The sequence below is a fragment of the Ornithorhynchus anatinus genome, chromosome 11, assembly GCF_004115215.2.
Source record: "Ornithorhynchus anatinus isolate Pmale09 chromosome 11, mOrnAna1.pri.v4, whole genome shotgun sequence".
Classification (NCBI taxonomy): Eukaryota; Metazoa; Chordata; class Mammalia; order Monotremata; family Ornithorhynchidae; genus Ornithorhynchus; species Ornithorhynchus anatinus.
The window spans coordinates 1,341,346-1,465,827 of NC_041738.1; the positions used below are offsets into that span (position 1 = coordinate 1,341,346).

The window sequence follows — 124,482 nt, forward strand, 5'->3', positions numbered from 1 at the left end:
ACAGTCCCTGTCCCACATAGGGCTCACAGTCCTAATCCCCATTTTACAGAAGAGGTAACCGAAGCCCAGAGAAGTGAAGTGGCTTGCCCAGGGTCGCACAGCAGTCAAGTGGCGGAGCCGGGAACAGAACCCAGGACCTTCCGACTCCCAGGCCCGTGTCCTATCCAGTAGAGGTTGAAAAAGAGGGAGGCGTCAAACACATTGCCAAAGTTGTGGGCTTCAGAGACAGAATGTGCTGATATTGTCAACGGTAACGGGAGAATTAGATGGAGGAGAGGATTTGGGAGAGAAGATGAGTTCAGTTTGGGGGGCGTTGAGCTTAAGGTGCCAGGGGGACATCCACGGAGCCGTGTCCCGGAGGCAGGAGGGGTCGTGAGATTGCCCAGAAAGAGCGAGGCCGGGGTTAGGGAGGTAGATTTGGGAGTCATCCACGAAGAAGGGGTAGTGGAAGTCAGGAGAGCAGACGAGCAGCCCAAAGGAGTGTGGGGAGACTGAGGAGAGAAGGGAAAGCCACAATGAGCCTGGAGGGGCACCCACAAGTAGGAGGTGGGAAGCAGAGGAAGAAAGGAAACGGAAGGATGGTGATGATAGTGGTGATGGTCTTCGTAAAGGGCTACCGACGCGTCAAGTCACAATACTGAGCAAATCGGGTTGGACACAGTCTCACGGTGGGTCACGCGGGGCTCACGGTCTCAATCCCCCTTTTACAGATGAGGTAACTGAGGTCCAGAGAAGTGAAGTGACTCGCCCAAGGTCACACAGCAGACGGGGCGGAGCTGGGATTAGAACCCGTGACCTTTGGACTCCCGGGCCCGTGCCTATCCACTACGCCCTGCTGCTTCTCTGCCAGAGAGGTGGAAGGGTCGGGGAAGATAGGATCAGCAAAACCAAGGATCGATAGCCTTTCGGGGACCAAGGGGTGGTCCACAGCCGAGAAGCGGAGGAGGATCAGGACAGATTAGAATCCGCTAGATTTGGTTACCAGGGGGTCTCTGGCGACCTTGGGGAGACCGATCTCAGTGGAGTGAAGGGAGAGGGCGTCAGGCTGCAGAGGATAGAGGAGGGAGCTGAGGGAGAGGAGGAGGCGGCAGGTGTAAACGATTGGTTCGAGAAGTTTGGACAGGAATGGGAGCAGGAAGGTGGGGGGAATAGCCGATGACTCGGTGAGGCCCAGGGCTTTTTTGTTCAGGGTTGACTGGGGCGTGTTCAAAGGCAGAGGGGACAGAGCCATCAGAAAGTGAGCGGGTCGGGTCGAACACTGTGGCTGGCAGAGAGGGAAGAAGAATGGACTCTCGAGAGTTTTTTTAAAGTGTGAAGGGATGAGGTCGGAGGTGCAGGTCAGGTGGGAGAGATTTCCAAAGCAGGTGGGAGATCTCCTTGAAAGACAACGGAGGACAAGAGACTGAATGTGGGGGTGGCAGGAGCGAGGGAGATGAGGGTCATTTGGGGAGCTCGTGCCTGGGTGGCTTCGTTTTTGTCAGCAGAGTAAGGACACTGGGGTGTGAGAGGGAAGGTGGAGGCGGTGGGGGTTTGAGGAGGGAGATGAAGGTCTGGAATAGCAGATGTGGGCAGTGGGCAAGGGAGTCAATCAGGGAGGAGAAGCAGCGTCGCTGAAAGGCGGGGTCGCCTGGTGGCTAGAGCACGGGCCTGGGAGTCAGAAGGACCCGGGTTCTAATCCTGGCTCCACCTCGTATGCGCCATGTGACCTTGGGCAAGTCACTTCACTTCTCTGGGCCTCAGTTCCCTCATCTGCAAAATGGTGGTTAAGAGCGTGAAGCCCCATGTGGGACAGGGACTGTGTCCAACCTGATTAACTTGCATCTACTCCAGGGCTTAGAACAGTGCTTGGTACATAGTAAGCACCTAACCGGTACCATAATTATTATTAGGAAGAGGGCAGCGTTATAGCCTGAGAGGACAAATTTGTTCCACCCCCAGCGTTCCGGGACACGAACAGGGGGCAGAAGAAGCCTACCATGGGGCCATACCGGTTTGCGAGTCGGCTGGCAGTGGGAGAGGGACGGAGGGATCCGGGGGGGAGGCAGGAGGGTTGGGGGGAAGCAGGGAATCGAGTTGTGGGGAGAAGGGAGGAGCTGAGGGTGGATATACACATCGAGATGGGTGAAGCTGGGCCGGAGAGTCCAACTGGGGGGGACAGTGGGCTGGGATGAGTGGAGAGAGGGGAGGTCTCCTTTGCGGAGACAGGAGAGGACAGTTTTGCAGAGTGAGGGCGGAGAGGTTGGAGAGGTTCGCGGTTGTACAGTGACTCGCGATGATGGACAGGTCCAGCGTGGGCCCAGGCCGGCAAGTTGGGTGAGGCGGGGCGGAGCAGGAGGTCGGCAGAGTTGAGGAGCGAGAGGAAAGGGGGTGGCCGGGAGGGCATCGGCAACGTCCACATGGCTGTTGAAATCCCCGAGTATCAGTGCGAGGGAGGAAAAGGAGAGAAGGTGGTGAGAAAGGCATCGGAGTCGCTCAGGAAATCGGAGGTGAGGACGGGGGCGGCGCGAGATAGAGCAACTAGTGATCGTGGCGAGCGGTAGAGGCCGATGACGTGGGATCCAAAGGAAGAGAAGAAGATGAGGGATGGCGCGAAAGCCAAAGCGAAGGAAACTCACCCGAAAGGTGCTAAGTCCCCTAATGCCCCTCAGAGAAGGTTCTAGTTCAGCGTGGGCCTCAGGAAGGGCCCTCCTGGCCGCCGTGGGATACTGGACCCTCCGCAACTGAAATCGACCTTCCCAAGCTCTTAGTATCGTGTACTCCATTTTTATTTTAATGTCTGTCTCCTCCCGTAGACTTTAAACCCACTGTCGACAGGGAACATGTCTACCAACACTTTTATTTTTTAATGATATTTGTTAAGCGCTTACTATGTGCCAGGCACTGTGCCAAGCACCGGGGTAGATATAAGCTAATCAGTTGGATAGAGTCCGTGTCCCTCGTGGGACTCACAGTCTTAATCCCCGTTTTACAGATGAGGTAGCTGAGGCACAGAGCAGTTAAGTGCCCAAGGTCACGCAGCAGATGTGTGGCAGAGCTGGGCCTATGACTCAGGACCTTCTGACTCCCAGGCCCACGCTCTAACCATTAGGCTGTGCTACTTTGCTTGTATTGTCCTCTCTCAAGCGCTTAGTGCCAGTGCTCTGCCCACAGTAAGCGCTCAATAATTGCCATCGATTGGCTCGATAGCAATCAATCAATCCATTTTATTCCTTGAGCACTCACGATGTGCAGAGCAGTGCACGAAGCATCTGGGAGAGTACAGTAACCTAAGTAGACACACGACAGCATCTCATGGAGGGCCTTCTGAGGGACGGCGCAGTCCTTTGGCTCCAAAGTCCAAAGATCTCACATTGCCCATCAGGAGTTTCCGTTTCAGGGTTTCAGACCCTCGGCTCTTCTCGGCTGGGGTTCGCATGAACGCGATGGAAGGGACAGTGTTGGGGATAAAGATTTAGGGTGAGACGGAGGCCGGTGGGGGCCAGTGACCTTTTCTCTCCCTTCTCAGCGCTTGGTCTGATGCCTTGTATGTCGGTGTTTGTGATCGATCAGGGTGCCCGTTTATGCTAGGGTAGGATCAGCGGTCACCGGATTTACTGAGCACCTACTGAACGCCTGAGATCATGTGAACGGAAATACCCGATGCCGTACTGGCCCCAAAGGCGTTTACCTTCTCCTCTGGGGAGAACAGAAAAATGCACAAGTAATGGAATCAGAATAAATAAAATCAACCGTTCGCTCGAGTATATAGTTAAAAGCACGCGCTGAGGATGAGCGTGAATAAAAGACCACCTTAATGCCAGAGGTAGCCTAGAGGTTGTGAAGAATTGGGGTTCTATGGGTTCCTGGCGGAGAGTGAGCTTTTTTTTTATTAAGCGCTTCCTGCGTGCCAAGCACTGCACGAAGGCAGTGCGCACAGTCCCTGTTCCACATAGGGCGCCCAATGTTAACCCCCATTCTACAGATGAGGTAACCGAGGCCCAGAGAAGTGACTTGCCCAAGCTCACACAGCAGACGTGGGGCAGAGCCAGCGATTAGAACCCAGGTCCCGGTTGTGGGCGGGGAACGCGTCTACCAACTCGGTGATATTGTACTCTCCCCGAGCGCTCAGTACAGCTTTCCGCACAGAGAAAGCACTCACTGATGAGTGTGTACCCTGGGGCAGAACCAAAAGCCTCTCTGAAGTCAGGGTGGATGGTCGGATGAGAGTCGGGCCTCTTCCATCTCTCTGCCCTAGATAGAAATGAGATCAGTTTGCCAGGCCTGGCCTTGGGGTTTTCCTACCAGGGTGGATCCCCCGATGGGTGCCGTGGGGCGGCTTCTGGGGACTCCCGGCGAGGGAGGGGGCAGAAGCAGTGTCGCACCAGCCTCCCTCCACCCCCCCCGCCCCCTCCGCCGGGCGGGGTTGGGAGTTGGTTCTGGAACCGGGTCGAGTTTAAAGTTGGGGTCAGGCGGGTTGGGAGCATTCGTTCCTCCTTCCAAGAGCCGTGACGGGTTGGGAGTACAGCTCCCGGGACCCTTGGCAGAAGTCTGCCTCGGGGCTTGGAATCACAACCGTTTCATCTTTGTCTCTGGGGAAGCCTTTTACCGGGGCCACTAAGGAGGGGCAGAGCCGGGCCGGTTGGAGTTCTCCCTCCCTCCCTCCCTCCCCCCCACCCTGTACTAGGCCTGTGGGGGGCTGGGGGAGGGAGCTGAGGGCGCAGGGAAGGGGCCCGAGGCAGAAAGCCAGGGCCGAAGTAGCAGAAACCACAGGCCGGGGGGGTTGTTTTAGGGTCCGCCGGCCTCCAGCTGGAATAAATGTCACGGTTCCGAGCAGCTCAGGAGCTCACCGGTTGGAGACCCGGCTGTGCCAGTCAAAGAGGAAGTTGGGTTGGGGCCCCTCGGGGTGTTGGCGGCGATGCCAGGCGGGATTCCTAGGTGGGCCCTCCCCGTTCCCCAAGGCCCGGTCCGGTTCTGGGGTGGCGGGGAGAGCAGCTTCCCAAAATTCAGGTCCACGACCATCACTGGGGTGGGGGGCGGCGGCGGCGGCGGCCTCCGTCAGCGTGACCTTGGGCCGGTGGGGCCCGGGCCGACCCCTGTCCACCGTCCCCTCTGTCCTCCTACGTCCTGGGACTCCAAGTGACCTTTGCCCCCCGCCCCCAGGGCTGCCCGGAGGCCGGCGGGGAGGCCGGGAGGGTCGGTCCCGAAGAGGAGGAGTTGGGCGCAAAGGCGAGGGGGCGGCGCCGGGCACCCCAATGTCCAGCAGGGGCCTGGGGGGAGGACGGGGAGGGGGACCTCCCCCCCATACACACACACACACACACACAGAGTCCCCGACTGGCGTGCGGAGCGGGCCCTCCCTCCGCCCCCGGGGTCGGGGGTCGGGGGTCGGGTCGGGGGGGGCTTCCCGGGCCCGGTTCGGAGATGGATTGGTCAGGCCTGCGGAGGCGGGGCCAGCCTCCCGGACCTCATGCATATGCATGAGGCGGCGGCGGCGGCGGCGGCGGTGGCGGCGGCTCCTCTATTGTGCAATCGGAGGCGGGCGGCGGCGGCCGGGAGGAGCGGCGGCCCGGGGCACCGGGGACAGCCGGGGGCAGCGGGGGAGAGGGGGCCGCGGCCGGCGGATGGAGCGGGGCGGCTGAGCCCCCGGCGGAGCGGGGCGGGGCGGAGCCGGGCGGAGCCGGGCGGAGTCGAGGAGAGCGGAGGAGGCCGGAGCGGAGCGGAGCGGAGAGGAGCGCGGCGGGGCGGCCATGGAGCCGGCGGGAGGCGGCGGCGGCGGCAGCGGCGGCGGGGGGCGAGCGAGGCCCTGAGCGGAGGCGGAGCGGGGCCCGGGCCAGGGCCCTCGCCCGTTTGGAGCGGCGCGGAGCGGCGTGGAGGTAAGCGGGGGGGCGGCGGGGCCCGGGCCCGGGAGGCCGCGAGGGCCCGGCCGGCCCGGGGGTCCCCCCGTGGAGGGGCGGCCAGGGGGACGGGCCCGGGGTCTCCATGGCGACGGGGCCGGCCCCGGGGGACCGGGCCCCGGGCAGGTGCGCGGCCCGGGCTCCTCGTCCCCTCCCCGGGGGCCCGGGGGCCGCCGGCGGAGCCTCGACCGTCCCCGGCCGGCGGTGACACCCCGCGGCCGCCCTCCGCTTCCCCCCGGCCCCGGCCCCCCTCTCCGTCCCCCCCGGGCGCGGGCGGGAGCCGCGGGGGCGGGGGCGGCCCCCGGGGGACACCCGGGACGCCCCTGCCGGCCCGGGGCTTTCCGTCGGCCCCCCCCGGCCCGGGGCCCGACCCCCTGCCCCCTGCCCCCCCCCACCCCCCGGGGCGGGGGAGGGAAACTGAGGCTCAGAGAGGGGCCAAGGTCACCCGGCGAGGGGCGGAGCTCGGGCGGCGGGGGGAGCGGAGGAGGAGGAGGAGGAGGAGGAATAACAATAATTAGGGTGAGGGCTCATCGTGGCTTGGATCTCTCGGCGGCGCGGCCTTTCCGCCGGGGACCTGCGACACCTCAGGCCTGCCCTTCTCTTCTCCCGACGCCTCCCCGTGGGGAGACCCACGGGGTCTGACCTTGGCAAACCGGTCTCCAGGCGGAGGCCCTGCCCCCGGACCCGGTTCTGGGCCAGGGCCCGGCTGGGCCAACCACCCGGCCCGGACGGGGACGGCCACGCCGTCCTTCCCCTCCTCCGCCCCCGCCGACCCCTCGGGCCCTCTCCTCCCTCCTGCTCCGGCCCCCCTGTGCCCCGTGCCCGGGGACTGCCACTTTCGCAGGCCTGGCTCCCTCCGGGTGGGACCTCTTCCAACCCTCCCTCCACTTGGTTCGGGGGGCTAGCTGCGGGGGGGGGAGCGGGGCCTCAGTGTCCTCATCTGTAAAATGGCAATTCAGTACCTCTTCTCCCTCCTTCCGAGATGGTGCACCCCACGTGGTGGGGGGAACTGCGTCCGACCCGATTAACTCGTATTCTTCCCAGTGCTCAGTACAGTGCTCGGTACGTTCGCTTAAGAAATACCGTGATTAGTGGGTTGGCAGCCGGTTTGGCATCCGGTCCGAGGAGATGTTTGTCTGGATCCGGGCTCGGCCCCGTCTAAGGTCAGAGGGGCTGGGCTGGTCCTCCCTCACGTGACCCTTCCCGGGGCCAGCCGAGACCGGCACGGAGCCCACCTCGGGAGCCGGCCCGGGAGTTGGCCCCGGAGGTGTCGAGGGGGTCCGGGCTCACCGAGATCTCGCTTCGAGCTTCTCCGTCCTGGGTTCGGTGGGGCCGAGCGGACCGGAGTTGCCGGTCACGACCCTGGGTTGGGCCCTGGACTGCCTTGGGCGTAGGCCCCGGCTGAGCGCCGGTATTGCAGTGAACAGGGACCTCGGGGCTTCGTACTGATACTGTGTGGGTCATAGATCCCCAGGCTAGGCACCGATCCGGTGCTGGGCCCTGGTCCTGTCCCAGGCATAGGCTCCGGGCTAGGTACTGGCACTGCCTCAAGCCTAGACCCTAGGCTGGGCACTGATTCTGCCTCAAGCATAGGCCCCAATACTGCCTCAGGCACAGGCCCTGGATGGGCACTGGTCCTGCCCCGGGCATAGGCCCTAGGCTGGGCACTGATACTGCCTCCAGTGTAAGCCCTGGTCTGGGCACTGCCCCTACCCTGGGCATAGGCCCTAGGCTGGGCACTGATACTGCCTCCACCATGAGCCCTGGTCTGGGCACTGGTCCTACCCTGGGCATGGGCCCTAGGCTGGGCACTGATACTGCCTCCAGCATAAGCCCTGGTCTGGGCACTGGTCCTACCCTAGCCTGGGCACTGATACTGCCTCAAGCATAAGCCCTGGACTGGGCACTGGTCCTACCCTGGGCCTAGGCCCTAAGCTGGGCACTGATACTGCCTCAAGCATAAGCCCTGAACTGGGCATTGGTCCTGCCCTGGGCATAGGCCCCAGGCTGGGCACTGATACTGCCTCAAGCATAAGCCCTGGGACTGGGTACTGGTCCTGCCCTGAGCATAGGTCCGAGCTGGTTACTGGTATCGCCTTAGGCGTAGGCCCCAGGCTGGACACTGGTACCACCCTGGGCATAGAACCCGGGCAGGGCACTGGTACTGTCCTAGCCATAGGTCCTGAGCTGAGCACTGGTATCACCTTGGGTTTAGACCCTGAGCAGGGCATTGATAACACTCTGGGCACAGACTCTTAGCAGGGCACTGGTACTGCCCCAGGCTGGATGCTGGTACCTCCCCAAGCAGTAGGCCCTGGGCTGGACACTGGTATCACCCTGGGCATAGACCCCAGCCCGGGCACTGGTCCAGCCTTGAGCTGGGTACTGGTCCTGCCCTAGGCAGGACACTGGTATCACCCTGGTCATAGATCCTGGCCTGTACACTGCTCCTGTCCTGGACAAAGGCCCCGGGCTGGGCGTCGGTATCGCCCCGGTCCGGACACTGGCCTTGGCTGAATGCTGGTATTGCCCTGGCCATAGACCCTGGGCTGCACACCGGTACCTCAGGCTAGGCGCTGGTATTGCTGCGGGCATAGGCGATAGCTGGGCACTCCAGCGCACCTCCACCACCAGTCAAGGCCGCAGTGGGTTTGAGGGGCCGGGCCTTCCCTGGCTGGTCGCTAGCGAGAAGGTAGGGAACAAGAGAGCCAGCAGCTGGAAAGGGGGGTGGGGAGAGAGAGGTGTGTGTGTGTTGGGGGGTGTTGGGGGCCGGCCAGGGGGCAAGGCAGCCAGGAGCGGTGGTTGCCGCTGGTTCCGAACATCCAAGGGAAAGGGACCCGGAGCCTGGGGCGGGAGCCGGGCCGAGGCCGGAGGGGGCAGGGGCCCGCCTGGTGCTGACCCTGCGGGCCCAAGTCTCTCCTGTCGAGGAAGGCCCGCCTCCGAGCCGCCCCCTCCCCGCCTTGGGCCCCCCGCGCCCCCGCAGGCCCGGGACTGTGAAAATCCACGCCCGGCCACCCATCGGAAACCACCTCGGCCCCTGCCCCGGCCCCGGAGCCCTTCACAGGGAAACGAAAGTGGCTGCGGCCTCCTCTCCAGGGGGGCAGGAATTCCCCGGCTCCCGCGGGCCCAGGTTGGGGGCCCGGCGGACCCCCGGGACCCCCCCCAGCCCCGGGACCCCCAGGGTGGGGCGCGCAACGGTTTCCTGAGTGCCCTGAGATCCCCAAACAGGAAGCCGGGGGCGGGAGGCCCAGCCCTCCGCCCCTCCGCCCTTCCACCCTCCGCGGGCCCCCGTGTCGCGGTAGAGCAGGGCGACCAGTCCGGGGTCACTGCGGGACGCCCGGTTCCTTCAGGAAGGCGCGGGTGGCGGCGGCCCAGGAGCCCCAGCGCCTGCGGGAGGAGTCATGTGATGGGCTCGGCCCCGAGACCCCCACCCCTCACAGACACACACACACACAGACACACACACACCTGCCCTCCCCCTCCCTTGTCATCGTTGTGGGGGGCGGGGCGGCCCAGGGGCCCCAGAGAAGGCGAAGGGGCGGAGGTCGTGTTTGTGCCCGGCTGTTCCTTTCTCTCCGGTGGCCGGGGGCCAGCGAGCCTCCGGATGACCGAGGGGGGCTTTCCGGGGTCCCCCGCGGGGGTGGAGAGAGAGCGGTAGGGAGGTGTGAGCCGGGGCCCAGCGGGGAGGCCCGTGTCCCCCAGACCCCGCTAGGGTCACCGCCGCGGCGGCCCGCGGTCCTGCTTCCGGGGACCCTCCCGGGGGGCGCACTGAGCTGCTGGGACACCTCCGGGGCCGGGGGGCCGGGGGGCCGGGGGCCGGGACGGCCTGCTGGCGGAGCGGGGCCCCGCTCGAAGGCCTGGGCCCCATTCGGCCTCCCGCGGCCCAGGCCCGCTTCCTGCCCACGGCTCCCCTCACCCGGGGCACCGGCTGGCCAGGGGCGGGGGGGCGGGGGGCCCGGGGGCCCGGGAGGCCCCGCTTGGCTCGGGAGGCCCCGCTTGGCCCCGCTCCCCCGGAGCTCCGGCCTCCCAGCCCCGGGCCAGGCCCAGCTCCGGCCCTCACCCGGCCCGGCCCGGTTCCTCCCTCCCCCCGCCGCCGCCGGCCGGTCCCGGCTCCTCCCCCGCATCCCTGCCGCCGGCGGGTTGGCGGGGGTCGGGCCGGGCGGGGACGGAGATTCCCCAAGACCTCGGTCCGGAGGGAGGGAGGGAAAGGGTGGGGGCTGCGGGGCGCCAGCTCCCTCTGGGCTTCGGGGAACGCCGCCCCCCCATCCCACCCCCCTTCCCCTCCCGCTCGGGCCTCGGCCGGGGGCCCCGAGGGGCTCCGAGGGCCGGAGCCGGGCAGCGCTCCGGGCCCCCGGTGACTGCCCGGCCCCTCGGGGGGCTCGAGGGAGACACCCCCCGACCCCCCTGATAGGCACCCTCTGACGCACACCCCCTGGTATCCCCCGAGGGTCAGGGAACCGGCTACCACCTCTGTTGTGCTCTCCCGTGCGGTTAGTACGGTTAGCACCATCGGCGCTCAGTAAATACCAGCGATTGATCGATGGGGATGGGGATATCCGTCCGTTCCTCTCTCTGCCCCCCCCACCCCCGATTCCTCCATCTGTTGGCCTGAGTGCTCTGTTCCTCCCCCCGCAACCACCCTGAAGCCAAAAGTAGACTCTGCTGCTGTAAAAGGATCCACCCTCACCCCACACCTGGCCACGAGCCCACCCTAGACCCAGCCCCGCCCCCCGGGTCAGAGGTCCTCCTCCCTGCATTCACCTGTCCCTGGCTCTGCCCCGCGCCCTCTTCCTTGACCCGGATTCAGGCTCCCCTCAGCCCCTCCTCCCTGGAAACCTCCCGGCCCCCCGATCACCCCAGCGCTGCCACCTCGGCCCTGCTCCAGACACAGAGCTGGCTCCTGGCCTCGCCCTCTCACCCGGCCAGCGCCCGTCCCGCTTCCTCTAGGCTGGGCCCAGTGGGGTCCCCACCCACCCCCACAGTAGCCCCTCTGGGTGGAGGGCACAGCCCTGCCCACCTTCTTCCCGTGCCCCTCCCTTCCTTCCTGCGGCCCGTGGGGGGGGGGGGGGCGGTGTCCCCCTCTCCCCCACCTCGCCACAGCTGCTGCCCCGAGACCCCGGCTGCGTCCCAAGCGCCACCTGCTCTCTGGAGGGACCCGGGGCCGGGGTCCTGGGGGCCACCGGGCCCCGTGGGCTTAGCGAATCTTCCCGGCTCCGTCTGCCCGGAACCCAGGTTTCCCAGACGGAGGAGGGGGAAGGCCGCCTGCCCTCCCGGCAGCTAGTTCCACCAGCGGGCGGGACGCGGGGGTGGGGGTGTGAGCCAGAGGGAGGGAGGGGGCCAGGCAAGCGCCCCGGGTCTCCCGGACGGCGGCGACCCCGGTCCGGGCCTCGGAGAAGGGACCTGGGGACCTTAGCCGGGTCACCCCCTTTCCGGCCAGCAACCGTTGGGAGGGTGGGAAGGGAGGGGAGTCACCGGCGCCCCTTCTCCCGGCGGGGTTCCGGCACTGACTGCGCTCTCTCCTTCCGTCCCACAGCTCGGAAGGGCGGGGCCCCCGACAGCGCCGTCGAGCCTCCCCCGGCCAAGCCCCAGACCCCGCGTCCCACACGCCGCTCCACGGCCAATGAACTCCATGAACCCCATCAAACCCGGCCTCCCCACCACGCCGCACGGGTGAGCACCCCGGCGCCAGCCGCGGTCTGCCCCGCCTCCGCCCCCTGCGCGTCCCCGCCGCCGGGAACCCCGAAGCCTGGGCTCCCCGCCCCCGCTCCCCCCCTCCGCCCCCGCCCCCCACCCCCGGCCCAGAGCTGGGCCTGGCCCTGCGGTCCTCACCAGCCTCTCTCCCCCGCAGTGATGGTTCATTTGCGTATGAGTCTGTTCCTTGGCAACAGAGCACCAATCAGCCGGCAGGATCCCTCTCCGTGGTAACCACCGTGTGGGGAGTTAGCAACACGTCCCAGAGTCAGGTACACGCTCCCGGCCCGGAGCCCCGGGGCTCGGCCCCATCCCGAGGAGAGCCCGAGGAGTCTGGGGATGCCGACGTGGGAGGAGAGGGGGTGGGGGGCCGCCTCGTCCCCCATCCCCCTCATCCCCGGGACATGGAGGAGGGCCCGCGGCGCCCCCGACTCTCTGCCCCCCGGGGTTCGTATCCACAGCCCCGACCTCGGTCCCGCACGCTCCCCTCGGCTTGTCCGGCCGGCTCCCCTCCCCGCTCCGGGGAGCCGTCCCGCCTGACGCCGGGCCGTCTTCTCCCTCCCTCCCTCCAGGCTCTGGGGAACCCCATGGGCCCTGGAGGGGACCCCTCTAGCAGCCCCACCGTGAACTCGCCCCAGTTCTTGGGCCAGCAGGCTTTCCCCGAGAGCGGGGCCGGAAAGAGCTACATGCAACAGGGGATGTATGGCCGGGGCGGCTACGCCGGGGGTCCCGGATTCACCGCCAGGTGAGCCCCTTCTCTGGGAGGGAGAAGCCCCGCTCCCCTCCGTCCATCGGCCGGGACGCCGCCCCCCGAGCCCCCGCGCCGGCTGTGGCCCTTGGGGGCGGGGGGGCGGGCGCGTGTCTTCCCCCACCCCGTCGGCGAGCCTGGGGCGGGATCCCCGGTGGAGTGGCGGGAGCCGGATCGGTCCCCGTTGTCGTCCCCCGCAGCTACACAGGCACCCCCAGTGGCCCCGGGGGCCTGGGTCTGCCCTCCCATGCCGCCCGGCCCCCTGCAGACTTCACCCAGGCGGCGGCTGCCGCCGCCGTGGCTGCCGCCGCCGCCACGGCCACGGCCACCGCCACCGCCACCGTGGCTGCGTTGCAGGAGAAGCAGAGCCAGGAGCTGAGCCAGTACGGAGCGGTAAGGCCCCCTGAGGCGGGACGACACCCCGAGAAGGGCGGGGGCGGGTCCGCAGGTCTCCCTGGTCCCATCCGGACCCTCGTTTCCCTCTCTCGGGGCCTACCGGGGGGGCAGCGTTGGGCAGAAGCGGCCCAAAGCGGGGAGGGGGCCGGCCCAGAGTAGGCCGTCCTCGTCGGGTGGTGAGTTCTGGGTCACCGGGGGAGAGTCGGGGACGGAGAGGGGAAAGTCAGGGGTGTTGGGTGGTCCGTCCTGGGTCACGAGGGGAGAATTGGGTTGTTGGATGGTCCGTGCCGGGTCACTGGGGAAGAGTCAGGGCTGGAGAGGGGAGAGGAAGGGGGGTTGGATGGCTCTCACTCTCTCTCTCGCTCTCTCTCTTTCACTCCCTGCCTCCTTCCCTTCTCTGATCCGCTCAGATGGGGGCCGGGCAACCCTTTAACAGCCAATTCCTTCAGCACGGCGGGCCCCGGGGCCCCAGCGTCCCAACTGGTATGGGAGGGGCCCTGGGGCCCGCCGGCATCTCCCCCATGACCATGACCGCATCCCGGGCACCGGGAATGACCGCCCTGTACGCCGGGCAGCGGCCACCCCCTCACGGCTATCCGGGACCCCCACAGACTCAGCAGATGCCCCGGCAAGGGGTCAAGAGGGCCTACTCCAATGAGGTGAGTCCTGGGGAGGGCGGAGGCCAGCTGGGCTGTGCTCTGGGCCACAGCTGGTGGGGCGGGCGGGTGCCGGCGTTGGGCCGAGCCAGCTCTCCCGCAGAGGGTGATGAGGCTCGGAGCTGGAGTTCCTGGTCCCTCTGGTCTGCGCTGATTAATTGATGGATTGATCCCGGCCCAGAGGAAATGGTCCTATCCCAGCACCCGTTCCAGCTGACGGGGCGCGTGCCTGGGCACACCCCACCCCCCCAGCAGGGCCCGACCTGGGCCCTGGATTCCCCTGCCCACCGTGAGCCCACAGCAAATGCTGTCTGACGGTGGCAGCGGCTCCCAGGCAGGGAGAGCCGCCGTGCCCCACGGCATCTTCTGACCTCCCACCCGCCTGCCTGTCTGCAGGGTTACTCAGCGCAGCAGTACATGCAGGGAAGCCAGTACGCCTCCAGCGCCGCCCAGTATGCCTCCAGCGCCGCCCAGTACGCCTCCAGCACCGCCCAGTCTTCGGCACCTTCCCCCTCGTACGCTGCCCACAGGATGCCCGTGCAGCAGGGCATGGGCCAGTACCTGTCCCCCCCCCGGCTCAGCCGGACCGTACTATAAGGTACTGGCTCCTCGCCGCGGATCTGGCATCGGGGTTGGGGGTGGGCGGAGGCCTGGACCCCAAATCCCCATCCCATTCCCCCGGGGCCGTCCTGGAGAAAAGGGTCTGGGGAGAGGGAAGATGGTGGGGTGCTCACCCACCTGCCAGGCCAGGGGACTCCCCCCAACCCCACCGCCGCAGAGTCCTGGGTGAAGTGTCAGGTTGTGGAAACGAGCTGCCTCTAGCCCGGTTGGGAGGGAGCGTCGGGGTGGGGGCGCCGGGGCCGGGCCAGGTGTCAGAGTCCCGGGTGGGCTGGCGGGCGAGTGGCTGAGCTCGTGCCCCGGCCGCTGACCCTCACTTCTCCCTGCAGCCCATGGACCAGTTCAACGGGCAAAACGCCAGCTTCAACGGCGGCAACTTCGGCAGCTACAGCCAGCCCAGCATCAATGGGGTAGAGCCGCGCGAGGGGGCGGGGGCGCCCTGGGTCTGTGCGGGGATTCTCCGTATGGGGCCGGCCCCAGGTCGTCCCTGACCGGTACATCCGCCTGCCTCCCTACCCTCAGCCCGCCCGCTCCCTGCCTGGCTACCCCAGCTCCCCGCTGCCCGGGAACCCCACGCCGCCCATGACGCCCGGCACCGGCATCCCCTACATGTCCCCGGGACAGGACGTCAAATCTCCCTTCCTGCCGGACATCAAGCCCGCCGCCAGCTCCCTCCACCCCTCACCCTCGGGTAAGCTGCTCCCCGGAAAGCGGGGGACCCGCCGGCCTCGGAGAAGAGGCCCCGAGCTGAGCCGGAGTGGGTCGGGGACAGGGTGCCGCCCCACCTTCGGTCCCCCCGGGGTGGGTAGTCAATCAGTCGGTGGTGTTTATTGAGCGCTTACTATGTGCAGAGCACTGTACTGAGCGGTTGGGAGAGTACAGGGCAACAAAATCAGCAGACGCCTTCCCTGCCCGCAGTGAATTTAAGAGTCTAGAAGGGGAGACAGAATAAGTCATTTATGATATTTAAAGGTGTGCACATGAGTACTGTGGGATTGAGGTTGGGGCAGATATCAGATGTCCGAAGGTCACAGACCCAAGTGCAGAGACAATGCAGAAGGGAGGGGGAGCCGGGGAAAAGAGGGCTTAATTGGGGAAGGCCTCTTGGGAGGAGACGTGACCTCAGTAATGATTTGAAGGTAGAGAGAGGGGTGTTCTGGCGTATATGGACGGGGAGAGAATTCCAGGCGGGGGGAGGACTTGGGGAAGGTGTCGGGGCACAGTGAGTAAGCTGGCACTAGAGGAGTGGAGTGTGCGGGCTGGGCTGTAGTAGATGAATGAGGTAGGATAGGATGGGGAGAGCTGATTAAGTGCTTTAAAACCAATGGTGAGGAGTTTCTGTTTGATGTGGATGGGCAGCCACCGGAGTCAGTCAGTCAGATTTACTGAGCGCTTACTGTATGCAGAGCAATGCGTAAACTCCTTGGGAGAGAACAATATTAAAGACACATTCCCTGCTCACAGTGAGGTTACAGTCTAGAGGGGATGAGAGATGTTCATGTAAATAAATAAATTCCAGTTATGTATCTAAGTACTGTGGGGCCGGGGGGTCTCGGTGGCGGATAAAGGGCCGGTGCAGAAGGGAGTGGGGAAACAGGGACTGATGTTTTTGTAGAGAAATGATTCAGGCAGCAGAGTGAAGTATGGACTGGAGTGGGGCGACACAGGAGGCAGGGAGATCAGAAAGGAGACTGATAGTAATCAGGGCAGAATAGGATAAGTGCTTCAGTTAACGTGGAAGCAGTTTGGATACAGAGGAAAGGGCAGATTTTAGTGACGTTGTGCAGGCCGAACCCACGGGATTTGGTGACAGATCGAATATGTGGGTGGAATAATAACAATGGTAATAATAACGGCATATGTTAAGCACTTACTATGGGCCAGGTACTGAGCGCTGGGGTGGATCCAAGCAAATCAGGTTGGACACAGTCCCTGTCCCCCCGTGGGGCTCACAGTCTCAATCCCCATTTTACAGATGAGGTAAACTGAGGCCCAGTGAAGTGACTTGCCCAAGGTCACCGGCAAAATGGTGTTGCCGAATTGTACTTCCCAAGCGCTTAGTACAGTGCTCCGCACACAGTAAGCGCTCAATAAACACGACTTAATGAATGAACGGTGGAGCCGGGATTAGACCCATGACCTTCTGACTCCCAAGCTAATGCACTATCAGGGCAGCAGTTCAAACAGGACTAGCCCTCAAGCGCTCAACCAATACTGCTCATAGATCGATGGCTCCGTCACCCCATCCCCCCGGGGAAAATAATCCCGCCCCCCGTCCCGACTTGCGGCTCGGGCCCGGAGGGCCGGACCACCAGACTCCCTGGGAAGCAGCTGCCTGGGACCTCCAACCCACTGCCCCACATATGAGAGAGATGAGAACAGCGCTCAGCACATAGTAAGCGCTTAACAAATGCCATTATTACTATTATTATGAGTTGAGGACAACGCCAAGGTTACGGGCTTGTGAGGTAGGGAGGAGAGTGGTTTTGTCTACAGTGATGCGAAAGACAGGAGGAGGACAGGGTTTGGGTGGGAAGATAAGGAGTTCTGTTTCAGACATGTTTAATTTGAGGTGTTGGCAGGACATCCGGGTAGATATGTTTTGAAGGCAGGAGGAAATGCAAGATCGCAGGGAAGGAGAGAGGTAGATTTGGGAATCATCTGCATAGAGATGTTAGTCGAAGCCATGGGAGCGAATGAGTTCTCCAAGGGAGTGGGTGTAGATGGAGAATAGAAGGGGACCTAGTACTGAGCCTTGAGGGACCCCCACCCCTGACTGTCAGATGGTGGGAGGCAGAGGAGGAGCGGTCTGAGAGATAGGAGGAGAACCAAGACATGACAGTGACAGCGAATCCAAGGTTGGGTAAAGCTTCAAGGAGAAGGGGATGGTCTCCAGTGTCTAAGGTGGCTGAAGGTGTAGGAGGATTGGGATAGAGTAGAGAGACCGTCAGATTTGGTGAGAAGAAGGTCGTCGGTTACCTTAGAGAGTGGCGTTTCTGTGGAGTGAAGGGGGCTGAAGCCAGATCAGAGGCTTCTAGGAGAGAATTGGAGAAGGAGGAGAGACGGGGTGTAAACAACTCTCTCAAGAAGTTTGGAGAGAAAATGGTAGGAGGGAGATGGGGCGATAACTGGAAGGAGCCGAGGGGGCAAGGGAGGGCGTTTTTAGGATAGGGGAGGCGTAAGCAGGTTTGAAAGCAGTGGGGAAGAAGCCGATGGAAAGTGAACAGTTGAAGATGGCAGTCAAGGACGGAACAAGGGAGGGCGGCATGTGTTTTTAAAAGGTATGACCGGAGGGGGTCAGAAGCATAGGTGGAGGGAATAGATTGAGAGAGGAGGCGAGAGATTTCTTCTTGAGATACCGCAGGGAACATAGGGAGAGTCCAAGAGGGGTGAGGAGAAGATGGGGATTGGAGAGGAGCAGGGGAGATTTTAGGGAGATCATGCCTGGTGGTTGCAATTTTGTTGATCAAGTATGTGGCCAGGTCATTAAGGAAAAGAGATGGTGCCAGCGTGGGGGGCAGGTGGTTTGAGGAGGGAGTTCAATGTCTGGAACAGCTGGCAGGGGCAGTGGGTATCGGAGTGAATTAGGCAGGAGAAGTATTGTCGTCGGGCTGTGCAGCGGGCCGAATTGAAGCAGATGAGAACGAATTTATGGTGGATAAGGTCAGAGAGATGTCTGGATTTCCTCCAACAGCGCTCCACAGCTCGGACGCGGGAGCGGAGGAAGCGGACTGTGGAGGTGATCCAGGGTCGCGGGTTAGTGGTACGAGACCGGTGGAGGGATAGGGGAGCGAGGGAATTCAGTCCGTCGGGAGGGAGGTGTGGAGAGTGTCGATTTGCACGGCAAGAGAAGGTAGTTTGGTTACGGAGACCAAACGGGGTAGGATGGCTGTCGAATATTGGAGGGGGTCAAAAGAACCGAGGTCTCCGGGGGGGGGGAAGAGAAGAGATTTGTCGGGGTGGGGGTGTGGGAAAGAGAGTAGGTGAGTAGGTTGTGATCTGAGAGAGGAATTTCAGAAGTGGTGAGATTAGAGATTTTACAGTGACTAGAGATTCTAAGATCGAGCGTGTGCCCAGCCACGTTGGTGAGTGTGTGAGGAGAGGTGGAGCAGGAGGTTCTCGGAGTAGATAACATGCGTTTCCCCCGTGGTGCCGGACGGGAGAGGCCGGGGAGCTGTCCTGCGGCCCCCCCGGGCGGCTCCCCGTGGGCCCTAGCCGGCTGCGCTTCCGGTCCCCGGGCGGCCGGCGCCCCGGGACGGAGCGTCGCCGTCAGCTGGTGTCCTCGCCCGCAGGGAACCCGTGCGATGAGCTGCGGTTGACCTTCCCGGTACGCGACGGGGTGGTCCTGGAGCCCTTCCGCTTGCAGCACAACCTGGCCGTCAGCAACCACGTCTTCCAGCTCCGAGACTCCGTCTACAAAACCCTGATGCTCAGGTGAGCCGCCCGTCCCGTGTCCCGTCCCCCGTCCCGTCCCGTCCCCCGCCCGCCGCCACCCTGACCTCAATGGGGGTGAGCCCCGCCCCCTGCCGGCCCTGGCGGGCAGCGGCTCTCTGAGCTCCCTCCCTCCCTCTCTCCTTCCCTCCCTCCCTCCGTCCCCTCCCCATCGCAGGCCCGACCTGGAGCTCCAGTTTAAGTGCTACCACCACGAGGATCGGCAGCTCAACACCAACTGGCCGGCCTCGGTGCAGGTGAGCGTGAACGCCACCCCCCTGACCATCGAGCGCGGCGACAACAAGACCTCCCACAAGCCCCTGTACCTGAAGCAGGTGTGCCAGCCGGGCAGAAACACCGTCCAGATCACCGTCACCGCCTGCTGCTGTGTGAGTGACCCCACGCCCACCTCCTCGGCTCGCTGGGAGTCGGAGGGGGCGAGGCTTCCCAGGGCCCCGCCCACCTAGGAGGGGGAGGGGACAGGGAGTAGTTATCGAGCAAGAACTTGGGGCTGGGAATCAGAGGTCCAGGGGTTCTTGCTCCAGCTCTGCCCCTGGCCCTCCCACGTGACCTCGGGCAAGGGGCCTCCCTGGGCCTCGGTCTCCTCTGTAAAATGAAGCGAAGACTCCTGCTCTCCCTTCGGGGGCCACTCCGAACGGTCTGATTATCCGGAATCCACCCCGACACCGAGCTCGTAGTACACCGTAGTCGACGGCAGCCGGGATCGATTCACTGGGGAAATAAAGGGGAAGCCCGAGACCCTTACCCTGCCTGCGCGCAGCTTCCCTGCGGTCGGGGAAGGTGGTCCCAGAAACATATGCGGACTGTGTTGGGGCTGCTTCAGCCTAAGTGCCCCTTGGAGGGTTGAAAGCTGACCGCCCCCCCCCCCCAACCCCACCCCTTCAGAGTGGCTCTAATGCCAGAGCTCCTCCGGCCCCCTCGGAGCATGCTCCCGCCCCCTTCCCCGCCCCCCCTTCCTGGGGACCTCCCAGAGCCTCGGTCCAGCTGGATCTCTAGGTTTGCCGCTCCTCCGTCGGCAGTGGCGGTCGGGAGAGAGGCAGGGAGCCTGGCTGAGTGGTCGGCCCAGGGAGGGAGCTCCCGGGGTACCGGCCGTCCCGAGGTCCAGAGGCATCCGTGCCAAGTAGCGCCAAGAGGGTTTCTATCTGAGGGGGCTGGTGGGGCCCCGACGCTTCCTCGCGTTTCTCCCAGGTGCGAGGAACCGGGTGGCTTGGGGAGGGGAGGGCCGGGGGCCGGTGACCCTCTGCTGTCCCCCGCCGGTGACCCTCCTCTATCCCCCGTGGTTGCAGTCCCACCTGTTCGTGCTGCAGCTGGTCCACCGGCCCTCCGTTCGCTCGGTGCTGCAGGGCCTCATCAAGAAGCGGCTCCTGCCCGCAGAACATTGCATCACCAAAAGTGAGTGGGTGTTCTCCCCACCCCGGCCTCTCCCCCCGGCCTCATCTCCCTTACTCCCACCCCGCCATCCTCACCACGCCCCGGTCCTGGCTCCCACTGCCCTCACCCCCTGGAGCCAGGAAGGCAGAGAGCCCCAAGCCATAGAGGCCCCTCTTCCCTCCGTCCGGAGGTGAAACAGGGCGGACCGACCCCAGAGCGTGCGGCCACTGAACAGTGGGCTCAGGACCTTCTGCTTCCGCCGCCTAACTCCTCGCCATCTGTGGTCCCTCGGGCCTCCACAGCCGCCGACGGTATGGTCGTGTCTCCCCCTCCGTCACCCCATTGCGGTCTTCCCCCTCTCGATCTCCAGTCAAACGAAACTTCAGCAGCGGCACCATCCCGGGGACCCCCGGGCCCAACGGGGAGGACGGCGTGGAGCAGACGGCCATCAAAGTGTCCTTGAAGTGTCCCATCACCTTCCGCAGGATCCAGCTCCCGGCCCGTGGCCACGACTGCCGCCACATACAGGTACCGCCGGAGCGGGAGCTGGAGCTGGGAGGCCCCCCGCTCCTCCCTTCCTCGAGGTCCTGTGGCAGCGGGGCTGCCGCAGGGATGCTGCCCTCCAGATCCTGGGGTCCTCTGCCTGCCCCCGGCCTGGATGGTGGGGAGGCCAGGGAAGGTGGGGGTGGAGAGGAGAGGGATTTTCCAGCCTCACCGCCTCCTTCCCCCCATCCGTCTGTCTCAGTGCTTCGACCTGGAGTCCTACTTGCAGCTCAACTGTGAGCGTGGAACGTGGAGATGTCCGGTCTGCAAGTGAGTCTGTGGCTGGCAGGCTCACCTCCCTCCTCTTTCCCCGCCACCTCGCCCGCCCGAGGCGATGGGATGCCGTGGGCCGGCCTCCCGCCCGGCCCCGGAACCGGGGGGCAGACTGGCCTCGGGGAGGGTGATGCGGGGTGGCGGGGCTGGGGCGGAGTAGCGGCCGGTATCCTGCCCTGACCCCCTTTCCTCGCCCCACAGTAAGACGGCGCTGCTGGAAGGCCTCGAGGTGGATCAGTACATGCTGGGGATCCTCATCTACATCCAAAAGTAATTCCTCCTGCTGGGCAGCAGCGGGTTCTGCCCACTAGAGAGCGGCCGGGGCGGGGGGCCGGGCCCGTCATCCTCTCGTCAGCCCGCCTGCCCGCCGCACCCTGGAGCCTGCCCCGGCCCTGCCCCGGCCCCGCCCCGGCCCCACCCCTGAACCGGCCCCCAGCGGGGGTGGGGGAGGGTATGGGGGACGAGCGAGTGACCGTGCGTGCTCCCTCCCCAGCTCGGACTACGAGGAGATCACCATCGACCCTACCTGCAGCTGGAAGCCGGTGCCCGTCAAACCCGACCTGCACATCAAGGAGGAGCCCGACGGGCCCGTCCTGAAGCGCTGCCGCACCGTCAGCCCCGCCCACATGGTCATCCCCAGCGTCATGGAGCTCATCGCCGCCCTGGGCCCCGGGCCCTCCCCCTTCCCCCCCCTGCAGCCCCCGCCCGGCCCCGCCCCTGCCGGGGACTACCCCAGTCAGGGTGAGTGCGTGGCCCCGGGGGGGGAAAGGGGGTGCTGGAGCTGGGTGGGAGCGGGCGGGAGGGACTCAGCCGGTCAGTCAATGAAGCAGTCAGTCACTGGCATCTATTGAGCGCTTACTGCCTGCCGAGCACTGTACTGAGCCGTGACAATAGAACTGGCAGGCATCATCCCTGCCTTTAAGGAGCTCACAGTCTACAGTCCCATCCCAGAAGGGGCATCGCCCACCCCTTCCCCATGGCCCCGAGAAAACGGGCGGGAGGCCATCCCCGGGCTGCCGCCCATGGTCTTTTCTGCCATTTTGCTCCGAGCAGGGGGCGGGACCCATCCAGGCTCCCCCGCCCCCGGCAACTGCCCGGCAGCAGCGCCAGAGTTTTCCCTCACAGAGTTACTCACTTCCCCCAGGTTCCAGCTTCCCCGGAAACTTCCCCGACTCCTTCCCCCCCACGACTCCCGGCACCCCCACCCTTCCAGACTTCGCCTCGGGACCGCCGCCCATCTCCTATCAGCCAGACATTCCCAGCAGCCTCCTGACTCCCGAGAAGGCTCCAGCCCCCTCCATCCCCGGACAGGTCCGTGAGCCGGGTCGCCCCCGCCCCCGGGAGGAGCGGCACGGGCCGCGTGAAGGAGTGTTGGTGATCAGTGGCCTTTATTAAGCCTTCGCTATGGGCCGAGCTCTGGCGGGGGAGGGGGACTCCAGTTCTAAATTGGGGTGATCGGCTGGGAGCGAGGCCGGGGCTTGCGTTCACTCTCCGGAGCGGGGCGAGGGAGGTCTGAGCGCTGCCCGGGGGAGGGGCAGGGGCGTTGACCGGCGATGGAGGGAAGGGGGAGGGGCGCCGGCCGTTCCTTCCGGACCCCCGCCGACGCCCACCTTTCCCGCCGTGTTGTCCTCCGGCAGATGGCTCCCCCCAGCCACCTGGACCCGACTCCCACCCCCGGGCCGCAGGGGCTGCACCACCCCAGCCTCGGAGCCCCCCCCCGGGCCCCAAGCACGGCATCGGAGCGTGGCCCCCCAGGCCCGGCAGCCGCTGGGCCAGGGAGGCGGCGCGGCGCCGACCGGCGAGCTGAGCTTCAACTCTGCGCCGGGCCTAGTGGGCCAGGCGGCGATGCCGGGAGCCGCAGAGGGGCCAGAGCCGGCGCTGGATGTGAGTGAGGCCGCCCCCTCCCCATCCCTCTCCATTCCCTTCTCCCCCGCCCCCGGGCCGGTCCCCCACACCCACCCAGTCGCCAGGCCCCGAACGAGGCAGAGGCGCGGGCCCCCTCCCCCAAGTCAGCCCCTTCCTTGGGCCCCTGGGCGCTGCCCCAACCTCCCCTCTGACCTCCCGGCCATTCGGAGCCTTCCCAGCCCGCCGCGGGGAACTTGAGGGCCAAAATCCATCCACGTGGCCTGCCAAAGCGGGCCTGGGTCGGAGAGGCGGCCGGGTCCTCCGGGAGTGGGAGAGCGGCGTTAGTGACCCCCGCCCTCTCCCCAACTGGCCCCGCCAGCTGGCCGGAGGCGGGACCTCGTAGCCAGGTGTCCCCCAGCTGGGCCTGAGCGCCGCGCTGCAGCTCCCGATCCCGCTCTGCTCACTCCCCATCTCAGCTCCTCCCGGAACTGACCAGCCCGGATGAGCTCCTGTCCTATCTGGGCCCGCCTGACCTCCCCAGCAACAGCAACGACGACCTGCTCTCCCTCTTTGAGAACAACTGACCTTCCGGCCCCACCCGTGCACGGGCCCCCGAAGGCCGCCTCCTCGGACTGCCATGCCCACCCCCGGCCTCCGCAGCCCTGGGCTCTGCCCGGCCCGTTCCCCCACCCTCTGCCGGATCTCGGGTTCTGCTGGATCGGGGCTCCTCTCTCTCCGCTGCGCGTGCCCTGCCCATCCCTCCCGACCCGACCGCCCCCCGGCCCTCGGCTCCTGTCCGCCCTCGGCGGCTCTGGACACTGTCGCTGCTGGGGCCGCCCTCTCAGCCGGCCCCCTCTGCTCCCCGCTGTCCTAGCCTGGGCCCGCCCGTCTCCGCGCGCCCCGCCGCCCCCGCCTCCGTGCTGTCTCCACAGCCTCTCCCCTGTCCCTGCCCCTTGGCCCACACCATGTTCACCGCTTTTGTTCCTCTGCTTGGGTCCAGCTGCTTGTCTCCTTGAGGGTGGAGGAAGGGGAGGGGGGGCCTGGCTCCCAGAGGGGCTCTACTCCCCCCTCCCACCAGCCCCCAGAGGACTCCCCTCTCCCCAGTTTGGGGAGGACGGTGGGGGGGGGGGGGAGAGGGGGTGCCCTGAGCTGCCCCGGGGCCAGCCCTTCTTCTCCCATGACCCGCCTTGCTCCTCATTCCCCGAGACCCGAGGGCGTCCCCTCAGGGCTTGGGCAGGGGAGGGGAAGGGGTTAACTATAAGCACAATGATGTACATAGTGTAGAAACACTAAAGGTGGGGAAAAAGGAAGAAAAAAGCTATCAAAAATAAAGACCCTCACCGGCCCTCCCTGCCCCTCCTTCCACAGGGTCACCTCTGCGAGACCGCCCATTCTGGGGAGGGCCGGGTTGGGGGTTGGGGGGGGTCACCCCATTTAGGCCTCTTGGAATTAAGCCTCTTTTTTTGCGGGAAACCTCTGCATTTTTCCATCCTCTCTGCACCCCTAACCCTAGGGTGAGTGGAGCCATATTTTCAAAGCCCCATGCTAGCCCCTTAGCCACACTCCCTCGGCGGGGGCAGGGAGGGAGGGGGGAGGGCAGAATCCACAGCCGGGGGGAGGGAGGGAAGAGCGAAGAAGGTGGGGGGGAGGGGGGGGTTCTGCGGTCGGTCCTTTCGGAAAACCCTTGCATCCCGTGGTGGTCGGCTGCGGGGGCAGAAGCCATGCACACCGCATCTGAGCAGGCCGGCCTGCCTGCCTACCGGCTTGCCTGCCTGCCTGCCGGGGGTCGGTCGTTTTGTGTATCCTGTTTCAGTATCTCTATTAAAGGTTTCCCTTTTGGTGGGCCTTGCTGACTCCCCTCCTTTGTTCTCTGTGGGGAGGGGGAGGAGGGGGCTGGGCCTCAGGCTTCCGGGGGTCCGGAGACACGACGGGGGCCGGGGCGGTGGCGGGGGGAGGCGCTCGGACACCCAGGCAGCCAGCCAGCCACGGGGGGCCCAGGCCCAGCCGGCCGGGAAGTCCGGTCCTGACCTCCGGGGGCCCGTGTCCGCTGCCGGGGCTGGCCCGCGTCTGGCGGTGTCGGCCGCAGCAGCACCCGCCTTGCACTCCCTGTTAGGGGGAAGGGAGCCACGCCCAGCACCCAGCTGTTCCTGCCCTGTGGAAAATTCCCTCTCCGCTGGAATTTTCCAAGCTTGGCTTCGGGCGAGGTCGACGGAGGGAAGCCCGCCGGGGGCCCGAGGAAACCCGGGGCCCCCCAGTGGGAGAGACGGGCCCCGGTGTGCCCCCAACGTCGGCCCCGGCCTGCCGGAGCCACGAGAACGGTCCGGGTGAGCTGCTGGGAAGGAGGGGAGGGAAAACCGGAAGTGTCCGCGGGAGATTTCGGTGGGGGGAAGCCGGTCGGGCCGGGCCCCCCACATCGTCCAGAGCCTAGTGTCCCACAGCCTCCGGGAACCTCCTGGGCTCCGCATCCCCTCCCTGCTCTTCACCAGACGCTCAGCGGTACCGTCAATCAATCACTCCTCTCATGCCTCAAGTGTCCCCGGCACCCATATTAACTTTGCGAAACAGCATGGCCCAGTGGAAAGCGGGTGGGTCTGGAGGCGGGAGACTTGGGCTCTAAATCCGGCTCTGCCATTTGCCGGCTCCGGGCAAGTCATTTAGCTTCTCTGCATTTCTATTTTCTCATCTTTAAAATGGAGATTCAATACCCGTTCTCCCTCTCTCCGACTGTGAGCTCCCTGAGGGACAGGGACTAGGTCCAATCTTACCTTTACCCACCCTAGCGGCTAGCACAGTGCTCGGCACAAAGTCCACGCTTAGCAAAAAAGCACAATTTTTAAATGAACTATATTTAGATCCCGGCAGGCTTGCAGTATTACAGTATGTTTTAAGCGCTGACTATATGACAAGCACTGTTCTCAGCACTGGGGTAGCTCCAAGTTAATCAGGTTGGACACAGTCCCTGTCCCACCTGGGGCTCAGTCCTAGTAGGAGGGAGAATGGGTATTGAATCCCCATTTTGTGCTGAGGAAAATGAGGAAAATGTCTTTTGCCTAAGGTCACACAGCAGACATGTGGCGAAGCCGCGAGCAGATCCTAGGTCCACTGACTCCCGGGCCCGTAATCTAGTTGTTTGGCAAGTCGCTTTAAGCAATAGGGTGTGACAATAAGGAACGAAAGCGCTAAGTGAGGTTGTGAGTACATGAGTGCCGAGGCGGTTGTTGTGGCTCCAATTATTCCAGCTTTAATTTCCTCAACAATAAAGGGATTCCTTGATAAGTGTGGCACTTAGTGGAACAAGTGGTTAGAGGCTGGCAGGGAACGTGTCTGCCATCTCCGTTGTAGTGTATTCTCCCAAGCGCGTAGTACAGGGTAAGCGCTCAATAAATACCATCGGTGATGATTGGAGCGTAGGGCCAATCGATGGTATCGACTGAATGGTTACTAGGTGCAGAGCCCTCCGCTAAGCATTTAGGAGAGTATGCTGCACCAGAGATTATGGGATTAAGAGTGTGACTCCTATGTGGGACAGGGACTGTGTCTAACCTGATTAACCTGTATCTTCCCCAGTGCTATGAACAGGGCTTGGCACAAAGTAAGTGCTTAACAAATACCCTAATAATTATTATTATTATTTCATGTGAAACTTCACCAAATCATGGGCCAATTTTTTGGGGGGGGAAACCCCTTACCCTGTCTCCCCTACCCATTCCCAAATTTGTGGCTCTAGATAAGGAGGTGTTCCAATTTAGGCAGATTTCTCTGGACGACATCCCTTCTGGGTCTTTTAATTTACACTCCCCAACCAATCTCCCACTTCGGCACCTCCCAGCCGCCCCCCACCCCCCCCGCCCAACCCCTTGATTTCAATTCTGTCCCCTCCTCGATATTGCCGGCTGATCCTCACTCCTTTCAAATAATCTCCTTTCACCTCTGGAGGGTGTGACAATCATTTATTCATTCGATTGCATTTATTGAGCACTTACTGTGCGCAGAGCTCTGCATTAAGCAATGGGAGAGTACACTATAAAAATAGACATATTCCCTGTTCACGACGAGCTCACAGGCATCCATCCAACCTTTTCTCTGTAACAGTGCCACTTCCCCCTAATCTACTATTGCATCAGCCTCCCCACTGACCTCCCTGCCTCCCATTTCTCCCCTCTGCAGTCATTGCTGCCTGCATCATTTTCTCTGAAAAACTCTTCCGTCCACATCTCCCCACTCCTTAAGGACTCCAGGGCTTCCTCATCCACCTCCACATGGCACAGAAATTCCTTGCCATTGGCTGTAAGGCACTCAATCAGCTCACCCCCTTTTACCTTATCTGGCTGGTCTCCTACTAGAATCCAATCCCACACTCTGCTTTCCTAATGCCAACATCTCTCTACCTCAGTCTCATCTATCTCGCCGTCAAAATCCTCGCCCGTAATCTCCCTCGGGCCTGGAACTCCCTCCCTTGTCACATACAACAGTCCACCACGCTCCCCCTCTGCCTTCAAAACCATCCTAAAACCACATGTCCAGGAGGCCTTCCCTGATCCCTCATTTCCCCCCATGCCCTCCCCTCTGTGCCGCCGATCCCTTGCCCACGGCCTGGAAACCCTCCCTCCTCAAATCCGACCGACAATTACTCTCCCCCAGCTTCAAAGTCTGATTGAAGGCACATCTCCTCCAAGAGGCCTTCCCACACTAAGCCCCTCCTTTCCTCTTCTCCCACTCCCTCCTGCGTCGTCCTGACTTGCTCCTTTAGTTCTTTGCCCTTCCCAGCCCTACGGCACTTGTGGACATATCTGTCATTTATTTATTTGTATCGATGTCTGTCTCCCACCCTTACCCCCATGACTGTAAACTCGTTGTGGGCAGTGAAAGTGTCTGTTTATTGTTGTATCTTACTCACTCAAGTGCTTAATACAGTGCTCTGCATGCAGTAAGAGCTCAATAAAGCCGATTGAATGAATGACTATGCACTGAGCTGTGCAGCCTTTTGTTTGGCTACTACCCCGGCCTTACACCACATAATGCACATTATCTTCCACTCTCCCATTTTCCCTCTGTCATTTATTTTAATGTCTCCTGCTGTAGATGGTAAACTCCTTGTAGGCAGGGTTTGTGTCCACCAACTCTACTTAAAGTGCTCTAAGTATGTAGCACAGAGCTCTGCACATAGTAAGGGCTCAATAAATACTATTCACTGATTGATCTAGCTGGGGAAACTGAGGCACCGGGTGGAGAGAGATTTGACAGACCACCCCTCCCCACCTTTGAAGCCCTCCTAAAATCACGACTCCTCCAAGAGACCTTCCCTAAGCCCTACCGGCTTCCCCTTCTGCAGCACCCAGGCGCTTGGCTCTGTACCCCTGAGCACTTGATAGTCACCCCACCCCCACACTTTTGCACATATCCTTTTATCCTGCCATTTCCCCTATCTATAATTCATTTTAACGTCTGTCTCCCTCTGTACACCGCAAACACCTCATGGGCAGGGAAACAGCATGGTGGTCTCTTCCACTCCCTTTTGCCTCACCCCGACTTGCTCCCTTTGCTCTTCCCCCCTTCCCAGTCCCTCAGCATAGATGTGTCATTTTATCTGTATTGATGTCCCTTTATTTATAGTGATGTCAGTCTCCCCCACCTAGACCATCCTTCCCGTCTCTCAGGCCCGCAATCTCGGTGTCATCCTTGACTCGTCCCTCTCGTTCACCCCACACATCCTATCCGTTACCAAGACCTCCCGGTTTCACCTCTACAATATCGCCAAGATCCGCCCTTTCCTCTCCACCCAAACGGCTACCTTACTATTACGGGCTCTCGTTATATCCCGGCTAGACTACCGTGTCGGCCTTCTCTCTGACCTCCCTTCCTCCTCTCTCGCCCCGCTCCGGTCTATTCTTCACTCCGCCGCCCGGCTCATCTTCCCGCAGAAACGATCTGGGCATGTCACTCCCCTTCTTAAACAACTCCAGTGGTTGCCTATCGACCTCCGCTCCAAACAAAAACTCCTCACTCTAGGCTTCGAGGCTCTCCATCACCTCGCCCCTTCCTACCTCTCCTCCCTTCTCTCTTTCTACCGCCCACCCCGCACGCTCCGCTCCTCCGCCGCCCACCTCCTCACCGTCCCTCGGTCTCGCCTATCCCGCCGTCGACCCCTGGGTCACGTCCTCCCGCGGTCCTGGAACGCCCTCCCTCCTCACCTCCGCCAAACTGATTCTCTTTCCCTCTTCAAAACCCTACTTAAAAATCACCTCCTCCAAGAGGCGTTCCCAGACTGAGCTCCTCTTCCCCCTCTACTCCCTCTGCCATCCCCCCTTTACCTCTCTGCAGCTAAAGCCTCATTTTCCCCTTTTCCCTCTGCTCCTCCACCTCTCCCTTCCCATCCCCACAGCACTGTACTCGTCCGCTCAACTGTATATATTTTCGTTACCCTATTTATTTTGTTAATGAATTGTACATCGCCTCGATTCTATTTAGTCGCCATTGTTTTTACGAGATGTTCTTCCCCTTGACGCTGTTTATTGCCATTGTTCTCGTCTGTCCGTCTCCCCCGATTAGACTGTAAGCCCGTCAAACGGCAGGGACTGTCTCTATCTGTTGCCGACTTGTTCATCCCAAGCGCTTAGCACAGTGCTCTGCACATAGTAAGCGCTCAATAAATACTATTGAATGAATGAATGGACTGTGAGCTCATCGTGGGCAGGGATTGTCACTCTTTATGGTTGTATTGTACTCTCCCAAGTGCTTAGTAGAGTGCTCTGTGTGTAGTAAGTGCTTAATAAATTCGATTGAATGAATGGATAGAGCACGGGCCTGGGCGTCAGATGGTCATGGGTTCTAATCCTGCTCAAACACTTGTCTGCTGTGTGACCTTGGGCAACTCATTTAACTTCTCTGTGACTCAGTTACCCTCTCTGCAAAAAATGGGGATTAAGAGTGCGAGCCCAATTCATTCAATCATATTTATTGAGCACTTACTGTGTGCAGAGCACTGCGCTAAGCGCTTGGAAAGTACAATTTGGCAGCAAATAGAGACCATCCGTGGGACATGGACTGTGTCAACTTGTATCTACTCCAGTGCTTAGAACAGTGCTTGGCACAAAGTAAGCGTTTAACAGGTACCTTAATTATTATCAGGTCTACCTACTATAATCGATTATAGTCTCTCAAGCACTTGAAACAGTGCTCTCTGCCCACAGTAAGTACGGCTCAATGAATGAATCCCGCTGATGGATCGATTGATCCGAGCGGTGCTCCCAGGGCCCCCTCCCCCTCCCGCGGTGGCTCCCTGCCAGGCAGGGCTTCTCCCTCTCCCCGCTCCCCGGAAGCCAGGGCCCGGCAGAGCCGGGACACTGTGGTCAATGCTCTCTGGCCCAGACCCCGGGCCCAAGCCCGACCCCTGAGACCCCTCACCCCATGCGGATGGGGCCTCCATTGGCCCGAGTGGGAGCTGGCGGGACCCCCCAGAACAATGACCCCTTAGAGCAGGACCTCCCCTGGGGCAGGGGCCCCTTGAAGCAAGGTCCTCCCTGAAGCAGGGACCCCCTGGACCAAAGACTCCTTGGAGCAGGACCCCCTGGAGCAGGGTCTCCCCTGAAGCAGGGATTCCCCCCCCAGCACTGGGACCCCTTGGAGCAGGACCTCCCCTGGAGCAGGGATCCCTTGGAGCGGGGTCCTCTCTGAAGCAGGGACCCCTGGACCAAGGACTCCTTGGAGCAGGGACCCCTTGGAGCAGGACCCCCTGGAGCAGGGACCCCTTAGAGCAGGAACCCCTTAGAGCAGGACCTCCCCTGGAGCAGGGACCCCTTGGAGCAGGGATTCCCCCCCCCAGCACTGGGACCCCTTGGAGCAGGACCTCCTCTGGAGCAGGGACCCCTTGGAGCGGGGTCCTCCCTGAAGCAGGGACCCCTGGACCAAGGACTCCTTGGAGCAGGGACCCCTTGGAGCAGGACCCCCTGGAGCAGGGACCCCTTAGAGCAGGACCTCCTCTGGAGCAGGGACCCCTTAGAGCAGGATCTCCCCTGGAGCAGGGATTCCCCCCCCCCCCAGCACTGGGACCCCTTGGAGCAGGACCTCCCCTGGAGCAGGGACCCCTTGGAGCGGGGTCCTCCCTGAAGCAGGGACCCCTGGACCAAGGACTCCTTGGAGCAGGGATCCCCCCCCAGAAGTGGGACCCCTTGGAGCAGGGACCCCCCCCGATGCAGGACCCCCCGGTGCAGGGACCCCCCTGGTGCAGGGACCCCTTGGGGCAGGGACCCCCGGGGGTTCTGGAGTTGGGGGGAAGGCTCTGCCACGCGGCCCTCGGTTTCGCCCTTGACGCGGAGTGTGACCTTGGGCCCGGGCCTCAGTTGCCGCCTCTGCAGAACGGGGGGCGGGGACGGGGGGGGGGCCGAAGCCGGGGGGGGGGCCGAAGCCGGGCGGGGGGCCTCTGCCCGCCCCCGCCCTGCCCCGCGGAGCCCGCGCCTCCCGCACCTCCCCGCCGCCGGCCCCCCCCCCCTCCCCCGCCTCCCGCTCCCGCCCTGCGCGGCGGGCTGCGCAGCCGCCGGAGCCCGCGGGCGGGAAGGCTCCTCCCGTCCATCATCAGGCCCCGCCCCCGGCCGGGAGGCCCCGCCCCCTGCGGCCGGAGCGCCGCTCCTATTGGCCCTCGCGCCCGTCGCTCCGGCCCCGCCGACGGCTCCGATTGGAGCGCTTGGAGCGGGCGCGTCAGGCGTCTGGGCGGGGCCTCCTCCGCGCTATAAAGCCTGCGGGGCGGCGCCGCGCCCGCCGCTGTGCAGCCGTCGCCGACCGTGCCCAGTCCACTTCAGCCGCCCCGCGCCCGGCCCCACCGCCCAGCCATGCCCAACCCCGTCGTCTTCTTCGACATCGCCGTCGACGACAAGCCTCTGGGCCGCGTCTCCTTCGAGGTGAAGCGCGGAGGAGGCGCCGGGGCGGGAAGGGGGTCTCGGGGCGGGAGGGGGGGACGGGGTTGCGGGAGCGGAGGGATCCCGCCGGACGGCGATGGCGGAGGGAGGGGTCGGTGGGCGGCCCCGCCGCGGCGCTGCGGGCGGGAGGGTGGCGGTTGCGGCGCCATTTCCTCTCCTCCTGGGAAGGGGCCATTTTGGGAGGCAGCGGGAGGGACGAGCCAGGGCGGGGGGGGGCACACAAAGGGGAGGGGGGCGGATCGCGCGCCCGAAGGGAGGGGGAGCAGCCGCAATTGGCGCGCGCGCGCCCCCCCGTCCCCCCCCATCGGCACGTGGCGCCGTCGGCTGCGCGCGCGCGCGCTCGGCGGCCCCCATCCCCGATGCCCCTTGGTGCAGTCCGCCCCCCCCCGCCCCGCACGTGGCGCAGTCCGGTTGGCGCATGCGCGCGGCGCCCCCCTTCCCTCCCCACGTGGCGCCGCCCGCGGCCTCCCCCAGCCGCCGCACGTGCAGCGGAGGCTCCCCCGACGCCCCAACTTATCTTCGTTCATTCAGTAGCATTTACTGAGCGCCTCCTCTGCAGAGCGCTGAACTAGGCGCTTGGAATGGACAAATGGGCAACAGATAGAGACAGTCCCCGCCCTTCGACGGGCGCACAGTCTAATCATCGGCGGGGACCCGCTTCACACCTCAGCCTCCCGCCGCCGTAAACCCGGCCACCCATTCGCACCTCGCGAGCGCGGGAAGGGTCCCGCCGCAGCATCTCCACCCACCCCATTGGCGCCGGTCCTCTCCCCCGCCCATCGCGGCCCGACCGGGCTTTTCTGGAACACTGCTTGGTACAGAGGAAGCGCTTAACATACCAAGAAAAAAATACACCCCCCCCCCCCCCCGTTTAGACCGCGAGCCCGTTATGGGGCAGGGATGGTCTATCTGTTGTCCATTCCAAGCGCTTAGTACAGTGCTCTGCACAGAGGAAGCGCTTTAACATACCAGAAAAAAAAAACACCCCGTTTAGACCGTGAGGCCGTTATGGGGCAGGGATTGTCTGTGTTGTCCGTTCCAAGCGCTTAGTACAGTGCTCTGCACAGAGGAAGCACTTAACAAAAATGAAATGTCCCCCCGTTTAGACCGCGAGCCCGTTATCGGGCAGGGATTGTCTCTCTGTTGTCCATTCCAAGCGCTTAGTACAGTGCTCCGCGCAGAGGAAGCGCTTGATAAAAGCGAACGGGTAGACCGCCCCTCGCCCCAGCTTAAGGCAGGCAGTCTCCCCAGCCGACCCTCCTCCCTGTGACCCTCCACCTGGCGATTGCGGGTTGGACCCGATCTCCGTTCAAAGGGCGCCGTGGCTAGGTTGGCAGGGGCCCGCCGGGGGCCAGTCCAAGCGGTTAGTACAGTGCTCGTGCACATAGTAAGCGCTCAATAAATACTGTTGAGTGAATGAATGGGCCAGGAGGGATGGGGGGGGAGGAGATGATGGCGGCCACTGGCCATTCCGCTGCAGTGGAGTTTCGTGGAGGCTGCTGCAGGGGGCGCTGTGGTGCCTCCTCGCCCCGCCCCCCCCCCCCCCGACGGCCCTTTCCCACCCCTGACCCAATTTGGGGTGAAACCCCTGACAAAGACCCCCCCCCCCCCCGGCCTTCCGGGGATTTGGCTCCTCGTGGAAACACTTGTGCCCCCCACCCCGGCTTTAGAGCTCTGGAGGGGAAAAGCAGGGTGCCCCGCTTTGCAATGCAGCTGCCCTCTCAAGCCTCTCCTAGACGGATGGTAACCGATCCTTCTGCTCTCGCAGAAACCTGGCCCGAGGCGAATGCAGGGCAGTGTGTCAGCGACAGGTTTACGGGAGGGCTTTATGGGATGAGGTGGAGGCCGGGCAAAGCCCTCGGCAATCCAGACCTCTAACCTTGAAAGCGGAATGCCCGTCGACCTCGATCGGGAGGTCTCCGGAACAGCGATGCCGAAAGCCAGAGCTTCCCGAAACCAACCGGGAGAAGGAGGCACCAAAGACCGGGCTCCTGGGTCCCTTTCTCTGTGCCCTTCCCCACCTAGCAGTCGCCTCCCTCTCGGTTGGTTGCCTGTCTTTGAGGCTGGGCGCCTTGGGCGGGGGGGGGTGGGCGGTCCTTGACCCTTGCCATAGGTCCCCCCCAGAGGTAAAATCGTGCAGACCTTTTGGGTATGCCAGTTCCAGAACTTTTGGGTGAGGCTTTTCAGCAGGTCTAATTCAGGCACCGTGCATGCAGCAATAAAAGTTGAGCAGTAGCCAAACATGTGTCAATACTTGGTCTGTAGAAAGAGCTGGAGCTTGAGACCTCTCGTGGTATTTGCAAAATGAGACCTTCCGGGATCCTCTATTTTTGTCTTTGCTTGCGTCCCCCTTCCATTGGTGGAAATCGGGGAGGGCTGTAGTGCTGCGTGGGTAGGGCCTGGAGTCAGGAGGACATGAGTTCTGATCCCGGCTCTGCCGCTTGTCTCCTGAGTGACCATGGGCAAGTCACTTCACTTCCCTGTGCCTCAGTTCCCTCATCTGGAAAACAGGGATTGAGACTGTGAGCCCCATGTGGGACATGAACTGGGTCCAACCTAATTACTTCATATCTACCTTAGCGCTTAGATCAGTGCCTGTCGCGTAGTGAGCACTTAAAAAAAATCATTATCATTAGAACAAAATGAATTCCCTTGGGTTGATGAAAAAAGATGAAAAAAAGCTACCCAAGCAGTTGCTGGGTCCCTGGATAGGTCCAGTGCACAGACGTGCTTCTTTTATTGTGTAAGCATTTAGCGCCTCGCAAAGACAGGAATGGGGCAAAGCCTGACACTATGTGTACAATCCCGGACTATTTAAGGCAGTTCGCGTCTCATCCAAGCCGCCGGACCTGGCGACCGCCCCAGAGGGCAGTTGATCGCTCAGCCCGGGACCCGTGGGGCTTGTTCCGATCCCCGGGAATGGCATTCCGGCGCTCCAGCCTTCATTTGAAAGGCGAATGCCAGGCCACCAAGCCAGCCAAACTGGTGGTAGTCAGGGGCTAGGGAGGGACAGCTCGCCCAACTGGACTCCTGGCTCCTCACTCAGGCCTCAGTCTCGCCTCGATCCTCAAGGCCTTGACCTGTTGCCACGGGGTTCTGGGTGTGCTGAGCGTATCTGGTATGAAAACCCTCTCTAGGCTTGGTGTGGGGCCACATGGGAGAGCAGGGCCTGGCTCTAGGCTCAGGGATCTGGGGGGGGCCTATCCCCACCCTGGTTTCACGGCAAGGATCCTAACTGTTGACTTTATCTTTCAGCTGTTTGCCGACAAGGTCCCCAAGACAGCAGGTGAGTGAACGTGTGTTTGCCATTGGGCTCCCGGGCTCCCGGTTCGGCCGTCCTGTTGCTAATGTCGGATGACTTTCCCTCTCTACAGAAAACTTCCGTGCCCTGAGCACCGGAGAGAAAGGATTTGGCTACAAGGGGTCCTGCTTCCATAGAATCATTCCTGGGTTCATGTGCCAGGTATGGCTTCCTGGCTTTTTTCCTCATCACGCAGGGTTGGGGGTAGCCCCTGGGCCCAGGGAGCTGTGCTGGGGAAGTCCCAAACTGCCTCTTCCTTCCCTCCCTTCCTTTCTCCTGCTGCTCTGACCCCGCCCTTGTCTCCTGCGCAGGGTGGTGACTTTACACGCCACAATGGCACTGGCGGCAAGTCGATCTATGGGGAGAAGTTTGCCGATGAGAACTTCCTCCTGAAGCACACTGGAGAGGGCATCTTGTCGATGGCCAACGCCGGGCCAAACACCAATGGTTCCCAGTTCTTCATCTGCACCGCCAAGACCGAATGGTGAGTGGTTTCCCAGACCGGTAGGGCCGAGGTCTGGAGCGGGTCTAACTCCAACCACCCCCACCCATGATATAACGTGGTGGCTCTGTGGAACAGGATCACCCTAAAACTCCCTTTGGTCCCCAGAATGAGGAGTTTAATCTGCCTCTTGGCTTCCTCGTGAATCACACTGACAGACGTTGGACTTAAAGTAGTTAGATTATGAGTTCTTGTGGGGGCTGACCCATCAGTAAATAGTATTTGTTGCATACTCACTGTGCAGAGCACTGTCTTACATGCTTGGGAGAGTAGAGCACAATAGAGTTGCTATACTGCTGACTCCTGCCCTCGAGGAGCTTGACAGTCCAGTTGGGGGAGACGGGCATTAACATAAATGGCAGAGAGTGTAAGGATGGGGACATGGCTCCGTGGGTGGGGTATCAAAGCGCTTACCAGGTGCCGACCTGAGATCTTAAGCAAAACCTGAGGGAGGGAGGACATAGGTGAGGAAGTGAGAGGTTATTCAGAGAAGGCCTCCCGGAGGAGATGCAACAGTAGCTTGGAAGGCAGGGAGCGGGGTCTGGGCTATGAATGGGGAGGGTTGTCAAGCCCAAGGGAGGGGCGGCTCTTTTGCGAGAGCATTGAGTTTCCCAGGCAGGGGGAGGCAGTGCCGGGCTGAAATCCCACCCCTTCGGGAATGAGAGCTCACCCCAGTTCCGGGCAGGTGGGTCCGTGCCCATGAACCACTTGTGGGTCCGTGCCCATGAACCTCTCTGGAAAGGATAGGTGGCTCCTGAGGGCGGTGCCTGCCCTGCCCGCCCCGGGGGTCCTTTGGAAGGGACTAACGCACCCCATCTCTGCCCACAGGTTGGATGGCAAGCATGTGGTCTTTGGGAAGGTCAAAGAGGGATACAACATTGTGAAAACCATGGAAGACTATGGGTCCAAGAACGGCAAGACCAGCAAGAAGATCACCATCGCTGACTGTGGGCAGCTTTCATAACCGTTTTTTATTGTCTTAACTACCAAACCATTCCTTCTGTAGGCAGACAGGCAGGGAGAGCGCCCCCCCTCTGGCCCCGCCGCCGTCTCCTCTGGGCCCCGCCGTCCCTGTAATCTTTGTGCTCTGACCTCCTCGCTGCATCTCTGTTGGGTTCCATCTTCCCTTCCCCTCCACAAGTCTAGTTGGACTGCAGAGTTAAGTTTATGAATTATGGAATAAAAACCAACCTAAACCACGTCGGAGCGGCTCCTGATTGGTCCTGCCGTGGGGTCGGTTCGGGGGTGGGGGTGAGGAAAGGGAGGGCATGATTCTGGGCTGCTGCCACCTGGCTAAAGGGTGAGGGCCCCCAGTTGGGCGGCAGAGGCTTGCACGGGTACACGATGGTCCATCTTGTGGTGGGTTGGCCGGCCCCTGAGGTGACTGGCACCTCTGGGGGGTGGGGTAGGTTGCCCTAAGAAGGAGTTATGAGGCTGGGACCACCCACCCTGGGTCAGGCTGTTTGTTTGCAGCTGACTGCATCTGTCTCCCCTGCCAACCCTGGGGCGGATGGGGGTGGGTGGGCTTGGGGAAGTGAGGGCCGGGTGAGTTGTCCTGTGGAATGGGAGCAGCTGGGAGGTCTGGGACGGTTGCCCGGAGGTGGGGTTGAGGGGGGAACAACAACTGTAACCAGTGTGGTGACAGCGTCTCCCTCTCCTCTGGGCAGAGCCAGACCTACATGGACCCACTCCAAGGGAAGGAGAGGGTCACACTTGGCTGGTCTTACTGTGCTTCCAGGTCTCTGGGGCTGCTGTGCACGTGCTTGTGTGTGTGTGTGATGTATACACATACCCCTGACCCCCAACCAGCCACACTGTGCTGCAGGGACACATTTCCCCTCCTCACTGTAGGACTCCACCCTCCCTATCAAGCCCCACATTTGGGTGTCCATGTAAGTGTAGGGGGACCTGTTGCCTGCTGGTCTCCCATCGTGCCTGCCTTAAGTCAGTCCCTGGTGTTTGGTCTCTTTTGTGAGGAGGGAAATCCGGGTCTCCTTGGCCCCAGATTTCCTTTTGGGTAACTGGGGAGGACAGATAGGGAGGTGCTATGGAGAAAGGTGCAGGGTGGTGGTCTCATTTGTGGGTGTCCTGTTGGCTCAAGTGTCCCATTCCCCAGCTGTGACATGAGGCAGCCAACCAGCCCCTTTTCCTTCCCCCTTGCTGCCTTTGAAGCCCGCTGGGGGGGAGAGGGGGGAGATGATGCAGAGTGGAGGGCAGCCTCACTCAGACCTGGCTGCAGGGAGGACCCAAGTGAGTCAATTGTATCAAGTGCTTGTGTGAAAAGTGCTATACTAAACACTTGGGGAGAGTACAGTGTAACAGACACATTCCCTGCCTACAACAAGCTTACCATCTAGAGGGGGAGACACTTTCCCCTGGACCTTGTGGCAGAGCCCCCGGGGGCGGGGGAGCTGGGACCATGTCCTGGTCTCTGCCTATTATTCAGTCTGACCCATCACCATCTCCACCAGTCTTAGGGATAGACTTTGCCCTTTTGATAGCCCCTGGGGTGGCAGCATCCTAACCAGTACTAGGAGTGATATTGGAGAGCCCTTTGGTGCCATTGATGGGGCTTGGGGTCCTGGGGGGTGAGTGTCTGCCTTGAGGGCTGGGGTGTCAAACTTTTGACCTTAAGCCCTGAGACCTACTGGGTCCTTGGGGGGCTGCAGAGTCTACCATAACTTGGGGAGAAGTGCAGGCCAGATTGGGCAGCTGGCCTCAATCCTCTTTTGCCATCTCCTTTGATCACCATCCACAGCAGAACTTCCTGGCATTCAAACGGGAGCTAATAATTACGGTGCTTGTTAAGCGTTTACTCTGTGCCAAGCACTGTTCTAAGTGATGGGGTAGATACACTTTAATCAGGTTGGACACAGTCCCTGTCCCTCATGGGGCTCACACTCTTAATCCCCATTTTACAGATGAGGGAACTGGAAGTACAGAGAAGTGATTTAAAGATGCACCGTGGCTCAATGGAAAGTGCCTGGGCTTGGGAGTCAGAGATCATGGGTTCGAATCATGGCTCTGCCACTTGTCAGCTGTGGGACTGTGGGCAAGTCACTTTGCTTCTCTGTGCCTCAGTTCCCTCATCTGTAAAATGGGGATTAAGACTGAGCCTCATGTGGGACAACCTGATTACCCTGTATCTACCCCAGCGCTTAGAACAGTGCTCTGCACATAGCGTTTAACAAATACCAACATTATTATTTGTCTCACGGCAGCCAAGAGGCCGAGCTGGGACTCTTTAATTCAATTGTATTGAGCTTTTTGTGTGGAGAGCACTGTAGTAAATGCCTGGAAGAGTACCATACAACAATAAACACATTCCCTGCCCACAATGAGTTTATAGTCTAGAGGAGGGGAGACAGATATCAATACAAATAAGTGCTGTGGAGCTGGGGCGGAGGCGCGGAGGACAAAGGGAGCAAGTCAGGGTGACACAAGGGAGTGGAGATGAAGAAAGGTAGGGTCGCCTCTTGAAGGAAATGTGCCTTCAATATGAGGCTTTGAAGGGGAGGTGAATAATTGTCAAATTTGAGGCAGGATGTGGGTTAGGGGTCCGGTGAGATTGAGGCACAGTGAGAAAGCACTAGAGGAGCAAAGTATGAAGACTGGTTTGTAGATGGAGAAAAACAAGGTGAGGTAGGAGGGTTAGAAAGGGATAGTAATAATGATAATTATGGTATTTGTTAAGCACTTACTATGTGCCAATCACTGTTCTAAGCACGGGGGTAGGTACAAGGTAATCAGGTTGTCCCACATGGGGCTCACAGCCTTCATTCCCATTTTACAGATGAGGTAACCGAGGCCCAGAGAAGTGGTTTGCCCACAAGGTCACACAGCAGACAAGTGGCAAAGCGGGGATTAAAACCCATGTCCTGACTCCCAATCCCTTGCTCTTTCCACTATGCCACGCTGGGCAAGGTGGAGTGCTTTAAAGCCAATGGCAAGGAGTTTTTGTTTGATGTGGAGCTGGAGTTTTTTGAAGAGCGGATTGACATGTCCAGACCCCGGTCCTTCTGACTCCCAGGCCCATGCTCTAGCCTATAAACCATGCCGCTTCTCACGTGGGAGCTCCTCTACCTTCACCTTCAGTTGGAAATCAGGCCTGGAAGAGTCTTGCTAAGCCGCCTTCACAGGTTGCTCATAGCAGAGGTCCGCCTCACCTGGCTGGACTAAAAATAAAACAGGAGGTGGAACTGGGAAACCTCTCCATCGCCCAACTTTCTGTGCTCCTTGGACTGAAATCACTAAGCCCGTAAACTCCTTGAAGTGCAATGGCCTAGTGGAAAGTGTGTCCCTGGAAGGTGGGACCTTATCTTCTAGTCATCCCACGCTGTATTTAGTATACTGCTTGACGCAGTAAATTCTTAAATAAGGAATGTTGAACTGTTGCTCTCCCAAGTGTTTAGTAGAGTATGTGTTCAACTCTTACTGCATTGTCTGTCTTTCCGCCCAGAAGAAACTGTAAGCTCGATGTGGGGAGGGAACATCACTGCTTATAGTTGGTTGTACTTTCCCAAGTGCTTAGTACAGTCCTCTGCACATAGTAAATGCTCGATAAATGTGATTGAATGAATGAAAGCCAGAATCGAAGCCTATTCAACCCATCCCTGCTTCAATCAAACATTTTATTGAGTGCTTACTGTGTGCAGAGGGCTGTGCTAACAATATACGATTCGGTAGAAATGTTCCTTGCCCACAAGAAGCTTATAGTGTAGAGGGGCAGTTGGGAAGCTGCTCTTGCCTGGTCCTCACCAGGCCCTGTGGGGAGCGGGGCCAAGAGTGGAGCCCTGGGCCTACCTTGCCAAACGGTGGCACCTGGCTGCAGTTGGAATTCACCGGGCACTTTCCCCCCGGGAGAAGCTGAGCTTAAAATGGCTCCTGCCCTCTGCTGGCAGCCATTTTAGGTGGCCCAGGCTTTAGTTTCCCAGCCCAGAAGCAGTACCCAGGCACCAGTTTACTCTTCCTCCAGGCCCCAAACTTCCCTCTGCCCTGCCCTGTGGGGGCCTGGGGACAGGGGCCCTGGGCAGCGGGGCTCTGCTCAATGTCCTGCACCACCTCCCTCCCTGCAAAACAGTGACAGGCCGGGAGAAGGGAGACTTGTGCTCCCTCATTTCCCCTCTGCGCCTCTCACTAAGCCTCCCCCCCGGCCTCCACGTCCTCCCACTAATCGATTCCACTAATCGATCACTGTTATGTGTGTGTTGGACACTGGTGTGCAGAGCACTGCACCGAACACTCTGCCCTTAATCAGGGGTATCTATTGAATGCATACTAAGGTCTTGGGAGAGTGCAATACAACAGTCCTCAGACTGTCAGATCCAACCGACCCGCTTTTTGGGGGTTTTTAAATGGTATTTGTTAAGCGCTTACTATGTGCCAGGCACTGTAGTTGGGGGCTCAGAATTAGGCCAGCAGGCTCAGACCTCACCTGCGGGCCGAGGTGCGGTGGAGGCCCACCTGGCCGGGGGTGGGCTGTCAATCACCCCTGGATTGGCCCCTCTCACCTGGTGACATCAGCGGGAGCCCCGCCAATCCCCGGGAAGGTCTGGGATAAGGGGGAGGGGAAAAGAGGTTAAGGAAGCCCACGGGGACCTTTTCCCTCTCCCTCTGGGAATCCGGCCGAGGAGCCTAGGCCGAAGGGACTAACGCCGGCAGAAAAGGTAAGGGGAGGGTGATGATTGTGTGTGTTTTGGGGGGCTTGTGGTGGGGGTGAGGATGCCAGCCTGCAGCCGTCTCCGAATGCATTTGCTACCCAAGCTGTCTCCGTTTCAGCTTCTGATAAAATCCTTTGGGAAAGTTGAAGGCGCTGGCAGAGAGAGAGAGGCCGGGGCTTCCTCCTGTCTGAACAAGAAATTGGAAGAGCTACAGCTGCCACCACCTAAATTTAAATCCACCCGGGTCCTTCCTCCCCTAAATTGGAAGTTTCACTGCTCTTATTCTCCCGTCCTTGGTCCATGTTCGCTTTCTCAACTCCCACCCTCAGCGGAGAGGAAGGGGGAAAGAAATGAGAGGTTCATCTAAATCGTCGAGGGGGAGGGAGGCGATTGTGAACCCCGTGATTGTGTCTATCGTATGTTCCCTTGTACTTCTGTGCTCTGCCCTCAACAGGCCCTCAGGACTATAAAATGAATCGATCACTGTTATGTGTGTGTTGGACACTGGTGTGCAGGGCGCTGCTCCGAACACTCTGCGCTCCATCAATCAGGGGTATTTATTGAGTGTATACTAAGGGCTTGGGAGAGTGCAATGCAACAGAATTAACAGACGTTGGGGTTTTTAAATATTATTTGCTAAGCGTGTACTGGCACAGTACTAAGTGCTGGGGATAGATACAAAGTTGTCAGGTTGGACACAGTCCCCGTCCTTCATGGAGTTCACAGTCTTCTCTGCCCATAAGACCCTCACAGTTCTCAAAGGCTCTGAGTAAGGGCTAGGAGTGGAAGCCATACTGACAGGCAGAATTGGAGCTGTAAGGGACGGGGAGGGGAAGAGAGGTGACTCGTGAGGTGCACATCCCGGCCCCCCTCTAGACTGTAAGATTTTTGTGGGCAGGGAATGTATCTGTTTATTATTGTATTAAACTCTCCCAACTGCTTAGTACAGTGCTCTGCATAGAGTAAGCATCCAGTAAATACAGTTGAATGAATGAACATCAGTAGGCCCAGACCAGCTCAGTCCCTCCTTTCTCCAGCTCAGAACCTGCTCTGGCTACAATTATTCCAACACAGTGAATCAATCAATGTTATTTATTGAGCATGTTCTGTGAACAGATCAATCAGCGTGAAACCCAGATGCCACAATGTGCAGAGGGTAGCAACTCCTGACAAAAATAATAATGTTGGTATTTGTTAAGCGCTTACTATATGCAAAGCACTGTTCTAAGCACTGGGGAGATACAAGGTGATCAGGTTGTCCCTCGTGGGGCTCATAGTCTTCATCCCCATTTTACAGATGGGGTAACTGAGGCCCAGAGAAGTGAAGTGATTTACCCAAAGTCACACAGCTGACTAGTGGCGGAGCTGGGATTAGAACCCATGACCTCTGACTCCCAAGCCCGGGCTGTTTCCACTGAGCCATGCTGCTTCTCTAACCTTCTCTTACTGGGCTGGCCAGTAAGGATCTTGTCACACACCGCCTAGCCCGGCCTTCTCCTTAGCACGGTTGTATTTTCATGAGAAATAAGATGACCTGTGAGAAGATGAGGTACTTGGTACCTAGGGGAAGGGAATGTGTTTGCTCCTGACTGACTCTTTTGTTGAGGGAGGGCTCCAAAACGTCCCCGGCCCCTTCCCAGCTCTCCGAGTCCGGCCAGGTTCCGCCTCCAGTTCCTGGCATTGCCCGGGCCCTTTCCGTTCTGAGCCGTTCAGGTTTCCTTCTCGAGGGGCAACCTGAGACATAGATAATAATAATAATAATGATGTTTGTATTTAAGTGCTTACTATGTGCAGAGCACTGTTCTAAGCTCTAGGGGAGATTCAGGGTAATCAGGTTGTCCCACGTGAGCCTTACAGTTAATCCCCATTTTACAGATGGGGTAACTGAGGCACAGAGAAGTTAAGTGCCTTGCCCACAGTCACACAGCTGGCAAGGGGCAGAGCTGGGATTCAAACCCATGACCTCTGACTCCCAAGCCCGGGCTCTTTCCACTGAGCCACGCTGCTTGGCTCGGGGTGCCTCTGCCCCTCATCCCGCAGCCCGAGAAGCAGCCCGCCCCCCGTCCGCCTGCTTGGGGATGGTCCAAGTGTCTGGGTGTGGAGGCCTCAGCCCAGAGAGGTTTTTCCTTCCTCTGCCCACCAGCCTCCCAACAACAGCCATTCCCAGCAGGGTGGGGCCCGGCCCAGAAAACCTTCTCTCTGCTGGCCTTTGTGGCTGGATTTCTGTCTTGTATTTGGGAAACCACTCAATCTTCTTAGAGCCTTTTCACATCAACAAGGGTTAATGTGAAAGCACTCACCTTACCCACACACCAGTCACTAGATTGGGAGCCCCCGGTGAGACAGGGATTGTATCCGATCTGCATATGTCAGCTCCGTGTGGGCAGGGAATGTGTCTGTTTAGTGCTGTACTGTACTCCCCCAAGCGCTCTGCTCCGTACAGTGTTCTGCACTCAGTAAATACAATAGAATATGTTTTGTCTTCGGTGCTTGGCTCATAGTAAGCGCTAAACACCTTCACCTTTTTGGTTACTACCACCATCCCTGGGAGGCAGGCCCTGCCATTGCTCTGATTTGCCCAACCGAAAAGCAAGGAGCAACCCAACCCCGGGCAGGTTGATTGACTTAATCACCTTATGGCAGGCCAGGGACAGAGGAGAGGGGTGGGAGCCTGGGGCTCCTGACCTCCCCACCCGCCAGATCACACTGCCTCCAACACAGACAGGCTGGAACTGAGGCTGTGGGGCAGCCAGCCATGACAACAGCCAGTACCTGGTGGGACTGTGGGAGCTCAGTGACTTTTCCCAAGGCACCCTAGGAAGAGAACACCTTCCTCTGCCAGACTTAATTTGGCAGTCACTTGGCCACTGGCTCGTAGAATAAAAATCCTATTATTGAATCGGTGTTTACTTGGGGCTATGTGTTGGAGTAAAGACTAGATAATCAGAACAGAGGCAGTCCCTGTTCCACCCGGGGCTCACAGTCTATGAGGTAGGAAGGACAGGCATCTTCTCATTTTAGGGGAGGAAAATGTGGCACCGAAGTTTAAGTCTAAGGTCACGAGGAAGGCAAGGGGCAGAGCTGGGATTAGGACCTGAGGTTTCCAACTTCCAAACCCAGGCTATCTCCACTAAGCAATGCTGCCCCTATCTCTTGTTAGCCATTTAGAATAATAATAACAAGGAGGGTATTTAAGTGCTTTCTGTGTCCCAGTCACTGAACTATTATCTGGGCTGGATGTAAGATAATCAGGTTGGACACTGTCCCCGTCCCACGTCGGGCTCACAGTTTTAAGCGGGAGGGAGAACAGCTATAGAATCCCCATTTCACAGATGAGGAAATGGAGGCTCAGAGAAGCTCACCAAAATCACCCAGCAGCCAAGGGGCAGAGGCGGGATGAGAACCCACATCCTGACACTCCCAGGCCCAGGCTCTTTCTGCTAGGTCTTGCTGCTTAGGAACAGAAAGAAATTGCATTTCACACGCAGATACAAGCTGTGTGATGAGCTCTACTTAGAGGACAGTCCACCCCCGAGGACCTGGGGTGGATGGCTGCATTTGTTCTGGGGATGTCACTGTTGAGAATAATTTACTTGAGCTTCTGATGCATCACGGGGGGTGAACTGACAGGGGGTGAACTGACGGGGGAAGAGGATGAGAGATCCTAGGAGCAGGCTGTGGCGGGGCCAGGTAGACCAATAAGACCCAAAGTGATCAACTCCTAGCCACCAGGCTTCTAAGTGGTAGGTTTGGAAGCCGGGAGCAGAGACACCTGCTTAGCTGTAGTTGGCCACGGGAGTTATGCCATAGGATAGGCGGCCCTCAATGGATGGGTGAGGCTGGGGAGGACCCAAGGAAAACAGGCTTCTGCAGTGGCAACTGGGAGGGGAGAGAGCAAAGCCCTCCTGGTGGTGCTCTGGGGCCCTCTCCTTTCCCGTCTCCGTCAGGCTGCCGTCGCTCTGTCACCACCCACAAGTCCGAGGTGCTGGAATTTAGGCCAAAACTTCAGAACAGCAGTTGCGCGTGATGGTTGGTTTCCTCCACCATCTCTGCCCTTGGCAAGAGCAGTCCTAAATCTGCCCGTCGCCCCCATGGCCAGAGAGGCGTTTTTGTGTTTCGGATGATTCCCGCACTTGAGACAAACTTCAGATTTTTTTCCGAAATTCTTCCTTTCCCAATTGGCAAGTTGGGACCCCACAAATCTGAAATGGAATGAAGTTCTGACACCACAAGTTTTGTAAAAAATGGTTTTATCCGTTCCATTTTTGTATAAAACACACGGGAGAAACCTAGCCAATCAACACACAAATTGCTGCTATGTGACAAGGGATTTTGTCAGATTTCCAATCTAAAGAACATACAAATGTTTGTTCATGTCTACAGTCAATTGTCTACGCTCTGTCATTTAACTATTTCTTTAAAAAAATTCCACATATCCCCGTTATTTCTTCTGTCCCAGTTACAGTACAACGACAGGAAGGAAGAGGGTGGTTAACAACGCCCTAGGCAGTTTTCTGCTGTCCTTTCTTTCCAATCAGAGACTTGTGGATGTGAGGGATCACGCCTAGAACAAAACACAAACAGATTTAGAGGCCTGAGCAGCAGAGGGGTTCATTCTTCCGATGGAATTTATACTATGAGCAAGCACTAGCAATTCATCAATCATCAACAATGGTGTTTGGGCACTGCAAATCTGATGGTCTCGTTTGCCCCGAGCCGGTGATTTGAGCGGGGACTATGGAAACGGTGAAAGACCCCATGCACGGTTTAACCTTTTTCCTGTTCTGGAATGGCCACCCTGGTCCGTCCACCTCCCACAAGGCTACAGACCGGATCCCTGGCCAACTGACACCAACGCATCAAGGGAGACTCTGCTAGTTAAAGGAAAAAGTTCAGGCCCCACTAGTAGCATTTCCTGGTTTTCCAAGGGATTGGCTAAATGACAGTCACAGCTGTGCACATGCACACACCCGCTCAAAACAGGAGACTCCACCCTCTCTCTTCTGCCCTTTCCCCCCATCCCCAGCCTCCTCTCCAGTCAAGTTCCCTCCCTGCTGCCATTCCACTTGAAATTGATGGCTGTGGGTGGTCTGAGGGAGTCAAGGAGAAAAGGGCTGCAGGCTGGGTTAACGCTGGCTTTTGGATAAAGGAGACCCTCTGTTTCTAAGGTGGCCTTGGTTTGGCTTTAGTTGGTGGTGGGAGAAAGGGCTCCTGACCCCCTACAGCAAAGATGTGGAGGGGGAACAAATCGTGCATGATGGGCAGGCTTAGGGTCCAAACTTTGGAATTAAGCATGTTGGGGGGGGGGGTGTCTGGAAGAGAGTGGCTCAAGTTCCACCTGGCTAGAAAGCCCAAGGCCCCGCCCCCCCCCAGGGGGCACGTACCACCACCAGCAATGGTAGCCTTGATGAGGGAGTCCAACTCTTCGTCCCCACGGATGGCCAGCTGCAGGTGTCGAGGAGTGATGCGCTTAACTTTGAGATCCTTGGACGCGTTCCCTGCCAGCTCCAGTACCTGTGGAAAGGATTTAGGAGATTGTGTGGTTGACTCTGTAATCCCTGTGAGGGCCAACTTGCCCGCCATCACCCTGGGCAATGGCCAATTTGGGGTGCGTGTGTGTATGTGTGTACACACACAAGGGAGAGTGGGGTTCCCCGAGGAGAAGGATGAAGTAGGTAGAAGGTTTTACCACAGAAGGAGAAATACCCAGAGCTGGTTGCAGTTTTCTTTGGGACTTAGAAAAATTGAGAGGCACAGAGGAGTCTAATTCAAATGCCCAGATCTGTCCCAAGCCAGGCCTACAGAATTCCAGGTGAAAACAAAGCCAAATCTCTTGACCCAAGCTCTGGGCCCAAGCCTAAATGGCTTCTACACAGGCAATCAGGCGTACAGGTAACCTTAAGCTCAAACACTTGGCTTCCAATCCCTCTTCACCTTTAACTTCTCAGGTCTCCCTGGGGCTCAGGGACCACAGGCAGGAGGCGAGACTAGCGCGACTGCACAGAAACAGGAAACAGCCAGCTGGAGGCCTTGGGAAGGGCCGAAAGGCGCCTGCAGGAGGCTGAGGCATGAACAGGCCACATTCCCGCTCCCCCACACCCAGGGCAAGTTTTCAAATGGGCTCCCGGGCCAGGAGGAGCTGCCCCATTCCCTCTCGACTGACAGCCGGGCAGCGCAGAAGGCAAGGGCGGGAGCCCCGGGACTGCCCGGGAGGCCAGTCAGGATCTCTGGGGTGAGCCGAGATGGGAGAGCGATCCTGCTGCCTGTGGGGGCCAGGGAGCATCCCCACCTCTGCAGTGAGATACTCCAGAATTGCAGCACTGTACACGGCCGCAGTGGCCCCGACTCGTCCATGGCTGGTGGTTCGCGTCTTCAGGTGTCTGTGGATTCGTCCCACGGGGAACTGAAAGAGGAGCTGGTGTTAATAACAATAGGGCCAAAGCAATGGCCCACAGAGAAAGTTTCATCCAAAACATCCTTTGCAGAATTGTGCAAAACTAGAGGACAGCTGAGAAAAAAACTCTGGGTTCGCGCTCGGGGCCCCAAAGGACACCTGAGCCACGCACCCTGGGAGAGGTGGAGAGTTTGGGGGTTGGGACTAGTCCCTCTAGAGGCCAGGGGCCAGTCTGGGGTCTTGGCCCTTATAGGCCCTAGGCTTAAGGGATCAAATTATTTTAACTGAGTTTGGAGATTTGTATTAGTTTTTTAAAAAAAGAAAAAATGGATTTCTGCTGTAGGACCCTCCAGGGCAGTTTTCCTGGAAAAAATTTCACTTGGGCCTCTTAGAGCAAGGGCAGAAAATCACGGTGCCTAAGGATACATTCGCTGTCAGAGCTTCTCTGGGTGAATTCTGCCCGTTGGACTGTGGTGACCTGGCCTGTTTCATGTGTCTATACACGTGAGTGTCTCTGCTCTATAACTCCTTAGAGGCCATCTGGTGAGATTTGGCTTCAGCCGAGCTCGGGGCTGCAGGCCTAAACAAGGAGACGGCTGTCGGGACGAGGCCACCAGCTGCATGCCCAGGGTCGCCCAGGTAAGAGCAGAAAGGCTCACAGCGTTGGTGACCCTGCTCACCTCCACTGCAACCTGGCCCTTTCAACCAGGAAGGCAGTATGTTTCTCTAAGGGCCGGCGATTCAGGAACAGTTCCTAGAGCCGGAAGGCTGTCATTTCTATCTTTGGTGACTCGAGGGGCTCTAACACTGCTTTAGATTCTGAGGCCAAATTATCTGTCATTTGTTTCAAGCAAACGACACTGTACCAGGCACTGTACTAAGTCCTGGGGTAACTTGCCTCACCACCTATCAAACTTAACTACACCTGGCCCAGCTGGGCCTGGGGCCAATCTGTGGCTCATGCTAACACCTAGGATTTCCTAGCATCTCCCAGAAAATAATGCCTACAGGCCTTACTGTCCATTCATTTAGAAAGAGCGGTGCCATAACCCAGCGTTTAACCAAACCTGGGGTGAGGAGGAGGGAATGGCAATTTAGAGCAGGATCTCAACTGGGCACAGTCCAAAGCCCAAAACGGACCACTGGCCTATGAAGCAGAATAAAGTAGAAATTACGACTCTAGATATTACGGCTCTTTACAATTAATTCACTCTTTTACCAAAGCAACAGATAGACAAGCAGTTTGTTGTTTTTGGTTCATGTATCCTGTATGTGAACAGGTAAGACACTAACACGACGGTCTTTGCCGTTCAGGTGAATAGTCCCGGGGCAGGGAGTCCTCTGGCTTGCTTGGCTTTTGAGGCCACTTTGAGCAGTGGAGCCGGGCTGAAGCAGGCAGTGGGTGGGCAATGAGGCAGCACTGCCGTGCGGAACCTCCAGAGAACTCGTCTCCCTGCACCGAGGAAGCTTTCTCCCTCCTAAGCACTTGGAGGCCTAGATTAATGATACGTTTTCATAGAAATGGAGCACCAAATTGGCTACCTTCTTCCCTGATGAAGTGGACAGGGAAATCACCACGGCCCAAAGGTTTCTGGGACAATTTTATCACTGGGGTAAAGTTGGGTGTTTTGGGTGGTTTTTTTTTTTTTCTTTCCCAGTTCAGCTACCAACTTTGCTTCTATCTCAACCCGGAAACATGACAAGCAAAAAAGGTTAAACATCACTGGAGCGTGACAACCACCCACCCGTTTAGCCCGCTTTACCTGCAGTCCAGCTCTCTGGGAGCGAGACACTGCCTTAGCCTTCGCCTTCCCACTGTCCTTCCCAGCCTTGCCTCCGGCCTAAACGAGAAAATACTTTCAGAATCGCTTCTGGCGAGCATTAGGAACAAAGATCTAACATGCACAAACATGACTGTTTAGGGGTAAAAACTAATTACTGGGGTGGTTTTGTGTTTTTTTAAAAAAAGGTTTCTGCCTCCACCCCCTCTTCCATCTGCAACTGTCTACACAGTGGACATCTTGTAGTGCCTTGAGTACCTCAAAAGCCCTAATTAAAAAGAAATGAGGTCAAACCTTCTAAGCAAATCACCCTTTACGAATACAATTATGGCTCTCCTGTGGGTAGCTTTACCTAGCAGCTTAGGGACTTTAATGTGGAGTTTGTTATACCATACATTCCCCACTTACTTGTTCCTTTAGAAATCTTTACTCAAGTTACATAAGGCACTGATTTTCATCCTTATAAAAATCTAGTTTCTTAGAAACCTGCCTACTTTAACCTCCAAACGTCATTAGGAAAAGTGTTAAAGGGGTCCTCGCAAAGAGGAACTGCTGACTCTAAACTGAAGGTTTATTTACTATTAATGCCATTCAGTGTTTAGTTATTGCTGCTTTAATAATCTACTTGACTAACTAGCAATATTTAGTGTTCTGCAATGCTGCCTGCTCCCTTCCTTGGAAAATGGTTTTCATAAAGCTTTTATGGGGACCGCAGCCCTGAGATACTTTACCCTTCTTCCTCCAAGAGCTGGCAGCTTCAATCAAACAATGGTACTCATTGAGGGCTTTACAGTGTGCAGAACACTGTCCTAAGCTCTCAGGAAAGTGCAGTACAACAGAGTTGGTAGACGCGATTCCTGCCCACAAGGAGCTTCCAGTCTACGGTCTATATCCCCGAGTAAGACCCCCAGTCACTTGCAGGGTAGTTTCCACATGTATTTTAGTACCAAATCAGAGAGTTAGCACAATCCAGGTACCAGGACTCTGCTGTCCCTTGGCCTGTGTTTTAGGTTGTCTGTTGTAAGGCAGTGGTCTGGCCTCCCTGCTCTGTGTTTGCTAATTTCACAGAGACAGAGTTGCCCCCTGGTTTCCCTCAGTCAGTGACAGGATCATTTGTGGGGTTCTGCTGAAAATCTTTTCGGATGAGTCTTGCCTAAGTCCATTCATTCATTCATTCGTATTTATTGAGGGCATAGGTTTCCCAGGGCACTCTTGAAATAGTCTTCCATCTAAACTCAATTCTCTTCGCTTAATCCAAGTCAACTAAACAGTTTAGAAAGGCATTGGATCTGGGGAGGTTTTGGGTGAGGTAGGTGGGGGGGAGGGTGGGTAGGCTTGGTGCAGAAGCGCTCAGGTGACTGCCTGTAACCCTGGGCCTGCCAAGCGACACCTGGCCCAAGCCTAGCGGGTGAGGCTTCGCAGCGTGGGCTTCACTAGGGGAGGAGAGGGGTTTGTCCACCGGACGGCCTCCACGGGCTACCGGAGCCTCCGTTCCGGGCCGATCCATCATCCTCCTTCCCAACACTGGGCCGACAGGGAGGGGTGCAGGGCCGGAGCCCAGAACCTCCCGCAGGAAGCGAACGATGCACTTTGGCAAAAACGTACGTGGCTTGGAGGGCTGACGCATCTTGTAGCCCCTCGCCTTCACAGAGGAGCCTCTGAGGGGACTTGTGGGTGCTGCTCTGAAGCCCTCAGAGCCACGCTGTTTGGCCCCTAACCCGTGACCCTCTACTGTGGCTCTGTTTTCATGAAAATAGGGAGCCATTATGAAAACTGAAACAGGGTGTCTCTGTAAAACCAACCTAGCGCTCTCCACTTACCTTCAGCACCTCGCACTTGGGTCCTCGCACCCCACACCAACCCCAGGGGAGCACTTAACTCGGTTGCTTCCCCTTACTTGAAATCGACTTTGGTCAGCCATCAATAGTTTTTTTTGTAAAAAAAAAACAAACTTTACTAATACCCAAAGTGACCATTTTGGAGAACACAGCCCCAGTAAATGATGCACTCCTCCCATTAAAAGCAAGAGAAAACTTGCTAGTCGATCCTAAGCTTAAACCACCTGAGTATCTATATTTTTGACTGTTCCATGGGACTTTTCTTCATATGTTACCTGCTCTTCGGTGCCAGTGATACCTGTTTTTCCTCTCAACTGTAGCTTGCACCTGCCTATTTCCCAAGAGATGGGATGCTCCTTGAGTGCAGGGTTCATCAAATTAACTTCACTCTACCCTTTCAGGTGCTTAGGACAATATTCTATCTGATGCTGTTGACTAAAGACTTCCCAGTATCATGCAGACTATGGTATTTTACCCTCAGATTTTCCTTTTCAGTTCACCTTCTCACTCCTTTTTTGCTCACTCAGTTTTTATAGAGGAAACTGGTGGAAATAGATTACTGCATAATGGAGGTGAACTTTCTTCCCTGTCAGACTAATTAGCACAAACCTTTGCAAGCCCAGTGTGGAAAGTTTCTTTGGTTTAGATCTAAAATTTCCACCCAGTTTTGACAGCAGTGGCAAGATGAGGGAGGCAGGCTTTGAAACCCGACAAGTCTGCTGTAGGTTTAACTGAACGGATATCCCCTGCTCCCTCACCAGCCAGAGACAGTTCAGGAATGACTTAGAATGGGTGGACCCTTAGTCCTGAGAAGCCATATGGTCTAGTGGATAGAGCACGGGCCTGGGAGTCAAAAGTGACTCAGGTTCTAGTCCCAGCTCTGCCACTTGTCTGCTGTGTGACCTTGGGCAAGTCACTGAACTTCACTGAACTTCTCTGGGCCTGTTGCCTCCTCTGTAAAATGGGGATTAAGACTGTGAGCCTGATGTGGGACATGGACTATGTCCCACCCGCTTAGCGTGTATCTACTCCAGTGCTCAATCCTGTGCCCGGCACATGGTAAGCACTTAAATACCATTAAAACAAAACCGAGGAAACAACAAGAAGAGTATGAGCTGCTTATTCTGCGCTAAGCACCGAGGTAGCTGGAAGAATAAGAGTGGGGCACCAACCCTGTCCCTACCAGGGCACCTCTTCTTTTGAAAAACAACATCCCAGCTGAAGCAGCACCTCTTGGGGGAGACTATTACAGCACACTCTTTTCACAGAATGGGCCTTCTAATACGGTATGGTTACCAAAACAAATGGGCTTTCAGGAGTGAAAATACAACGGTCTGTCCTTGTGTCAAAGTGGAGGACACAAACCAGAGTGGTGAGCAAAGACAAGCTGACCTTCCCCGGAGCTTTAAAAATCCCCCCTGCTGGTACAATGCAAATCAGACCTAAACAGGAAACCACAAATGACAACCCACGACAATCCTTATTTTATGTTCATGTCCGTGTTTATTTAGCCATGAATACGTTAGGCCCTGAAGCATTTATCGAGCACCTCACTGAATGCCACGCATTGGTTCCTACGGCTTAAAAAAGAAAACCTCACTGCGCTGGCAAGGGGTGGAAGGTGGAGGCTGGATTCCCAAACGCTGTTGGACAGACTGTGCGTGCGTGGGCCTGGGCATGACAGGATAGGGTGGAGCCACGGGCCAGGCAGGCTGAGGAAGCGTGAGGAAGCGACTGGACACCCCCCCCCCCCCCCCCCACACACACATAGAGGCTTTGTGGTGAGGACATGTTTCACCCAGGAGGCTACAGCAGTGGCCAACCCAGTTGGGATCACAGTAGCCAGGGACAGAGTGGCCATTCCTGAGCCAAGGCTTTGGTCAGGGGCACCTGGGGCTGCAAGTCAAGAGACAGTACGGATGCACGGGCACCCGGGGCTGCAAGTCAAGAGACAGTACGGAGGCACGTGCACCCATCTTTTTGTACTCAGGCACGGACACACATACACACCCACCCACAGCAGGGGCGGGGGACTGGGAGGGCGGTGGGTGTCATCCCCGATTACAAAAGATATCAAGAACTATAGAACAAGTAACCTACCCACTGGCTGTCAAATATTCAGTTCAGAACAAATAGAAAATGCTAGGTAGCTTCAGGGGTAGAATTGACTCATCAAACATGCTTTAAGGATTTCATCCCTTTGGCAAAACTCTGTATCTTAAGCGATGCAAACTTAATCGACACCCCACAAATGTTACACGTGAGCACAAGACACCACCTAAGTCATCTGGGATGTGAATTCAGAGCCACTAAATGGCATCTCATCACATCTGGGGTCAGAGCGGGATGCATGACTTCCAATATAGGGTCAACCAACAGCATTTATTGAGCACTTTCTCTGGGCACAGCACTGAACTTAAGCACCTGGGAGAGTGGAAGAGTTAATGAATACGATCCCTGCCCTCAAACAGCTTCCAATCTACTAGGCTTTTAATCACAAAACCACAATTACCTCTACCAAGACTTTTTTTTAATGGAGCATTTTAAAGGTCTTAGAATTTACAGTTGGGGCGGAAAAAAAAAATTGACCATGCCGCCACCTTCTTGAAGTCCCGTTTTCCCCTCCCCCCCAATCTCTGGAATAGAAATGTAATTAATATTCTTTCTTTTGCTGTTAAAAGATGCCTTGGGAATTCAGGCCTATTTAAGCCTAATTCTGGATATATTACTTTATCAACTCCGAATACGGCATAAAGGGTAGTGAGGGGGTTTAGAGAGAAGTACAGAATACGGCTTGTTGGAGAATCCGTGAAGATGGCCTCACCCTTTAGATGGGGAACAAAATTCACAGGAGCCCTAATGCAAAGAGATCCAGGAAAGGATACTACACTGACTAATTGCTACGGGCCTAATAGTCAAAGGCAGTACCCCATTCCAATTAAATATTCCAGTCAAGCGCTCACTACAGTACTCAACACACAGTAAGCACGCAATACATACCATTGATTGACTGGGACTCTATTGTATCAATCTTTGCCTCTGAGGCTTCTTAATGGTAGGAATTCTTTCTCACTTTTACTGTGTCCCCATAGTCTTAGTATGGGGCCCCAGTAAGTTGTGTATGTAAGGTGTGGGTGGAAAGCAATAATAAAAGTTGTTTTTGTTAAGCACTCACTATGTGCCAGGCACTGGATTAAGCCCTGGGTTAATACCTGTGGTATTTGTTAAGCACTTGCTATGTGCCGGGCACTGTACTAAGCACTGGGGTGGATGAGGCAAATCAGGTTGGACCCAGTCCCTGTCCCACGTGGGGCTCACAACCTTAATCCCCATTTTACGGATAAGGTAACTGAGGCACAGAGAAGTGAAGTGACTTGCCCAAGGTCACAAAGCAGACAAGTGGCGGAGCGGGGATGAGAACCCCTGCTTAAGAAGACACAGGGTGGCGCAGTGGAAAGAGCCTAGGCTTAGGAGTCAGAGGTCACGGGTTCTAATCCTGGCTCCACCACCTCTCAGCTGTGTGACTTTGGGCAAGTCACTTCACTCTCTGTGCCTCACTTCCCTCATCTGTAAAATGGGGATGAAGACTGTGAGCCCCACAGGGGACAACCTGATGATCCTGTATCTACCCCAGCACTTAGAACAGTGCTCAGGACATAGGAAGCGCTTAACAAATACCAACGTTATTATCATGATTATTCTTAGAACCCAGGTCCTTATGACTCCCAAGCCCGCGCTTTATCCATTAGGCCATACTGCTTCTCAAAAGTCAGGACTTTACATTGCAGTGGGGGCACTTATTTGAGAATTTCTGAGCGAGGCTGATGACACTAGAAGCAGCGTGGCTCGGTGGAAAGAGCCCGGGCTTGGGAGTCGGAGGTCCTGGGTTCAAATCCCAGCTCAGCCGCCTGTAGCTATGTGACCTTGAGCAAGTCACTTCACTTTGGTGCGCCTCAGTGACCTCATCTGTAAAATGGGGATGAAGATCGTGAACCCCACGGGGGACAACCTGATCACCTCGTATCCTCCCCAGTGCGTAGAACAGTGCTTTGCACATAGTAAGCGCTTAACTGATGCCATCGCCATGATGTTTGGTGCCACCGACTCTAGCCAGTTGGGTATTTTGGGGGCCCTGGGGTGCTCCCCGACTCGTCGGCGTTGGCTCAATGGAAAACGGCCGGTGGGGCACCCGGCATCTTCTCGGGGGGGGGGCAGATAAGATGTTTTACTCATCACGTCACTTTCTCTTGGGCTGAAAGGAGGCTGGGAGGGGGACCTAATTTGAGAGTGCGATCGATTAGACTGTGCGCCTGTCATTGGGCGGGGATGGTCTCTCTCTGTTGCCTAATCATCTATTCCAAGCGCTTAGTCCAGTGCTCTGCACCTAGTATGCGCGCTCAATACATACGATTGAGTTGATCTCGATGATGTTGTTTTGCTGTCCGTCTCCCCCATCTAGACCGTGAACCCCTCACTGGGCGGCAATGGTCTTTCTCCTTTGCCCAATTGCCCAGTGCTCGGCACATAGTAAGCGCTTAACAAATACCAACATTATTATTATTATTATTGTCTAGCCCGTGAGCCCCTCACTGGGCAGGGATGCCCTCTCTCCGTTGCCCAACTGTCCAGTCCAAGCGCTTAGCCCAGTGCTCTGCACCTAGTAAGCGCTCAATCCATCCTATTAAATGAATGAATTTATCTTGATGATGATGTTTTGCTTTGCCATCTCCCCGTTGAGACTGAGCCCCTCACTGGGCAGTGGTGGCCTCTCCCTGTTGCCCAACTTGCCCATTCCAAGCGCTTAGCCCAGTGCTCTGCACCTAGTGAGCGCCCAATCCCTCCTACTGAATGAATTAATTTATCTTGATGATGTTGTTTTGCTTTGCTGTCCGTCTCCCCTTTCCAGAGCCCCTCACTGGGCGGGAATGGTCTCTCCCTGTTACCCAACTGTCCATTCCAAGCGCTTAGCCCAGTGCTCTGCACCTAGCAAGCGCTCAATACATAGGAGGGAATGGAGCCTGTCCTCCGTGTCGGGCTGGAGGCCGGGGCTGCTGGCCAGGTGGGCCCTCTGTGGCCGGGGGGAGAGGTCAGAGGTCAGAGGTCAGGGCACAAGGCCCGCTCGCCTGAAAGGACAGTGGTTTGTGGCGCTGCCGGGGGGGGGGGGGGGAGGGGCGGGCCCCGCCGTCCCGGCCCTCACCATAGTGTCGGCGCTGCTCCCGGACGCCGCGCTGCTGTCGCTGCCTCGCTCGGACGCGGCGCCGAATCGGCCTCAGCCCAGCCCCGTCGCCCGTCGCCGCCACGGCCGCCGCCACAGCCGCCGGAGCCCCAGACAATGACCCGCCCGGCCGCCCGCCCGCCCAGGCCAATCCCCGCCCGCCTTGCTGGTTTGAACCCCCGCTCCCGCCCAATAGGACGCGTCCTTCTAGCGAGGCCCCGCCCCCCCCGCGGGCCGCCCTCCCCCCCCGGCGCTAACGGCTGTTTGTTTTTGCACACGGCCCGCGGGGGCGGGGCCGAGGCCCCCCTCACTGACGCCTGTGGGCGGGGCGCCGGGGTTTGGCTCCGCCCCCCCGCGCGGCGGGACGGACGGCAGGGGCGGCCAATGGGAGCGGGGGCGCCCGCGGCAGCCGGCCTATGAGGTCGCCGCCCGCCGGCGCGGGAGGCGGGGCCCCGCGGGCGTCCCTGAGCCCCATTGGCCCGTCGGCCCGTCCAATGACGGCGCCCCGCTCGTTTCCCGCCCATTTTTTCCGCCTCTCGTGCCCCCTGAGGTACTGGCCGGAGAGGGAAATGGCCGCCCCGCTGAAGGGCTCGCCCTGCCTCCCCCCTTCTGTCACAGCCCCCGCAAGCCCTTAATAATAATAATGTTGATATCTGTTAAGCGCTTACTGTGTGCCGAGCCCTGTTCTAAGCGCTGGGGTAGATACAATGGGGATCAAGCCTGTGAGCCTCATGCGGGACAACTTGATTACCCTGTATCTCCCCCAGCGCTTAGAACAGTGCTCGGCACCTAGTAAACGCTTAACAAATACCAACATTATTATCATTATTATACAAGGTCATCAGGTTGTCCCACGTGCGGCTCACAGTTAATTCCCATTGTACAGATGAGGGAACTGAGGCCCAGAGAAGTGAAGTGACTTGCCCACAGCCACACAGCTGACAAGTGGCAGAGCCGGGATACGAACCCTTGACCACTGACTCCCAAGCCTGGGCTTTTTCCACTGAGCCACGCAAACGGCCCCCTTCTCTGGCTCGGTCACCATATTCATTCAATAGTATCTATTGAGCGCTTACTATGTGCAGAGCACTGTACTAAGCGCTTGGAATGGACAAATCGGTAACAGATAGAGACAATCCCTGCCTTTTGATGGCCCTCTACAACTGAGGGACTGGCACAGCGCCCCCGACCAGGCCCAACAGTCGAGTCCCAACGCCGGTCCTTTGACAATGGGTCCAGAGACCCCCCTTTTCCCCCCAAAAAAAGGGAGAGCGTGCCTGGTGCGAAATCTGCAAGTTAGGGGTGTCCAGCACAGTGTTGCCCAGCACCTCTTGTCCAAAGCCACCCAGGGCACCAAGAACTTTAGAGCAAACCGTGACCCCGTGAGGAAGGTAGACAAAGTCGGGGAGGGGAACCAGGGAAACTTCGCCAGCCCCCAGCCCTCCCATCGACCAGACGCGAAATAATGATAGTAGCAGGGGTGATGAGGAGGAGGCTAGTGAGAATAATAACAGTGCTATTCGTTGAGCACGTCCGGTGTGCCAAGACCCGGGCTTGTCCAAGATAAGTAGGTTGGACTCAGTCCCTGATTCACAGGGGGACCGCAGTCAGAGGGAGGAGGAGAACAGGTATTTAGTCCTCAATAAATCAGTCGAACAAGAGCATTTATTGTTTGCAGGGTGCTGAGCACTGAACCAAGCATTTGGAAAAGTACAATATAATAGAGTTGATGAACCTAATCCCTGCCCACAAGCAGCTCACAGTCTATAGGGGGAGACAGATATTAAAAATAAATTATAGGTAGGGGGAACAGTAAAGTATAAGAACATTTACACAAGTGCTGTGGGTTTGGGGTGAGTAGTTAAATGCCCAGGGTCACAGAGCTAGGATTAGAAACCAGACCTCATAATAATAATAATTATAATAATATTGATGGTGTTTGTTAAGCACTTACTCTGTGTCAAGCACTGTTCTAAGCACTGGGGCAAGTGCAGCCTAATGAATTATGGCATTTGTTAAGCGCTTACTATGTGCAAAGCACTGTTCTAAGTGCTGGGGAGGATACAGGGTAATCAGGTTGTCCCACGTGGGGCTCACAGTCTTCATCCCCATTTTACAGATGAGGTAACTGAGGCCCAGAGAAGTTAAGTGACTTGCCTTGTCACACAGCTGGCAAGCGGCTGAACTGGGATTGACACTTTGGTATTTGTTAAGTGCTTACTATGTGCAGAGCACTGTTCTAAACCCTGGGGTAGACACAGGGGAATCAGGTTGTCCCACGTGGGGCTCACAGTCTTAATCCCCATTTTACAGATGAGGGAACTGAGGCACAGAGAAGTTAAGTGACTTGCCCACAGTCACACAGCTGACAAGTGGCAGAGCTGGGATTCGAACTCATGAGCCCTGACTCCAAAGCCCGTGCTCTTTCCACTGAGCCACGCTGGGATTTGAACCCGTGACCTTCTGACTCCCAGGCCCGTGCTCTATTCCTGATTTCCAGTCCTGAGTTCTTTCCGCTAGATACCCTGCTTCTCCTGGAAGTTCACTCAGTAGGCTTCTTTTCTCCCCACCTTATGTTCCCTGAAACTGCCACTTTGGCCATTACACACTTCATTCATTCATTCATTCAGTCATATTTATTGAGCAAGTTACTGTGTGCAGAGCACTGTACTAAGCACTTGGGAGAGTACAGTACAGCAATAAGCAGTTACAGTTGCGTGTTGACAACCTTCAGTAGCCTGTGTATGTACATATCTCAAATGCTCTATCCTGTAAGCACTCATGCACATAGCCATTTTTCCTTCTTTCTCCTAGCTGTACATTATTTTAGAGTCTGCCTCCCCCACTGTACTGTAAATTCCTCTGTCTCCTCCTTGAGAGCAGAGATTGTGTCTACTGCTACTAATAATAAAAATAAAAATAATGAAGGTATTTGATAAGCTCTTTCTTTGTGCCGAGCACTGTTCTAAGTATTGGGGTAGATACGAGGCAATCAGGTTGTCCCACGTGGGGCTCACAGTCTTAATGCCCATTTTACAGATGAGGTAACTGAGGCCCAGAGAAGTTAAATGGCTTGCCCAAGGCCACACAGCAGACAAGTGGCGGAGCCAGGGTCTGAACCCACATTCTCTAACTCCCAAGCCCATGCTCTTGCCACTGAGCCACGCTGCTTCCTCTGTTATACTGTCCCCAGGCTCTCTGCACACAGTAGACCATAAGCTTCTCGAGGACAGGAATCATGTCTACTCAGTTGTAGTCCCCCGAGCCTTTAGTCCAGCGCCCTGCACAAGTAGATTGAAAGCTCCTCGGGACCAGGTATCATATCTTTTACTCCCCGAGCCCTCAATCCAGTGCTCTGCTCATCACCATCACCCAGTCAGCACTCTCAAATGATTGATGCCAAGAAATGGGACTCTCCCGGAGGTCACGCTGAGAAGCCATAACGGAGCTCGAAACGGATCCCAAGCTGTTTACTCTGTGGAAAGTTTCCTTGGCTGTTTCCCAGTCCTTCGTGGCTTCTGATGGGTCGAGCCATCGCTCGCTTCTCTGCCTCGCCTCCCCTCGGGGCTGCTGCCAGCCTCTTGGCATCGTTGCCTTTATCACAGCAATGGCTCAGTTATGATAGTCAATAAATGACTTATTTTTGCCAAGAGGCTTCTAAGTGTCCGTAGTGTCCCTCATGCCCATTTCCTTGTTCCACAGTGATTTTTCAACGTGGTCACAGACCACAGAAAAATGGAAAGATGTGGCCCGTGCAGATCGGCAACAGACATAGAGGTTTATGTGAAAGGAGGAAGGCGGAGTGGAAAGGGGCAGCCGGATACCAGAAGAAGAGAAACCATTTGCCGGTTTTGAGGCAATAGAGGCAAAAGGAGATTTTTCCAGGTATCGAAACGTTCGTTCGTTCATTCAGCTGTATTTATTGAGTGCTTACTGTGTGCAAAGCACTGTATTAAGTACGATATAAAAATAAACAGATGCATTCCCTGCCCACAGTGAGCTTAGAGCCTGGAGTGGGAGAAAGACATTAGTAGAAAGAAAGAAGGAAAGGAAGAAAGAAAGAAAAGAAAGGACAGAAATGGTAACCCTCACTGCCTGACTTCCCACTGATTGGCTTCTTATTTTATATACTGGGGAGGCACTGTAGTGTCTGGGAGAGAGTCCTACCTTGCCAGTTGCCAGTTGTAATAATAATAACTAGTGTTTTTTAAGCCCCATTGATTGTAGTACACTGTACTAAGTCAGGCAGTGAGTTTCAGTCCCCACAGTGAATGGGGCGTTCTTGAATGAATTACTTCTATCATATTTTTCCACCGGGAGAAGAGGTGAAGTGATTCTCGCCATGACAGTTATTGTGAAAATTGGTGTGACAATCGAAAAAGTACAGAAAGACCTCTATAAATAGCCTTGATTGATTGATTGATTGATTGGCTTCTGAATGTGGTACTCATTCCTTGGGCAAATCTAATGCCTTATGTGAAAAAACTTCACAGGCTCTACAAGTTCCTTAGTGGGCTCGTTGATGTAATAATAATTATTGGGGTCTTTGGGGTTAAGTGCTGACTGTGTGCCAAGCACTGGGGTAGGTTCAAGATAATTGGGTCAGACATTGTCCGTGTCCCACAAGAAGCTCAAGGTCTAAGTAGGAGCATAGCCTCGTGGCTAGAACACGGGCCTGGGAGTCAGAAGAAACTGGGTTCTAATCCCAGCTCCGCCATTTGTCTGCTGTGTGATCTCAATAGTATTTATAGTATTTACTGAGCGCTTACTATGTGCAGAGCACTGTACTAAGCGCTTGGAATGAACAAGTCGGCAACAGATAGAGACAGTCCCTGCCGTTTGACGGGCTTACAGTCTAATCGGGGGAGACGGACAGACAAGAACAAAGGCAATAATCTCGGGCCAGTCACTTCACAACACTGCTAAAATCTTTGCAACCTTGCTAAAGTCCATCCTTTCCTCTGCATCCAAACTGCTACCATGCTAATCCAAGCACTTCTCCTATCCCGCCTTGACTACTGCGTCTGCCTCCTTGCCGATGTCTCGGCTTCTTCTCTCTCAACTCCAATCCATACTTCATTCTGCTGCACAAATCATTTCTCAACAAAAACGTTCAGTTCATGTCTCCCCACTTCTCAAGAACCTCCAATGACTGCCCATCCACCTCCACATCAAACAGAAACTCCTTAACATTGCCTTTAAAGCACTCAATCAACTCAGCCCACCCTACCTCACCTCACTAATCTCCTACTACAGCCCAGCCCGCACACTCTGTTCCTCTAGCGCGAGCTTACTCACTGTGCCCTGACTTCAATTATCTCACCGCCAACCTCTTTCCCACGTCTTCCCCCTAGCTTGGAACTCCCTCCCCGTCTATACACGCCAGACCACCACTCTCCACTGTCAAAGTATTTCTAACGTCACATTACCTCCAAGAGACCTTCCCCGATGAAGTTGTCTTTTCTCCGGCTCGCTCTCCCTTCTGCATTTTCTGTGCACTTGGGCCTGAGACCTTTGAACCTTTGATATTTGCCCCACCTCCAACTCCACAGCACTTATGTACATATCTGTAAATTTTATATTGTAAAAATTACTAATTTATTTACATTAATGTTTGCCTCCCCCTCTAGACTGTATCTACCCCAGCGCTTAGAACAGTGCTCTGCACATAGTAAGCGCTTAACAAATACCATCATTATTATTATTAGACTGTGAACTCGCTGTGGGCTGGGAACATTTTGGCTAATTCTGTCATATTGTACTTTCCCAGTGCTTAGTGTGGTGTTCTGCGTATAGTAAGCTCTCAATAAATACGCTCGATTAATTCTCTGGGCTTCAGTTACCTCATCTGTGAAATGGGGATTAAGGCTGTGAGCCCCACATGGGACGTGGACTGTGTTCAACCTGATTAGGGAGAGACTAGGCTGGAAGTTCCTTGTGGGCAAGGGGCGGGTCTACCAGCTCTACTGTACTGGACTCGCCCCAGCACATAATATAGTGCTCGGCACACAGTGAGAGCTCAAGAAATGCCACGGGTTGATTAATTGATTGAGGAAAGACCGTGTCTTGCTATGGCTAGGACCAAATTATAGGGCAAAGGGGAGGACTCCGAGAGCTTAGTACAGTGCTCTGCACACAATAAATGCTCAGTAAATACTACTGATTGATTAGTCGATCGATTCCTTTTGGATTAAGTTGGTTTGGCTTTTGGGCTTCAATCCAGGAGCTCCTACCCCATGACTGAGGAAGAAGCAGACAGTGGGGGTAAATCAGGGCGGTGGGCAAAGAACAGAAACCCAGCAAAGTTCCCAAGACCCCTGATCCAGGGCAACCTCTTGGGGCTGTGGGTTCTGGAAAGGCCTATGCTCTGAGGAAAACTGTTGTGGCCTGTGCGTTGCCAGTGGAGAGTGAATGTGTCTTCTTCAGATCACCAGGTCCCTCGGGAAGGGGTTTGTTTGCCGGCAAGTTTGCTCTGTCCCTTCACCTGCGTCTTAGTCTTCCATTCTGGCTCTATCAGCTGCCTCCAAGCCCCCCCATCCGACCTAATAATGATAATAATAATATAACTGTGTTATTTGTTCAGCACTTACTATGTGCCAAACACTCTACTAAGCGTGGGGTAGATAAAAGATAATAAGGTCCCATTTGGGACTCACAGGCGTTGAACCCCCATTTTACAGTTGAGAAAACTGAGCCCCAGAGAAGTTAAGTGACTCCAGACTGTAAGCTTCTCAGGGGCAGGGAATGTGCCTCCTAATTCTCTTGTATTATACTCTCCCAAAGCTGGCTACAGTGCTCTGCACATAGTAAGCGCTCACTAAATACCATTGATTGATTGATTGATTTTGCCCAAGGTCACAGAGCAGGGAAGTGGTGGAGTCAGGAATAGAGCCCAGGTCCTATTGAATGGGAAGCAATGTACCAAGCGCTTGGGAGGCTACAGCAGGAACAAGGTCAGAGATAACCTTCCCTGACGAGCTTGCACTCTATTCTGGAAGACAGATTTAACCAACCAGTGATTTAACCAACTGAAGGAGCAGGAGGAAGAACAAGGAGAAGCAGCATGGTCTAGGGGAAAGAATCAGGGCCTGGGAGACAGAGGACCTGCTTTCTAATGTGCCACTTGTCTGCTGTGTGACTTTGGGTAAGTCCATTTGCAATCTCTGGGCCTAAGTTTCCTCATCTGGAAGATGGGGGATTCAGTATCTAGTCAGAAGTTCCTGGGTTCTAATCTCCGCTCCAGCACTTGTCTACTGTGTTATCTTGGGAGTGTCACTTCACCATGTCTCATTTACCTCATCTGTAAGGGATTGAGACTTTAAGCCTCACATGGGACAGGGACTGTATCCAACTTGATTTGCTTAGTAAAGTGCCTGGCGTATAGCACTTAACAAATACCATCATCATCATCATCATCATTCTCCCTCCTACTTAGATTATAAGGCCCATGTGGGAGGGGGAATTTTGTCCGACCTGATTATCTTGTATCTCTGCCAGGACTGAGTACGATGCTTGGCACATAATAAGCGCTTAACCAATGCCACAATTAATTTCCAAGGATAAAACAGGAAGCAGAACAAAATATCTGCACTAGCTAGACTCTGGAGACTGCCCTGCACCTTCCAAGACCAGTTGTGGGGTAGGAGCTGGGGGCGAGGGGGAGATGGAGGGAGTCTAAAAAAAGTCAACTTGTGGAATTGTGATTTCCTGGAGTAGGCTGAGCTGCCTCAGAAAGTAGGCTTCCAGAAAAGTTATTGCATCTCTGTCCTGTCCCCAGCTAGTGTTATTTTGGGGCTGAGAGTCAGCCTTTCCTGTGTGAAATCATGGCTAAAATGGAACTTTTCTGAGACGTTCAGGAAGGAAAAATATGATTGTCTGATATATTCAGATGTATCTGAATGGGTGTTCTGCCTGGCAGGGGAATTAATGGTCAGAATATTAAGAGTAACAAGAGATCCATTCAAGGAAGACACAGATGTGTCCAGGGAGCTTCCAGGGGGTTCCAGCCAGAGAAGAAAAATAAAAAAAAAGATTGGAAAAAAGTCAGGTGCTCAAATAGCAGCCGATTTGCCCTGCAGCATCATTATGGGAAGCAGCAAGGTCTAGTGGAAAGCACCCAGGCCTGGGAGTCAAAGGACCTGGGTTTTAATCCCGGCTCTGCCACCTTCCTGCTCTCTGGCCTTGGAGAAGTCACTTCACTTCTCTGGGCCTCAGTTTCCTCATCTGTAAAATGAGGGTTCAATACCTGTTCCCTTTTAGACTGTGAGCCCTATGTGGGACAGGGACTGTGTCTGACCTGATTATATTGTATCTCCCCCAGTGCCTAGTGCAATGCTTGGCACATAATAAGTGCTTAAGAAATACCACTGTCTTGATGATTGCAATGATCATGGTTTTCAGTGGCTCCTGATGGCTTACTAGGAGTTGGAGAGTAGCCCAAAATCAGTTTTTCAAAGAAAACAAGGTAGGAAGACAAAGGCAACCCTTTCACCCTTCAGCTGCTCCGTGGCTCCCGAGGGAGCGGCTTCTGCAAATTCATGCTGCAGGCCATTCCGGGAATCTTATTATTTTGTGTCCCGCTCCCCTCCTTTCCTCTCCTTTCTTTTCCTGGCTGTGCCACTCCCAGCCCCTGTCAGTAGGTCTGGGTCCCGCTCCCCACCTTTCCCTCTCCTTTCCTCTCTTGCCCGTGCCCCTGTCAGCCCGTGCCAATAGGCCTTCCATTGCCCCTCCCTGTTCCCTGCTCCCACCCCTCAGCCTCCCTTGGGCTCGCTAAAGCTGGGCCCAGAGCTCATTACCCAACATCATCAGCGTCACGAAAGTAACTAGCACCGCGTCGGGCACTGTGGGCATCATTCTGGGAGATTCCGACAAAAACCACGACCCTTGAAGGAAATCAAACTTGGAAGGGTAGTGAGGAAAATCCTGGATCTGAACCAGGGAAGCTCACTGGGAAGACTTACGCTATTTGTATCTGTTCTTGGCCTCTCTGGGCCTCGGGGGTTGGCTGGAATCCTGACCACAAGGCCCGGAGCCTCCTGCCGGCGTCCCGGCTGGCCATCTGTCTGGCTGACTCTTGCAGCTGCTCTCACCCAGCTCGGCTGCGGAACGGGCCCTGGCAGGGGCAGCGGGGGCACCCCCGAGGGAGGGGATAAAAGCGGTATTCAAGACCGAGGCAGCTGGCTTGGACGGGGAGACAGAGGTGGCAGGTGCAGCCCGTGAAAACTAGATCCTACACCGGGGCCCCGGGATCCCCCAGCACCTGGATTCCTGAGTCCTTTTTCAGTTTCCAGCTCTGGGGCCCTTCCTGCCTGCCCAGGGGAGAAGCCTGCCAGGGGGACGGGGGCGGTGGGCGGCCGCTGCGGGCCGAACAGATGATGGGCTTAGAGGCCGAGGCCAGGCTGGGCCGGGCCGGGCTGGGCCGAGCCGGGCAGCGGGCCGAAAAGGCCCAGCTCCAGCCCGCTTCGCTCCGCGGGAGCCAGTGGAGTGAGTGATGTCACCAGCTGAGTCCTCCCTGCCAAGCGGAAGACTGGGCGGCAGGCAGACACACCGGACGGCCCGGGGGCAGCTGTTGAATAAGGATCCCCTTCAGCCCTGATCCTAACCCTGCCCTTCAGCTCCCCTACCCCAGCACTGCTCTTCTTGGATGGTTCTTGTTAAACATTTACTATGTGCCAAGCACTGTTCTAAGCACTGGGGAAGATACGAGTTAATGAGTTTGGACACGGTCCCTGTCCCACATGGGGTTCACGCTCTTAATCCCCATTTTACTGATGAGGTAACCGATGCCCAGAGTGACTCACCCAAGGTCTCACAGCAGACGTTTGGCAGAGCTGGGATTAGGAGCCAGGTCATTTACAACTCCCAGGCCTGTATTCTATTCTCTCAGCCACTCTGCTTCTCCTTACTTTGCTTCCTTCTGCACTTCCTGCCAACTGATAAGCCTCGTCTTCCTTGGCTCGGGAGGCTGAGCGCAGTGCCTGATCGACACTCCGTGCCAGCTGCTTTTCTGTCTCAGAAGCCCAGCTCTGCCCAGCTGACCCAAATGGGTGTCAGCATTTTCTGCCAACATCGGGTCCAGCCAACCACGTTCCGATCGTTTTCACCGGCAACCTGGCCTGGGACTCAGGGCCAACGCAATTGGGTTCCAGGGAGGGAGCTAATGGCCAGTGGGTGGAGGGGTCTCACTTGGGGCCATTTTTCACGTGGTGGGAGGGCAGAGGCTTAGGGGCCCGGGCAATAACGGAGCCATGGCCCGGGTGAGGCCTAAGGGGCCAGGCCAGCCACGGGACCCCCTGGCTGTTCTCAATGGCTCCCTGCGAACTCTGCTCTCCCAAAGTGGGGGCTGTCTTGCCCCTTTCCCAAAGAGCAGGACACCTGCCCCGTCCTCGTCCTGCCAGGGACGAGGCAACTACCCCTCCTCCCCAGACGGCGGCAATGGTGCTCTTTCTATGGGAGCTGGGAGCCACAGGGAGAGAGAGCTTCGGCGTCCCAGACAGTGCAGCCTGTGCCATTGAAGCGACCTTGATCAACTACCATGGGGAAGGCAGTTCTGAGTTTCTACTGCAAAAACTCCCTGGCAGAGTCACCTCTCTAGTCCATACCTCACTCTGCTACCCACATAGTTTTTATTATTTTTATATGTATTATTAGCATTATGATCATGATAATGATTGTGGTATATCTGTCAAGCATTGTAATAATAATATAATTATATATTTGTTATGTGCTTACTATGTGCTGAACACTGTTCTAAGCACTGGGGTAGATACAGGGTCATCAGATTGTCCCCCGTGGGGCTCTCATTTTTTAATCCCCATTTTTACAGATTAGGTCACTGAGGCACAGAGAAGTTAAGTGACTTGCTCGAGGTCACACAGCAGTCAAGTGGCGGAGGTGGGATCAGAACTCATGACCTCTGACTCCCAAGCCTGTGCTATTTCCACTAAGCCATGCTGCTTCTCTAAGGGCTGGGGTAGATATAAGATAATCAGGTCAGACACAGGTTAATTAATTTATTTATATTTCTGTCTGTCTTTCCCTCTAGACTGTAAGCTCCTTGTGGGCAGGGAATGTGTCTGTTACAGTGTACTCTCCCAAATGCTTAGTACAGTGCTCTGCCCACAGGAAGCATTTATGTACAATTGGTGGACTGATTGACTCCCAAACTCATCTAAGGCATCTAGCTCTCCACTCTCCTGCCTCTGACCCCTAGATCATGCTGTTCCACCAGGCTAGAACTCCCTGACTGAACCGTAGCACTCCCCATTTTTAAAGCCCTCTCCAAAGCCCACCTCTTCCAGGATGTCTTACAGTCCCGATGAGACTGTAAGCCCGTCAAAGGGCAGAGACTGTCTCTGTTACCGATTTGTCCATTCCAAGCGCTTAGTACAGTGCTCTGCACATAGTAAGCGCTCAATAAATACTATTGAATGAAAATACTATTGACTGAAAGTCTTCCCCAATTAATGACCAATCACATCAGACCACAAGCCTCCTTTTGCACTTGTACTTTTTAATCCTATCCTTAGCAACACAGGTTTATGTTTACTGGTTTATATATCAATTGCACATAATGATAATGCAAAGATAATATTTTTATAATAATAATTAGGGTAAGTATATTTAGTTATACACACAATTCTTTTTCAGCTGCTTTGTTGTGATGTGTTTGTACTGCTTCCTGTGTAGGCTCGTTTTTCTACCCGCTTTCATTCTCTGTAAATCATCTATCCCCTCCCGTTAGATTATGCGCTACTTAAGGGGAGGAAAGTTACTGTAATGACAATAGTAATAAGAATTGTGGTTTTTATTAAACACTCACTAGGTGCCAAGCACTATATTAAACTCTGAGGTAGATAAAAGATAATCGAGTCAGACACAATCCCTGTTCCACTTGGGGCTCACAGTTCCTCTTAGACCATGAGCAGGCACAGAAGACAAGTGAGAGGCAGGATTAGAACTCAGGTCTTTTGACACCATTATTAGGGAAAAACTTCCTGGATGGCATGGGATTTTAGCACTAAACCCTACTTACCTTCCTTTGGTCATCCCAGACCGGTATGCTGAGGGAACAGTAAACCCCCATCCCCTCTTCCCCTTCTTTCTCCCCCACCCCATCTATGCTTAGTCCTAGAAGGGGGACTCCAAATCCTCCTTCTGGCCACCAGCTGAGAGGGTTTGTAGCAGATGGGGAGGATTATTCACTCCACCCTCACAGCACTTATGTACGGATCTGTAGTTTATTTTAATGTCTATCTCCCCCTCTAGGCTGTAACCTCCTTGTGGACAGGGAATGCGATAACCAAATCTGTCTTATCGTACTCTTCCAAGTGATTAGTATGGTGCTGTGCAAACAGTAATCTTTCAAGGAATACCATTTGGTTGCCTGACTGGGCTCCCAGTGGCCAATCAATCAAAGGAGAGTGGGTGGCTTCGTTCCCTCCCGGGCCCAAGCCTGTTAGGGGCAATAGGGATCCATAGAGCTGGGACTCGGAGCTCAGCTCCACCTTCCAATCTTTCTGATTCTTCCTGCCCCTTTTCCCTTTCTGCTCCTCCACCCTGTCCTGCCTGCCCTCATAATTTTCCCAAACCGAGATGCCCAAGGAAGTGGGACTGACCACTACGTGGCAAGCCCCTTTCAGTCATACCTCAGTGGGCACTCAACCCCCAGGGGAATCTTTGAGGGTTTGGGGTTTTTTTTAATGGTATTTGTCAAGTGCTTATTATGTGCCAGGCACCGTCCTAAGGTCTGGGGAAGATACAAGGTAATCAGGTTGAACATAGTCCTTGTTCATTCATTCATTCATTCATTCATTCAATAGTATTTATTGAGCGCTTACTATGTGCAGAGCACTGTACTAAGCGCTTGGAATGAACAAGTCGGCAACAGATAGAGACAGTCCCTGCCGTTTGACGGGCTTACAGTCTAATCGGGGGAGACGGACAGAAAAGAACTTTGGCAATAGAGTCAAGGGGAAGAACATCTCGTAAAAACAATGGCAACTAAATAGAATCGAGGCGATGTACATTTCATTAACAATATAAATAGGGTAATGAAAATATATACAGTTGAGCAGACGAGTACAGTGCTGAGGGGATGGGAAGGGAGAGGGGGAGGAGCAGAGGGAAATGGGGGGAAAAGAGGATTAAGCTGCAGAGAGGTGAAGGGGGGGCGGTAGAGGGAGTAGAGGGAGAAGGGTAGCTCAGTCTGGGAAGGCCTCTCGGAGGAGGTGAGTTTTAAGTAGGGTTTTGAAGAGGGGAAGAGAATCAGTTTGGCGGAGATGAGGAGGGAGGGCATTCCGGGACCGCGGGAGGACGTGGCCCGGGGGTCGACAGCGGGATAGGCGAGACCGAGGGACGATGAGGAGGTGGGTGGCAGAGGAGCGGAGTGTGCGGGGTGGGCGGTAGAAAGAGAGAAGGGAGGAGAGGTAGGAAGGGGCAAGTGGACAGCCTTGAAGCCTAGAGTGAGGAGTTTTTGTTTGGAGCGGAGTTTGATAGCCAACAACTGGAGGTGTTTAAGAAGGGGAGTGACATGCCCAGATCATTTCGGCAGGAAGATGAGCCGGGCAGCAGAGTGAAGAATAGACTGGAGTGGGGCGAGAGAGGAGGAAGGGAGATCAGAGACCAGGCCAGATGCCACCATGGTGGGCCCAGCTGCTGGGTCCAGGATGGGAGGATTTGCAGGGCTGGGGAGCTCCAGACACACCTAACTGCAGAGGTGGGTGCTCAGGAGGAAGGCTGGTGGTTATGTCACAATCAATCGATGGCATTTATTGAGCACCTACTGGGCACCGAGCACTGTATTGAGCGCTTGGGAGAACTCAGTGGAAAGAGCACGGGCTTTGGAGTCAGAGGTCATGGGTTTGAATCCCAGCTCGGCCACTTGTCAGCTGTGTGACTTTGGGCAAGTCACTTAACTTCTCGGTGCCTCAATTACCTCATCTTTAAAATGGGGATTAAGACTGTGAGCCCCACATGGGACAACCTGATTCCCCTGTCTACCCCAGCGCTTAGAACAGTGCTCGGCACATAGTAAGCGCTTAACAAATACCAACATTATTATTATTATTACCCCAGCGCTTAGAACAATGCTCGGCACATAGTAAGCGCTTAACAAATACCAACATCATCATCATAAGTGGGGCAGCAGAGTGAAGTATGGACTGAAGAGGGGAAAGACAGGAGGCAGAGAGGATAGCGAAGGAGGCTGATGCAGTAATCAAGGCAGCTCGATCAGTGTAGTAGCAGTTTGGATGGAGAGGAAGAGGCAAATTTTAGCGATACTGTGAAATTAGAACCGATGGGATTTGGTGACAGATTGAATATGTGGGTTGAATGAGAGAGATGAGTCGAGGACAGCGCCAAGTCTTCTATGTCAACACTGAAAGAGCAGAAATTAAAGGGATCGGCAGGGTTCGGGAGCCTTTCGGGGGGGGGGGGCGGGGCGCATCCCAGAAGGATTTGGGGGGCCTGGATTTACGGCTAGCCTGGCAGAGGAACAGAAGAATCCCCTCCCTTCCGCTCCAGCACTGCCCCGGGCCAGGCCCTCGGCAAAGGACTCCAGATTCCAGAGAGTCCCATCGCAATTCCCAAGACTGTCCCCCTCCTGAAGTACCTAGCTCCTGGCTGGATGGGAGCCAGCTCCAAGGGAAGCAGGCTTGGCACAGGCTGTCAGCAGGCTGGCTGCAGCAACGTGGCTACCAGGAACTATCCCAAGAGCTTAGCGCAATGCTCAGCCCCATCTTAAGAGATCAATAAACACCATTGATCAATTGCCTTCTCAGAATCCTCGAGCCAGTAAGTGCCCATCAGTCCTCTGTCCCTCCACCTCAGGGAGGGCGTGAGCAACCGGGCCCTCTCGGACTGAGACCCGACGTCCCCGTTTGCAGGAGCGTTGGCACAGAGGAAGCCCACAGGCGGAGCCCGGCCCCTGCTCCATCCCTGCTGAGTGGCCAGGAGTGGCGTAGCCTAGTGGATAGAGCATGGGCCTGGGAGTCCGAAGGACCTGGGTTCTAATTCCTGTTCTACCCCTTGTCTGCTGTGTGACCTTAGGCCGGCCACTTCACTTCTCGAGGCCTCAGTTACCTCATCTGGAAAATGGAGATTAATACTGTGAGTGCCACGTGGCAGGGACTGTGTCCAATCTGATTAGCTTCTATCTATCCTAGCACTTAGAACAGTGTTTGGCTCATAGTAAGCACTCAACAATTACCATAGTTATTATTATTATTATCCAGTGCCCCAGTTGGGACCGAGAGTCCCCCAAGTCAGCAAGAGGGGCAGGTCCCTCCACTCTGCCCTGGTGTGGGGGTGGAAGTCTAACCAGGAATGGAGTGCGGGGAGGCCAAGCCTGGCCCTGACCTCTCATCCTAGGAGCCCCAAATGGTTTGGGCTGGAATGGAGGCTGTGGCCAGGGACTGGGATGACCCTCTTCCCCCCGACCCCATCCTCTAGGTGGGTGTGGTTTGATGCAAACCCCTCAAAGCCAACCCAAGGGGAAACCACCTGTGGATACATCTCCAGACCCTAACCATCTTTAGTTTGTAAGTTCGTTTCTAGACCATAAGCTCCTCACGGTCAAGGAACGTGAATATCTACTCTGTTGTATTGTTCTCCCCTAAGCACTTAGGACGGTGGTCTGCACCCAGTAAGCACTCCATAAATGCAATCGATTGAGTCACTCCCCAGTCCCCACCAGCTGTGGTTTGGGGATTTACTGAGACCTGCTTGGGGCGCTGTTCTATATGAGGCTCTTGGGGAATACAATTAAAAAGTGACACCTTCCCCACTCTCAAGGAGTTTACTGTCCAGCCCCTTCTGGGGGTCCAGGAAGAAGAGAGGGAGAAAGGGGACTCGCTTTTGCCGTGCTGGAGACGGAGAGCCCTGGGTGGGGGTGCACTGTTATCACAACCTGGGAGGAGATGCAGAGAGCTTAGCGGAATAGCTATTTTTTATTTCTTCTTTCCCTGCTGGGAAATAATAATAGTGGTATTTGTTAAGCATTTACGCTGTGTCAGGCGCTGTACTAAATGCTATGGTAGATACCAGGTAATTGGATTGGACACAGTCCCTATCCCACATAGGGCTCACAGTCTTATTCTTAGGGAAGCAGCATGGCATAGTGAATAGACTGTGATCCCGGCAGTAAGAAGGTCTTGGTTTCCAATGCTGACTCTGCCACTTGTCTATTTGGCCTTAGGCAAGTCACTTCTCTGGGCCTCAGTTTCCTCATCTGTCAAATGGGGATTAAGACTGTGAGCCCCATATGGGACAGGGACTGAATCCAACCCGGTTTCCTTGTATCCATCCCAGCACTCAATACAGTGTCTGGCACATAGTAAGCGCTTAATACTATTATTATATCATAATAATCCCCATTTTTTTTTCAGATGAGGGAACTGAGGCACAGAGAAGTAAAGTGACTTGCTCGGGGTCACACAGCTGATGAGTGGTGGAGCTGGGGTTAGAACCCAGGTCCTCCTGACTCCTAGGCCCAGGGTCTATCCAGTAGGTCAATCCTTCATTCATTCATTGTTGGTCAGTCATATTAATTGCTTACTGGGTGCAGAGCAGTGTACTAAGCTTGGGAAAGTACAATACACTCCTCCCTCCTTCCCCCCGCAGCAGTGGGACTTCTGGTCTCCTTGGCATGAAGTGGAGAGAGAAGTTGACCTTTTGACACGATAACAGTCTTCGGGGATGTCCGCGGCTTCAGCGTCCATTGGAGACCAGCCCGATGTCACCGTCACTCAGTTTCCTTGGCTGCGGTCCCGTGTTCCTCCCCACCGACCCTGTTGGGATCTCCGCTGGCAGCCGGCTCGGGGCCCAGTTGCTGTCGTCCGTTGAAGCGGTTGGCCTGAGAGCGGCGAGCACGAAAGGTGGTGTTTCAGTAAGTCTGGGCACACAACAGCCACCAGCCAGGTGGCGAGCACAGGTGGACACTTTGGCAGAGTTCACTTTATCGGAGCTTTCCTTCCAGCCTCCTCCCTTTCCCAGAACCCCTAGGGCTCTTTTCATTGATAGCCGTGGAGTGAGCAAGTGCAGCCGGGCCCAGCAGATCCAGCCTCTCACCCAGCCACGCTGGGGGGGTGGACGACACTGTCGCCTTCACTTCCAGCTCCTTCTTTAGCTTGCCCTCCTCACCCTCTCCCCAGCTGGCCCAATCCTTTATGTCCATGCAGCTTAGATCAGATGCTCATCACAGCTTCATATGCTTCCCCTTCTCCAACACTCCGAGAATCTCCTAAAGTGCCAAACTGAGGTGAGAAATGGGGCCTCGTCGGCCCCTCTCCAAGCGGCCCCCACAACGACGGCAGCAGCTTGAGACAAGGAAGGGCCCCGGGGGACATCACGGCAAACTCAATCGTGTTTATTGAGCGCTTACCGTGAGCGGAGCACTAGACCAAACGCTTGGGAGAGGACAATATTATTGCTATTGTTTTTGTCTGTCCGTCTCCCCCGATTAGACTGTAAGCCCATCAAAGGGCAGGGACTGTCTCTATCTGTTACCGATTTGTACATTCCAAGCGCTTATTACGGTGCTCTGCACATAGTAAGCGCTCAGTAAATACTATTGAATGAATGAGTCGGTAGACATTCCCTGCCCACAGACAGTTTACGGTCTAGATGGAGAGATAAGACATTAAAATGGATTTTGGCTATTGGTATGAATGCCGAGGGTGGGGTGGATATCAAGTGCTTAAAGGGGACCGACCCAAGTGCATAAGCAACGCAGAAAAGCTGGAGTACGGGCGATGAGGGATTAGTCGGGGAAGGACTCTTGGAGATGTGATTTTAAGAGGACTCTGAAGATGCAGAGAGTGGTGGTCTGTCAAATGAGGGAGGAGTGAGTTACAGGCCAGAGAGAGGATGAGGGTGAGGGTCAGCGTCGACATAGACGAGCTTGAGGTACAGGGGGTAGGTGAATGTTACAGGAACAGAGTGTGCAGATTAGGCTGAGAGTGAGAGGAAATGGGCGTTGGAAGGGTATTGAAGTCTCCAAGGATCAGTGTAGGGATAGAGAAAGAGTAAAAGAATGTGAGAATGGATCCAAATGATTCAGAAAGTTGGAAGTGGGGCCTAGATAACCACAATTAGTAACTGAAATGGATGGTAGAGGCCAATGATTTGGACTTCAAAGGAAGAGAAAGATGGGGAATGTGGGCTGGTGTGGAAAGCGGCATTCAGGATTGAGAAGGTAGCCAACTATTTTTACCTATTTTGATGCTATTGATGCCTGTCTCCTTGTTTCGTTGTCTGTTTCTCTGCTTCTAGGCTGTGAGCCCGTTGTTGCGTAGGGTTTGTCTCTCTCTCTTGCTGAATTGTACTTTCCAAGGGCTTAGTACAGTGCTCCGCACACAGTAAGCACTCAATAAATACGATTGAATGAATGAATCTGGGAGAGCCAGGTTTCAGTGGTGGTGAGGAGGAGCAGTGACTGGATTAGGAACAGGTCAGGGATGAAGGGAAACTTTCACATGGCGATTGGAGTTTCCACAGGCCATACTTAGCCGAGACTCCTGGACGAGGACGGAGAAAGGGGATGGCACGAGGGGTGGGGAGGAGTTGAATGGGAGTGAGCTGATGGGGGCCGGCATGGCGGGAGGGGCGGGAGGTGTGGTGCTGGAAAAGGACAGGGATGATGCGGGATGAGACTCCAGCGCCCAGGTCCCAATTCTCTAGCCCAAGGTACTGATTCAACCAGGACTGCGACCCAAAAGGAAACCTCACCTGAGAATCAGGAAGTGCTCTGGGATCGTGGAACTGTGGCCTCAGCGTGGGCTCGGCGAAAGAACGCATCTGCTTCCTCCCTCCATGCCGAGCGCATCCTTCCTCCCCAGCTCTGCTAGCAAGGGTCTCTCCAAAGACCGGATGTCGATGTCGGGAAGGCTCCATCCAGATCCTAAATCCACAAAAACTCAAACCTCCCCCTCCCCCGCCAACTTCCTGGCAGGAGTGGTTTAGAAGAGTCGGCACCCAAAGCCCCCCAGCCCACCCCACACACCTCTCTCACACAACACGGTCCGGAGGATGAAATTACGGAGACGGCAGTCCGAGTTTGTCATTCACTTTTCCGCATACTTTATTTGTTACAAACATACAATTTTTTAAATATAGACTGTAAAACTCCATTTGCAAAAATCTGCTATTGTAGAGTGCTCACTAGCATCAGGAGTTCTTTAACATGTGTTAACTTTTCATTTTTTTTAAATTTTTATTTTTTTCTTGCCGATTTTGCTAGTTAGCTAGTGGTGAATCCAGGACCTGCCCTTGTACAGACCCGTCTGTAGCCTCTGGCTGTATTCACATTGCTCTTGGAAAGCAGCCCTGCTCGCCTCAAAAGGGATCAGAATCTGAGCTTCAGCCCACAGGCAGCAGCAAGACAAACAGCCCGGCTCAGACTCTGCTTCTGAATTATCAGCTCTTGGCATGACAACATTGGGAAGGGAGATTTTTGAATGGGTGCTGCACCTCATGGATTTGCTTAAACTGTGCCATGCAGCTGGGTTTGCCTGTTAAAGTGCTTTTTTTCTTTCCAAAAATAAACAAGAGGAATAATCTTTATTCTTTCACCAAGGTACTTAAAAAATGAACTTTTTGGTCTCTCAGCAGATATTCCCGAATGGATCCTACCACTACAAGGGTTCTATGTACAGACGTTTTTAAAGGGTCGGCGGGAAAATTTATAAAATGGAAGGTAGGCCTGTTTGCCACTTAGCGGAAACCAGTTCTGAAATTTCCCACACACGGACGGGGACACACACACACACACACACACACACACACACACACACACACACACCTCTCTTTCAGATGCACAACTATGTGTCAACTTATTTACAAGTGGGTCGAAAACATCCAAATTTTCAGAGAAATCCCTCTGCCTCGTTGCCCAAACATCAAACATCCAGACCAGGAAAGCGGCCTTCTGCTCCTGGGTGAAATCCGAATCGCATTCATTCAAATCATTTCATGAAACTACCGTACCAGCCGAATTCAACAACCCCATTGGTGTCGGTGGGAAGTTGTACTTGGGAATTCTTGGCGAAGCTGAGCCTCGTCAGCCTGGGGTGCCACCCCAGGCCACAGAGCTGTGCCAGTGCTGGGTCTGGGAAATCCCTCCAAGGGAAGAGAGACTGAATCCAAGAACTAAAGACCAGCCCTTAACTTGCCAAGCCAAGGAAAGGCAGGAAAAAAAAAAACAAACCCTCAGTTACTCTGGGGCAATGGAAGATTGAGGCCACCCCGCCACCACACACAAAAAAGAATGGGTTAATCACTTGCTCTCAAAATCCTAACCACTTGGTTGGAAAAATCACTTTACCACACTCTGCTATCAGAATTTGCAGAGCAAGAGGCCCCTGGAAGAGATGGATTTTCCACCCCCACGGCCTGGCTGGCGGCGGGGGGGAGTGCCCAGCTCCTCGGATCCAGCCCACTGGCCCTCGTGCGAGCCACTTTCCCAGGCGGCCGTCAGGCAGCTCAGAAGGGCGTCCGACCCCGTCGGTTGAAGATCAAGCCCCCTATTCTGGAAAGGGACAGACGGCTCTATAGACTCTCATCTTGTCTTGAATCTCCCTCCGCAGTCCTTGGGAAGTTAAAGCCTTTGGGGCAGCGGACCCAGTCTGGTAACTTGTGGCACCTGCGAAAAGGTTAGGGCCGTTTTTCTCCAACCCCTTGAACCAACACCGTGATCTTCAAACCCAGTTGGCCTATCGGCACAGAGCTGGGGGCGGGCCGGGGAGCGAAAAGGGTGGGCCTGAAGTCACCTTCCCGACCGGGATCGGCAGGTCCGGGTGAAAGGGAAACAGAAAGGCATCTTTCCGCAAAAGTCTTAGGGAACCAGAGCAGTGAAGAACTCGACAGACGTCTTGCCCACTTCCTCCCTGCCCCCCCCCATGCCATCTTCCGCTGCTGTTTCCATTTCATTTCCTTCCCATGATACAGTCACCCGATTGGAGACCGAAGATGACGACGATAAAAAGGAACTCTCCGATCCAAACTAAGTAGCAAAGCAAAGATGTCTGAATTTTTCTTCTTTTCCCTTCCAGGCCGCCCACCTTTAGAGGAGGCACTGAGTGGTGAAAGGCTGGTAGCCGCAGAGACGAGCAATGAACGGGTCTAGAAAAAAGGCCATAAAATGGATCGTTGTGTCGCTGCCGAATCAAATTGGCGCGGGGTGAATTTCCGTCGACTCCCAGACATTCCGAGCAGACTATGAAAGCCTAAATTGGTTAATCCAAGAAGATACGTCAAGCGCTTAGCCCAGTGCTCTGCACGCAGTGGGCGCTCAGGTCCGCCGGCTAAAGGTGTTCACGGATTCGACGACAGAGGACGGCGATTCTAAGTCCTGTCCCCCTTCCCTCTTGGCTCTCCAGAGACCTTAGGAAAAAGGTAAGCCGTGGAGACTCAAGCAGAGGGGGTGACATTCAGATTTAAAAGCTTCTCAGGAGCGTTTGGGGGGTCAGATCTCTTCTGGGGCTACCGCTCAGGCAAAAATTCCATGGGAAAACAGCAAGAAATGCATTAAACGGATCCCGGTGCTGTTAAATAAAAAAATGAATTAAATGGATCCCGGTATTAGGGGGCAAAGCAGGGGCGAGGATGGGAGTATTTGGTGAAGATGCATTTAGTCACCGTGAGCTTTCGAACATTCCAAGAAACACCCAAGAGTTCACCTCCCCCTCCTCTGGCTCGGCATCCTTGGGATGGATTCATTTTACAGTTCTGGGTTGGCTGAGGTCAGAAATACCAATAGAACAGTCGGGTACTTCTCCCCGCCTACTTTTTTTTCCTGGAATCGGGCCCGACTTTTAAAGGGAAATATGGTTTTCCTTTCTTAAAAAGAAAAGAAAAAACCCCACCCTAAACATTTTATTCCCTGGAAGTAGCAACTCGTTAGGAAGACAGCCAATCGGCATTCAGTGCATGTCAAATCGACCCCATCAGTCTCCATCATTGGCAGCAACTAAGTGACTCTAGTGCTGCTGGTGTGGACCACAGAGGAGAGCGCGCTTCCTTCCGGCTCAAGGGTGAAGGTCCGTTCCTTGTCGACGGGATCCCGGTACCGCTCCCTCTTGCAACCACAGGGAGCTAACAAGAGCGAGACGCCCCCCGGACCACGACCCTCCAAAACGCCAGTCAAGCCTCGGACTTTACTAAGGGACACCAAGTCGGACCAACAGCCACAAGCAGACTAGAGGGCGGGGGCTGGGGGTTGAGGGGGGGAGTCTGAGGAGCCACGCTTTGCAAAACACAAGGACTCTTATGTACTTCTGTGACCAAAAAGTGCTTCGCTTTGAAGAACATACACGTGTTGCAAAAATAAGATAAAAGGAGAATTCTACAATGCAAAAGCCACTCAACACTTTCAAAACGTGGAAGCATCGGACTCCAAAGGGAGGAGGGAAAGTTCCGAGGGGCAAGATGGAGATCGTGCTGGTCGAACGGGCCACATTCCCCCCCCCCCCCCGGGGAGCTATAAGGTATTCCAAACTAAAACTCCTTAAAAGTTGCTGGGGAGATTTTTGACGCCGCCCCGCGTTATTAAACCTGAGATTGGACTTCAAAGCAGCCACTCTGACGGTCCGTCGTTAAAACAATTCCGACTGCCCCAGAGAGCGGGAGCCTGCCCCGGGGATTCGATCCACAGCCGGCCGGCACCTTGACCGGTCAACTGCCCGAAATATACCAGCCCACGGGGAATGCTGTGGAAAGCTGCCTCCCGGTGAGCGTGTCGGTTCGACGTGGTCAGGAGCCCCCTCCCCGTCCCCATCTCACCCATCAAGGCCACACTTTTCAAAGGAATATCTGCCGAGAGACTCGCCGCGCATTTGATCAAGTACCGTCATTCGGTTCAATTTCCAAAAACAAAAAAAGCTCGCGTGCCTGCGCCTCGCACTCAAGCTTCCCGCGAAATTCAAAAACTGTCACTCTCTGGAGAGCAAAGGTAGATGCAAATCAATAATCATTTTTAATAGCTTGTGTAGATCACATCCTACACCCCTGTAACACTGGGGAAAGGTCACATTTAACAAGTCATCTTCAGCTATTACAATGCCTGAAGTGTGCAGTCATTAATGGACCACTCAATATGAGGGCGTTATTGTAACCAGCCTCTCTTTTGCCCATTACCCTGACCATTTTCAAATACGACAGGATAAGCGACGTGTTTTCTGGGAAGAAACCGAAGCCTGAATCTCACAGGAGACCCCGGCATTGAGTACCAAGTGATCCCGGAGGGCCGGGGCCCTCAGAACCATCTTGCGGTGAAGAGTTATGGAAATTGAATCTCAACCAGAAGCTATGTGCATAATAGCTCCAGTTGTAATAGGCCACCTCCTTGCCTCTATTTACACAGGGTGTGTGTGTGTGTCTGTGTTTGTTTGGGTTTTTGGTGCTCTTCAGATTTACACTGTGTTTGGTAGAGCGGATGAACCGGACGTGTTTGTGGAAGGGAATCGTCCTTCCACTTGCTTCTGAATGATGGGTGGGGATGATAGAAATCGGGGGGCCCCGGAGGCCTCCAGGTGGGTGCCCGTTCTCTTGGCGGGTCCCGTTCTCCTCCCTCCCCCGGACCCAAACCCGCTCGCCCAGGGGCGGGGGGGGGGGGGAGGAAGGGGGCCGGGTGAGCGGGGGCCAAGGCCCTGCCCGCCCGCCGTTCCAGGCGCCCACCTCCTGGTCGCGGACCGGACACCTGCCGGCCGGCCCGGGCCCCGGGGCAGCGGGTTTGGAAGGTCACGACGGAGCCCGCCCGCTGAAGTACTTAAAACCTGGCGCGCCTCGCTGCTGGCGGCGGAGGGGAAACAAGGTCTGCTTGTTCCCCCAAAGCGGAGTTTATTTATAGGATCGCGCTTTCTCGCCACGCGAGGCCAACAGAGACCATTCACCTTAATAAGGGAATAAATATCAGTGAATGGGCCTTTCCGAGCGCGCCTGGGAAGAAGCCTGCCCTCTGGGGGGCCCGGCCAAGGCCGGCGGCGGCAAAAGCCGCCCCGTTTCCCACCGGAGAGGAGCCCCGCGTCCCCGGATTTCTACCATCCCCGGCGAGGGGGATGACCCGATCGGTGAACTGCTCCAACGAACCCAATCCTTCTGGTGCTAGAATGGAGTCCGAGCTTCCCGCAGTGGGGAGAGAGGCCGTGAACCGCCCCCCTGCGGGAAAGACAAATCCTCAACATTGGTTAAGACTTAAAAACCCACCATTGTGACATTAACCACTTAGTCTCACAAAGGCGGGTCAGAGTTTTAATATAAATTACTTCTTCCAACACATAGCTATGCATTCTTGGCTCCTATTTTTGGAGGATTCTCAAATTGATACCTAAAGATTTTTTTGTGCACAAGACATCACTGTTATCCGGTCTAATGACTAAGAGAAAGTTTTATCTGGTTACCAAAGCTGACGCCATATATGGCAGTGTTCTTGGCATATACTATCTATGCTTCCGTCCACTTCCACATTTCTTCCTAGGCAGCTAATTATAGCTCATTAGCCACTGGCAAGGGACCGTGAAGACCCTGTCACTTCCACATAGAGTAGAAAGGCAAGGCTAGTTACTGCAACTCAGCAAAAAAAAAAAAAAAAAACCAAAAAAACATCATCATCATCATCATCATCAAGAACCGCCCCTGCCGTAAAACCTCGAAAGGGAGCGAGGCGCTGCACCTTTGCAAAATTGAATTGGCTCACAGCAGCTGAGCACACAACCACCACTGAAGCAAAACAAGTTGGTCTATACAAGAATCGTAGTACACAGTTGGAAAAAGGAAAACTGTTACAGCGAAATTCACCATTGGCCGCAACTTCGATCTTCGTTGCTGCCCCCCAATTCTCCGCGTTAGTTCGGCAGGGAGTTTTGGCCGCCCCAACGGCTGCCTTCTCAGCTGCCCCGTTTGAATTCTATTTAGGGATTTGTTCTCCGCCGCAAAGAACTTGAACACACTCAAAGAGAATACAGAGGGAAATCCAGCAGGACATTATTGAAAACAGCTGCCTTGTAGTACAAAATACAGTACAAGTATACGGATGTAATTAAAACATCAAAAAATACTATTGCTCCCATACAATTTAGGAAACATTCTTTGCAACGGAGAAAAATGAATCCAAAAAAAAAAAAAAACAAAAAAAAACCAACCCCAAAAAAAGCCACCACCAAAAAAACCCCCAAAACAAACGGTTTTAAAAATCTGCAGTTTAAGTCCATTGCGGATGACGGGAGGGTGAGTTTGCAAAGGGCATCGGCACATGTTTGTGGCTCTGATCACGTTTAACCTGCGATTAACCTCCCGGATCACACAGCCCATCTCCGTTTCTGTTTTTCCCCGAATTCGGTCAAAAGCTTGTCTGCACGCTGTCCTCTCTCTCCTTCCTTCCCCAGCCACAGATACGTGAGAATGACCTTTTTTTTTTTTTGTATATTCCATATTTTCCAATAAATACAAAACAAAAAGATAGTATAGATTGAGTAATACCAAAATAAGGTAATAAAAAGGGTATGCAATAAATTAAAAAGGCAGCTCAAATAAAGGGCAGGCATGCACAGTTTCTTTTTTTTTAAAAAAATACTAAGATTGTGGAGGTGGGGTTACCTGCCTCCGCCGTGAGAAGGTATCGCACAAGTAATACCTGAAAACTTTGGAATGAACAGTGCTGTTTTCCATTCAGCTCAGAGTTACCTAGGATATGAGAACATGGGTAGAAATACCTTTTGGAAGGGGGTGGGATTGACTTGATTAGTTTAAAACCATTTCTAGAGAGCGTCCGTTTAAAACACAGAAGAGGCGATCCTTGAGAACCCCAATTTTTTTGTTGTTGTTGTTTCCTTTTGTTGTTTTTTTTGTTTTGTTTTTTTTTTATTCTCGAAAGACAGCTGGACGGGCCGGCAGAAGGCGACCGGCCGGCTGCCGGCGGTACGTCGAGATGGTATAAAAATGCTGCCCAGGGAAAAGTCAGCTTGTGCATTTTCACTTCAGCTCCTCTCACAGATGGACTTGGGCTCCGCGCGCCCGGGGCGTGTTCCTCTGGATCACCCGTCCAGCCGTGGCTTGCCAACTCCGCCTGTGAGGTACTGAGAAAATGGATCGAGTTCTCCTTTAAAAATTCTTGTAAAAGAATAACCGATGCTGGAATTCTGGACCTGAGGATCTGGAGTATTGGAACAAGTCCATAGGTTAAACTGAAGGTACAAGGAGGCTTCGGCTAAGCTCACTTCCAACTTTTCCGGGCGGCTGTCCGTCGCTCTTTCAGAGACCGGGCTTGGAGCCGCACGTCTTCCTCCTCGCTGTTGTGGTCTTAAGTTCTGGTTTCAGACCCGGCCCACCGTCGGCGAAAACCCTGGAACGATTCCCTATCGACCGGCTCGACGTCTGGGAGCCAGAGGAGAAGCTGGCTCTTGTTTCTTCATACCCAAGCCATCTTTTATAATGACCACCATATTTGGAGAGAAGGGGAAGAACTTTTAGTGAGCAGCAACCAATCCACTCAAACAGTTTTCCTTGTGCTTTATGCCTGATTTTTTTTTTTTTTAACGCCTACCTCTTTGCAACCCCGTACGTATATTTAAAAAAAAAAAAAAAAGTTCCTAAATCTTCAGAAACCATGCCAACTCAAACTATTTTAGTAATGGACTCCAGTACAAGCGTGCGCTATCAGTCCGCATCCCAGAAAACCACCAATGGAGCAAAGAAAAAGACAGGGGACACTGATCCAGGTTCCGGCCTTAAAACCCCTTCCCGAAACGGGAAAGGGGGTGGGGGGGGGGAGAAAAAAAGAAAAAAAAAAAAAAGAAAGAAAGCATCCGGTTTGTTTCCATATATTCCCTCGTCAGCCTTTTGGATTCTCATTTCTGCCCGGCGAGTCCACGGTGATTATATTCTAGACGTCCGTCGTTGCGTTCCTCTCCCCGCCGCCCCCACCGGGGTTCTCCCCCGACCCTCTCCCCCCCTTCGCCCGTGGAAATGGGTGACCGCCAGAGTGTTTTCTCCCTCTTTTCTGTCCGTGTGTCCGTCTCCTCTTCGAGCGCTCCCTCGGCGAGGGTGGCACCCGGCGAGATGCTGGTTTCGATGGAGGTGGAGGGGCGCGCCGCCCAAGCAGAGGGAAGGGCGGGGAGGTCGTCGTCGGGGGGGGCCCGGGGGCCCGGCTCCCATCGACGGACCCCGGCCGCCCCCTCCCTCGCCTCCCCTCCCCCCCCCGGGGTGGGCGGGGGGCCCGGGGCATCGGGAAGGGGGGAGGTCGGCGGCTCTTCTCCCGTTGTCCGGCTCCGTCGGCTCGCGGTGACTTCTGCTGCTCGGTGATGAATGAAAGTAGGTTATTATTTCTGTGGCGGGGGGGGGGGGGTCGGGGAGGGGGGGGTGTTGGGGGGGGGGGGTCGGAGAGGGAGGGGGACGGGCGAGGTTCAGTCGTCATCCACATCCTCCCCCTCGGACTCGTCCCCGCCGCCGCCCCCGCCGCCCCCGCCGCGCCGCTCGTAGAGCTTGTCCCGCTGCCGCTCCTGGATCTCCTTCATCTCGTCCGCGTAGCGGCAGAAGGCGCCGCCGAACTTGCCCCAGGCCTTGAAGGGGACGGTGATGGCGTTGCGGTAGGAGGGCTTGACCTCGCTGACCCTCAGGAAGACGCCGTACTTGTTGCAGCCCACGTCGAAGAAGAAGCGCTTGGAGTCCACCGTGATGGAGGTGCCCTCGGGCAGCTCCCCGTAGAGCCCCCCGCCGCCGCCGCCGCCGCCGCCGCCGCCCCCGGGGCCGCCGCCCAGCTCGTCCTCGTCGCCGCCGTAGTCGTCGATGAGCTTGGCCAGGGCGTCGCGGAACTCGATGAGGCCCTGCGCCGGCAGGGCGATGGTCTGGCCGCTCTGCAGGCCGCCGGGGCCCCCGCCGAAGCCGCCGCCCCCGCCGCCGCCGCCGCCGGGCCCGCGGTTGATGGTCTGGCGGATGCGGAGGAAGCGTCCGCGCTGGTTCTCCTTGAGGTCCAGGTAGTACTTGCGGTTCTCCCGCACCAGGAACTCGCTCTTCAGCGCCCGGCGGGGCCCGCCGCCGTCCTCGGCGCCCCCGCCCGCCGCCGCCGCCGCCGCCGCGGCGATCTGCTCGGGGCTGCTGGGCCCCAGCTGCGCGTAGTGCTCGATGAAGTCGCCCAGGTAGTCGCGGAACTCGGCGGCCACCGCCATGGACAGCGTCAGCCGGCTCTTCGAGCCGCCCGCGCCCACCTCGGCGATCTTCAGGAAGCGGCCCTTGGCGTTCTGCTTGACGTCCAGGTAGAAGCGCTTGTTCTGGATGTCCAGGCGCTTCGACGCCAGCTCCTGCGTCTCCTGCTCGCCGCCGCCGCCGCCGCGGGACAGGGCCTGGAAGCCGCCGCCGCCGCCGCCGCCGCCCCCGCCGCCGCCCGGCCCGCCGCTGCCGCTCCCGCTGCCCCCTCGCTCGCTGCCGCTGTCGCCGTCCGCCATCTTCTCTGCCGCCGCCGCCGCCGCCGCCTCAGCCGTCGGCCCCCCTGCTCTCGCGCCGCCCGCCGCGCTCCCCCTCCGCCTGGCGCGCTCTCTCCCCCTCCCCCCCCCTCGGCGGCTCGCGCTCCGGGCCCGCCGGGCCCCCCCCCCCCTCCGCCCGGCTCGCTCACGCGCTCCCGCTCCTCATCGCCAGCCGCCGCCACCGCCGCCCCCCGCCATCTCCTCCCCCTCCCCCCGACTTCCGCGCGCAGCCCTCGCGGCCGGGCGGCTATTTCCGGCGCGGGCGCGCGCCCCGCCCCGCGCGCGCCCCGCCCGGCTCGCGCCCGCCGGAAAACCCGGCTCACGCGCTTCCGTCTCGCGCCGCCCTGACGCGAGGGGTGACGTCACCCCCTCCCTCCTCCCCCCCCCCCCCGCCGTTACCTCAGGCGGCACCGCCGAGTCTTGGGGGGAGGGGGGCTATGTAGAGGACGACCCCTTATGGGACCGACCGTCCGAAGGGGGAGGGAAAGCAAATCTTTCCCTCCTCAGTTTGCAGACGATGGCGTTTGGGAAAGAGAAGCAGCGCGGCTCGGCGGCCGGAGTCCCAGGTCGTGGGTTCGAATCCCCGCCCCGCCCCCCGTCAGCTGGGGGACTGTGGGCCAGTCACTTCTCTGGGCCTCAGTGACCTCATCTGGAAAATGGGGAGGAAGACTGGGCCTCACGTGGGGCAACCTGATGACCCTGGATCTCCCCCAGTGCTTTGAACAGTGCTCTGCACATAGGAAGCGCTTAACAAATAACGTTATTATTATTACTAATTGTTATTGAAGCGTTTCGGAGGAGCAGCGTGGTGCGGTGGACAGATGACGGGCCTGGCAGGCGGAAGGTCGTGGGTTCTAATCCCCGCCACTGGTCTGCTGTGTGACCTCGGGCCAGTCACTTGACTTGCCTCATACAATCGTATTTATTGAGCGCTTACTATGTGCAGAGCACTGGACTAAGCACTTGGAATGGACAATTGGACAACAGAGACCACCCCCGCCCAATGACAGGATCAAGGTCCAAACGGGGGAGACAGCAGAGCAAAACAGAACAAAGCAAGAAAACATCATCGAGATGAATAATAATGATGGCATTTTTGAAGCGCTTACTATGTGCAAAGCACTGTTCTAAGCGCTGGAGAGGATACAAGGTGATCAGGTTGTCCCACCTGGGGCTCACAGTCTTCATCCCCGTTTTACAGATGAGGTCACTGAGGCACAGAAAAGTGAAGTGACTCGCCCAAAGTCACACAGCTGACAAGCGGCTGAGCTGGGATTTGAACCCATGACCTCTGACTCCCAAGTCTGGGCTCTTTCCACTGAGCCACTCTGAGCCACGCTGCTTCTGATGAATAGAATCAAGGTGATGTACACCTCATTAACAAAATAAATAGGGTAATATATAATATATACAAAAGAGCACAGTGCTGAGGGGAGGGAAAGGGGGGCTAAGTCTGGGAAGGCCTCTTGGAGGAGGTGAGCTCTCAGGGCGTTGAAGAGGGGAAGAGAGTGAGGTTAGCGGAGGTGAGGAGGGAGGGCGTTCCAGGACAGCGGGAGGACGTGGGCCAGGGGTCGACGGCGGGACAGGCGCGAATGGGGGACCGTGAGAAGGTGAGCGGCAGAGGAGCAGAGGGTACAGGGTGGGCAGGAGAAAGAGAGAAAGGAGGTGAGGTAGGAGGGAGCAAGGTATTGGAGAGCTTTGAAGCCAAGAGTGAGGAGTTTTTGTTTTGGATGTCTCCAGGCTTCAGTTCCCTCATCCATTCAATGGCATTTATTGAGCGCTTACTACGTGCAGAGCGCTGTACTAAGCGCTTGAAAACGGCGATTGAGACTGTGAGCCCCACGTGGGACTGTGTCTAACTCAATTTGCCTGTATTCACCCCAGCGCTCAGTACGGTGCCTGTCGCATGGTCAGCGCTTAAGAAATTCCATTATCGTTATTGTCGTTGTTAAGATGAGGAAACTGAGGGACCGAGAAGTTGAGTGACTTGCCCGAGGACCCACGCCAGGCCAGTGGCAGAGTCGGGATTAGAGCCCAGACTCTCATTCTTGTGCTTCTTCCCCCTAGGTCCCGGTGCTTCTCGAAGGTGTTTGTACTCCAAGCTGCCCCAGGAGTGAAGAGTGTGCTGTGGGGCTGAGCCCCGGCCGGGGGCTGGAAGGAAAGACTGGCGGGCTGAGGATGAACCCGCCACCTTCAGAGCTGTTGCCCCGTGGTTTGGATTCAGGACTCACGCTCCTCATGACTCTACTGGTCTGTCTTTCATTATTATTATTCAATTAATCAAACCATCAGTGGCATTTACTGAGCACTTACTTAGTACTCAGCACTTGGGGGAGACTGATTTGATCGAGATGGTAGACCCAATCCTTATCCTTACTAGTTAGGGTTTTAGGTGCCCTCAGGACTGAACCCTGTGCTAAATCTAAGGTCATCAGAGCAGATACAGTCTCTGTTCCACAAAGAGCTCACTAGTGGAGTAGGGACAAACACATCGGGACAATAAGGTAAATTGCATCAGTAAATTGCAGGTGTCAATAAGGGGGCATTTGAGATAATAAGGATGATGGTATTTGTTAAGGGCTTAAGCGGTGGGGTGGATACCAGCAAATCAGATTGGACACCATCCCTGCCCCACTTGGGGTTCACACTCTCAATCCCCGTCTAACCGAGGCACGGAGAAGTCAAGTAACTTGCCCAGGGTCACACAGCAGGCAAGTGGCAGAGCCACGGTTAGAACCCATGACCTGAAAACAGTTAATCAAGGTGGTATTGGTTAAGCCCTGGCCACGGGCCAGGCACCATACTAAGCGCTGGGGTGGATACAAACCAGTCGGGTTGGACACAGTCCCTGTCCCATGTGTGGCTCACAGCCTTAATCCCCGTTTTGTAGATGAGGTAGCTGAGGCCCAGAGAAGTGCAGTGACTTGTCCAAGGTCACACAGCAGACGGGCAGAGCTGGGATTAGAACCCAGGTCCTTCCGACTCCCAGGCCTGTGCTCTGTCCCGCTGTGCCTCGCTGCTTCCCCAAACTTACTACCTGGCAGGTACTGTTCTAAGCGCCGGGGAAGATAGACGCTAATCAGGTGGGTCTCGGTCCCTGGCCCCCGTGAGGCTCCCAGTCTGACTCCTCACTTTAGAGATGAGGTCACTGAGACCCAGAGAAGTGAAGTGACTCACCCAAGGTCACACAGCAGACGAGTGACGGAGCTGGGATTAGAACCCAGGACCCTCTGACTCCCAGGCCCGTGCCCTTTCCACTAGGCCACGCTGCTCCTTAAGAGTTGTCGTCCCGAAGCATTTCCTAGAAGGGAAGTTCCTCGGGGCCTTGTTAGCAAGCCAGCTTGCTGAAGAGGTACCAGTCAGTCCTTGGCCCGAGCGGGAGGACACTGTACTTCCAGGCGGACGTTGGGCGGTAGGAATTGGGAACCGGGAAGGTGGAGAGTTTCCTGAGGTGGAGGATGATTCAGCCCTGCAGTTTGGAAAACTCCTAAAAGTGGGAGTAAGGCCATTTCTGGGTCAGAGCTCAGTCCACCCAGCCAAGTACTCTGCTTCTGGCAGCCGCAGCCCAGCGCTCGGGGGAACCACGTGGCGGCTGCCCTGACTGCATTTGGCTTCAGCTCCAATGGGACCTGAGTTCTGAACTACTTACCGCTCACGTCAGCGTTTCCTCCCTCCTTTCCCTTCTCTGCTGTGACCCACTTCCTCTTGGCCTCCATTCTCTACAGTCCGCTGCCCTCCGTGGCTTCTCCTGTCCTTCAGTGCCGGCCTCCTCCCCTTCCTGTTTTTGTTCCCTCTGCCCATAAGGGCCTTTGGAGGTGGCTGGGGAAGGTCTAACTATCTCGAGACCCCTTCTAGGGTACCCCAGCTGGGCCACCTGCCCGCTGGTGACCTTGGGTCAGGTGCTCCACCTCCCTGGGCCCATCTGTAAAATGGGGATGAGCCACCTGCTCTCCCTCCCTCCCTCCGGGGCTGGGAACCCCGGGACAGATGGGGACCACGTCTGACCCGATTAGCTTGTATCTGCTCCAATGCTTCACACCGTGATCTGGCTCCTAGTAAGCCTAGAGTAGATAACATTGCTAGTTAATTGCGAGGTGGCCTAGTGGAGAGAGCAAGGGCTTGGGAGTCAGAAGGACCTCGATTCTTATCCCCGCTCCATCAATTGCTTGCTCTGTGACCTTAGGCAAGTCACTTCACTTCCCTGTGCCTCAGGCTCCTCAACTATAAAACAAGGGATACCTGTTCACCCTCCTACTTAGACCGTGAGCTCCATGCGCTACGGGGACTGTGACCGACCTAATTAACTTGTACCAACACCAGAGCATAGAACAGTGCTTAACAGACAGTGAGCGCTTACAAATACCATAATTAAAAAAAAAGAAAAAGAAAAGTAATATTATTAGTAGCATCAGCAGCTTCTCTATTTCTTCCTCTAGGATTCTCCTGGGGCCAGAGTCCAGGTTCTCGTGGGCCCTGGGCGGGGGGGGACCCCAGGCCTAAATTCCACCCCCCCCAGGACTCACCATCTTGCCCCTGCACCTGTCTTCCCTTAACCCAAACCCCTGAGACTATCGTTAGTCAGCTAGCCTGTAGTTATGGCATATGATCAGGGAGGGGAGATGGGGTCCCCTGAAAGAGATGAGTCTCTTGCCCTATGGTTCTGGCCAACCTGCGTTTGCCCCCTAACTGCTATTTCTGCACATCTCAAACCGCGATAATGAGCGCTTACTGCATGCAGAGCACTGTACTGAGGACTCCTGTGAATTCTAAGCACTCATGCCCTCCCCAAACCCTTATGCGTATACAGTGTCTTCCATTCCCTATTACTTAGGCACTAATTCATATTCAGTTCTCTCTTTCCTTCTTCTTCCTGCCTGTAATTTTATTTCTGCGCCTGTCTCCCCGGCTAAACTGCTAGCTCCTTGGTGGTGGGGATCATGTCTACTAGCTTGGTTGCCCTCTCCCAAATCCTTAGTGCACTGCCCTGAACCCAGCAGGGGCTCAATACAGACTGCTTGATCCGCTGGTCTGTAGGCTCCTACAGGACAAGGATAAGAGCGACCGATTTTATTGTAATCCATCAAATGATCGGCTTTATCAAGCACTTACTGTATGCAGAGCACTGTACTAAGCACTCAGGAGAATACAGTACAACAGAGTTAGTAGACACATACCCTGCCCACATCGACGTTAATAGAAATAAATAAATTACAGATATATGCATAAGTGCTGTGGGGTGAGGATGAATAAAGAGAGCAAGTCAGGGCGATGGAGAAGGGAGCGGGAGAAGAGGAAAGAAGGGCTTAGTCAAGGAAGGCCGTTTGGAGGAGATGGGCCTTTGGTAAGGCTTTGAAGGTCGTGGGAGTAATTGTCTGTCAGATATGAAGAGGGACGACATTCCAGATCAAAGGCAGGATGTGGGCGAGAGGTCGGCGGCAAGGTAGACGAGATTGTGGGACGGTGAGTAGGTTGGCATTAGAGGAGCGAAATGTGCCGACTGGGGTGTAGTAGGAGAGCAGCGAGGTGAGGTAGGTGGGGGCAAGGTGACTGCCTGCTTTAAAGCCGATGACAAGAAGTTTCTGTTTGATGTGGAGTTGGATGGACAACCACTGGAGGTTTTTGAGGAGTGGGGAAACGTGGCATGAACCTTTCTGTAGAAGAATGACCCAAGCAGCAGAGTGTGGTATGGACTGGAGTGGGGAGAGACAGGAGGCAGGGATGTGTCAGCAAGGAGGCTGATGCAGTAATCAAGGCAGAAGAGGATCATTGTGCTCTTCGATTACCATGGTGGCAGTTTGAATGGAGCGGAAAGGGCGGATTTTAGCGATGTCCTGAAGTTTGAATCGATGGGATTTATGAGAGATTGAATGTGTGGGTTGAATGAGAGAGGTGAGTCAAGGATACCGCCAAGGTTGAGGGCTTGCGAGACAGAAAGGATGATGGTGCTGTCTACTGTGACGGGAAAATCAGGGTGGGGATGGGGGGGTTTAAGCGAGAAGATGAGCAGTTCTGTTTTGGACGTGTTAATTTTGAGGTGTCCGCAGGACATCCAAGTGGAGATTTTTTGTTTTGTACTCTCCCATGTGCTTAGTACCGTGCTCAAAAAACGCTACTGATTTATTGGAAATCCCCCTGGGGGATCAGCCAGTGTTAAATCCAACAAAATCAATTAATCGAGGGTATTTATTAAGCGCTCACTTGACGCTGGAGTTCAGGGCTTCAGAGCCTCCTCACGGGGAAGCTGAGGGTTTGCGATCATTGGGGTCTCTCCCCATGGCTCCGCTGGCCGGCGGGCTCAGTCCCCCGGCGCAGGACTCCTCGACGTCGGGGGAGGTGGGAGGTTGGCCAGAGAGTGGCAGCAGCCTGTGCCTCGGACCCTTGTTTGGGCCCCTCGGGGGGCTCGATCTGGGAGGGGGCGAGGGAGGGGAGGCCCCTGCTCAGTCTTCTCCAGGGGCCCCACATTCCACCCCCGACAGCTGAATGCGAGTCGCCAGGTGCCCAAGATCACAGTTGTCAAACTCAATTCTGTCCAGCTGTCGCCAGGCAGAAAATGCTCGTCTGGTGGGATGGCCCTGCCCGCCCTGCTCCCCCACAACCCCCGTCTTCCCCCCTCCCCAGTTGCTGTGGACGACAGGTTTCCCATTCCCACCCACCCCCTTCCCTCCCCTCAGCTGTGGTGCAGCCGCCCCTTCTCGTCTCCTTCACCTCTCCGGTTTCCCCGGACTTTAGAACCTGTTACTACGGTTCCAAATGTTTTGTCTCCCCATCCCGTTTCTTCCTCCTCCCCACAACTCCCTGCCGGTCCACCGTCTTCACCCTCCGGAAACTCTGCCCCGACTCCCCCAAGTCCCGGTGCTCCCGGGCTCCTCATCCATGTCGGGGGCCTTCCAGGGTCATCCACTGATCGGCTCAGCCGGGCAGGGGATCTTCAACCATGGCGTCCCTGGTGTAGAGAGGAGGCTGCGCGAAGCCATCGAGAGAGTCCGGGGTCCAGGGCTCCTGGGTCGGTTGATTGAGACGATCGATTGGCTGATTGAAATTGTGGTCGAGATGGTTCATTCATTCATTCATTCAATAGTATTTATTGAGCGCTTACTATGTGCAGAGCACTGTACTAAGCGCTTGGGATGAACAAGTCGGCAACAGATAGAGACAGTCCCTGCCGTTTGACGGGCTTACAGTCTAATCGGGGGAGACGGACAGACAAGAACAATGGCACTAAACAGCGTCCAGGGGAAGAACATCTCGTAAAAACAATGGCAACTAAATAGAATCAAGGCGATGTACAATTCATTAACAAAATAAATAGGGTAACGAAAATATATACAGTTGAGCGGACGAGTACAGTGCTGTGGGGAAGGGAAGGGAGAGGTGGAGGAGCAGAGGGAAAAGGGGAAAATGAGGCTTTAGCTGCGGAGAGGTAAAGGGGGGATGGCAGAGGGAGTAGAGGGGGAAGAGGAGCTCAGTCTGGGAAGGCCTCTTGGAGGAGGTGATTTTTAAGTAAGGTTTTGAAGAGGGAAAGAGAATCAGTTTGGCGGAGGTGAGGAGGGAGGGCGTTCCGGGACCGCGGGAGGACGTGACCCAGGGGTCGACGGCGGGATAGGCGAGACCGAGGGACGGCGAGGAGGTGGGCGGCAGAGGAGCGGAGCGTGCGGGGTGGGCGGTAGAAGGAGAGAAGGGAGGAGAGGTAGGAAGGGGCAAGGTGATGGAGAGCCTCGAAGCCTAGAGTGAGGAGTTTTTGTTTGGAGCGGAGGTCGATAGGCAACCACTGGAGTTGTTTAAGAAGGGGAGTGACATGCCCAGATCGTTTCTGCAGGAAGATGAGCCGGGCAGCGGAGTGAAGAATAGACCGGAGCGGGGCGAGAGAGGAGGAAGGGAGGTCAGAGAGAAGGCTGACACAGTAGTCTAGCCGGGATATAACGAGAGCCCGCAATAGTATGGTTCTTGAGAAGCAGCGTGACCTCGTGGAAAGCCCCCGGGTCTTGGAGTCAAAGGGCCTGGGTTCTAATCCTCACTCCACCACCTGTCTGCCCTCTGACTTTGGGCAAGTCACCCAGTTTCTCTAGGCCTTCGTTCCCTCATCTGTAATATGGGGAATGAATACCCGTTATCCCTCCCTCTTAGACTTGGAACCACATATGGGACAGGTGCTGTGTCTGACCCGATTGTCGGTATCTACCCCAGGAGCTTAGGACAATGCTTGGTCCATAGTAAGTGCTTAGCAACTGCCAGTTATTATTAGGCTTTACTCAGAGGAGGCTCTGCCCGGAGTGGCGTTTTATTCAGCGTAGCATAGTGGGTAGAGCCCAGGCCTGAGAATCAGAAGGTCATGGGTTCAACTCCCGGCTCTGTCGCTTGTCTGCTGCGTGACCGTGGGCAACTCACTTCACTTCTCTGAGTCTCGATGCCCTCATGTGGAAAATGGGGATTGAGATTTTGAGCCCCATAGGGGACAGGGACTGTGTCCAACCTGATTTGGTTATATCTTAGTACAATGTCTGGCACATAGTAAGCGCTCAACAAATACCATAATCGTTATTATTGTCTAATAAATAATATGTCTTGCGCTCCTTCTGTCTGCAGAGAACTGAATCGAAATTTCAGTAAGTATAGGAGATCAGATCCCTGCCCTCAGTGAGCTTACAGTTTAGTTGGGGAGACAGGCACAGAGTACATCTCAGGGAGGAGGAGAATGAGAATAGAAAGTTGGATATGTAGATGAGTAAATGCTTTAACAGAACAGCATATGTGGTGGGTCTATACTGAAATCTTGAGGTGGTAGGTGGGGAGGTTATGACCTCTCTAGACTGTGAGCTTGTTGTGGGCAGGAATGTGTCTGTCGTTATACTGTACACTCCCAAGCGCCTAGTACAGTGCTTTGCACACAGTAAGTGCTCAATAAATATGATTGAATGAATGAATGGTAGGGAATTTAGGAGGAGGAGGTGGGGTTTCTTCTGTCAGTCACTCAATCAATCGTATTTATTGAGCGCTTTCTGTGAGACGAGCACTGTACTAAGTGCTTAGGACAGTTTAACAGAATTGAAAGATGTGTTGCCTGCTCCCAACGAGCTTACAGTCTTGAGTACAGTTTTCAGCACCTTCTGAGTGCTGAGAGTAAAGCAGCAAGGCCTAGTGGATAGAGCACAGGCTTGGGAGTCAGAAGGACTTGGGTTCTAATTCCGGCTCCTCTGTGACCTTGGGCAAGTCACTTCACTTCTCTGTGCCTCAGTTACCTCATCTGTAAAATGGAGTTTAAGACTGTGAGCCCTCTGTGGGACAGGGACTATGTCCAACCCGATTATCTAGTATCTACCCCAGTGCTTAAAACAGTGCCTGGCACCTAGTGAGCACTTAACAATGACCACAGTTATTACTAAAAGCTTGGGAGAATGCAGGAGTTGGAAAACCTGAAACCTGCCTTCGCCAAGCTTACGGTCTAATGAAAGAAGTTAGACCTTCCCTGCCCGCAAGGAACGTAATAATAGTAATTGTGTTTTTGTTAAGCACTCGCTATGTGCCAGGCACTGTGCTAAGAGCTGGGATAGATAGAAAAATCAGGTTGGACCCAGTACCAGTCCCACCTGGGGCTCACGTCTCAATCTCCATTTTTCAGATGAGGTAACCAAGTCACAGAGAAGTGAAGTGACTCGCCCAAGGTCACGAAGAAGACGTGTTCCTGAACTTGTACTCTGTGTGCCGTTTGGCTTCCAGACGGATCCCATTTGTCAGGCATGAGGCGATTTAAGGTGTGGCTGACACATTCCTTGATTTGCTGCCAGAAGGTCTTTGATCTTGGATTGATTCTTGTCTAACCAGTCCAGGTGTAGCCTGCTAACTCAGAGCCCATGAGGTTAATGGCCGCCTTGGAGACCGAATCTCAGAGCGACGCCGAGACGCCCAGTCGCCGTTTTAGAAACAAAAGGGAGTTCCTCCCTGCACTCGGGGGCTCGGAGGTCATTGCCATCTGTGGCGCTTTCCCAAGCCCTTAGTAGAGTACTCAGCACCCACTAGGCCGTTGCTAAACACGTCTGATTATGCCTAGCGCTCCTTTGCCCAGTTCTAGGCATCCCGTGTTGACAGCAGCGATGGGAGACGTCTCTCAGTTGGAACTGAGGTCCTGGGCACGGTCAGTCAATCAGTGTACTTTCCGAGCGCTTACTGTGTGCACGGTGCTGTACCGAGCACGAGGGAGAGACCGGTACAGTGGAGTTGCTAGAGAGGATGCCTGTTCACAAGGAGCTTGCAGTCTAGAAGGGACGGCAGCTATTAAAATCAAGTACAGATAAGGGAAATGGGAAAATATAAGGATCTGGACCTAGGCACTGTGGGGCTGGGAATAGGGTGAATATGAGGGGCTTCAGAGGTGCGGATCCAGGTGCAGAGGTGACATAGAGGGGAGGGTGGGGGAATGGGTTAGTCAGGGAAGGCCTTCTGGAGGAGATGGGATTTTAGAAGGGCTTAGAAGGTGGGGAAAGTAGCAGTCTGTCGGATATAATAATGTTGGTATTTGTTAAGCGCTTACTATGTGCCGAGCACTGTTCTAAGCGCTGGGGTAAACACAGGGGAATCAGGTTGTCCCACGTGGGGTTCACAGTCTTAATCCCCATTTTACAGATGAGGGAACTGAGGCACAGAGAAGTTAAGTGACTTGCCCACAGTCACACAGCTGACAAGGGGCAGAGCTGGGATTCGAACTCATGAGCCCTGACTCCAAAGCCCGTGCTCTTTCCACTGTGCCACGCTGCTTCTCAATATGAGAGGATATGAGAGGAGAGGGCATTCCAGGCCAGAGGGAAGATGAGGGCAAGGGCCCGACAGCGGGACAGATGAGCTCGCGATAAAGTGAGTACAGTCAAAATGTCTTTCTCTCATTCAGACAGCACCAGCATTTTCTCACCCCCCGAAAAAAATCCCTGTGGAGGTAGTAGCTTCACTCAGTGGCCACTGAGAAAAACCTCTGGCAGTAGTAGCCTACTCCATGGCCGCCTAGAAAACGGGGGAGGGCCTGGGGGCAGGGGGCACGGGCAGAGCCTCACAAAGACCTTCTGTTCCAGAACCATGGGCCGCACCTGTTATCTCCTGCCAACCACCTCGCAATAGACACTGGGGGCGGCCCGGGGGCTTCAGGGGGGCCAGAACTGCAAAACAGCCACACACACATGTCCTATTATTAAGGCATTCATTAAGTGCTCTGTGCCAGGCTCTAGACTAAGCGTGGGGTAGATACGAACTGATTGGGTCAGATGCAGTCCCAGTCCCCTGTGGGGCTCACGGTCTTAGCGGGGAAGGAGGACGGGTATTAAATCTCCATTTTACAGATGAGGAACCTGAGGCTGGGAGAAGTGAAGTGACTGGCTCAAGGTCACGCAGGGGCAAGTGGCAGAGCTGGGTCCTAAACCCTCATCACTAGGCCCCGCCCAGCCTCCTGCTAGTGGAAGGACATCCTCTCCCTTCTCTCCCCAAGCCCTGCCCTTGGGCTCTTTAAGATGAGACAGCAGTGCGCTTATGTGTCTGGCCGGCTGTGGTAGTGACATTAGTGATTAAGTGCTTCCCGTTAGGCGCAGAGCACTGTGCTAAAAGCTGGGGTAGATTCAATATAATCGAACCGATTGCAATCCATGTCGTCGTCCCCCCGGCCCCTGGGGAGGTAGAGGGCAGGCGTCTCATCCCCATTTTACAGATGAAGGGGACACCGAAACCCAGAGAAGAGAAGCAACTGGTTCAAGATCCCAGAGCCAGGGTGTCCTCACTCAGAGCGGTGCTTTTTCCGGCAGGCCCCTCTGCCTCCCTTCGGGGTGCAGTGCTCATCTATGGCGGGAAGGAGCTAGGAAACATCACCCACGGGTGTTCAGAATGCCCTTCAGTGAACTTGGCGTCCACAGTTCGGGTTCCACTATCTGAGTGTTGTTTTTGCCGAAAGGCGTGTGGCCTAGTGGAAAGAGCCCAGGCCTGGGAGTCAGAGGCCCTGAAGTAATAATAATAATAATGTTGGTATTTGTTAAGCGCTTACTATGTGCCGAGCACTGTTCTAAGCGCTGGGGTAGACATAGGGGAATCAGGTTGTCCCACGTGGGGCTCACAGTCTTCATCCCCATTTTACAGATGAGGGAACTGAAGTCTAACCCTGGCTCTACCACATCTGCTGTGTGACTGTGGACAAGTCTCTTAACATCTCTGTGCCTCAGTTGCCTCATCTGTAAAGTGGGGATTAAGACTGTGAGCCCCGGTGGGACATGAACTCTGTCTAACCTGACCTGCTTGTATCTACCCTAGCTCCTAGTACAGTGCCTACCGCATAGTAAGCGCTTGGCGAGTTTCATAAAAAAAGAAAACATGAAGGACAACGATATAGACTCGTTCAATACCTGTAGCCCTTAGAGAATGCTCGAAGAGCCCTGCATGATGGAAACCTTTGTCCCTCGTGCTCCTGGACCTCTCTTGTGACCGGGACCTCTCTTGTGACCGGGGTGCGTTTCTACCAACTCTGCTGTATTCTCCGAAGCGCTCAGTACGGTTCTCTTTGTGCAGTAAGTGCTCAATAAATAGTCCCTCCCCCTACATATCTGACAGACCGCTACTGTCCCCACCTTCAAAGCCATATTAAAACCACATCTCCTCCAACAGGTCTTCCCTGGTTCAGCCCTCATCTTCCCTACTCCCTCTCCCCTCTGCACTTGGGTCTGTCCCCTTTAAGCACTTGATATTCACCCCACCCTCTCCCTTTAAGATGAGACAGATTGACTAATAAACCGATTGATGCCAAATCCATGCACACTGTAGTAATAGTATTTATTAAGCACTTACTGTGTGCAGAGCGCTGTACTAAGCACTGGGAGAAAATTCCCCGGGTGGGAATTAGACATGGTCCCTTGTGCCTCTGGGGAGCTCGAAATCCAACAGAGACTCCCCGTTCCATCCGGGAAGACGCACGGTGTCGGGAAGACGTTTGCTAATTCCTCAACAGCTATGTGGAAGAACTGGGTACGAGTGACGTGCCTTTCTGTCCGGAGGTGCTCAGTGCTTGGCACACAGTAAGCGCTTAACAGAGTGGAAGGAGCATGGGCTTGGGAGTCAGAAGTCATGGGTTCAAATCCCCGCTCAGCCGCTTGTCAGCTGTGTGACTTTGGGCAAGTCACTTAACTTCTCTGTGCCTCCGTTTCCTCATTTGTAAAATGGGGATGAAGACTGTGAGCCCCACGAGGGACAACCTAATCACCTTGTAGCCTCCCCAGTGCTTAGAACGGTGCTTTGCACATAGTAAGCGCTTAACAAATGTCATTATTGTTATTATTAATACATGCCAAGGGCAGACCTGTTTAGCCGTTGGTCGATCTCTGCGATGCAGCGCCTCAAACCTGCTGCTAGAAGGAAGTATCTCACCTCCTTGGAGACTTTGGATCAAAACAGAGCCACCCTGCGTGGCAGGTGGAGTCGGGTGGGGGTGGGTGGGAGGAGGTTAACCTCCCCCCCTCATCTTCCCCTCCTCAATTAGAGGAGCAGAGTCCCGAAGGGCATCCAGTTAGCAGTCGTTCCCCACCCCCCCACAGCTCTCTCCACCATCGCAGCAGCGGCAAAAGGCAAATCATCCTTCCCCTTATCAATCCATCAATAGTATCTATCAATCAGTAGTATTTATTGAGTGCTGACCGTAGGCAGAACACTGTACTAAGTGCTTGGAAGAATACACTACAACACAGTTGGTAGACATGTTCTCTGCCCATCGGGAATTTTACAGTCTAGAGGGAGAGAGAGACATTAACATAAATTACAGATACGAACGTAAGTGCCTTGCCGGGGAGATGGTGAGGTGAATAGCAAGTGCTTAAAGGGGACAGATCCAAGTGCCGAGAGGATATAGACAGAGGTCATGGGTTCGAATCCCGGCTCTGCCACTTGTCAGTGGGCAAGTCACTTAACCTCTCTGCCTCAGCCACCTCATCTGTAAAATGGGGATTAAGACTGTGAGCCTCACGTGGGACAACCTGATGACCCTGTATCTACCCCAGCGCTTAGAACGGTGCTCTGCACATAGTAAGCGCTTAACAAATACCAACATTATTATTACAGAAGGGAGAGGAAGTAGGGGAGATGAAGGCTTAGCCGGGGAAGGCCTCTTGGAGGAGATGTGGTTTTAATAAGACTTTGAAGGTGGGGAGAGTGGTGGACTGTCGGATATGGAGGGGGACGGAGTTCCAGGCCAGAGAGAGAACGTGGGCAAGGGGTCGATGTCAAGGTAGATGACATAAAAATACAGTGAATTGGACGGCATTTGATGAGTGAAGTGTGTGGGCTGGGTTGTAGTAGAAGATCAGCGAGGTGAGGTAGGAGGGGGTAAGATGATGGAGTGCTTTAAAGCCGATGGGGAGGAGTTTCTGTTTATGTAGAGCTGGATGGACAACCATTCACGTAGAGCCGCCGGACAGCAGGCTGAGCCCTTGGCAGCGGCAGAGGCAGCGGTGAGGGACATGCTCAGCTCCAGAGCTTGCCCCCTCCCTACCCCCAGCCCGAGGGATTTGCATCCACCTGGTCTCCCCAGCCTTCGGCTGAGACCCAACCGGGAAAGATGGAAAGCGTCTTGAGAGGAGAGCTAGGAGCTACAGAAGTAGCTTCTGGTGGAGTCAGCTCTGGGCAGAGGCCCCCCCCTTCTTCATGTCTCCTCTGACTCTGGTGGGGTCGGGGGGACCCGAGTTCCCGAGGCAGCTGGAGGGGCCCGGCTTGCGGCAAGCCGAGCACTTCTCATCCCAGCAGCCTCTCTTCCCATCCACGCCTCTGCCACCTCATCCCAGGCTGAGACGAGCCCTCGGAGGGTAAAGGGTGGCTAAGCCCGGCAGGCAGCTGTAGATAAGCAAAGGTGGAAGCCAAAAGGGTGACCATTCCCCCTGCCAAACTCCTGTCCACAAGGCCTGGAGGGCTCCCCGTAGACACCAGTCTGGTGCCCCCTTGTGACTCTTTGAGGCAGCGGTCTATGCCCTGCCTACATAATAATAATATTAATAATAATAGCATTTGTTAAGCACTTACTATGTGCCAGGCACTGTACTTAGCGCTGGGGCAGATACAAGATAAGCAGGTTCATTCATGCATTCATTGGACACAGTCCCCATCCCACATGGTGCTCGCAGTCTTAATCCCCATTTTAGAGATGAGGAAACTGAGGCACAGAGAAGTGAAGTGACTTCCCCAAGGTCACACATCAGATAAGTGGCAGAGCTGGGAATAGGACCCAGGTCCTGCGATCTCACAGTCCCGTGCTCTTTCCACTGGGCCATGCTGTTTCTCAGCTCCCTGCTTCAGTCAGTGGTATTTATTGAGCATTTACTGGTGCAGAGCACTGTACTAACTACCTCAGAGCAAGTGAGGATCACAGGGAAGCAGTAGAGTCCCAGAGGAGGAGGCACAGGTGGCCAGAACTCCTCTGTGTATCATCCAACCTTCCATACTGGTGCAGGCCTGCTGGTTTTTTATCCAGCTATTCGTGACTGGCTTGCGTCTGTCTGTCTTCCCTCCATTAGGCTGTAAGTTCCTTGAGAGTAGGGATCATGTCTACTAAGTCTCTCCTACACTCCCAGGTGTTTAGTACAGTGCTCTGTTCACAGGAGACTCTCAATTTAGACTATTGTGGGGATGTAAATCCCATGGTGGTTTTTTGTTGTTGGGGTTTTTTTTTCTTTACAGTGTATGCAGGCCCAATTCTGACCCCTATATTTTTAAGTATGAATACCCCAAACCTGCAGGGCTGTGTGCCTGTTCTGTCCTTGACCCTCTTCAGGCTGGCATCCACCCCTCCACTATAGGGACACTACCCACTCTAAGGTCACCAGTGACCTTTTTCTTGCCAAATGGAATCCAACAGCCTCTACTCCATCCTAATCCTCCTCGAACTGTCAGCAGCCTTCAGCAATGTGGACCACCCCCTTCTTCTGGAAGTATTACCTCACCTTGACCCTGTCCTCTCCTGGTTCTCCTCCTATCTCTCTGGCCGCTCATTCTCAGTCTCTTTGTGGGCTCCTCTTCTGCCTCCCGCCCTATCACTATGAGTCCCTCGAAGCTCAGTTTTGGGTCGCCTTCTCTTCTCTATCTACCCCCACACCCTCGGAGAACTCATTTGCTTCCGTGGCTTCAGCTACCATCATCTTTACCTAGATGATTCCCAAATCCGGCCGCGATCCCTCCTTCTCTGCAGTTTCGCTTCTCCTGCCTTCAGAACATCTCTACTTGGATGTCCCGCTGACACCTCAAATTTAACATGTCCAAAACAGAACTCCTCATTTTCCCACTCAAACTCTGCCCTCCCCTTATCATTCCCATCTTTGTAGACAGTACCACCATTCTCCCTGTCTCACAAGCCCTTAACTTTGGCATTATCCTTGACTCACCTTTCTCCTTCGACCCACATATTCAATCTATCACCAAATTCTGTCGGTTCCACCTTCACAGCATCTCCAGAATTCGCCTTTTCCTCTTCAAACTGCTACAGGGACCCAAGCACGGATCGTATCCCCCCTTGATTACTGCAGGAGCTTCCTCGCTGCCCTCCCTGCTTCCTGTTTCTCCACTCCAAACCTTACTTCATTCTGCTGCCTGAATCATTTTTCTAAAAAAAAGTTCAGTTCACGTCTCCCCGTTCCTCAGGAAACTCCAGGGATTGCCCATCCACGTCCATCTAACGGACACTCTGTAGTCAGCTTTTAAGGACTCAGTCAGCTCGCCGCCCCCTTCCTACCTTACCTTGTTGATTTCCTACTGTAACCCAGCGCACACACCTCACTCCTCCAACACTAAGCTACAAGCTTCACCTCAACCCACCTACCATAATTATTATTATCTCGCCACCGATCCCTTGCCCGCATCCTGTCTCTTGCCTCTGGCCACTCCCTGCCCCTTCATTTAAAGCAGACCACCATTCTCCCCACCTCAAAGCCATATTGAAGGCACATCTCCTCCAAGAGGCCCTCCCTGACTAAACCCTCATCTCCCCTACTTCCTCCCTCTTCTGCATTGCCCGGGCACTCGGATCTGTCCCCTTTAAGGACTTGATAGCCACCCCACCCTCAGCCCCACAGCACTTATGTACATGTCCGAAATTTATATTAATGTCTCTCTCCCCTTCTAGAATGTAAGCTCATTGTGGGCAGGGAATGTGCCTATCAACTCTGTTGTGTTGTACTCTCCCAAATGCTTAGCTGAATGGCATAGTGGATAGAGCATGGACCTGAGAATCAGAAGAACCTGGGTTCTAATCCTGACACTGACACGTATCCGCTATGTGATCTTGGGCAAGTCACTTAACTTCTCTGGGCCTCAGTTACCTCATCTGGAAAATGGGGATCGAGACTGAGCCCCACGTGGCACAGGGACTGCGTTCAACCCGATTTGCTTGTATCCTCCCCAGCGCTTAGTACAGTGCCTGGCACATAGTATGCACTTAACCAATACCATAATTATTATTTTTATAGTAAATACCACTGATTGATATTGGCATTGCCTTAGGTTATTTTGGTTTTTTACTTGTAAAATTAGGCTGTTTATGTTTGGGTAAAAGGCATCAAACACAAAACTCTAGAGTAAAACAAAAAGGGTTAATGTTAGGAAGGTTGTTGAGGCCTGAAAGTCCCATATTTGAAATAGGAAGGGTTGGGTTTAAAAAGTGAGTTTATTTGTTTTTTGGTGTTTTTTTTTTAAATCTGGGGTTCTCCCTGGAGGAAACAGAGTAGCCTAGTGGAAAGAGCCCAGGACTGAGACTTAGAGGACCTGGGTTCTAATTCCAGCTCTGTCTCTTGCCTGTCACCTGACCTGGGGCAGGTCACTTAACTTCTTGGTCCCTCAGTTGCCTCATTTGTAAACCTCCTCTCCCTCCCTCGCAGACTGCAAGTCCCAAATGGGACAGGGATGTTCTAAGCAGCGTGGCTCAGTGGAAAGAGCTCGGGCTTTGGAGTCAGAGGTCATGAGTTCGAATCCCAGCTCTGCCACTTCTCAACTGTGTGACTGTGGGCAAGTCACTTAACTTCTCTGTGCCTCAGTTACCTCATCTGTAAAATGGGGATTAAGACATGGGATGACCTGATTCCCCTGTGTCTACCCCAGCGCTTAGAACAGTGCTCTGCACATAGTAAGCGCTTAACAAATACCAACATTATTATTATTATCACACCTGATGTATTTATAGTCTATCAACTCCGGGGCTTGGTCAAGTGCTTGGCACGTTACTAAGCACTTAATGAAAACCAGAATTATCCTTATTAATTATTTGGAAGCCTGTTAAGGGTCTTCATCGGAGGAAGGGAACATCCCTTACTGCTTACTAGAAGCAGCGTGGCTCAGTGGAAAGAACCTGGGCTTAGGAGTCAAAGGTCATGGGTTCTAATCCCAGCTCCGCCGCCTGTCAGCTGCGTGACTTGGGGCAAGTCACTTCACTTCTCTGGGCCTCAGTGACCTCATCTGGAAAATGGGGATGAAGACTGTGAGCCCTCATGTGGGACCACCTGATGACCCTCTCTCTACCCCAGCACTTAGAACAGTGCTCGGCACATAGTACACACTTAACAAATACCAACATTATTATTATTCTCTGCCTCAGTGACCTCAACTGGAAAATGGGGATGAAGACTGTGAGCCTCACCTGGGACCATCTGATGACCCTGTCTCTACCCCAGCGTTTAGAACGGTGTTCGGCACATAGTAAGTGCTTAACAAATACCAACATTATTGGGCGGGGATGGTCTCTACCTGTTGCCGAACTGTACATTCCTAGCGCTTCGTACAGTGCTGTGCACAGAGTAAGCGCTTAACAAATACCAACATTATTGGGCGGGGATGGTCTCTACCTGTTGCCGAACTGTACATTCCTAGCGCTTCGCACAGTGCTCTGCACAGAGTAAGCGCTTAACAAATACCAACATTATTGCGCGGGATGGTCTCTACCTGTTGCCGAACTGTACATTCCTAGCGCTTCGTACAGTGCTGTGCACAGAGTAAGCGCTTAACAAATACCAACATTATTGAGCGGGATGGTCTCAACCTGTTGCCGAACTGTACATTCCTAGCGCTTCGTACAGTGCTCTGCACAGAGTAAGCGCTTAACAAATACCAACATTATTGGGCGGGGATGGTCTCTACCTGTTGCCGAACTGTACATTCCTAGCGCTTCGCACAGTGCTCTGCACAGAGTAAGCGCTTAACAAATACCAACATTATTGGGCGGGGATGGTCTCTACCTGTTGCCGAACTGTACATTCCTAGCGCTTCGTACAGTGCTGTGCACAGAGTAAGCGCTTAACAAATACCAACATTATTGAGCGGGATGGTCTCTACCTGTTGCCGAACTGTACATTCCTAGCGCTTCGTACAGTGCTCTGCACAGAGTAAGCGCTTAACAAATACCAACATTATTGGGCGGGGATGGTCTCTACCTGTTGCCGAACTGTACATTCCTAGCGCTTCGCACAGTGCTCTGCACAGAGTAAGCGCTTAACAAATACCAACATTATTGGGCGGGGATGGTCTCTACCTGTTGCCGAACTGTACATTCCTAGCGCTTCGTACAGTGCTGTGCACAGAGTAAGCGCTTAACAAATACCAACATTATTGAGCGGGATGGTCTCTACCTCTTGCCGAACTGTACATTCCTAGCGCTTCGTACAGTGCTGTGCACAGAGTAAGCGCTTAACAAATACCAACATTATTGGGCGGGATGGTCTCTACCTGTTGCCGAATTGTACATTCCTAGCGCTTCGTACAGTGCTCTGCACAGAGTAAGCGCTTAACAAATACCAACATTATTGGGCGGGGATGGTCTCTCTCTGTTGCCGAATTGTACATTTGGCTCAGTGGAAAGAGCCTGGGCTTCGAAGTCAGAGGTCATGGGTTCGATTCCCAGCTCTGCCACTTGTCAGCTGTGTGACTGTGGGCAAGTCACTTCACTTCTCTGGGCCCCAGTTGCCGCCTCTGTAAAATGGGGATCCACCGTGGGGCCGCCTGGTGACCCTGTATCTCCCCCAGCGCTTAGAAAAGTGCTCTGCACATAGTAAGTGCTTAACAAATACCAACATTATTATTATTAGTATTATTACCTTCCCAGCGCTTCGCACAGTGCTCTGCACAGAGTAAGCGCTCAATAAATAGGGTTGAATGAATGAATGCCGTTGGGGCAGGGCCCCTTTAAGGCCGGAGCGATGACGTCAGCCGCGGCGGCGCCGCCCGCCCGGATTGGACAGTCCCGCGGCCAGGGCCCCATCCCATTGGTGGCGCCGTCGCCGGGGGCCCGCGCTCAGAGGGCGGCCCCCCTCCCCCGTCGCTAGGGAGCCGGGGCCCGTCACTCCGCCCCGCGCCGGCCGGCCATTGGTCGCCGGAGGGGAGGGGCGGGGCCCCGGCGGCAGCCGAGGCCCGCGATAGGCTGGCGGGGCCAGGGGGCGGGGCCTGGGCTGGAGTCCCGCCTCGCTGCCGCCCCCCTCGGCCTTTCCCGGCCCTGCCCGGCGCTGTCACGTCCCGCCATGGAGTCCTACGACATCATCGCCAACCAGCCCGTGGTCATCGACAACGTGAGGCCCGAGGCCGGGGGAGGGACGGACGCTCAGCAGCCCCCGGAGAGCGGGCGCAGCGCGGACACATCCAGGGGGCATCCCGGAGGGCGCCCCGGAGGCATCCCCATTCATTCATTAGTATTTATTGAGCGCCTACTAGGTGCAGAGCACTGGACTGAGCGCTTGGGATGGACGATCTTGGGCCGAACGGCGGCGGACCCGGGGCGGGGGCGGCATCGGGCGGGGCCTCGTCGGGCTCCCGGGGGGGGAGGGGGCTCCCTGCTGCTCGGGACCTCCCATCCGGGGGGCAACGTCAGCCCCGCCGGCCTGCCCCGTCCCCCCGCACGCCTCGGAAACCGCTTCCCCGGAAATAATCCCGGGGGTGCTGTTGGTGAAGTGTCTGCAAGACGGTTAGCTCGGACGCGGCCCCCGTCCCACGCGGGGCGGACACACTCGAAGGGAGGGAGGGCAGGCGGCTCCTTCGCAGTGGACGGAGGAGGAAACTGAGGCCCAGAGAGGTGGTGGACTGGCAGGGCCACTCAGCAGGCTGAGGACTAAGACCTGGGGCATCCTCCTCCCTGCCCCGTGCTCCGCCCCTAATAATAATAACCACGTTGGTATTTCTTAAGCGCTTACTATGTGCAGAGCACTGTTCTAAGCGCTGGGGTAGTACAAGGTAATCAGGGTGACGGACTTCATCCCCATTTTACAGATGAGTGAAGTGAAGTGACTTGCCCAAAGTCACACAGCTGACAAATGGCGGAGCTGGGATTAGAACCCACGACCTCTGACTCCCAAGCCCGGGCTCTTTCCATTGAGCCACGCTGCTTCTCTAAAATAATTATGGTATTTGTTAAGCGCTTACTCTGTGCAGAGCACTGTTCTAAGCGCCGGGGTAGATACGGGATAATCCGATTGTCCCACGTGGGGCTCACATCTTTTTTTTTTAATCCCCATTTTCACAGATGTGGTCACTGAGGCCCAGAGAAGTGAAGTGACTTGCCCAAGGTCACACAGCAGACAAGTGGCGGAGCCGGGATTAGAACCCACGCCCTCTGAGTCCCAAGCCCAGGCTCTTTCCACTAAGCCACGCTGCTTCTCTAGGCCACCCTGCCTCCTCAGAGCGATTCCCACCCGGGAGAGGGCAGGGGGAGGCCCAACTTCAGCCCGTGCCTTCCCCCTCAGCTCCTGACCGTGAACCCCCATGGCCTCCACTGCCGTGCTCGGAGACTGAGCCCGGTGTTCCTCCGCAGGGTTCCGGGGTGATCAAGGCTGGCTTCGCCGGGGACCAGATCCCCAAATACTGCTTCCCCAACTAGTGAGTGTCCCCACTGCTCCTCGACCCCGGCCTCCTCCCGTTCCCCGCTTCCGCCCAGTCAGCTCCAAGGGGCATTGGGGTCTGCGGGGTCGAGCCGGGCCGCGGCTGGGGTCGGGGACACCCATCAGCCCAGCCCCCTCCCAGAGCCTGCCAGGCTGGGGGTGGGAGGAAGGGGCGGCCAAAGGGGAGCCCCCCCCATCCCCACCCCCTGCTCCCTGACCTGTACGCGTTGGCCGTGGTCCCCCTCCCCGCCCATCTCTCGGCCAGGAGGGCCGATCACCCTGACCCAGGCCCTCTCCCGCCATCTCCGTCCCCCAGTGTCGGCCGCCCGAAGCACGTGCGGGTGATGGCCGGGGCGCTGGAAGGAGATCTGTTCATTGGGCCGAAGGCTGAGGTAAAATCTCACGTGGCCCCTCCGCGCATCCCTCCCCTGCCCCCGACCCCCATTGCCAGTTGGGTTGGGTTGGTCCCGTTCTCGAACCCAGGTCCTCCGGCGGCGGGCTGGGCTCCTCCTCCTGGTCTGTGGTGCCACCCTGGGCCTCTCCCCCCTGGCTGGCCTGTGCCCAGGAGCACCGGGGGCTGCTGGCTCTGCGCTACCCCATGGAGCACGGCGTGGTGCGCGACTGGAATGACATGGAGCGCGTCTGGCAGTACGTCTACTCCAAGGACCAGCTGCAGACCTTCTCTGAGGAGGTGAGTCCCCCCGTCCCCTCCGCTTGAGACCTTTAAACCCTCCCCTTCTGGCTCACCCCCTTGCAGATTGCCCCCTGCCCCTTCCCCACCAGGCTGTGGGGGGGGGGTCAGGCTGGAATCCGGGCCTCGAGCCGGGGCTGGTGGGCAGAGACCGGGGTCCCCGCGCTGCAGCTGTTGAGGGCCGGGGTGGCCGATGCTGCCGGTCACGTTCGGGGAGCAGGAGGGAGGGGTGCTCTTGCTAGAGGAGGCTTTCCCCACCCCCAGCACCCCGTTCTCCTGACGGAGGCCCCGCTGAACCCCAGCAAGAACCGAGAGAAGGCGGCGGAGGTGTTCTTTGAGACTTTCAACGTGCCGGCCCTGTTCATCTCCATGCAGGCCGTGCTCAGCCTGTGAGTGTGCCCACCCCGTTCATTTCCATGCAGGCTGTGCTCAGCTTGTCTGTGCCCGCCCTTCTCTCTCCCGCCCGAGCTGCAGCCCCAGCTTGACTTATGTATGAGAGCACAAGTCCTTCCCTCTGGGCTCAGCCACCGCCCCCTGCCCAGCCTGAGTCTTGGTCTCCAATGGCCACCTCAGGTCACCGAGAGACGTTTGAGGCTCAGGGCTGGACCATCCATCACCCCTGACTCTCCCCTCTCCATCCCCGACTCTCCCCCAGGGACCCAGCACAGACCTCTGACTCTCCCCTCTCCATCCCTGACCATCCCCAGTGACCCAACCTGAACTTCTCGTCCATTGATCTGTCCAAGCCCCCCCCCAGGGCCTGCTGGTGTTTTTCAGCCGGGGTCGTGGTCCCTTCCCCCTTCCTGCACCCCGGGGCGGGCCCAGTGTGGCAGGGTGGCCAGGAGTGGTGGGATGGCCGAAGACCCAAGAGAGGCAGAATCCCCGGGCCTGGGGGTGGGTGGTTGAGATGAAGTTCTGGCTGCAGGTACGCAACGGGGCGCACGACGGGAGTGGTGCTGGATTCGGGGGACGGGGTGACCCACGCGGTGCCCATCTACGAGGGTTTTGCCATGCCCCACGCCATCATGCGGGTGGACATTGCCGGCCGCGACGTCTCCCGCTACCTGCGGCTCCTGCTGCGGAAGGAAGGGGCCGACTTCCACACCTCGGCCGAGTTTGAGGTCGTCCGGACCATCAAGGAGGTGACTGTGACTGCGGCCGGAGGGCGAGGGGGAGTTGAGAGGGGAGAGGGGAGAGGGGCACCCTGCCCTCCCACCTGCCTGAGCCCACTCCTGCCCCCTCAGAGAACCTGCTACCTGTCCATCAACCCTCAGAAGGATGAGGCCCTGGAGACGGAGAAGGCACAGTACACCTTGCCCGATGGCAGCACCCTCGAAGTGAGCCCTCTGCCGCCTCGGGACGCCGACCCCGGGGGAACGGGGAGGGAGGGGCGGGTGTCCGACGGCGGGGATCGTGCCGTCCCTTTGACCCGGCCCGGGGGAGGGCTCCCCGGTCAGCAGGAGGGTCCCGGATGCCACGCTGTCCCGGCCCACAGGTGGGGCCGGCAAGGTTCCGGGCGCCGGAGTTGCTGTTCCAGCCGGACCTGGTCGGGGAGGAGAGTGAGGGGCTGCACGAGGTGCTCGTCTTCGCCATCCACAAGTCCGACATGGACTTGCGCCGCACGCTCTTTTCCAACATCGTCCTCTCGGGCGGTTCAACGCTCTTCAAAGGTAGCCCCGGGAGAGGACCCAGAGCAACCCCACAGGTTCCTCCCCCACACCATCCCGCCCAGCGGGGTCGGACTCCGGGCCTGACCTGGGGTTGCGTGGGAAGAGGCCTGTTTCTCCACTGGGCCGGTTTACGGGAGCCTGGGAGCGGGTGGGGAGGGGTACAGGTTTGTTCCCCCTCACCCCCCATCCCGAGGACAGCCCGGCCCAGCCCCTCTCTGCTGTCTGCTCCCGGCAGGCTTTGGGGATCGGTTACTGAGTGAAGTGAAGAAACTGTCTCCAAAGGATGTCAAAATTAAGGTGAGTCGGAGGAGAGCCCCGGGGCAACAGTTAGAGACTGGGGCCCGGGACCTTTGCCGCTGACAGTGCCCTTCCACTGCCCGTTTGCCCCGTTCCCCTTCTGCCCGCTTTGTTCATCCCCACCCTGAGCTGGATCCTGTTGGGTTTCACCAAAGGGCATTCAGGAAGATGGCGAGCTGGGGTTTGGGGGCGGGTGGTGGGCGCCTCCCTGACGGCATCTGCTCCTTCTAGATCTCAGCACCTCAGGAACGACTGTACTCCACGTGGATCGGGTGAGGCTTGGGGCATCTACCGAAGGGGAGGGAGCGAGCCGTTCGGCCCCCGTCGGGGAGGGAGGTTATTGACTGTTCCTTACCCGCCCCCCCCCCCATCCCTCCACAGAGGCTCCATTCTGGCCTCCCTGGACACCTTTAAGAAGATGTGGGTGTCCAAGAAGGAATATGAGGAGGATGGGGCCAGGGCCATCCATCGCAAGACCTTCTAGGGCCCTAGGAGGAAGGCCGGAAGGGGAAGGGGCAGCGCCCCTTAGCCCTTTCCAGTCCACGCTGGTGCCCTCAGCTGTGCCCCATGCATGCCTTGGGTACCCCCACCCCCAGCTGGGCCAGTGGGCTCACTGAGCTGCAGCAGAGGAGGGGGGAGGCCCTGGATTGTAGGTTCCAGGATTCTCTCCCCTCTCCCCGCTTTGAGGGAGGGGGTGCCTCGCAGGCCCTCCCCTCCCTCCAACACCCTGCTAGGATGGGGGCTGGAAGATAGGACAGGCCTCGGGGCCAGGCAGGGGGTGAGGCTGAAATGCTCCTGACAGTTAAGGTTGACCACTCCCTCTGAGCCTTCCCCCGCCCTTGCTACCAGCATCAGAAGGACCCCCCCCCTGCTTCCCCACTCCTGAAAGGGGGGGCCAGGGACAGGCCCCCGCTGCCCCACCCCTAAGGCATTAAGGTGCGTGGAGGGGCTGGGCCCCCACTGCATTTCATCCTTCCCTCGAAGCCCTTAACGCCTACCGTCCGTCCATCCGTCGGTCCTGCCGGGCGGCAGGAGGGGTGGGGGGCGGCGTTCCAGCTGGTCCTCGGAAGCGATGCGATCAGGAACCAGAGCTGGGGCCGGTGGTGGCCTGACTACATCCCAGCACTGCCTAGCCCTGCCCCCACTACGCCCACCCAGCCCTGTACAATAATTTAACACAGTTGCCTGTATTTCTTTTTGTAAATTAATTATAGTAATAATTATTGGACAAGGCCCAGAGTGTGACTGCTTCGTCATAATAATAGTGGTATCGGTGAAGCGCTTAACTCTTTGCCAGGCACTAAGCGCTGGGGTGGATACGAGTAAATCAGGTTGGCGAGTCCCTGGCCCGCACGGGGCTCCCAGTCTCGATCCTCGTTTTACAGATGAGGTATCTGAGGCCCAGAGAAGTGAAGTGACTTGTCCAAGGTCACAGAGCAGACAAGTGGTGGAGCCATGAATAGAACCCACAACCCTCTAACTCGCAGGCCCCTGCTCTATCCTTTACAGCATGCGCCTTCTCACTTCCTGGCAGCCTCCCTGTAATAATCATGATTGTATTTAAGCGCTTACTATGGGCCAAGCACTGTTCTAAGCGTTGGGGTAGACACAGGTAATAAGGTTGTCCCATTTTACAGATGAGGTAAATGAAGCACAGAGAAGTGACTTGCCCAAGGTCACACAGCAGACAGGTGGCAGAGCCAGGATTAGAATCCAGGACCTCTGACTCCCAAGTTCGTACTCTTCCCACTAAGCCACGTTGCTTTCCTGTTACCTCCTACCCCGGCCGCGATTCGGAGTCCAGGATGGCATGGGAAAGAGAACCCCAAGGAAAAAGTTTGGCTCCGAGTGGTCCCCGCCCTCTTTGTCCGTGAGCGTGGGGCTTCTGGCCACCAGTCTGCCCTAGCAGCTAAGTTGGCCCGGCCCGGAGGAGGAAGGACGGGGGAGAGAGAAGCTACCAGCTCCTACCTCAATCCATCCTGTTGTTGAACTGCATCAGGCATTTGCCCTGCTGGCCCACCCAACACTTCCTGCTCCCACCTGGTGCTCCCGGCTTGTGGGGCAGAGGAGGGGGACTGGATGCGTGGTGGGAGCTGAACAGGCCTTGCTCCTTCCCCAGCACGACACAGTATGTGTACTCAACCCCCTTCCCCCCTCCATTCTGAAGCACTGACGGGAGTGGTGGGGGTGGGAGGACACGCAGGACAGTGGGGGAGCAGCCCCACCCTCTCCTTCACACCTGTGAAATAAAAACTGGCCCTCAGTGGTCTAAGCGGTGGCACTGGTGGGCTCTCCTGGAGACATTAAGCTCCTTCCAGGCAGGGAGCAGGTCGGAACTGTGCGGCGCGCTGCCCCACCACCCCACCCATTAGACTAGGGCACCGCACCCCGTGGCTGCTCACTGACCCCTCTTCTCCTTAGTGCTGCATGCCCAGCCCCAATCCTCACTCCTCACTCCCCCAGAGCCTTATCCCTCTACCCCTCGCTCCTCTGGTCCCGTCTCTTCTGCACCCGCCTACCCCTTTCCTTCTCCATTCATTCGCATCTTACAGTTGGCGGCACAGAGCGTTAAGGCTTAAGTCCCGGCCAGGGAACCCCAGGCCGGCACTCTTATTAAGCGGACCGGGAAAAAGAGAGGGAACAGCCTCCCCTCGGCCAAGCGAGCAGAGCCGCTGCTCCTACACCCCCAGGGGTGGGCAGGCGAGCACCGGGCGGCCTGCACCGCAGCCAGAGGAGGTGGAGAGAGAGGAGGCAGCAAGGACGGAGGGAGAAGAAGGAGCCAGGTGGTACCGGCTCTTTATTAGAAAGAAGGTGCCGCTCCAGGAACCAGGGCAGACGGCGGTGGGGGTGGCAGGGGCGGCGGCAGGGCGGTGCTCAATGGTGGAGCTGCTGGGGGACCAGTTTGTAGTGCGTTCCGCAGTTTGGGCAGCGCTGGGTCTCGCCTTTGTGCAGCCAGAACCAGATGACAGCGCTGTTATCCTCCTCACCTGTGATGGGGGGGGGACAGCAAGGGCCTCCTGGTTGGGAGGGGCGGGGGCGGCCACGGAGGGGACCTCTGGAGCTGCCCGGGATCCCGACCCCGCCAAACTGGGGGAGCAACCGAGTGGGCCGTGAGGCGGGGCCCGGCCGAAGCCCGACGGAGAACCGCAGTCCACCACTCCTCCCGACCCCCGGACCCCGACCTTCTGGGCGGCCGCCCGGCTCGCAGGACCCCGGTACTTACAGATGCAGCCCACGATGCGTTTGTCTGTGATGGAGGGGACCAGGTTGGGCTCCTCCCTCGTGCCCGCGGCACCCTTGGGGGCCAGCAGGTTGTAGGGGTCCTGCAAAGAGCACCAGGCAGACAGGCTGACGGACCAGCGCACGCCTCTCGCCGTGTCCCGCGGGGACCCCTCGGACCCAGCCAGCCCACCAACCGGTGGAGGGGACCATGCAGTCGCCCTCGCCTCAGGAAAGGCTTCCTCACAAAGGTAGGATGCGGGCCTAAAGTACCAGGCAAGGAGGGGAGGGGAGCTATTTTTGGCAGGCCAGACCGGAAACCCGGAGCTTGAGTTGGAATGGTGAAGGTGGGTGTCAAGGACAGAAGATTGGGGGTGGGGGCTGCTCCCACTCCCTCCCCCCATTTCTGATAGATCACAGCTATCCCGCCTTCAAATCCCTTTTAACCGCCCATCTCCTGGAGGAGGGCTTCTCTAATTATTTGTATTAATGGTTTTGTTCAGCACTTACTGTGTCAGGTACTGCACCGGGGTAGATACAATACAGTCAGATTAGACATGGTTCTTGTCCCATGTAGGGTTTACAATCTTAACGCCCCATTTTACAGATGAGGTAACTGAGGCACAGAAGTTAAATGGGTTGCCCAGGGTCCTACAGAAGGCAAGTGGAGGGGCCTGGATTAGCAGACAGTGGAGGAGCAGACAGTGCTTCCAGCCTATGCTCTTTCCGTTAAGCCATGCGGCTTCTCATCGCGTGAAATCAATTTCTGATCTCCCCACCTAGTAATCTCCTACTGCAGCCCTTCTGCCCCACCTAAGCACACGGGGTACTCACCTACACAACTCCCCGCTTTGCCCCCATCCCCTGCAGCATTTATACACAGATCTCTGCTCTCCATTACTTCCTCCTCGCCGTAAATTACTTTAGCGGGAAGCAGCGTGGCCCAGTGGACAGAGCATGGGCCTGGGAGTCGGAGGACCTGGATTCTAATCCCAGCTCCACCCCTCACCCGCTAGGTGACCGGGGACAAGTGACTTTCCTTCTTTGTGCCTCAGTTCCCTCCTCTGCAAAACTGGGATTCAATGCCTGCTCCCTCCCCTCCTATTTGGACCCTGGGCCCCACAGGGGACCTGATGATCTTGTAACGACCCCAGTGCTTGGCACACCGTGAGCCCTTGATTTACTACTGCTAGCGTCTGTGTCCACCCCAGGACCGTGAGCTTCCTGGGGATTAGGGATCATGTCTACGAGCGCTGTCGGATTCCCACAGGCGTCGAGTACAGTGTGGTGCCCAGGTGCTCAGGCCACATGATCGACGGGGAGCCACTGTCCGTTGCCTCTGGGTGTCCTTGAGCCCCCGGGAAGAGGGACAGAGGGCAGGTCCCGGCTCACCAATCCCTTCTTTTCCGCCATCAGGATCTCCCTCTCCAATCCGGTGGCCTGCTCCTCGTCGGTGGGGATGCCGCCTGCCAAGAGACACGGCAGGTTGAGACCCCCGCGGCCTCCCCAACCCCCACATTCAACACTAGTATTTGCTGAGCGCCGACTGGGTGCAGAGCACTGTACTAAGCGCTTGGAACGGACAATTCTGCAACCGAGAGAGACCATCCCTGCCCAATGCGGGGCTCACGGTCTAATCGACCGTTATCCCCACAACTCCCAGAGGGCAGGCGGGGGTCACGCACTCAATCGCCTGCTCTGAGCCCTTGCTGCGTGCTGAGCACTGTGCTAAGCGCTTGCGTTAGTGAGGGGTGCTAATGCAATGTGCTCGGCACAGTGTTCTGCACACAGTGGGGGGTTCGTCCCTGCTCCTGATGGCTGGGGGGCGGGGAAGGGGGCTGGAGGGCCCGCGGACCCCAAGGTCAAGCGGTGTCCCGGGGCGGGCGGGGGGGTCCGGGCGGGGGTGGGGGCGGCGGCCGTTCCTGCCCTCGGGGTGGGCGGTCTGCAGGTCCCCCCCGCCCCGCCTACCTCCGGCCGCCATGGTGCGGGCGGGCTGGCGGCCCGGGAGCCGGAGCGGCAGGCGGCTCCGCAGGGCCTGGCCCACCACGGACCCCGCTCCGCGAAGTAACCTTGAAGCCATCGCGTCGTGGAGCCACAATGACCGGCGGCGGCGCTGCCGCTTCCGGGAAAGAGGCCGCGCGGAGGGAGGGGCTTCCGCCGCTCGGGCCCCCCCGACACGTGACGCGGGAGCCTCCAATCCCCGTCGCGCCCCCGTCACGTGACGCGGCAGCCTCCCCTTCCCCGCCGCGCCCCCGACACGTGACACAGGAGCCTCCCCTTCCCCCCGCGCCCCCTCCACGTGACGCGGCAGCCTCCCCTTCGCCGCCGCGCCCCCTCCACGTGACGCGGCAGCCTCCCCTTCCCCGCCGCGCCCCCTCCACGTGACGCGGCAGCCTCCCCTTCCCCCCCGCGCCCCCTCCACGTGACGCGGGAGCCTCCCCTTTCCCGTCGCGCCCCCGTCACGTGACGCGGCAGCCTCCCCTTTCCCGCCGCGCCCCCTCCACGTGACGCGGCAGCCTCCCCTTCCCCGCCGCGCCCCCTCCACGTGACGCGGCAGCCTCCCCTTCCCCCCCCCGCGCCCCCTCCACGTGACGCGGGAGCCTCCCCCTTCCCCGCCGCACCCCCGCCACGTGACCGAAGAGACCGCTCAGGCCGCACGGTCCCCAGCCACCAGGGGGCGCGCGGGGGTAACCGCCGGCGGCGAACAAGCGGGGCTCGGGAATAACAATAATAATAATGATGGTGGCGTGTGTTAAGCGCTGATTATGTGCAAAGCACTGTCCTAAGCGCTGCGGAGGATACAATGTAATAATGTTGGTTTTTGTTAAGCGCTGACTATGTGCAAAGCACTGTCCTAAGCGCTGGGCTTGATACAATATAATGTTGGTTTTGTATATATTTTTATTACCCTATTTATTTTGTCAATGAGATGTACATCCTCTTGATTCTATTTATTGTTATTGTTTTAATGAGATGTACGTCCCCTTGATTCTATTTATTGCTCTTGTTTTTGTCTGTCTGTCGCCCCCGAATAGACTGTAAACCCGTCAATGGGCAGGGACTGTCTCTATCTGCTGCCAATTTGTACATTCCAAGAGCTTAGTACAGTGCTCTGCACATAGTAAATACTATTGGTATTTGTTCAGCGCTTCCTATGTGCCGAGCACTGTTCTAAGCACTGGGGTAGAAGCAGTGTGGTTCATTGGAAAGAGCACGGGCTTGGGAGTCAGAGGGCATAGGTTTGAATCCCGGCTCTGCCACTTGTCAGCTGTGTGACCTTGGGCAAGTCACTTCACTTCTCTGTGCCTCAGTTACCTCAGCTGTAAAATGGGGATTAAGACTGTGAACCCCACGTGGGACAACCTGATTACCCTGTATCTACCCCAGCACTTAGAACGGTGCTCTGCACATAGTAAGCGCTTAACAAATACCAGCATTATTATTATTATTATTATTACAGGGTCGACAGGTTGTGCCACATGAGGCTCGCAGTCTTCATCCCCATTTGACAAATGAGGGAACTAATAATAATAATAATGTTGGTATTTGTTAAGCGCTTACTATGTGCAGAGCACTGTTCTAAGCGCTGGGGTAAACACAGGGGAATCAGGTTGTCCCACGTGGGGCTCACAGTCTTAATCCCCATTTTACAGATGAGGGAACTGAGGCACAGAGAAGTTAAGTGACTTGCCCACAGTCACACAGCTGACAAGTGGCAGAGCTGGGATTCGAACTCATGAGCCCTGACTCCAAAGCCCGTGCTCTTTCCACTGCGCCACGCTGCTTCTCAGTGCTTCAGTGCTGAGTGCTTCTCAGTGCTTGGAACTGAGGCACCAAGAAGTGAAGTGACTTAATTGTAATAGTGATCGCGGGATCTGTTAAGCGCTTACCATGTGCAAGCACTGTTCATTCATTCAATCGTATTTACTGAGCACTTACCTTCTGCCGAGCACTGTACTGAGCACTTCGGGGAGGACAATATGACAATAAACAGACACATTCCCTGCGCACCATGAGAAACGCATCAATGCCAATAAATAAATTACACATAAGTACATAAGTGCTGCGGGGCTGAGAGTGCTGTTCTAAGCACTAGGGTAGATACAAGGTAATCGGGTCGGACGCGGTTCCTGTCCCACATGAGGCTCATAGTCTCGATCCCCATTTTCCAGATGAGGTAACTGAGACAGAGAGAAGTGAAGTGAGTTGCCCAAGGCCACACAGCGGACATGTGACAGAGCGGGGATTAGAACCCATCACCTCTGACTTCCAGGCCCAGACTTTTTCCACTAGGCCATGCAGCCCACCTAGAGCGCCGCAAGCAGGGTTCTGCCATCCAGGCCCCAGTATGTCTCCCCACCCCCAGCCCTGGAAACCCAGGAATCCAGAAAGGGTTCATACCAGTTTCAATTGCAAGTCACTTTTAGGGCTTTTGTTCTGCTCGACCCTTGGACTGACCGGTTCCATACCGGATAGTCGGTGATTTTTCATTCGTATGGTATTTGTTAAGCTCCTCGTATATATCAGGCATTGTCTTAGGCGCTAGGGCAGACACAAGTTAAACAGGATAGACACAGTCCCTGTCCCACATGGGGATCACAGTAGCGATCCCCATTTTACAAATGAGGTAACTGCGGCCCAGAGAAATTAAGTGACTTGCTCAAGATCACAAAGCAGACATTTGTGATCAAGAAGCCTATGATCTGGTCTACATTACACCCAAGTGTAAGAGCAAGAATCATGAATGACAGTTGGCCCAGTAGGAGGAAAGTGAATTTATGGAACATAAATGCTGTGCAGTTGAGGGTGGGGTGAAGATCAAATGCCCAAAGGTCACAGATCCAAGTAAATGGTATTTATTGAACACTTACTGTGTGCAGAGCACTGTATGGGAGAGTACAATACAACAGAGTTGGTGGTCATGTTCCCTTCCCTTAACGAACTCCCAGCTGAAAGTTATCATTATATTCGGTTCTCTGGGGGCAGCTCAGCCGTAAGTTGTCATTGCATTTCACTACCTAGGGAGCACTGTCCGAGTGTGCTCTAATTAATGAAACATCTATCGTAGACAATGGATTACCTTTGGTCCGTTCACTAAATCTTCAGGGACTCGTAGACCCCAAGTGACCGTGTGCTTTAGGGGTAGCCACACGGAACAGAGGTCAATCAGTCTGTGGTATTTACTGAGCTCTTACTATGTGCAGAACACTGTACTCAGCCCTTGGGAGGGCACAATACAGCAGAGAGAGCAGACACTTTCCCTGCCCATAAAGCACTTCCAGCCTACAGAGTTGGGGGGCGGCGGGGGATCGGGGTCTTGTGGGGAGGGCACGTGTCCGTTGATATGTCGTACTCTCCCAAGCGCTTAGTACAGTGCTCCGGCACACAGTGAGCGCTCACTAATTACAACTGAATGAATTGGGGTGGGGTCTCGGAGGGGCATATAGAGGCCCGGTTCTTCCCGAAGGAAGGCCGGGCACGTGACTGGGCCTAGTGGCGTTGGCGGTAAGTCGTTGAAACCGCCGGGCGCAGTGCGGGGAGCTGCCGGGCGGGCGTAGCCTCCCCCGAGCAGTCCCCGGGATGCCTCGCTCCGGCCGCCCCCGGCAGGTGAGGCCTGTCCTCGAAAGATAACCTGAAAGTGTCGGGTGAAGATGGGCAATTCCGATCATAGGGTTCGATTGCCCCAGGTGATGATGTAGATAGAAAGACTCGGAGACAGGAGTCGGGAGAGCGCAGGAAGGAGGAAAGTGGCCACACATCCGTTCATCCCAGTTGGATACGAGTGGCGGGCAGCCCCGAGCCTCCCTCACAACATTGCCTTTAATGATGCATATGGCTAATTAGTGGGGGAGGAATGGGGGAGTTAGCCATCAGTTCCTGGGTTCGCTTCCTATTTTCCGGAGATAAAAAGATGTGCAGTCGACAATTAGCAGCTGCAGTCAGGGGATAACGACATGAAGCGATCACGGATTCTTCACATGGGAGTCAAAAGAATGTTGTGTTCATCTTTCTTGACTGGGGGTCAACAATTTCACAAACTGGAGGGGATCATAAAACAAACTGGAGGCGATCATAAAATGGAAGGAAGTCCTGGAAGCACTAAAATGGAGTCACGCTTGTCCTCTCAGTTCTGCTCCATAGGCCTGGCTGATGGTCGGTCGGTTCTTGTGGACAACAAAGACCCCCGCCCGCCGCCCCTGCCGTCCTGCCCCTCAACAACCACACAGTGTGAGGTACAGTGTGCGCAGTGCACAGTATGAGCCCCTCCCAGCCCGCCCCCACTCCTGCCCTGCCCTGCCCCCCCTTCCTCCACCCCTGCCCTGCCCCCTGCCCTGCTCCTGTTCCTGTCCTGCACCTGTCCCTGTCTGGCTTCCATCCATCCATCTTTGCTCCCCACCCTCACTCCTGCCCTACCAAGCCCTGGCCTCTGCCCACCCCTTCCATCTCCTCACCACCCGTCTGGCTCCGAGGAGCCACCCGTGGTGGGACTGCCCTGGGACTCTCTGTTCCAATCCTTGGGGCAAGGAACGGCCCCAAACCCAGCTTCCGGCATCTTTTTCTTTTCTTTTTTTGCCATGAGCACCAACGGTGTGGCATGAAAGGCCTCCTGGGCTTTTCTCACCCCATGAGGGGAAGCCCCAGAGGGGGACACATTGGACTCTGCTCCACTTTCTGTCTTCAGCAACTCCAAAACTCATGGTGGGGGCGGGGAGGACAGATCCTGTTGGTCCACACTGGGCTCCGAGGACAGGGCTTCCTCCCCAAATATTCCTTTGGCTCGGTAGTCTGGTAGCTGGATAAACACGGAGTTTGTGGGTCATGGGAACCTGGGTCAGCCTGGTCCATCCAGCCCGGGACTCGGCCCAAGGGGTTTGGCGGAACCGTGAGAAACAGTATGGCCTGGTGGATAAAGCATAGGCCTCGGAGTCAGAAGGACCTGGGTTCTAATCCTCTCTCTGCCACTTGCCCGTTGTGTGACCTTGACTATGTCACTTTACTTCTCTGTGCCTCATTTACCTCATCTGTAAAGTGGGGATTAAGATTGTTAAACCCCATGTGGGACGTGGACTGTGTCCAACCTGATTATCTTGTGTCTACCCCAGTGCTTAAAGCAGTGACTGGCCCATAGTAAAAGCTGAATAAGTGCCACTAAAAAAAATGAGCGCTCTGCCATCCTGGACACCACTGCATTCCCAAATTTTCTCTCAATATCCCTAGTTTGTCCTCTACCAACCCACTGGGAGCCTCTCATCCTATCTTCTGTGAGTTTTTCCAAATCTCCCTTGAACCAATTGGTGTTTTCAGCAGGCACCAGAGCGAAGGGCACATGCTTAGCTGGGCCCAGTATTTATGATGAACCTGTCACCTTCAAGCTCTACTGAGTCACCTCTGCGTGGAGTTGGTGAACAAAAATTCCAAGTTCACCCTGCTTACTCCCTTCCTGCCCCTTCTTAAGCTTCCTTTTCTGTTGGTAGTGAAATGAATTTTGTACTTTGGTGTGGTAATGAGAGCAAGAATGGTGCCTTTATGATTAATAGAATTTGTAGCCTCCTTTACTTGTCCTACTTGGCAGCAGTGATGAAAATGCTTCTGGGAAAGCATTAGATTCGAGAGTAACTTATGATACATTATTGCAAAAAGAGTCCTGCAGGGCAGGGAATATGTGTCTTGGTCTTGCTTCTGGTGCCCTCTCCTAAGCACATAGGAGAAGCCGGGTGTCCTAGTGGAAAGAGCCCTGGCCTGGGAAGCAGAGGTCCTGGATTCTAATTCCGGATCTGCCACTTGTCTTCTGTGTGATCTTAGGTAAGTCACTTAACTTCTCTGGGCCTCCGTTCCCTCATCTGCAAAATGGGGTTTCAATCCTAGTTCTCCTTCCTGCTTAGACTATGAGCCCCGTGCGGGATATTTTATCTTGTATTTTCTTTCAGGCTTAGTACAGTCCTTGGTGCATTATAAGCACTTAAATACCACGATTATTATTAGTGCTGCTCTCGGCATCCCGTAGGCTCTCAGTGCGGCCTGGTGATGGCTGGATCGATGGCTAACAACAGTTTGAATTTAATGGCTTAAGGTTTGCCTGGAGTATTTTGTGTGTCATATGTCAGTTGTCCTCACAATGTCCCTTTGAGGCTTGTAAGACATTTTCCCCTTTTGACAGTTGTCCCTCTGGCCCTGGGCTGCGCCCTTCAGGGGAGCCTCCAGCCAGAGCCCAGATCCTGCTGGTCTTTTGATGCCCACTGGGTGACACTCTCAGTTCCTCCTGCTCCCATTGCCTGCCTAGGGGAGTCCCAAGCTGGCCAGAGGACTTGGGGGGTAAGATGCTGCTTTCCTTGCTCCCCTAGCTCATGGGAGAGAAGTAGCTGAGCATCCGAGCAGGAGGGTCCTTTTCGCTCTTTAGGCGGAGAGCGCCTAGGGTCAGAAAACAAAAGTTCTTACATCAGGCAGAATGGGGCCTTGGGATTTTGTTCCCTGCCCCTCTTGACTGTAAGCTCATCGTGGGCAGGGAACAAGTCTGCCAACTTTGTTATATTGTGCTCTCCCAAGTGCTTAGTACAGCACTTTGCTCACAGTAAGTGCTCAATAAATACCATCGGTTGAGTGATTGATTGCCCAACCGAAAAAGCAGGAAGGAGCCCCCGGCCCCGTGAGACGGGCAGGACCCTCTGGGTCCCCGTCGGGCACCTGTTCTCTTTGCAAGTGGCCATGTAGGGAGGCCGGGCCCTGAGGGGCTGTGGGCGATGACTTTGAAAAGGAGAGGGTCCCGAGCCTCCCATCCTCCCCACCTCTCCCAAGGCAGACCCTCCTGCCTCCCAGTGACCACAAAGAACCCCGGCTAGCAGACCCGGCTCCTGGGCCGGACCCCAGCCAGCTCCCGAAGAAGCGTCCGGGCGGCCCTGGCTCGGACGAGCCCTCGGGGCCCTGGGCCAACATGCGCTTTCCTCCACCCGGAAGGCCACCTCGGTGCTCTTCAGCAACCGCTTCCAGTTGAGCCTAATGGGATATTGGCAGCTGCTCCAGCTCAAGAGGCTCAAGGTGGGCAAGCCCTTCTTCTGGCTTCCTGCATGTAGAGCGGAGATCTCCCGACCCCCAACCGGTACAACTTCAGGACAGTGTCTGGGAAAGGGTGAGTGATGGCTGGGGGTCGGGGGTGGGAGGGAGGGAGAACCTAGATCTTAGAACGCTGCTTTGGGGTAAGCCCCTCAGCCTCCTGCCACACCCGCCGCCTCTGAGCCACAGGTTTCTCTGGGGGGGCCCCAAGTCAGTCTTTTCCCCAATCCCACCCATGTGATGGCATGAGCAGTAACTGACTCTGGGAATTGCCCTTTGTCCCGATCCCTTTCTGACGATGAATGAAATCAGGGCTCTGTGGGTTGTTATGCTGATTGATGCGAAACAAAGGCCTGTGGGAAGAATTCCAAAAGATAAAGGCTGCAGAAATCCAAGGTAGGGGCGGCTTCCCTCACTGTCCTCTCTTCTGAAGTCTCACTGTCCTGACAGTGGGAATTCTTTATAGGGTCTGGCCTGTGTGGAATTGCAGGAAACCAAGTCCCAGGCCCAGGGGAAAGCCAGTCTTCAGCCAGAAGGTAACCCCTCGTGCTGGCTTCCCCCCCCAATCCTTTCTTTCCCTCCAGGTTCTTGGTCCTCCCCATCCTCTCTCTACCCTCTCCTCCTTCCCCTTCCCCAGAGCAGAGCCGCTCACAGCAAAACCACTGGACCAGCCATGGTCTGCCAGGGACTCCTGAGGGGGGTGTGTCTGCCCTCCTGGGCACCCCCTTCGACCTCTGTGGAGCAGCAGGAGCGGGGGGCCTCCCACTTTTTCCTCTCTCTCCCTGCATGTAGACTCCCCTGGGACCTTCTTCTAGAGTGGTTTTTAGAATAGGGCAACTGCCATTCTAAATGCCCCCATTCTACAACTGCCCATCAGGGAGAGCAGCGAGGAGCTAGGGGCGGGCCCATTTCCCTCTTTTCCTTCTACTTCCCCCACCCTGAAGACCCCTTGCTGTAATGGGGCTCAGACTGAGCTGTTGAGGGACCCTTGGCATGAGAGGCACTGGAAGATGCAGAGTTAAGTTCACCTTCTCTGAAGCATTGAAGTCCAGGTGGTCGGGCAGGGCCTCTGGGCCAGGCCTTGGCCTTCTGCCTGGAGCAGGGAGCCCCGGGTGCTCCGCTGGATGGCTTGAATCAAGAGGCCCACAGGGTCTCTGGGGTGTCTCAGAGGTGGACAAGGAGCCAGGAACCCTGGGTTCTCATGCCACCAAACACTGCTACTCCTCTCTTTGGCCATTTCCATTCTTGGGGCTTGCCAAATTGGGGAACAGGAGGAGGGACTCCTCAAAAGCTAAGTCCCTTGTAAATGCACAGGCCCATGGCAGGCATTCCATAAATCCTGCTCTTTCCAGTGGGGCAATCTACATTTGATTGGCTTCCACGGGCCCGATCCTAGCCTGGTCTCTGTTTTCCAGCTTCCCCGTTGCGAGACCTTCCCCTTCCTCTCCAGCTGCCCGCCTTGAAGCATCAACTCTTCGACAACTCCCAGTACAGAAGCCACCCACACAGCCCCCAGAAGCTGGTGGGCTCTTCTGGCAGCAGGCAGGGTCCTTCTAGGGAAGCGACGGTGGAGAGGTCCGGGGCTCAACCAGCCCCGAATTGCCCCTGGAGCAGCCCCTCAAGGCAGAGGAGCAACAGCACCAGTGGGGCTGAGTCGTGTCCCAGAGACTTATCGCCCATGGCTTGGAGCCTGTTGCTCAACAAGTTCTTGTACCAGGGGTCCCGGGGTCCCTCAGGAGGGAGCCCGGAGGCCCATGTGTCCCTGGCTGCCTTGGGGGGATCCTGGAGCCCACGCAGGATAGGGCCGTGGGCCACAGGGAAGCAACGTGAAGGGGAAGCCCAAAGGGCTGAGCCCCAGGGACTGAGGTTGCTCTTTCTTGGAGAAGAGAGGACGCCCGAGCTGCAGGCCACCCTGCTCTGGCCTTGGTCCAGTCTCAGCCTCTCGGGGCTGGCATCATCCTGCTCGAACCCCAAGGAGAATCCGACTACCCTGGAAGCGCTTCAGTGCAGCATGACAGGCCCCGGCCAGGCTCCCTCTTGGGCAGCCACAGAACCCCACATCCCCATAAGCACAGGGAGCCTCTTCTCCCTTTGTCCCCCTCCACACCCTCTAGAACGATGGCCAACCTAGGGCTAAGCCAGGCTCGCAGCCCACTGGGCATCTGTGGCAAGAAACTGACCCCCGACATGGCCAGTGATGTGTCCCCCCCCCCCCCCAGCCAATAGCACCACGGTCCCACTGTCAGTTTGGGACCCCAGGCCCTCTGCAAGAAGGCCCCAAGGAGCTTCCTGGGTGGTTTATCTACATCCCAGGTGGCTCCAAGTTAGTCGCAACTACTGAGCACCCTCCGTGGATGGAACACCAGACTCCACACTTGGGAGAGTGTCCCAATCTCCTTGCCAGGACCGGAAAGTTCCAGGGAAGTGGGTGATAAAGAGATGGAATGTGAAAAGTCAGTGGTGAGGGTGGGGAGATTGAGGATCCGAGAGCCAATACTGGTCAAGGGCAAGTAAGACTGGCCAAAGCGAGAAGATCACTTGTGAGCTAGCTGAATTTGGCTGAGTTTCCAAGTCCAAGGAAAACCAAGGCAGAGCACCAGAGCTTGCAAAAGAAAGCTGTTTTCCCGAGGTGCCAGGAAGTTCCTTCTGGCTGTCTCTGGAGACAGACCCCTCCCTTGGAGCGATTTTGGGCCTCCTCCCCTGTCTGTCTTTTCCTCTCTCCTTTCGGTCTCCCTTTGTCTCCCTTTGGCTCTTTATCTTTACTCCCCACCCCCTTCCCTCTCTCCAATTTATCCTCTCTTTTCCCTCCTCAGGTTACCTCCCTGGCCCCAGATGGCCATGTCAGCGGCCTAAGTGGCCATCTGCAGGAGAAGAGGTGAGCACTCTGATCTGTCCACCCCCGGCCCCCACCCCTGTGTGGGATGGCCACATCCAGGGGTCTGGGCTAAATTGTCTTACACCATTACCTCTCTGGGTGTCTGCTGAGGAAGGCTCTTGGCAGTTTTTCCCATTGATTTGGAAGCATTGTATCTCCCCCAGCCCTTAGCACTGTGCTTGGCACACTTCACTTCTCTGTGCCTCAGTTACCTCATCTGTAAAATGGGGATTAACTGTGAGCCTCACGTAGGACAACCTGATTACCCTGTATCTACCTCAGCACTTAGAACAGTGCTCTGCACATAGTAAGCGCTTAAC

The 124,482-nt window shown here is 56.2% G+C and overlaps 6 protein-coding genes and 1 long non-coding RNA gene across 11 annotated transcripts; 4 read left to right on the top strand and 3 right to left on the bottom strand.

The window, feature by feature from the left end:
- The first annotated feature begins 5,751 nt into the window (after window positions 1-5,751).
- On the top strand, window positions 5,752-23,812 carry ZMIZ2 (zinc finger MIZ-type containing 2). Its single transcript, XM_029075482.2, is given in 21 exon segments — window positions 5,752-5,852; window positions 11,407-11,543; window positions 11,722-11,836; window positions 12,137-12,309; window positions 12,513-12,705; window positions 13,119-13,367; window positions 13,761-13,931; window positions 13,933-13,962; window positions 14,312-14,392; window positions 14,505-14,673; window positions 18,275-18,416; window positions 18,592-18,802; window positions 19,721-19,826; window positions 20,176-20,333; window positions 20,551-20,618; window positions 20,823-20,891; window positions 21,115-21,362; window positions 21,766-21,932; window positions 22,259-22,333; window positions 22,335-22,505; window positions 22,943-23,812. Coding segments are annotated over 20 exon segments (2,754 nt in total). The 5' UTR covers window positions 5,752-5,852; window positions 11,407-11,493; the 3' UTR covers window positions 23,051-23,812.
- Window positions 23,813-31,214: 7,402 nt separating this feature from the next.
- On the top strand, window positions 31,215-36,382 carry PPIA (peptidylprolyl isomerase A). The gene is made up of 5 exons (XM_029076039.2): window positions 31,215-31,360; window positions 34,634-34,664; window positions 34,753-34,841; window positions 34,991-35,163; window positions 36,010-36,382. Exons 1-5 carry the CDS (start codon window positions 31,292-31,294, stop codon window positions 36,143-36,145), a joined length of 498 nt encoding a protein of 165 aa, XP_028931872.1. The 5' UTR covers window positions 31,215-31,291; the 3' UTR covers window positions 36,146-36,382.
- A 4,408-nt stretch (window positions 36,383-40,790) lies between these two features.
- Window positions 40,791-73,477, top strand: LOC114815043. Its single transcript, XR_005660552.1, has 3 exons — window positions 40,791-40,847; window positions 59,772-59,954; window positions 72,693-73,477. It is a non-coding gene; the product is annotated as an uncharacterized LOC114815043 (long non-coding RNA).
- LOC100076203 (histone H2A.V) lies at window positions 45,075-56,174 on the bottom strand. The gene is made up of 5 exons (XM_029075036.2): window positions 56,052-56,174; window positions 48,999-49,076; window positions 47,131-47,244; window positions 46,226-46,355; window positions 45,075-45,405 (listed from the first exon to the last, which is right to left on the bottom strand). The coding sequence occupies exons 1-5, from the start codon at window positions 56,052-56,054 to the stop codon at window positions 45,344-45,346; spliced, it is 387 nt and encodes a 128-aa protein (XP_028930869.1). The 5' UTR covers window positions 56,055-56,174; the 3' UTR covers window positions 45,075-45,343.
- Window positions 73,478-83,464: 9,987 nt separating the features above from the next.
- PURB (purine rich element binding protein B) lies at window positions 83,465-84,552 on the bottom strand. Its single transcript, XM_029075035.2, has one exon. The coding sequence runs from the start codon at window positions 84,500-84,502 to the stop codon at window positions 83,465-83,467; it is 1,038 nt and encodes a 345-aa protein (XP_028930868.1). The 5' UTR covers window positions 84,503-84,552.
- A 395-nt stretch (window positions 84,553-84,947) lies between these two features.
- ACTR1B (actin related protein 1B) lies at window positions 84,948-110,253 on the top strand. 5 transcript variants are annotated; one of them, XM_029075032.2, is made up of 12 exons: window positions 84,948-85,086; window positions 86,588-86,770; window positions 106,296-106,360; window positions 106,679-106,754; window positions 106,928-107,053; window positions 107,318-107,442; window positions 107,979-108,195; window positions 108,298-108,390; window positions 108,549-108,723; window positions 108,959-109,020; window positions 109,252-109,292; window positions 109,402-110,253. In XM_029075032.2, the coding sequence occupies exons 2-12, from the start codon at window positions 86,699-86,701 to the stop codon at window positions 109,502-109,504; spliced, it is 1,155 nt and encodes a 384-aa protein (XP_028930865.1). In that variant the 5' UTR covers window positions 84,948-85,086; window positions 86,588-86,698; the 3' UTR covers window positions 109,505-110,253. The 5 variants fall into 5 exon arrangements, with proteins under 5 accessions (XP_028930865.1, XP_028930863.1, XP_028930864.1 ...); XM_029075030.1 differs by lacking the exon at window positions 84,948-85,086 and adding an exon at window positions 85,866-85,882; XM_029075031.1 differs by lacking the exon at window positions 84,948-85,086 and adding an exon at window positions 85,878-85,914.
- Window positions 110,254-111,779: 1,526 nt separating this feature from the next.
- On the bottom strand, window positions 111,780-114,363 carry LOC100091270 (cytochrome c oxidase subunit 5B, mitochondrial). Its single transcript, XM_029074445.2, has 4 exons — window positions 114,208-114,363; window positions 113,632-113,705; window positions 112,244-112,343; window positions 111,780-112,007 (listed from the first exon to the last, which is right to left on the bottom strand). The coding sequence occupies exons 1-4, from the start codon at window positions 114,317-114,319 to the stop codon at window positions 111,895-111,897; spliced, it is 399 nt and encodes a 132-aa protein (XP_028930278.1). The 5' UTR covers window positions 114,320-114,363; the 3' UTR covers window positions 111,780-111,894.
- Window positions 114,364-124,482: the final 10,119 nt, after the last annotated feature.

Coding starts and splice junctions, on each gene's coding strand:
- PPIA (XM_029076039.2), top strand. CDS start 31,292: ATGCCCAACCCCGTCGTCTTCTTCGACATCGCCGTCGACGACAAGCCT. Junction 31,361..34,633: donor TGGGCCGCGTCTCCTTCGAG/GTGAAGCGCGGA, acceptor TTTATCTTTCAG/CTGTTTGCCGACAAGGTCCC. Junction 35,164..36,009: donor TGCACCGCCAAGACCGAATG/GTGAGTGGTTTC, acceptor CTCTGCCCACAG/GTTGGATGGCAAGCATGTGG.
- LOC100076203 (XM_029075036.2), bottom strand. Junction 47,245..48,998: donor CCCAGAGAGCTGGACTGCAG/GTAAAGCGGGCT, acceptor CTCCTCTTTCAG/TTCCCCGTGGGACGAATCCA. Junction 45,406..46,225: donor GGCTACCATTGCTGGTGGTG/GTACGTGCCCCC, acceptor GTTTTGTTCTAG/GCGTGATCCCTCACATCCAC.
- PURB (XM_029075035.2), bottom strand. CDS start 84,502: ATGGCGGACGGCGACAGCGGCAGCGAGCGAGGGGGCAGCGGGAGCGGC.
- ACTR1B (XM_029075030.1), top strand. Junction 108,724..108,958: donor CGGTTCAACGCTCTTCAAAG/GTAGCCCCGGGA, acceptor TGCTCCCGGCAG/GCTTTGGGGATCGGTTACTG. Junction 109,021..109,251: donor CAAAGGATGTCAAAATTAAG/GTGAGTCGGAGG, acceptor TGCTCCTTCTAG/ATCTCAGCACCTCAGGAACG.
- LOC100091270 (XM_029074445.2), bottom strand. CDS start 114,319: ATGGCTTCAAGGTTACTTCGCGGAGCGGGGTCCGTGGTGGGCCAGGCC. Junction 112,344..113,631: donor TGGCGGAAAAGAAGGGATTG/GTGAGCCGGGAC, acceptor TGCTCTTTGCAG/GACCCCTACAACCTGCTGGC. Junction 112,008..112,243: donor ACGCATCGTGGGCTGCATCT/GTAAGTACCGGG, acceptor CCCCCATCACAG/GTGAGGAGGATAACAGCGCT.